We start from the raw sequence: 144179 nt of genomic DNA, 5'->3' as shown, positions 1-144179 counted from the left end.
GTACCAAGCTGTTGCACTTATAATTTTGAATAGGCTGACAAAAAAAGCTTTTAATCAGACAGTGTTGCGGATTGCTAGTTACGGTTTACAAGTGCGTTAACTCTGTAGCTGATAATGCAAGAGGGTTTGAAGAAAGTAACATGAGCACTCACCTAATATAGTGTAGGTTCGTGTTTGTTATCCAGAACACCCAGCATAACGCCGCAAACTGATGCATGATGAATGATGTTCAGTGCACCTTTAAACCGTTTCTCGCCAAAAAAACTAATTAATTTCCCTTTCAAAGACTCTGGAACTTAGTTTTGAAAGCTCTGTATGGTGTACCGAAAGCACTCCCGGCTGATTTGAATCTTATATTTATTATCTTTTCTATCCATTTCACCATTTTCGCTTCGATGTTTTCATTATACTCGTACATTGCTTTACTGTCATTATAAATTATGGATGGGCGTGGTTGTCTAACGGATAGAGCACAAGATGTGGAATAGAAGGTCCCGGGCTCAATGGCATATAGGGGATGGGATTTTTCCTTCTTCCAGTCCTCACAGGATGGCCCCAGTCAACCTTGCTTCCTATCAGATAAGTATCGGAGATCTTTCCTGGGGACGAGGCAGTGAGCCAGAGCCTCCGCCTCAGTCCTAGCGCCGCGCTGTAGAAAGGCTGGGCTCTACCTACAATGAGCCCAGTAGCCTGCACAAGGGCTTACGCCACATACTTAACAACCTTTATAACTGATTCATTTTAAACTTGATACCTGAAGTTTTTCCGTTCGTGCTTCGTTTGTGTTAGAGCCAAATAGTACAATGAAGTAAAAACGAGGGAGGTACAAATATGTTCCACTATATCGTTCTCCATTTTCACTGTTAGGGGTCTGAAACTTTTGCTAATGCTGTTAAGAATGCTTTGTAATGATATGAGACCTGTGTTTTGTCAACTGTTCTTTCTATTATCTTTTTTTTTTATTTCTGTATTTCCAACTATCATGAGGGAATGTAAAGAGAGCCGTAGCATTTATGTACATATTCTTCAGTATGGTAACAAAGGCAATCAATATCTGTGAGGACAAATGAGTAGAACACTTCCTTAAACGCCGTGACTTCTAGGAAAAGTGGTAATTCATTTGCCTTGATCTGTTCTGTAATTTAGTACAAGAATCGCAAATCGTCAGTTGGGCCATATCCACTAATTAAACCAGCTTCTTCATTTGCTTGATTAATATCCTCAGTTTTTTCGATGCGGTTGGCGATAATTTTCGGGATGCTGAGAGGTTTGTAATTTTTATGTGTTTTTAATCTCTCTTCTTGTGAAGTAGAACAACTGCAACGTTCTCCCAATTTTGGTAAATTGTCCACATGCTAAGATGACCCATACGTAATGGTGTACGTTCCTGTATTATTATCCTTCAAGCTTTAATGGTTTGTATAGCAACATCTTCATCGCCTTGCGACTATTCTTTCTTCAAATTCCCAAGTGCTTTATGCTCCCTGTAAGCTTACCGTGTGCACGCAGACTCACCCGTGGTGATGTTCTGTTTCTTCCACCAGCGGTTATCTTTGAGCTGCAGCACGGATATGGTTGATCTCTGGCAGCTGGCAGTGCTTTCAACTGCGAAATAGAAACGGCTGCAGGCGGAACAGTAGTCTGCTATAGACCTGCGACAACACTGAGGCGTTACCATGGAGTTGTATACGCGTTTATTGAATTGTTGAGGTAGGCGCGCGAAACAGCGGCGCCAAGTCCACTGCAACTGTCAGGGATTTTCTCTCTGCGACTCTACTTCTCGTACAGGACGAGTTCAGGCATTACCCTCGACGAACTATGGCGTGGGTTCAGAGTGGGAGGCATGTTGTCGCGGTGGACCAGGAAGTTCACTATTTTATTTCATGGCGTACGGTCAATGTAAAGCAGGGGCATGGAATAGGTCGTGAGCACGTTCATATCTGGTGAATGTTTGTACTGCAGTGGCTACACATCACAAATTATTAAGAGTAGCTCAAGTTTCTGGGAATTAATTTAAATTCCTCAACGACGTGGGCATGCTTATAGTCGCTGTCTAGTGAACATTGAACTGTGTAGTGATTATTGAACATACCGGCTCACCGTGAGAGACTGGAGCAGCAAACTGGACTCACGTTTATCTAACCTTCGGAGAACAAATAATCTAATGGGGCCATATTTTGTGAAGCTGAAAACGGAACACTTTTTAACTGACACTTTCTTCTAAAAAAAATAGCGTTAACCTCATACCTTTAAGTTAATGCAATTAGAATATCTACAACGTTATTTATTATTAATAAGCAAAATATAATTATCAGCCTACTCAAGTTATTCAGTAAGACAGAGGCAATTATACACTCCCGGAAATTGAAATAAGAACACCGTGAATTCATTGTCCCAGGAAGGGGACACTTTATTGACACATTCCTGGGGTCAGATACATCACATGATCACACTGACAGAACCACAGGCACATAGACACAGGCAACAGAGCATGCACAATGTCGGCACTAGTACAGTGTATTTCCACCTTTCGCAGCAATGCAGGCTGCTATTCTCCCATGGAGACGATCGTAGAGATGCTGGATGTAGTCCTGTGGAACGGCTTGCCATGCCATTTCCACCTGGCGCCTCAGTTGGACCAGCGTTCGTGCTGGACGTGCAGACCGCGTGAGAAAACGCTTCATCCAGTCCCAAACATGCTCAATGGGGGACAGATCCGGAGATCTTGCTGGTCAGGGCAGTTGACTTACACCTTCTAGAGCACGTTGGGTGGCACGGGATACATGCAGACATGCATTGTCCTGTCGGAACAGCAAGTTCCCTTGCCGGTCTAGGAATGGTAGAACGATGGGTTCGATGACGGTTTGGATGTACCGTACACTATTCAGTGTCCCCTCGACGATCACCAGAGGTGTACGGCCAGTGTAGGAGATCGCTCCCCACACCATGACGCCGGGTGTTGGCCCTGTGTGCCTCGGTCGTATGCAGTCCTGATTGTGGCGCTCACCTGCACGGCGCCAAACACGCATACGACCATCATTGGCACCAAGGCAGAAGCGACTCTCATCGCTGAAGACGACACGTCTCCATTCGTCCCTCCACTCACGCCTGTCGCGACACCACTGGAGGCAGGCTGCACGATGTTGGGGCGTGAGCAGAAGACGGCCTAACGGTGTGCGGGACCGTAGCCCAGCTTCATGGAGACGGTTGCGAATGGTCCTCGCCGATACCCCAGGAGCAACAGTGTCCCTAATTTGCTGGGAAGTGGTGGTGCGGTCCCCTACGGCACTGCGTAGGATCCTACGGTCTTGGCGTGCATCCGTGCGTCGCTGCGGTCCGGTCCCAGGTCGACGGGCACGTGCACCTTCCGCCGACCACTGGCGACAACATCGATGTACTGTGGAGACCTCACGCCCCACGTGTTGAGCAATTCGGCGGTACGTCCACCCGGCCTCCCGCATGCCCACTATACACCCTCGCTCAAAGTCCGTCAACTGCACATACGGTTCACGTCCACGCTGTCGCGGCATGCTACCAGTGTTAAAGACTGCGATGGAGCTCCGTATGCCACGGCAAACTGACTGACACTGACGGCGGCGGTGCACAAATACTGCGCAGGTAGCGCCATTCGACGGCCAACACCGCGGTTCCTGGTATGTCCGCTGTGCCGTGCGTGTGATCATTGCTTGTACAGCCCTCTCGCAGTGTCCGGAGCAAGTATGGTGGGTCTGACACACCGGTGTCAATGTGTTCTTTTTTTCCATTTCCAGGAGTGTATTATAAAATGCAAAATAGTATAGTATAGTATATGAATGTGTACCTGCGACAGAAGATAAAGTATAAGTAAAACAGACCTAGTATTTGTTGATTTATCAATAAATATCGCGAGTTAATTTAAAACTATCCATAACCTGCAGTGTCTATGCCATAAACTAATATACTGCTTTTCTTGAAACGCAGAAGTTAACACATACTTTCGTTTTGGCATCTTGAATTTCTCATCGAACTGCCGAAACAATGCCCCTCGCACTCCGACAGTCACTGGGTCACTAAGAGAATGGAATCGAATTGTCGAAGTGAGGCACGGGAAACAGAACAATGTCAGTAGTGTGGCCATTTAGATTATTTGTTTTTCGTAACGAATTTTTTACATCGATAACATAACTTTCGTTCTTAGCAAAAAATAAATGCAACTTTTTAAGAAAACAGGCCAAAGAGGCGTTCCAGTAAATCTGTCTAGTCACCGGGACCACAAGTTGTAAAACGATACTGTTGCGTTCAAAATCGGGCCTCTGGTTCCTTAACATAATCTGTCGTATCGTCTAATGCTCAGAATGGTAGAACTGTGTTGTATTAGATTGACCGTGTGTGACTTCGAACAGATAGATATTAACTGTTTCGAAAATACAACAGTAGTGAATTTCACCGTCAAACTGCTCTTATTTCTTTTCGTCAATAATATATATTTCTAAACAAGAAATTTAATCGTTATCTTATTTGTGAAGGCACACGTTTGTTGTTAATAACAATGTCATTTACAGACGTGAACCCGCTAGCTGTCAATCAGTAGGACGGCTGAATATTAACATATTATAACAGTAAACACTGGTAGCGAGCTTACAACTAATCTGGCGTTACTTTCTAAAGGTCATTAATTTGATAATTGCAGTCGGTTCTGATTGATATTCTGAGCTGTAGGCCATCACTCTCAACCATCCATCAACCGAACCTGAAAACGGACGCCCAAGGAGCTCAAACGAAAGTAGAACGCCTGGTGGTCCAGCGTCATTACGTCATTTCACTGGCACTGCCACTGGAAACAGGCTGCAGACAGTTGGTCAGGGAAACAATACATCAGCCCCGCCTCGGCCCTATGTGCAGGACCAGACTTCCTACAAGGACGCCCGCTTGTGACAGGTAGTGGCTGAACTTCTTCGTCCGTCGTGTCTTTTGTTGTTATACTGTTTGTATTGATAGCCATTGTGATTCAGGAGCACCAAGTCGATGAAGTCGGTTGAAACTGATACCAAGCCGTTCACTCTGATACTACTGGTCATAAATACTTTTTTTAAAAAAAAAGCATGTTTTTAGGACTCATACACAGGTCTACGAATGAAATAAATCCGGCTTTTATTAGGAACAAGCGCAAAATGGCGATTTGCATACTTTTTAAGGCTAATGAATAAGAAACTTGCAGATCATTAAAAGCGCAACAGTCAATAATTCAATATTCGACATGTGTCCATTTCGTCAATATGGTGACCATTAGAAGGCACACTTTCGACGCAAGTAAAACCTACTGACAAAGAGGAAACAGTTATTTATTTTCTTCTAAACGGCTTACCAAATTGGAAACATTTTGCAGGAGTCAGATAAGGAGCAAAAGACGTCCTTTTCACATTAACGCGCGTGTGAATGCTATAATGAAATATCAATTTATCTGTCCATAAACTTAAAAATGTTTCACTCTATAGAAGTAACGGATGTTACGACCAAAATAATAACCTTCTGATAGGAAAATTCCATTGAGAGTAAAATTTGTACAAATAAAAAAAAAATCCTGAGAAAAGTAAAGGCTACAAATATTTTGCTTTTAAACTTTAATTTCTGATTTACGTGAATATTTGAGGTAAACACTGTGAAGTCTGATAAATCTATAGGAATAATGAACGAGGTACTGAATCCAAACTTGGTAAAAAAAGAACACATTAGAATCAACCAATACAGATGCTTGTAGTCAAAGACTTCACTTAGATTGGAGGAAAGTAGACTAACAGCTAATCAGCTGAAATTCATGCGTTTAACACCAGGCTACAAAAAATGGAACAGAAAGAAAAATGAACAGATTCTATGTGAACCTGAACTACAATCGAAATTGGAGAGTGTAAATCAGTTAAAAAAAAAAAAAAACCTGAAGCATGCCGATATGCTGTGCACTTCAGAAAGCTTATCTCATCATGAAATGAAAAATAGACTTTACACAGAGTGGAGTGAGAGTCTCAATTCCCATTGTTAAGTTCCTGTATGATATGAAATAGAGGAGTTGTAATTGGAGTTGACGAAACTTATAGAAGAAACTAGAAGCAAGTTGATATGGTTCGTATCTTTTCTCGTATGTAGTCACAATACATATATTCACACACATGTTATTTTTTAGATTTTTGCTGTCAGCGCGACAGTGACGCCTGTGCGTTATCTCCTATTTATTCGCCGGAAAAATGTGTAAACAATCATAGCTATCGACAAGACTCAAAGATAGAAACTCTAGGCGTCGAATTACTCAGTCTAAAGTACTACACTTTTTATATGTGCTTTTCTTCCATTTCTACTGACCAGTTAGTTATTGATTACAACATAATCTGCCACACATTCGCACCCAAATTAAAAATTCGTGTATGGAGAAAACAGCGACTGTCTTAGAATTTCGTAGTAGTTTACATTTTTGAGTTCTTCAACGTTTAATATAAAGTGTTACATTTAAGATTAGCGATAACCAACGCGTAGTTTTATATTCTATTCTATTTAAACACTGTTTACATTAAGATAGAAATAATCCATTAGCATTTTAGAAATGGAGATATCTTGGGATATATCGTATCACAGTTGCGTGATTCGCGAAGTTTTTATATCTCTGCTACCGATAACGTGTCATCCATGGGCTCTACTCGCTGGTCATAAGAAATTATAAAAGAATAATTCAGCCATTTTTAATTCCCATTCTATTCTTGTTCTTTGCTGTAGCTGGTACTTAAACGTATTTGTATCGTATTCATTGCATAAATGCTATTAATAGTTGAGATTTGCAGATCAATGTTTATTTGAAAGGAGATCTCGGTTAATGAAATTAATATTTATTGCGAAAAATAATTTTTGCGCTTGATGAAAAAAATTATTACTGATAAAGATTACAGTGTGTGATGTATTTAAGTTTCTGCCTGGAAGGGCTAATAATTGGGAGGTTTATGTTCACTTTTATTATGGTGATATCTCGAACCTGCATCTTCGTGAGATACTTCAAAGATTACTTTTCGTAACATTTTTCAACAAAAATATTTTGATTTTCTCCATAAAGCTGCAGGTAGAACAAGCAGATTTAACACTATTTCCTTTTACTTACAAATACAACACACATTATGATCTCCGTAATGTTCAGTTTTTGAGAAACTAGGTACATTCCTGCATTTTGTTATATTTGGAGCTAAATTCAGCAACTGCAAAGGGAGTAGATGTGGCCAAGAAATAAATGTAAGAGGTATCGTAGCGTATGTTTCCTTAAGAACTGGTGAATATGTCTCTAATAAAATGGATATAGACTTTGAAGATAATTCCAAGAGATGTGTACGTATAACGACCTTTCTCTCTGGTCTGGTGCTTGCGAAAAACAAGCAACGTATTGGCACTTTCGGTTACCTTACAGGAGAGGCGATGCAGCACAGACCTAATAAAATAATGTTTACTTATCTTCTCGATGCTTCCCTTGATGTGACTAAGTCGTTCTTGTTGTTGTTATAAACAGTGTCCTTTTTGAGATGAGAGTCTTTCAGTATTTGTATGCAAAGCTTTATGATCAAGATGACATTTGAATAAGCTCACCCACACTGGAATGCACTGTTTTTCATATTCGATGCCATTGTAACAAAGCATTATTTCGCAGAGTAATGTTTTACAGAACTACACATATTTAAAATCGAACACAGAGTGACTGTGCGGAGAGTTACAGAATACACAGACACTGAATGTGCACAAGGTCGCTCTTTGAAATTTAGCTACAAAGTGACTGTGATCGTGTCCCCGGGACATATTTAAAACATTGCGTGGAACAGTTTTTACAAAAATTAATATATACAGTATTACATTTTCAATAATAACAAAAAAGAGAGGAATTGTGGGTAACACTTTAATATAATTGGTAATGAAACTGTTCTGCCTAACTGACAACTATGCTTGTTTTGTAAATAAAAACCACCTTTAATTGCTGAAATGTATTTTACTTCTCCAAGACGCGTTTCACCTTTTACTTTAAGGTGTCTTCAGTGGGGTCTAGGACGATACAATTTTGTTTTGATATGTATTTGTAGATTATAAAACAGTTCACGTCTTGTTTTTTACGTACATAAGCGATTTCCTACAGAGGCGAGAGGCGCGTGGGAGAAGTAAAATAAACTGGGGCAAGAAAAGGCGGTCTATGTTCACAGAACAAATATCTCTGTGCTTGCTGCCGATGACGGTCACGCTGACAACTCGTTAACGGCTATGTATTTAATAAATGGTTTTGATATAAGATTCAGCTCTTATGGACGGAATTTTCAGAGCGTACATTTTTTTTTCATTTTTACAGCCCGCCAAAAAGTGTCTACAGAATAACTTCTTACAATCGAGATATTTAGTAATTAATGTATATAATGTGTATGAGAAATGTTATATAAGATACACTAATAATCGAAAACACTATTGCCACCGCTTACCGCGAGATTGAATGCCACCTGCTTGCGTTGGTAAAGTCGTAGAGCACTGGTGACTCGAAGGTCGCGACGGGTAGGCTCAGCCGCTAAACTGGAACGCTTTCTTCTAGCGTTCGCGCATATTTGCATCCTCCATTGGCGAAGTGCGAGAGTTGCATGTTTAAGTGTAGCTGGCAAGTGTACGGCCGCTTGTGTATTGTTGTGTCCTGTTTGTGTTGGCTGATGATGAGAGGAAGGAGAGGGGCAAACCTGGTGCCGTCGCGAAGCCTACTCCTCTCAGAGAGCACTAGCACTAGGGTGGCCGCCGAGACAAACGTCCCAGTCCGACAGACAGATCGCCATCGACAATGACACTTGCCCTCAAGTCACGAGACACTGTGGAGTTTGGAATTTAATCCAGGACATCTGTTCAGAGACTGCTCGTCAGGGGCTTTACACTACCACTCTTCCTCTCCTTTGTCATAGGTATAAATGGGAGGTAGTTAACAGCTCGTGGCGTACTCAAGCGACTACCCAACGAGTACTGGCCACGCCCGGCGTTACTTCGGTGATCTGCCCCTTGTGTTCAACGAAGCAAGGCCTTTGGTATCTCTGTTCCGTTACGGGTACGTGACGCAGTAAAGTAAATATATAAGAGAAGCGTAAATGATTGTGCAATCACGGTACGGGTCGCGAACTGGGAAATCCAATGCCTTGAGCGATTTTTAGTTTCATCATGTTTGAAGGTTGCTGATCCCTCAACTGTTTTTGAATTAACGAAAAGCTGCTCCAATTGCTAAATCATTAACGATGCTTCTCTACAACATAAATATCAGATACACTTGACGATAGTCTAGCAAATATGCGAAAATCGGTCGTGTGTTCATAATAAAGTTCTAATTATGCAGCTGGAACGGCTTTTCATTAATACGAGATTTTTGACAAAGGGCAGGTATTTACGGCCTGGGGCCTTATAACGATCTTATAGGAAACGGCGGAGCTGGTCGTAGGGATGTGCAGAGCAAATGTTTAAAAATAACGATATATATTTAATCGATATTTACAAAATGCCGATATTATCGAGGCAAAAATGTCGATATTTTGATACATTTGCCCATACCTGTTCGAGAGAAGTCTCGGGATTGAAACATTTCTGATACGTGTTCTGCTCATAAAACGTTGTACTTGTGATAAACATTTCAGACAACAAGAGTCCATTTTCCGTTAAACACCAGTGCAGTAATGTGTGTGACTATTGTGCCATGTCTGCGTTACTTTAACAGTGCGTCTATCTTTTCTTGGTTCAGGCAGTCAGGGGGTAAGGAGAGCGCACACACTGCCTCACAGTTTGGAGCAGAGGGTGCTAATTTCCACTATTCTCACACAGCGCTGTCACCAAACGTCGTCATTTGGTGTCAGAAATGACATTTGGAAGAAGCAAACTTTCATGAGTACGTATTACAGATATATTCATGTTCAAATCTGGTGATCATTTGCAGTACTAAAAACGACATTAAAGTAAACCCGTTGTAAGACATCTACTGTTACATTGCAAAGAATGGGCAAAAAGCCTACCGATGAGAACGATGGCGCCTATCAGTCAAGAAAAGAGAGAGTGACTCTCACTTTCGATACTTAGTACGCCATATCGATTAATCTATATTTGTACAATTTACATATCGGCGAAACAGATCCATACCATTATGAAAAAACATCGACAATCTGATATATAGATATTTTTTGTAGACTGCAGCTGGCGGGCTGTTCTAGCACAAGGTTTATGTGCGGCTGTGGAAAGTGGGTAAAGGTGCGGCAATCTGTGAATGATTTGGAGACGGAGCACGAACTTGGTGCTGGCACAAGTTTTCTGGAGCACACCGTTTAGCGCGCATTGTCGAACATGGTGCTGCGCACAAAAAGTTGCTGTTCCCACGTTGGATCAAATACAATGTCAGTTACGACTGCAGTGGGCATGGGATCGTCGAGACTGGACTGTGGATCAGTGAGTGTCACCTGATCGTATGGCTCACGTTTCTTGTCACATCAGGTCGATGGTAGTGCCAGGTTACTACATCTACATTTACATTTATACTCCGCAAGCTAACCAACAGTGAGTGGCGGAGGGCACTTTAAGTGCCACTGTTATTACCTCCCTTTCCTGTTCGAGTCGCGTGTGGTTCGCGGGAAGAACGACTGCCGGAAAGCCTCCGTGCGCGCTCGAAGTAGTTTTACATTCGTGATCTTTGGAAGTCAAGGAAAATGGCATCTACCTGGGAGCCTGTATCTAATATTTTCTGGGTCTCATGAACAAATAAAGCGAGTTGGGTCTCACACGATCGCTGTTTCCGGAATCCATGTTGATTCCTACAGAGTAGATTCTGGGTTTCCAAAAACGAAATGATACTCGAGCAAAAAACATGTTCTAAAATTCTACAACAGATCGACGTCAGAGATATAGGTCTATAGTTTTGCGCATCTGTTTGACGACCCTTCTTGAAAACTGGAACTACCTGTGCTCTTTTCCAATAATTTGGAACCTTCCGTTCCTCTAGAGACTTGCGGTACACGGCTGTTAGAAGGGGGACAAGTTCTTTCGTGTACTCTGTGTAGAATCGAACTGGTATCCCGTCAGGTCCAGTGGACTTTCCTCTGTTGAGTGATTTCAGTTGCTTTTCTATTCCTTGGACACTTATTTCGATGTCAGCCATTTTTTCGTTCGTGCGATGATTTCGAGAAGGAACTGCACTGCGGTCTTCCTCTGTGGAATGGCTTTGAAAAAAGTGTTTGTTATTTCAGCTTTACGCGTGTCATCCTTTGTTTCAATGCCATTAGCATCCCAGAGTGTCTGGATGTGCTGTTTCGAGCCACTTACTAATTTAACGTAAGACCAGAACTTCCTAGGATTTTCTGTCAAGTCGGTACATAGAATTTTACTTTCGAATTCACTGAACGCTTCACGCTTAGCCCTCCTTACGCTAACTTTGACATCGTTGAGCTTCAGTTTGTCTGAGAGGTTTTGGCTGCGTTTAAATTTGCAGTCAAGCTCTCTTTGCTTTCGCAGTAGTTTCCTAATTTTGTTGTTGAACCACGGTGGGTTTTTCCCGTCCCTCACAGTTTTACTCGACACATACCTGTCCAAAACGCATTTTACGATTGCCTTGAACTTTCTCCACAAACACTCAACAATGTCAGTGTCGGAACAGAAATTTTCATTTTGATCTGTTAGGTAGTCTGAAATCAGCCTCCTGTTACTATTGCTAAACAGATAAATCTTCCTCCCTTTTTTTATATTCCTGTTTACTTCCATATTCAGGGATGCTGCAACAGCCTTATGATCACTGATTCCCTGTTCTGCGCATACAGGGTCGAAATGTTCGGGTCTGTTTGTTATCAGTAGGTCCAAGATATTATATCCACGAGTCGGTTCTCTGTTTAATTGCTCTAGGTAATTTTCGGATAGTGCACTCAGTATAATGTCACTCGATGCTCTGTCCCTACCACCCGACCGAAACATCAGTCACCCAGGTGGACGGCTACTCGAAAAGTGCGCTGAGCCGCCGGGGGCGATCTTACGCTGCAGGAAACATTTATCTAGGCTTCCATGCGAACGGTGCCACTAATCGAAGCCGCCATGTTCGCTGGGGCTACGTGAACATTATTGCGGACCAGCAGCATCCCAGCATCTTAAAACAGGATAACTATCCTTCTTATAAGGATAGAATCTTGCTACAGTTGTTGGGGGAGCATGATAATAAATTCACTTTCATGTGTTGGCCATAAAATTTGTCTGATCTGAACACAATTGAACATTTTTGGGACGCTGTCGGAGACTGGCTCCGTGCCTACAAGCCACCAGCCTATAATTTACGGGAACTTCGTGACGTACGCGTAGCAACCTGGTGCCACATCCCTCCTAAGCCTAGCAAGGATTTGTTGAATCCATGATACCCAATATATTTGCTGCATTGCTTTGCAAATGTAGATGAACACACAGTTAAGCAGGTTGTCATTACGTTCTGGCTAATTATTGAAAGGGGATCTGTTTAAAACACACTCACTGTTATCTTTAGGCCATATAGTCATTACCGCTGTAACTCGTCAATTCAGTAAACTCAGTATGTCAACTTACGATTTAGGCGTTATCAATAACTCGTCAGTTGTTACGACCATATGGGCCGAATATGACGGCGAACTACAGTTGAAACTGGTCTCCTTATGTAAAGGAAGTATAGTGATTTACAAATTACAGTAAAGTTTTATGCTTTATCAAGTTAATAACCACTGTGGAATGGAAATCAAAAAAGCTTTTTTTCAGGAATAAAATGTTTAACGGGACAGCTGGAGTGCTACAACAGCACTTATCTATCAAGACGTGAACCACTCAGTCTCCACCAGCCATTACGAACGTTTAATTTCTGTTACGAAGTGTTATTTTCTGAATCTAACTTGATGCTGTACTAGCAGTAATTACTAAAGAGTCATTTAAATTCTTCAGTGCAAGCAACTAATTGCAACAAAGAATAATTTGTCATATTTGATGCGGACGGAACAGAAGACAAGATAATTTACAGCTTGGTGCAATATTCGCGAATCATGTGTGTGTGTATCCTTGATCACGTATAAGTATACACGATGGACTAAGAAACATAACAGAGGAAGCTGATCTGCTTATCAGTGTCAACCGTCTTCTGAGATACGCATTACCCTCCTGTCCTGAAAGAGAAACAAGTTATATGGCGTTTTTAGCATGGAGGTTCCGAGACATAGTTTCACCTACCAAACTGTAAAGTTTTTCTTTTTCTGCGCACTATGATACGTTTTCCTTCACGAACTTTGCGAGTTGTGTCTTTTATGAATCTGTTAAGGGTAGGGTCTAGGGAAGGTTGGGAAGGGAGCTCCTGAGGTTACTCACCGCCACCCCTGCCTCCACAATCACCTTTCTCCAACTGAAGGTTCGCTGTCAACACTGACACTTGCGCTCACTCCGTAACACAGTGCAGAGATATTTGAAATTTTTTACTGAATTTCAGTTGAGAATGGTGGTGATCAGGAACTTAAATGTCACTGCCTTTCCTTAACTTGCCGATGAAATTATGGAAGTGAAAGTTACACGTACGACCAGGTTTCGAAGCGAGTACCTTGGAGAGTGCCGTTAGCGAGTTGGACTACGGTGGAGAAAACTGGTCTCGTAACACAACAAGATCGAACACATTGCACATGGCATTGCGTTTTGAGCTGACGGAAATAGCTTAATTGTCAGTGACTCCATGAGTGCTTGTTTGAAGTAGATGTATTTATAAATGAATCAGTGCCCTTTCAAAACAAATTGTCTGTTTTGGGTGGTTTTGCAGGCTTCGACTCCCAAGAAAAAAATCGAGCGAGATCAAAATACTTGACAAGCATTCTGGAGGCCGTCGGTTCAATCCCGCTTCTGGGTATCCGCATTTATATTACCAATGATTTCCCTAAATCACTTTAAACAAATTCCAGCCCACATCCTTTGATAGGACACAGTCGACAGCCTTCCAAGTCCGAGCTTGCTCTTCATTCCTAATGACCTCGTCGTCAGCGGGGCGTTGATCCGTAATTTTCCATCCTTCTGTCGAAATAGAGTACAAGGTACCCCATGTTATTTCATCGAGTGTTAAAATAGGTGTACGACATATTCACGTTTTATCTCTCGTAAAACGAACATAGGAGTCCCTTTTTTTAATTTTCTTTCCTGAACAGTTACCGAAATAACCAAAATAGTGTATGGGAACCGATCAAAAAGTTTCCGTTCGAAGACCGTACAGTCCAGAATCGGTATGACAATGAGACAAAATCGCTGTGAGCATTCAGGCAATCATTCCACAAACGCTCAGGCTGAAGGTATCCGTTTGGTTTAAACACCGTGTCCTGCTGCGTGAAGAAGCACGTAACTGCCTGCCGCACGTCCTCATCGACGGAAATCGCCCAACCTTCAAGGCCCTTTTTAAGTGATCGAAGACGTGATAATCACATGGGGAGAGACGAGGACTGTAGGGTCTATGCTCGAGTCTCTCTCATTTGGGCTGGCATAACTTCCGTATTTCGACATTTGTAACATGGAGACGTGCGCTATCGTGAAGCAAAAGCAGCCTTGTCGCATCATTACACATCGATGGTTTTTGACATACATGCTGCCCCATACACATTCTTCCATCTCCAATGGATCTGTGTTTGTACTTCGGCAGAGAATGGAAGAGTAACAGCACGTTGGTCCTGTTTAGACCCATTTTTTAATAACGCCGCCATAGTTCCCGTTTCCGCATTTAATGCACGCACGTCGGAAAGACACGAACGCCACACTGATCCCTTACCTACGCTTCGATGCTTATCCACTCGCACCGTAGTCGTGCATATATGCTGCAGCGTCGTCCTCAAACGTAAAGTCTTAGATGACATTTATACAAGTGGTACTTCTGTTTGGCAACCTTCTGGAATAGTACTAGCAATCTAGAGATAAGTAACATCCTGTTTCTAAACACTAACATGTTTTGGCATTTTTTTCAAGATAACTTTCTATTACGAGCAGTGTTACTCAATTCGGCGAGATGCCGACACTGATTATCTTTCTTTCCATATATAGGCCACGTGCACCTGTCTCTCTAGATAACTACAAAATTTCTATGAACTGTGTGCGTCATATCAGACTATCACAGTCTACTCGAGGTAGATCTAAACACTTCGATGAAGAGTTTTGTACATTACTGAGATTGTATACTTAAAAATTTAATCATTTTAAATTGAAAACTCGATATCCATGGTTTTTGAGAGGTTACAAGCTTTTGTCAAAAAGTAAAACGTGTTTCTGCTTCACGCCTAGTCAGTCTCGGCCTTGAGGCCTATCGTCAGAATCCTTATTATCTTTCGGTAGAGGCCCCTACGGCCACAACTGGCCAGTCGTGATGTGCAAGTAAGTCTTCAGTACAGAACACGCGCCGGCCTGGATGACCGAGCGGTTCTATGCGCTACAGTCTGGAACCTCGCGACCGCTACGGTCGCAGGTTCCAATCCTGCCTCGGGCATGGGTGTGTGTGATGTTCGTAGGTTAGTTAGGTTTAAGTAGTTCTAAGTTCTAGGGGACTGATGACCACAGATGTTAAGTCCCATAGTGCTCAGAGCCATTTGAGCCATTTGAACGGAACACGCATTTCATGATTCATGACGCATCCCAGCACGGGCATTACTTGAGCAGCTACAAAGTACACAGCGACGAGTGGTGGTGAGTGCTCTCTGTTTGTGTTGACAAGCCAGAAAGGAGCACAAAGCCAGCCGGTGGCGGAGGGCCAAGCAATAACCCCGCAGAATGGAGAAATTGAGTTACGACTGATGACTAAGTCCTAGAGGGTCGTCGAATTCTGTTAACGCTCGCGATGTTTCTTTAGCGGGGTAGATGGTAGAAGGCGTTACGCGGCGGCCGCTGAGGGGGGCGGTGGTGTGAGCACGGCAGTGGGTGGAGGACGCCACCGGCAGCTCGAACCGTCGCGTACATAGAGAGAGAGAGAGAGAGAGAGAGAGAGAGAGAGAGAGAGAGAGAGAGACAGCAGAGCCGCAGAGTCGCGAGGTTAAACAATTACAAAAGAGAAGAGACTGCTCTCTGAATCACTGTCACCGGCAGATGCAAATCCCTCATGGAAGGAACGAGCAAAGGAGTCGACGTAGAGATCGCTAGAGACGTACCATAAGCTCGGTTTGGGGAAGGAACTCGACATTACCCTTTGAAACGTGCCATTCCGGCGTTCACCTTAAGCGTTTTGGGAAAACATGGGAAACTTAAAACTGCGTGACCTCACGCGGATTAGAGCCACCGTCCTCTCGTATACGAGTCCAGTGTTTTACCATAGCGCCGGCCAGTGTGGCCGAGCGGTTCTAGGCACTTCAGTCTGGAACCGCGCGACCGCTACGTCGCAGGTTCGAATCCTGCGTCGGGCATGGATTTGTGTGTTGTCCTTACGTTAGTTAGGTTTAAGTAGTTCTAAGTTCTAGGGGACTCATGACCTCAGATGTTAAGTCCCATAGTGCTCAGAGCCATTTGAACTTTTTTTTTTTTTTTTTTTTTTTTTTTTTTTTTTTTTTTTTTACCACAGCGCCACTTCAGTTGCTGAAAATTTTAAATAGTTTTTCGATTCTAACACCATACCCAGTGAACTCATTGGTACACAACATTAGTTAACCCCTAACCAGAAAACACTGGTTGCTTTGGGGCTCTGTTGATGGTACGGGTACCATGTGGTCGTCTGACCCTCCACCCTGTGATAAAGATAACGTATGGGTGTACCATTAACTTGTATGGGTCCCTCGCAGTAATTTCGGTCAACATACATGTTGACATAGTGGGATAAAGGAGCTATCATGTTTGAATGTGCCCTTGGCCACACCATGAATGAAGCTGATGCTGCACTACTCGAAGCCGCGCAACAGAGCCTAATAACAATAGTTATAAAACGACCCTAAACGACAGGGAGGAGTGACACACCAATGATAATCGATTTCAAACTCTACAGGAATTTAAGCTTTAAACTTCCTCCCATCCTTTTTCCGACAAGAAGTGTGTCTGCCAGGGAATGCATATCTCTTCGACTTTTCGAGCGACCGCTGCCAAGGGAACCGTGCGCAGTGGACATTTGGAGTCAGGTACCTCGGGAAAGGCTGTTGGTTGCAGTGGCATATAAAGTTGCACGTATTTATCGTGCCAGAACTTCAGGAGCCTATAGCGTCATCTGGGACCTGCGATGCCACTGCGCACATCTCGGCCGATCGACAATTACCTGACAGTGCTTGGCGAACGCTGGCAGGATCGCGAATCCATGGGCGGAAGGTGAAAGTGGGTACTGGCCCTAAGGACGCCTGCTGCCGAAAGTTCGTCCAAGTCAGCACGGTATGCCTCGCCTGTTGGAACTGCGGACGATTTTCCTGAGAGATTCAGACAAGCCCAAAGGGTGGGTTCGGTTGTCTCTGGGAGCTCCAGTGTTAGGTAGATGGTGGAGCAAAGGGCGGACAGATAAAGAAGGCCAGAGGGGTCTCGTCCGAGATGTGGAGTAGGCTCTGCCGGCAACAACTGAGCGTATTGGGTCCATCTGGCTGCAAATCGTGGGTCATATCGGCACGAATGAGGCCTGCCGTGTGGGCTCAGAGGCCGTCCTCAGAGGTCTCGCTCGTGGAGTGAAGACAGAGCTATCGTTCCCACAACCGACGGCTGTGGTTTGGAGACAAGTGGAAGGCTTAAACCAGCAGTCCAGACGATTCTCTGATTTCTTGGAAGTGAATTTCTCGACCTCCGCTATCGGGTGGAGAAATGTTGACTCCCACCCACCCCCCTGCCTCAAAACGTCAGTCGTGCATTATACGCAAGAAACTGGTGCTACGGTAACGAGGTACATGTGGCGTGCCCATGTGGAGTTTCTTTTAGGATAGAGGAATCTCCCTAGGATGCCATCTGAGTCCAGTTACAATAATATTCGTCATAGTAGATTGGGCAAAGAAAATGTCAACACAGTATTGGTTAACTATATACAATAGCATTTATAAAAAGAGCGCGGAGCTAACCTCGCTTATAACCGATAACATATCGACATCGCACTAGTGTCAGAAAGCTGGCAGAAACCCGAGGTTTCTGAATTTTGAACTATAGCTGGAATGTTACCAAAGATGGGTTGAACGCTAGTAGTGAAAGTATGTTTATAGCAATAAAAAAATACTATAATATCTACTCAGAACGCTAAATAAGTAGCTTGAAGATAACTGTTAAACGTGTTTCAAACACCGTCGACGGATGCTTCTATAGACCTCCGTCTTAGCGGTGGTAGTGCAAGAAGAGTTGAGGATAAGCTTGGAGAATATTTCATTTAAATTTCCTGGTCATGCCATAGTTTTAAGTGCAGATTTTCAATTTTCCATCTGCAGACTGGGAGACTCAAGTGATTACGACGGATTGTAAGAACAGAATATTATGTGAAATTGTTCTAAGTATCTTATCCGGAAATTACCTTGAGCAGTTAATCAGAGAACCGACTCGTGGAGATAACTCAAGATAACAACTTATACTTGCTGGTGCCAAACAGGCACGAACTTCTAGGCTCAGTGAGCGTAGAATAGGCAATCAGTGATCACAGGGCACTTACAGCATTACAGAATACGTCTGTAGATAGGAATACAAAGAGCGGCAGTTAGATCTTTCTGTTTAGCAAGAGCGGCGAGACACAGATTTCATATTAAGTGACAGGTCATCGCGGAAATTTCATCTCCAGTACTGATAATGTTGAGCACAAATTGATAAAGTTCAAGAGCATCGTACGATATGTTTAGATATGCATGTCTGCAGAAAAATTGTGACGAATGGAAAAAACCCATTGTGGTTTAACAGTCATGTTAGGAAACTTCTACGAAATGAAAGAGAACTTCACTGCAAATTTATACTCAGCCAAAACCTCGCAGACAAACAAAAGCTTAATGAAGCAAAAATTACGTAATGAGGGCTAGGCGTGTAGCAGTGAACTAATACGAAAGTAAAACTGTGTCTACCAGCTTGACAGAAAATCGTGTGAACTTTTGGTCTTATATTAAATCAGTAAACGGATAGAAGCTATCTGTCTAGAAACTCTGTGACCATAATTGCAGTGAAACAGAGAATGACACAGAAAAGAGCGAAATACTAAGAGACTTTTTCCAAAACTGTTTCACAGACAAAGATTACACTGTAACTCTTCCTTTAAATCGTCGCACGAACAACTAAATAACAAATCGAAATATGTGGCCAACGGATAGAAAAGTAACTGAAATCTCTCAAAAGAGGTAAGGCCACTCTACCTGACGGGATACCATTGCGATTCATCACAGAGTACGCGAAAGAATTGCCCCTTTTCCACCAGCAATGTACCGTAGGTCTCCAGAGAAGCGAAGCATTTCTAAGGATTGGAAGAAAACACAGGTCATTCTCGTTTCCAAGAAGGGTCAACGAGCAGACGTAGAAAACTATAGGCCTGTATCTCCGACATCGGTATGTGGTAGAAATAACATGTTAAATAATCACGTATTAAGACATTTCTGGAGTCTGAAAATTTCCCCTGTAAAACCAGTATAGGTACCGAAAACAACGATCGTATGAAACCCAGTTCGGTCTTTTCCTCCATGAGACCCAGAAAGAAGTAGATACCATTGCTCAGGTAGATGCCGTGTTCCTCGACTTCCAAAACGTATTCGATTCAGTTCCGCACTGCCGCCTAATGAACAGAATACGAGCCTACGGAATACCGGACCAACTGCGTGACTGTGTTAAAGAGTTTCTAGCAAACACAACACAGCATGTAATTCTGAAAGGAGGGAAGTTTCTGACGTAAAAGTAATTTCGGACGCGTCCCAGGGGAGTTCAGTCCAGAAGAGGTTTTGTGATTTGCCTGAAAGAATTAACTACGTACACTCATTAAAGTTACCGTGAACATGAATTGCAATGTTTGTTTTAACATTTTCTGCGACCCAGTGTCGTCCTTTTTTCTAGATCTTCATGTCAGAAGGTGCACGGGACTTTTCGCGGATGATGCTGCCATATTAATACTTAGAAAATTGTAGTGAAATGCAGGAAGACTCAAATGGCTCAAATGGCTCTGAGCACTATGGGACTTAACAACTGAGGTCATCAGTCCCCTAGAACTTAGAACTACTTAAACCTAACCAACCAAAGGACATGACACACATCCACGCCCGAGGCAGGATTCGAACCTGCGACCGTAGCAGTCTCGCGGTTCCGGATTGAGCGCCTAGAACCGCTTTTCCTCCGCGGTCGGCTGCAGGAAGACCTGCAAAGTATCATCGCTTGGTGCAGGGGCTGCATACTGACCCTCAACATACAAAAGTGTAGCATATTGCGATTGCATAGATAGAAAGCCCCTTTATTGTATGGCTAAACGATTGCAGAACAATCACTGGAAGCAGTTACTGCAATAAAATATCTAGAAGTAAGAGAACGTAGCGTTTTGAAGAGAAATGATCACAAAAGAGTTAACTGCGGCTTAGGCAGATTCCAGACTGAGGTTCATTGGTAGAACCCTCAGGAAATATAGTCTATCAGCAATGGAAGTAGTTTAAAAAACAATCGATCAGCCAGTACTTGAATAGTGCTCGACACTAAGGGATCCCTACCATGAAGGACTGATAGGAGAAATAAAGAAGGTCTAAAGAAGAGCAGCGCGTTTCGTTACAGCTTCATTTAGCAAGCACGAAGGTGTCACGGAGATACCCAGTCAACTCCAGTGACAGACGGTGCAAGACAGGCGTTCCGCGTCGCGTTATGGTCTACTGTTGAAGTTCCGGGAGCGTACGTTCCTAGAAGAGTCAACAAATATATTGCTCTCTCCTACGTATATCCCCAGCAAAAACAATCAAGACAAAATTAGCGAGATTCGAGCCCACACAGAGACTTACCAGTGATCGTTCTTCCCGCAAACCATACCTGCCTGGAATAGGGAAAGGAGGAGGTGACATTGATATACCAAGTATCCTGTACCACACACCGTAAGGTGATTTGCCGAGTTTGGATGTAAAAACCGGGCAATAGCTTGTTGGGGTGAGGAGACGAAGTTTTACCTCTTATAAAATAATGCATGGCTTCAAGTGCACCAACGGCCCAGTGGACTGTTTAATCCAAAGTTTGTGAACGACCTACTTCTGTTCAGAAGAGGTTTTGTGATTTGCCTGAAAGCATTAGTTGCGTCCACTCATTAAAGTTACTGTGAACATGAATTACAATGTTTGTTTTAACATTCTCTGCGACCAGGTGTAGTCCTTTCTTCTACATCTTCATGATGAGTATGCTGTGTGCACGCCTGTCTTCCAAGAAGGCAAGTTGCTGTTTAACGAACTCTGTCGCCCTATCGAACCTCGATTAGCTCAAAAATCATCCGACCTTAATCATCCATAAAATTTATGGGGCTTTTTGGACCACGAGTGAGATATAGGAAACAACATCCCTGCAATTTTGTGTCCCTAAGGGATGTAATGATCAACAATTCATTTCATCTGGATATGGTACAAATGTAGGAACTGTGGCTCTCTTCCTCGCCGTATTTAAGATTATTTAAGGTATATGTGTAAGGGAATCCGTTGCTATGGCTGGGTGGCACTCGTGAGTAGAGCACTCATTCAGACTGTCAGCACCAAGGCGGATGTTAAAGAAAAATAAAAATAAATAAAGAAACCCACTCAATAGCGTTTGCTGTTCATTTGTGACAAACTGGGTGATGTTCCTGCATGTATCCCCTCCCCCCCCCTCTTCCATAACAATCTCAGTGTGATATAATGTATCTTTTTACCGTGACTTCCTTTTACAAACCGACGACGAGTTATGTGCCAATTTGGAGCGACAGGTTGTGCATATCGTCCGACGTGTCCGTCGTGTCCATTGGGGACCAAAGAACAATAAAATTGATACCGGGGCCTTTATCTTGGCGTTTGAAGGGACTCATTGCCTGAAACGGTCAAAGTGATGGTTTATTGATGCTATGTGAAACCGTATGTTCCCCCTTCCACGCAGCCTTCAAGTACGTGAGATTCATGCGCATGTCTTCACAGTGTAACACGAGCCCCTTCCACAGAGACTGTGGACATCGGTTGCACATGGAGACTCTTTGTGCCGTTCCTTCCATCTGCGAACTTCAGGGATTTCCATTCCCCTGTTCACTAGACTGCACACCGTTTTTCGAAGAGGAAAGAAAATCCAAGAATACAAGTCTCTTGATTGACTTATGCATTAGAAGACTAAGAAGAATTAAGATGGTACATATGATGACGACGTTGTTTATGGCTACACTGACATGAACCTCTCTAGTGATGGTAACTCCACAGTTCATGCCTTCTGCTTTGGGTCGATGGGGCAGCTCAACTGTACCTGTTACTCTAATGGCTGGAGGCCCTCCTCTTACTATTTGCCCCAGACCCACTTCAGGAGCATCGACTCACCACTCACCAGGTACATCCAACCCCAACTCCCAACTGGAAAGGCAGCACTTTCCTCTGCCGTCCCTCACCAGAAAGGCGTTACTCGGGACACTCCGCCGACAGCTTTCTGCTGATCTCCACTGTTCCAATGAATACCTGCCAGTTGCAAGGAGCTACACAGTGCTCATCGGAGAGCTTTGCATCTCTTCTCTGTCCTAGAAACTAGGCAGAAAAGCCCTTGCAAACAATGAAATCATCCAAGGAGAAGAGGGACAAAAGCAGATGTACAAGACTAAAGAGGTTCCGATGTTCCCCGTGCCGTAGGACATATGATGTTACACTCCCGTAACCAGGGCATAATGGTCTGTGTCTCTTGTCTCACTGGATGCCCACACACAACCTGATTCAGAACTAATGCGTATTGATACTGTATCATCACAACCAGTAGCAGCAGGCGACTCTAGGGTGTGATTTGCCTCCTCACTCCCTTCACTCTCTACAAGATATCGATTGTGTAAGCCTCCATTGCAACTGTATTCGTTCATTCCACCACTTAGCTTAGCTACATCGTCTCTTATGCACTTTCCCTGCTTTCCGTATTGCTATTCAGGAAACTTGGTTCGCAGCATTAAGAAGTGAGCAGACTATGACAGAGTCTCAGGTGGAGTCCCCATGTACATTCTGGACTCTGTTTACAGCGAACAAATACCTCTCCACATGACATTGGAGGCTGTGACTGTTCATGTCAGGACACCTCTGTATTTTACCTTCTCCAATATGTATCTCCCTCCTGATAGTGTAGTGTCTCATACCGTGTTGTCTCCACTGATTTCTTAGATCCTCCCACCCTTCCTCATTCTGGGTGATTTCAGTGTGCACAACCCTTTGTGGAGTGGAACTATAACCACTGGCCATGGTAAAGCTAATGAAATTTTGATTTCAGAGCCCAGGTCTCTTGAATACCAGTGCCCCCACACATTTAACTTCGGCATATGGATATAGTTCGGCCACTGAGCTTTCCATTTGCAGCCACAGGAGAGTTCATGATGACCTGTGTGATGGTGATCATTTTCCAGTTGTCCAGTCCCTCCCTCAGCCTCATATGTTTGGGCTTCCAACCACATGGGCCTCAATAATGCTGACTGGGATACTTTTGCCTCTGCTGTCGTACTTAGCACCCTATCACATGGAGATTTCGATGCAGCTGTTTAGAGGACAATTGCAGTCATTTTATTGCCAACAGACTTACCGACCCCATATTCCTGTCAGAACCAAGTACTCCTTCTTCGCAAGCTTGGATGCAGTTTCGACACCTCTATGGACACTAGTCTCCACATATGTACCTGGTATTTTCCAGAATGGTGTTGTCTTAATTGACTCAGATACTGTCGCCAAAAATTTTGCTCTGCATTTTGCTCAAGCCACTGCGTTTGAGAATTATCATCCTGCATATTGTGCCTGCAAACAGCGAGTGCAGTGAATTCATGTACTATTCACTACATTTCACATAAAATACTCCATTCAACGAGTGGGAATTCCTTGGTACCCTTGGCATTAGCCCCGACAGGGCTCCAGGGCAAGACTACACCCGAAGCCAAATGCTAAAATACCTGTTGGTGCAACCAACGTCACATCATTGCCATCTTCCACTCTATGTGAAACGAGGGTAAGTTCCCACCTCAGTTGCGAGAAGGTCTGATCGTCCCAATTCTGAATTCAAGTAAACACAGCCTTGAGATGGACAGCTGTGCCCTAATTCTAACGTTTTCTGCAAGTTGCTCAAACACATGGTGAGCCAGTGACTATGTTGATACCTTGAAGGGTCGGGTCTTTTGGCTCTGTCCCAGTGTATTTTTCGCCAAGGCAGTTTTACTGCTGACAATTTGGTCTGTCTGGAGTGTGCCATCTGGTCAGATTTTATTCAACATCAATACTTTCTCGCTGCCTGTTTCCACATGCAAAATGCTTATGACGCCACAAGGCGTCATCACATCTTTATTTCCCTGCGTGAGTCAGATCTCCAGGGCTCAGTCCCAATTTTTCTTTGGAAGTGCTAGTCACACAGTACTTTCAGGTTTCTATTTGGTACTTCCGATAGTACCCCCATATACAAGAGAATGGAGCCCCTTAGGATTCTGTTTTGAGTGACCCCTTTTTCTAATGGCTATTAATAGTCTAGCTGCGGCTATATCACCCTCCCTGTATGCTGAGGATTTTTGCATTCACTATTGGTCCTCCACTATGGGTGATGCTGAATTCCGACTTCAGATTGCTATTTGAAAGGTACAGGCAAGAGTTCTCTACTATGGATTCCAGTTTTCAGCCAAAAAGATATGCATTATGCACTTCTGTACACTGTTGTACTGTCCATTCATAACCTGAACTCTACCATGATTATAATAGCTGAATGTGGTGGAGTCTTACCGCTTTCTGGGACTGGTCATCGGTGTGCAGTTGATCTGGCTTCCAAGTCTTCACCAAATAAGTGGACATACTGTTCCCACCTTAATACTTTATAGCTGCCTCAGTAACACCAATGGTGGTGTAGACTGCTCTACATTTTTGTTGCTTTACAAAGCTATGATCCTGTCCTGTCTTTCCTGTCCGAGTCTGGCATATGGTTCAGCGTCACCTACAGCATTGCTGATGCTGGACATGATGCACCGTTTGGGGGCCAGACTTGTGACAGGTGTTGTGAATCGCCTACTCACAATGGCTGGGGTCTCTCTACTACAGATCAGACAGCAACAACTGATGCTCAAATATATGATACACATTCGTTGCTCTCTTGAGAATCCAAACTACTGTGTCCATTTTCCTGGTAGAGGTTTCCACTTCTAGCAACAGGCATCCACAAATTGAGTCACAGTCGCCGTTCAAATACAATATGTCTGCTCTGAACGACTTCCCCAAATGTTGCCTCTTGTCAGGGGGCAAAAGTGTATGCCCTCATGGTGTGTGTCCCGTCTTGCATCTGTCTCGACTTATCCTTTGGACCGAATGATTCTGCTGACCCTATGGTTTTACACCTCCCATTCCTGGGTATCCTTGATGTGTTTCTGAATTCAGAAATGGTATACACTGACGGTTCTATGGATGATGAATCAACCAGATTTACCTACACACGTGGAATGTGCGCAGAACAATGCTCCATGCTGAACGAATGCAAGGTATTCGTGCAGAATTAGTGCCCATAACTGAGCCATCAATCGCATTCTTTCTTGCACCAGTGAGACTTTCTTGATCAGCAGTGACTTTGTGATCAGTCTTCACGACATAGCTCAATGGTTCCCTCGACACTCACTGGTAGTGACTATCCAGGATCTTGTTTCTGACCTCCATCAGACTGTATGATGAGCCATCTTCGTCTGGATCCCAAGTCACATTGGCATCCCAAGGAATGAATATGCTGTCTAGTTGGCCAAGCTGGCTACCAGCATGCCGACTTCAAAGATGGCTGTACTTCAACCAGATCTTTTGTCGACTCTATGCTACAAGTTGTTGAGGGCTTGGAACGTTGATTGGTGTGTCTTGGTTTCACCAAACAAACTACAAGCAAGAAACAGACTACAACTCTGTGCCAGTCTTTTCTTTGGGCTTGTCGCAGGGAATCTTCTATTCTCTGTTGACATCATAATGGCCACACTTGCCTGACCTATGGCCACATCCTAGGATAGGAGGATGCATCCCACAGCTGGTGTGGCGCCCATTCTGAAAGTGGTCCACGTCCTAATGGACCACCCTAATCATCTATCAGTGGTTTATTGTCTGGTCGTCATTGTTTTTCCTGAGATTTTATCAGCATGCCTGTGTTGCTATGTCCCTTTTGGTAATGGAAGGTGAGGAAACATTGGTCGGCAGCAGAGGTTACATCTCTCATCACATTTCATGTACCGGGGTCCTCCAGCTGCTTTCAAGTCACCCACCTTTATCCTCTTACGCCTGTCTCACTTTTGCTTACTTCTATTGCTTTTATTGGTTCTCGGTTACAGTTGGGTTCTTCAGCATTTACCTTCGTTTTTTCCTCTCCGAGGACTTTTCCCAGTTTGACGCATAAGTGATGGAGGGACTGATGACCTTGTAGTTCGATCCCTTTAACGCCATCAATCGAATCCAATCCAAAACTTCGGATTCACATATGGAGGGGTTAAGGTATTACCAGGCGACTGACTGTCAGTAATGGCTTTCGTGCATAATGCGTATCAACGCCTCTACCTGTGCGGTAGTTACGAATTGTGCGAACCTAAGGGTTGTGACTACGTGAACATATGGAAGATTGGGTTGGTCCTGGGGGCGTCTCGGATACCGGAATTGGTTAGGGCGACGGTTCGCCACAATCGGGAAATCTGGGTTCGAATCCCAGCACGCCACGAACTTTTATGCGTCAGTGCATATTCACAGTATGCGAAATTATTTCGTAATTCCTTCAGTGGGCATAATATTTGGTTATACCCTGCTTCCTGCGCTCATAGTCCACGCATATGAATTATGTGTTCGCGGCAGGCTTCTTGTTGTGTTTTCTCAATCCGTGTATCTTTTTTCACGTAGTGACGAGGTATACGTATTGACGGAATTTTACCATGCTTTTATTTTACAATCTGTACTGACAAGCGTTTGCACGATTGTTATTTACGCGTCATCCACAATTTTTAAGAATGATACATGAATTTCCTTCAATTTTTTTTTATTTGAATGTACGCGAAGAGATTTGGTTATTTAAACCAAGGAGTAGCGAGAAAAGTTGGATCCGATCACATAACGAGTAATGCAGGTGGCGTAATGTCGACATCTGTGTTAAACTCGCGATGAACAGGATGCACTACTTCAAGAATTCAAGTGAAATTACTGAGAAATAAATAACAAATAACAATGTTTTGAATCTGCCACTTCAACTCGTTTTGTACTTATGAGCAAAGAAAACGGAATCAGAAGATGGTGGCAGTAATACCAACATTCATCAGAAATGTATTCTTCTCAGTTCTGCGCCTTGTTTTTGTTTTCGGCTTGATGCTGTTGATATTGGATCATTAGTCTGGTTCGGCTGAAGTGATGATTACGTCACGATTCACGAAACTGATGGATGTCTGTGTGCCAGATGCTGTCCCCTCTCATGGAGAAACTGATTTAAGACAACGAAACATACAAAAAAGTAAGTTCGCCCAGTTGAGTCATCGAACGAAGAAAAAATCTTCGTGTGTCGAATATATCGCAGCGTTAACGACAAATCGGTTGAATTCGATGCATCAGTGCTACAAGTAGAGTATTTTTAATGCATCGATAAATGTCGTCATCATTCAACTTGTGTGTAGTTGGTTCAGTTTGACCTTACGTTGCTTTTAGTTTGAAATTGGTTGTTTTATTTTCGTATCATCTTTGTCATATACTCTCATCACCTTAGTTTTCGGTGTGTTGATTTCCATTCCATACTCTTGCACTCCTGGTTAAGGTCTAGACAGTGTTCTTTGCAGACAAAACAAGTTTATCTCCACTCAGCAGCAGATATGCTGATGACATAATACTGATTGGAGATAAAACATATCTTCAAAGAACAGTATCTAGATCTGATATACTGCCAGAGTAAGATATTAAAATAAACTTAAAGGAAACTAATATGACGAGAAAGGCACAGGAAAGAGATGATATCAAAGTGAAAACAACAGAAGATTAAATTAAACAGACTGCACAGTAGAAATATTTGGAAACATGCTAACTGATAACTGAATGACTGAAAAATAAATAAGACCAAGTGGAGCACATGGGGTTAGAGTTAAGAAAAAGGCAGGTTAAATGCTTCATGTGGAGGTACTGTCGTCTACGGTTTTGAAAGCTGGATACTGAAGAAGAGTGAAAATATTTGAATCATTCTAGATCTGTGTTGGAGGAGAATGGTAAAAACAAAATGGATGGATAAGGTGGAAAACAGTGAAGTAATGAAGTAGTGAAAAGGGTAAAGGCTCAAAGAATTGACCTAAACATGGTTAAGAAAAGAAATGAACTGAGTGGGGTATATACTTGAAGAAAAACGAGCCAGAAGAACAGCTATCTAAGGTACTGCGGAAGGACGGGAAAAAGGAGAAAGGAACCAAAAAAATCGAAAAAAGGAACGATCAAATGTTTAGTGAAATTATTTGTCTAAAAGTAAGCAATAAAACAGATGCGCCTTTGAATAGTGCTCGAAACCGTGTACAGCAGCTGATACGCCCATACGTTAATGACGTAAGGAGGCCACTGAATGGAATGCCAACAGAAAAATACTCAGTAATAGCCTTACAATTCTAGGATTCTCAGTTAAACAATGAACATCAAATTCTCAATCGGCACCTCATTTACAGTACATTATCTTAACATTATTCAAAGTCGTGTCAAATGCTTCTCTTACTTACTGTTATACATATCATTTCACAAAACGTTTGACTATTGTTAGTCCGGTTTTTTATTTTCAAGTTTTCTTAATCAGTCATAAAATGAAATATATTTAAATATGAATCGATATTTTATTATTATGAAGGGTATAGATTACGAGAGAGCAGAGATATTTCTTTTTACGTTGTTGTTGGATTTTTTTAACACAGCATTTCTATATCTAGTAGGAACTCTTCGAGAAATTCTTCAATTTTCTTCAAATCATTCGTTAAGTTTTCTTAATTTCCCTATTTATCCTGTAACAAATATTTTCTTTTTTTTTTTTTTTAAACTAGACCACACTTTGGTCAAGTTAGTACTCAATTTCTGGATGAATCTCTTTGTCTGGCTATGAAACATCGTAAAACCATTGTCTCATTTTTGCTCAAATGACTAATTAAGTTTCCTTAATTATCAGGATTACTTTCAAGCAGTTAACTACGTTTTTTCCCCTAAACTAGAAGTGACGGTGGTCAGTTTGATAACCCATCTGTCGATTCGTAGTTTTCACTGGGCTACAAAAACTTGGGCAAAAATTCATTGTTTAATGTCTAGGTTATCTTAGCGTAGGTCCGCTCAAACATTTGACCAAAAATTCTGGAGTAAGTGACTAAGGAGTACACTAAAAAAAAGGACGATGCAACACGAAGAAATTATCCGAATGGGGTGAAAATCGCTAGATGTGATTTATATAGACAAACAAAGGACTATAATTTCAGAAAAACTGGCTAATTTGTTTAAGAGAATAAGCTTCACAAACTGAGCAGGCCAATAACGCATTGGTTCACCTCTGGCCCATATGCATGTCCTGCTGAGGGATATCGTGCCAAATTCTGTCGAATCCCGAGCTGGTTAGAAGGCTGTGCTCATAATTCTCCATTGGGGAGAGGTGCGGCGGCCATCTTGGCCAAGGTAAGGTATGGTAAGCATGAAGACAAGAAGCAGGAACTCTCGTCGTGTGCTGGAATGTAACCCCAAGAGGCTTGCTAAGAAGGGCAACAAAACGGAACGCAGAATATCATCGACGTACCGCTGTGCTGTAAGTCAGCCGTGGATGACAACCAAAGTGGCTCTGCTATGACATGAAACGCCACCCCAGATCATCACTTCTGGCTGTGGGATTATACGGTGGGCGACAGTCATGTTGGTAGTCCTGTGCGGTCCGGGATGCCTCCAAACACGTCATTGCTGGTCATCGCGGGCAGTTCGGAGCGGAACTCGTCTACTCCGTCAGTCAGATTCAAGACCGAATGGGCCCGACACCACTGCAAACGCGCTTGTTTGTGTACAGAGATCAATGGTAATCAACTCCCTTTCTGTGAGACGCCAATGGTTACTGGGACACGAGTAGCACGTCGGATCGATGATATTGATGAATCTAAGCCTCCTAGCTTAAGTTTGCTTCAAGTTAACCATTAATCCGAACGGCTCGCAGTTACACGGAGTAGATCAGCAAACGCTAACACCAGTAGTATTGTGACGATAACGCGAGCACGACCAGGAGTTAATAGGAATCACCGGCCCACACCGTTATGGCCGGCCGCTGTGACCGGGCGGTTCTCGGGGCTTCACTGCGGAGCTGTGCTGCTGCTACGGTCGCAGGTTCGAATACTGCCTCGGGCATGGGTGTGTGTGATGTCCTTAGGTTAATTAGGCTTAAGTAGTTCTAAGTTCTACGGGACTGATAACCTCAGATGTTAAGTCCCATAGTGCTCGGAGCCATTTGAACCACACCGTTGTCAGCTTTAAACAGAAACCCTCTCCAGGAATAATGGCCGTGGTGCAGTTGTACCAGTGCTGGTCCAAGCTACTCGTTCGACAGCGGCCTTACACGAGCTAAAGAAGGGACTCCAATTCCTGAGGAGCGTTTTCAACACAAAATTTCCTTCGCAGAAGTCCACAGCCCAGGTACTGCCCCGTGTCGATCAGCTCGCGTCCCTACTCTTAGGTCACAATAGTGGACGGTAGTATACTCCCTCTTGCGCAGTCGCGACAGGCGCTTTAGTTTCCCGGTGAGTGAAGAACAGATTTCGATGGTGTGACTTTAATAATGTAAGCGCGTGTAACGCAGCAAGTTATTACGAGGTGACAATAGTTGCAGTAAGGCGCGCAGCCTTCTAGTATAATGGCTGTAGGATGGCTTTGATTTTTTTTTTCTCTTAGCTCACAGCACAGCTGACGTTCCCTGCCATGAGAACTGCATAGCGTAACATTCAGTCGATACGAAGATTCATACCCTCTACGAATCTAAATAATCCATATTAGTTATTATCCGATTTTGTTCAAATTTGGTACACATCCTTTTGTTGTTAATGGAATGATACTGTCAAAATTTCAGATTTTTCTTTATTTTAGTTCTGGAGATAAAGAGAGATACCTAAAACTCCTAAAACCTACGCTTGTTTTTTAAACCAAGCTAGGAAGAATAACAGATTGACGTTCATTATAATTTGAAGCCATTCCAAAGTTGTCAGTGCATAAAAATCAATTAGTTAGAATTTTCTTTTTAAAACTTTAGTCACTATGCATTCCGTAATACAGAAATCGGTAAAAATTATTATTTGATTATATTTTGCATTGTGAGTGCGTGAGAGTGATTGAGAGTGTGTATGTGGGACATATGTTAAAGTTTAACATTTTCTTTTCGTAAAACCTTGTATAAACAAACCATGGGAACGTTATGTTACAACCACGATTCAGGTGACTTATGTCGGTGTGTGCTTGCTTTAGTATAAAAGTAGCCAGAATGGAAGTTAGAGGCGGAATAAGTTTATTTATCGATTTGAAAAATATTTCGCACTTCCCATGTTTTGATTAAAGAAAATACAAGAAATTGAAGTTTTTCTGACATTAATTACTATCAAATCAGTGACTGGATAAGGCAAGATTTGTCGCGAGAATGATCTGAAACAAACTTTCTGATTGGTCATTTAAATCAACAGCCAAGTTAGAGGCGGAATGAGTTTATTTATCAATTGAACAATATTTCGCACTTCGTTTATTTTGGTTAAACAAAATACAAAAAATTGAAGTTTTGCTGACATCAATTACTATGAAATTAGTGACTGGATGAGTCAAGATTTTCCTCGAGAATGTTCTCGAAGGAACGTTCTGATTGGTGGTTTAGATCAACAGCCAGTTAGAATTAATCTGTTCTCGGGTGAATAGAGAGGTGGGCTTATAGGAGAGTACCTCCGGAAGAGTGGCTTGCTAGGCGGTCTACGTATAACACGATGTCCTTAAAAATACTCTGTAAGATGAGGAAATAGTGAGTTAATTTCGGTTCGAACATATCGTGACTGGAGCGACTGGAGTTACGAACATTTTCATGAAAGTTTTGTGTTTCTAAATTGAATAGCTTGAGAGATATGAGCGTGTGAACATTTTCGTCGTAGTAACAACTCCACGTAGCGTGTTTCGTGCTCCTACATGGAAGATCAATGAAACAACTGAATACTTAACTCACGAATAGTTGTAGGTCTGTGACTGGTAGAACGTTAAAATTAGTCAGGTCGGACTTACTAAAATTCTGGCTGGTTTTCGAGTGAATATTTGTTATACAGACAGTGAACTTTGAATGATAACGTTTTAGCATATTAAATACCGACTTCATAGCCATTTCATGTGTTTGAATATGAATAAAAAGCAGAGTTAATCTAATTTTAAACTCTTTTCTGCAAGTAGGCTGAAGATCCCGAACGCCCGATTTTTTAATCATGAACTTTCAGGAACTGACTTTCAACTAGAGTTACGCGACCTCTGTGTGGTAGGTATTAGGTGGTGGTTTCATCACCGCTGCTTTACACTGTCTAGTACGTATCTGCTACCACAGAGTGCAAGGGCATCGGCAAGAATCCTATCGCGGTAGGTAGACTGAACGATAACGTTAACAAATAACGCAAACGACCGAACCCGCCCCGCCGCACGTGTACGAAAGAGCTGTACAAATGCTAAGTGGAGGGAGGAGGCGGAAACAGGCGATAAATGAAACACCGTCGCGGGACCGGGCGCGTGCCGGCGCGCCGGGACGCTTTGTCAGTGCGTGGGCGTGTGCGTCGCCCCCGCTAGACGCCCGGCTCGTGTTGTGCTCCAAGGCGTAGATTTACAGGGGAGCGGCCGCCCCCGCGGAGATTTATCCACGCCTGCGCGGCTGACAGCGAAATTTACAGGCCCACCATATGAGCCCAGCGCCGGCGTCCCCGAACGCTAATGAAATACTGCGACACGCGACGCCGCAAATGGCGCGACCCTCCAAACAGGAGATCCTCCGGTTTCGGCGTCACAGCAGCCTCGAAGAGCGAGCACGAGGAAAATTTGTTCCTGCTCAAATGGTGGTTCACGAGGCTCGGAGTATGCGTCTTGACAGGGAGGAATGAGTGAGCGTATAAATGGCGACGTTCTCTTAACGAGTAGACGCTTAATGCTAGCTTGCTGCGGCGACGCCTGTGTTAAAACGCATTGTTTGTGTTGCGTTACACGTTATGCTAAAGAACGGTATGAATGGGTTAACACAGTTCTTCTAATAAGTCAGTAATTGCTAATAACGTTAGCATAGAAATTACATCCTGTAAACGCCTAATAGCTTGTAGTGACTGAATTGTTGTTGCCATTTATTATCATTTAATTTGCACTTGAGTGGGGCATTTGAATAATAAATGAAGTCGGTGGGAGCGTCAGCCACAAGAAGGTAATTTCACAGTCGCGAATATTTATTTTGACCATCAAAAGTATTTTGGAACACGGCTATTGACGTAAGTACCGGGCGGTCATGACTAAAGTCCAGCTATTCAAGAACGTCCACTGTGAGCTACGATCTGCAGTTAAAGCGTTAATACGGAATCGATTTACGCTGGAAAAAAAAATTAGTTCGAATTTTGTCCAACAAGTGTAAATTTGGCGCAGTTGATCACGTTGTTCTAAGAATGCAGCATCGGTGGTCATACCGAACAAATTGTGTAAGCGGCGGTTAATAATAAAATCAGGATTATGCCTTTCTCACTACTTTGATCTTTTCTACTTGTCTCTCGTTCCTAATGCAATACATACGAAAACATTTCTATACGTCTTCGTTGCATTTACAGTGTCAGATTTACACTGGTGGTCAAAAGTGGAACTAATTTTTTTTCCAGCGTAAATCGGTTCCGCGTTAACGCATTAGCAAAACCTATCAATTTTCGATTCCATACGATAATTACAGCCCACAATGGACCTCTGTGAGTAGTTCAACTCTTTTTATAACCACCCCGTACTTCAAAAATGACTGTTACAAAGTAATAATTTGATGTGCCACAGGTCCACAGCCTTCATGTAATTATTTAACATGGTCGTATTTGCTTACAGCTTTTAAATATCATTTTTTATTTAATGAAAACGCAATGAACAAAAAATTTAAAAAATAAAATAACTTGAGCTGAATTTGTAAAATAACCTCCTATTGCCTAATAAAAAAAGAGCATAGGTATTTTTAAAAATAAAATCTGCGCATATCTGTTGAGATTACTTCTCCCCATAGATTTTATTCTGATTCATTTGTCGTACCGTACCACGAGCTTCTGCGCCCCTTTATCAAACAATGGTACCACGTGGTGCTTCAGCCAGTTACTAGCAGCAGTATCGGGCTTATCGTCGGTCGTTTATTAGCAATCGGCCAGGTCTTCATGTTAGGAAGGAGATGAAAGCCCAGATTATAGGGAGGATGTTGAAAACTCCCACAGCCAAAAAGTCCGAGTTTTTCCTTTATTTCATTCAAAGTAAGAGATTGCTCATTCTCTCGAAGGAGAATGGTTCCTTCAGAACTCATTCCGCGTCGTTTGTTTTGGACTGACCTGGTAACTCCTAGTAAACCTGTGCTGTCACAGATTTCACACGCATTTTTCTTATTGAAACTAACTTAAATTTTTTTTTTTTTGCCTTCCCAAAAAACTTCAGCCATAACTTTGCGGTTTGACAGCGTTTCATTGAAATTTTTAGGATTGTTGTTTAGCTTCAGATTCCACGTACTGCACACATGACTCGTCGAGCCAGCAGGAAACAAATAACGCAAGGTACCTCGCAACTAGCGGGAGACACATTAACGCCATCAATTTCAATCAATTTCTGCTTACACTGTGATCAAAGCAACAGAGGGCAGACTGTCGCAGCGTGACCTTAAAAGTCTGCTTTCTCAGGCACACTAGCGCCATGAAGCTTTAGTCGATCGGAGGTTAACTTAAGAAAAACCTTCGTATTACACAGCTCTAAGCCGAAACGACCATGTTTAATTATTACAAAGAACTTGCCATCTTTCAACTACTAGTAACAAAGTAAAACAGCAATGTGTCCATTACCAATTGTTCTTGGTTGTTAAGAGATAAACGGAACCAGTAGGCGGAGTTTGATCGTAGTACTGTAGTGCGATGATATGGCTGCTTGCGGTACGGATGTGTGGGCAGTATACAGGGGTGGCAACATTTCTTAGCAGTGCCGTGGCTGCCGCGGATGGTGAGCATCTTTCGGGAGTGCCCAGAGCTGGATGTGCGACATTAGTGTCAGTGACTCTCAGAAGAAGTCTCATCAAGCCTGTCCTCCAAGTTCCTACTCTGGTGTTTCCAAGTGAAGTGTCTAGTATCGCCGGCCGCAGTGGTCCAGCGGTTCTAGGCGCGCAGTCCGGAACCGCGCGACTGCTACGGTCGCAGGTTCGAATCCTGCCTCGTGCATGGATGTGTGTGGTGTCCTTAGGTTAGTTAGGTTTAAGTAGTTCTACGTTCTAGGGGACTGATAACCACAGATGTTAAGTCCCATAGTGCTCAAAGCCATTTGAACCATTTTTTTTTTTTTTTTTTTTTTTTTTTTGTCTGCTATCGAGTGTGACTGGGACATGAAGGACGACATCTATCCTAGCGTTCTATAGACGTCTCTCTCTCGGAGTAGTCACTCATCCGATTTTAAACTCACGTTATTTTAATATATAAGAAACTATCAGCCTCGATTGCGGTAATGAAACCAACCTTTACCTAGGTTTCAGCCCAAATAATTGAACCTTCTTCAGAAGATATACCTAAATCTATAATTTGTATAAGAGGGCATGGTCTAGAAATAAAACTAAAATAGCCTGAATAGGTGTAGTCTCAATTTAAAGTATCCTGAACAGTTATTTTAAGTAGAACGAAAAACCAGTCGAAGCTGCAAGCTTTTACTTTTTATTCATTCGATGACTATGTTCGGGCCGAGACCCATTTTCAAGTCATCAAAACATAGTCGAACATGCCATTTCCGAAGATGTCAAAAATGCGCAAGGAACATTTGCAGTGCACGTTATTTTTATGGCCAATAAAAGTACTTTGCAGTGACTTCCTTAACTGTTGTGTACCGCTCATTACTCGCACGATAGGAAGACCACTCGCAATTTCTAAGAAAGTCCTTCGTATACGACAGTATTCCATCGCTTGTCAAGTTGTCTCGTCTGTTCTGTGGACGTGTCCTATTGTCGTCTCTGCCTTCAAAAAGCGCCTTTACATCTGCCACTATCTGCTTTCACTCCAGCCTGACATGGGTTTGGATGCCCGGTTCGATACATGTCTGGACGTACAATAGAGCTGGGGGATTGCCTCGTAGCGACCCTCGGCCGTTAGATGAAACCTGCACAGGTGTCTGTGGCCCTGGCGCCAGCGAGCTGTTGTATCTGCGTGGCAGACTGAGCGTCCCCTCTGGGCGACGTGTTATAAAGTGCTGTATGCAGACCTAATGAACGGATGGCCTACTCTTAACGGTTCCTCCGAGTTCTTTCAGCCTGTTTGAAGCAAACGCACTAGAAACCGTCAGGTTCAAGACTACGTGTTCCTCTCGATACTTGGACGATGCGTTTGAGGTGTGGCCTCATGGAACGAAGAAACTGTGAGAGTTCTGCGAACATTTAAATGCTATCAATGCTAATTATAAAATGTACGACGCAACTAGAAAAAGAGGGCCAGGTACGTTTTCACGCCAACTTAATTAAGAAAAGAACTCTAACTAATGAGAAGTGTGAGATCACCCACGTAAGTACTAAAAGGAATCTGTTAACTTTCAGTCACACGGTAAATCTAAGGGATGCAAATTCAACTAAATACTGAGGGATTACAATTACGAATAACTTAAATGGGAACGATCATATGAATAATATTGTACGGAAAGCAAATCAAAGACTGCGACTTATTGACATATCGTTTAGAAAACGCAACAGGTCTACTAAAGAGACTGACTACGCTTCTCCGCCCTCATTGGTGTATTGCTGTGTAGTATGAGTTACTTACTAGAGAGTATTGACGGAGTACGTCGACCAAGTTCAAAGACGGGCAGCTCGTTTTGTATTGTCGCGGAATAGGGAAGTGATCACCATGGATACGACATGCGATTTGCGATTTGGGGTGGCAGTCATTAAAACAAAGGCGTTTAATCTCGCGGTTGGATGTTCTCATGAAATTTCCATCCTAGAGGATGAAAATGTTTTTTTGGCGTCCACCTACACAGTGAGAAATGATCATCTTAATAAAGTAACAGAAATCGGAGCTCGCACGGAAAAATTTAAGTGCTCGTCGTTTTTCCCAAGCAGTATGCGAGACTCGAGAGATATAGAAATAGCTTGAAGGTGTTTCGATGAACGCTCTGCCAAGCACTTAATTGTGAATTGCAGAGTGACCTTGTAGCTGTAGATGTAAAAGCAATCCCTGGGTATAGGGTATACGGAAAACCTACGTACACTGACGTTTGTCCCCACCCCTTGACCCCTCACTACCAGTCGCAAAGAAATTCTATACTAAAGACGCTGGCCGACGAAGGTCGAAGACTATCACACAGGGAAATCCTGCCGAAGAATTGTAACACATATGAATATTGTTCCGAAATAATGGGTACTCAGATAAACAAAATTAGTGGGCGCCGCGTTCAAAATCAACATCTGAAGAAGAGGTTGAGACTGAGAAAGAAAAAGAAAACCATGCAATTCCCTATCAGTCCTAAGCTGGCCAATATCTGGAAACATCTACGTGGCATGCAATGTATTTTTCTCAAGTCAGTACAGATAAAAAGGCTTCTTTGTAATGTTAAAGATGAAATTTGTCCCCGAAAGGCTGTTGTGTGTTGTACTCTATGCGAATGTGGCATGTCTTATGTGAGGCATACTCTTAAAAATTCGACGAGACGTGCATGAAACGTCACAGATATACCCGACTAAAACAACCAAGAAAATCAGCCCTCCCCTAGTACACCTCAAGTATTTTTCTTTCATTTTCTTGAGTCATCAGTCTTCTGACTGGTTTGATGAGGCCCACCACGAGCTCCTCTCCTGTGTCAACCTCTTCTTCTCAGAGCAGCAATTTTCTAGGTATTTTCCAGTCTCTGTCTTCTCCTACAGTTTTTATCTTCTATAGCTCCCTCCGCTACCTTGGAGGCTATTTCCTGAAGTCTTAACAGATGTCCTGCCATCCTGTTCCTACTTCTTATTAGTATTTTCCATATATCCCTTTCCTCGCCGATTCTCCGGAGAACCTCCTCGTTTCTTACCTTATCAGTCCACCTAATTTTCAATGTTCTTCTGTAACACCACATCTCAAATGCTTAAGTTCTTTTCTCGTTTTCCCGCAGCCCATGTTTCACTAACATACAATGCTGTGCTTCAAACGTAGATTCTCAGAATGGACTTCCTCAAATTAAGGTATATTTTTCATACTAATAGACTCCTCTTGATCAGGGATGCACTATTTGCCAGTGCTAGTCTCCTCGGACCATCATGTGTTATTTTGCTGCATAGATGGCAGAATTCACTAATTTCATCTAATTCGTGGACACCAATCCCAACGTTAAGTTTCTTGCTGTTCTCATGTCTGCTGCTTCTCATTATTTTCGTCTTTCTTCTTGTATTTTCTCTTAACCCATATTCTGTACTCATTAGACTGCTCATTCCATTCAGCAGATCCTGTGATTCTTATTCATTCCACTGAGGATAGCAATGTCATCAGTGAATCTTATCATATATATCATTTCACCTTGATTTTTAATTCCACTCTTCAACCTTTCTCGTATTTCCGTAACTGTTTCTTCAGTGTATAGATTGGACAAAAGGGGCGAAAGACTATATCCCTGTATTACACCCTTTTTAATACGAGCACTTCGTTCTTGGTCTCCCGTTCTTATTATTCCCTTTTGATTCTCGTACGTTTGTACACGTGTTTCCCTACAGATTACCTCTTTTTTCTGAGAATTTCGAATACCTCGCTACATTTTACATTTTCGAACGCTTCTCCCATATCGACAAATATTATGAAACTGTTTTCATTTTTATTCAGTCTTGCTTCCATTATCAACCACAACGGCAGAATTGCCTCTCTCGTGCCTTTAAGTTTGCTAAAGCCAAACGCCTAACAGATCCTCAGTTGGTTGGTTGATTTGGGGGAGGGTTCCAAACAGCGAGGTCATCGGTCCCATCGGATTAGTGAAGGATAGGGAAGGATATCGGCTTTGACGTTTCAAAGGAACCATCCCGTTATTTGCCTGAAGGGGAAATCATTGAAAACCTAAATCAGGATGGTCTGGCGAGGGCTTGAACTATCGTCCTCCCGAATGTGAGTCCAGTGTGCTAACCACTGCGCAACCTTGCTTGGTAAAGAGATCCTGACTTTTCTTTTCCGTTCTCCTGATTGTTATTCATGTCAGCCACGTGGAAGCATTAGCTGTTAAACGGATTGTGAGATAATTCTCGCATATGTCGGCTCTTACATTCTTCGGAATTGTGTGGATGTGTTTTTCCGAAAGTCAGATGGTATATCACCAGACACAGACATTATGTACACCAACGTGAATAGCCATTTTGTTGCCATTTCCCCCAATGATTTTAGAAATTATGTTGGAGTGTTGTCGATCCCTTCTGTCTTATTCAATTGTGAGTCTCCCAAAGCTCTTTTAAATTATGATTTTAATACTGGATCCTTTATCTCTTCTCTATCGACTCCTCTCCTGTCTATTGTCCTGTCACGTGATCATCTGATCTTCCCCATGATAGAGGGGCAGTATAGTGGTGTGGACGACAAGTTTCCAGGCCAGAGTAATTAAGGTGTCCATCGAAATAAAGATGCCGGAAGAATTATAAACCGGGGTCAGCGGTTTCGATTTGAACAAGGGTTGGGGTTCGCCACTAACTACTTTAAGATCGCGCTAGCTGTGTCATTCATGAGAACTGCAAAACGCTGAGTTAATCAGAGTTTCACGGAATAACAGCACGTACCCCAAAAAAACAAATGGGCATCGATAGGCCTAGCAGGCACCGGACTCCAGTTCAGCTATAAGCACTGGAGCATAAAGGTCAATATTACGGTGCCACCCAACTAGTAATTAGAAACTCTCCTTGATTTTGGAAATTTCAAGCAAGCAAGAAATTGATAATCAAAATATCCACGGGTGTACTGCCGGTCTACAGTGTCCAACGGGCACAATATTTCGGCGATCAAACATGTCGCCATCATCAGGTGAACTGACGGACTGAGCTCAGTCCGTCAGTTCACCTGATGATGGCGACATGTTTGATCGCCGAAATATTGTACCCGTTGGACACTGTAGACCGGCAGTACACCCGTGGATATTTTGATTATCAAATACGCCGGGAGAAACTCAAGAATCACAAGAAATTGATAACTTGATACAAATACGTTCGAACCATGGCTCCACTCCTTTTCACTTCAATCGCATAAGCATCAGAGATAATTATCTCTGCGACTGGCAGAAGAAAGAAGAACATGCCAAATACTTGCTGTTGTCCTGCAGTTGCTTCGAAGCACAGCGAAATCGATTACTGCAAAACCACGTGAAATTAAAGGTGTAACAGCTCCCATGTTACTATATCAAGAAGATCACATTTATTACGAGATTGTAATGCGTGCATGCCTATATGACATTTAGTGTTCTATATGTGGTTGCATCAACACTCTAATCTCCGGTTGTATGCTTCCCAATCTCTGTTGAGACCTCTTCTTAGGGTGCCGTACCTTAATCGGTAAAGACGGTATCCTTATAGAATGACTTTTTGTTCATCTATCTGTCTAACTGTTAAGACCCTTTTCTATCAGGAGCGAATTGAGGTATCATATTGAAAATTTGGTAAAAAACTAAGATCTAAGTTTCCTTGGCGGTGTAAAAAACTTAAGGTTCTAAGTCAATTCGTTCGAAAGTTAAGATCGTCTGTTGAGATCTCTTTTTCTCAGGAATGGATATTTCTGTCAAATATTTCCGTTTACAGTCCCTTGGTGGAGTAAAAAAAAATTAAGCTTATAAGATTATGCATTCAAAAGACAGAGTCTTTTACGTCACATGTTTTGATGCTCGCAAGTTCACTCAAGAAAACTTGTAGACGAACTGGATGTATGCATACTTAAGTCCTAGTTGCACTTGCCCTGTGTCTTTATATTCTGTTTTATCTATAGTTGATACGTCAAGTTTCCTTTCCTGTAAGTATCGAACCAACGGGGAATCATAAAATAAATCAAAATCGTTGTTGAAACTGCTTATTTGTGTTGTGTTTTCTCTGTATACACGATTTTATATTTGTACCAACATGTTCACAGCACGGTTCAACGGACGAAGCCAAAAAGGGAAAGATGCTGGGCGACACGGAAATTACATCACAGTCTGGTTGGCCTCGAGGCAACGAGAACACGTGACAACACAGTTCACAGCATCTGAAGCAGACGACTGTGTCGGTGTGAGGACAGAATTCTCCATTTAAAAAGTGAACCTGCATGTTTCCCATGTACAATTGTCACTGGGTTGATCTGGCCATGACCGGCGGGTTGATCAACCACAGGAACTACGTAGATAGTACAACGAAACAACAGTCCTGTTGTTGGGGCGTTTTGGAGCCATCCTCAACTCCGGAAAGTAGCAATGTTAATCCCAGTGTGACTGTTTGCAAGTGCAGAAGGAGGATGTGTGAAGAAAGTCTATTGAATGAAGCGCCAGGGATGTCAAAATGCACGGGTAGACAATGGTTTGCTAAGATCTTGATGTATTCCCTGATTCCATTTCTGAGTAGACTTTGGTGTGGTATGTAACTCAGAATAGCCAGCCAGATGGTGGGAGTAGACATAATTGTTTCGAAAATAATAAGCATGCTAGTATTAAGTTGGACCATATTGTTTACATGAGCGCTGTTGAGCCATGCCTGTGCTCAGGACTCCGCTGAGGAGTATACGAAGCTCATTGTAGATGTCCACAGAGTTGTCACTGATGATTCCCCATGATGTTCTACAAAGTTTTAGGTCGAGATTATTTGTTGTCCTCATACTTGAAAACATATGATTACAGTTTGGAGCTTGTACTTTCTGATATTTACTGAAATGCCTAATGAAACGATGAGAAACATTTTATTACTAATATCTTTCTAGTTGAAATATATTTTACTGCCTTAGCAGATTGTTAGTGAATGAGGTTTCATGCCTTGCTTTATGTATATATTTGCCTATGTTGCTTAATATCTAGTTTCTAGTTGCACTGCAGCATTGGTTAAAATAAAATCTAATAGATGTATTAATATCACTATTTTATGCCTACAGATCCATTAAATAATAATAATTTTATGATCTGCTTTCCTAAAAAAATGGGAGGACCACAAACAGACATTTCCCTTCACAGGAACTACATACATAATTTTTCAGCGATTTGGTAACTTATTTGACAGAGTAAGTTTTTGTGATGCATCACACTAGTGTTAAGATCTGACATAGGTATTAGACATTTCCTGTCTTTACTGTAATATTTTTTTCTGTTTGAGCTTTGTCATGTTTAGGTATAAATTATTAAATTTGCTGCTGCTGTTTGTCAGGCATTGTCCTGCTGAATTTTACCTTGTGTTAAGCCAGTTTTACTACTGATTTATTTTTCTTGTTGCTGCACATTGGCTCATGTTAGTTATAATGTTGCATTTGCTTTGATAGTTTATATTTATTACTGCTAGCTTTGCCAATTGGCATTTTTTTGTCATTGATGTTTGTGTTAATTGTTTTGTGCTGCTGCATTGCCTCGTCCCTTAGTTTATGCATCTGAGCTCAGTAGATTTAAGTTAGCTTAAGAGGCTGTAGGCTATGAAAGAGAATGAGTTGCAATGAATTGGAAGAAATGAATTGAGAAGTTATACGAAAAAAGTTTGTGAAAAAAAAGGTACTGTACAATGAAGAATAATTATTTTGAAAGAGGATATCAATAGAATACAGAAAGCAGGTATAGACAGGACTTTTTGGGAATAATGATGAAACAAGGGAGATCTCCAAGAAGTAAAGAAAGTTTTGTTTGCAAAATACTGCAGTAAAACAAACCCTGTCCTTTCCTTTTGTGTTATTCCGCTATATGTTTGTGTACCCTTGTTTATATGTGCTCTTCCAGTCTTTATATGTTTATCTGATAAAAGTTATGTTGTAGAATTTTTCTAATACTATGTTATTTACTTTGTAAAGATATTTAGACATTATTAATTCTGTTCTGTTTTAATTGACATGTGTGAAATTAATGTTTCGGAAACCATTCTCATTATTTTATGTATTTACTTGTGTCATAATTCCTGTAACACTGATGTATATGTTTATTTCTATTCTTTTGTAAAGCCTGTAATACTACAAATGTTATCTGTAGTATTATGTTTTTAATGATGTTTTCTGTATCTTTGTAACTGTATTCACATGTTATACAATTGTAGTTAACACCAGTTCATCAAATTAAGTAACTTGTAAGCGTTCATTTCGGTGCACACATTTCTGTTGTTCATAGTACATGCACGATATGTGAGAAGTTGGGACTGTTAGTGCTCGCACGAATGTTAATAATTCAGCAAGGGACTTGTTAACAGCATTTCTGGTTCTAAGGACAGTTCCAAAAAGTTTGTGAGTGCACAAGTGGTGGTTTATGGACTTGCTATATTATCCGCAAGACTCTTCGATGGTAATTGTGCACCCGCACAGTCGCAACAGATGGCTGTTGGCTGTCTCTACAAGGACTGCAATGGGTCTGAAACTTTGATGGCCCACCAATACCATACTTTCTACCAGGACTACAGTGGGTCTGCTCTGTGATGACCTACCTACCAATATTCGTCAAAACTATGACTGACTCTGCTGTGGGTTTGCTCTGCTGTGGCCCATTACCTGTCTGCATGTCAAGAGTCAGCATTGTCTTTCCGTTGCAAGGACAACACTACTTCTTCAAGACTGTATGGAAATCCACTACTTCCGTGTGCATTTTCTTTTACTGCTGAGACATTGAGAAAAAAACTGCAATTACTACTGTGATGAATGATCAGGATTGTCTTTATGGACTGTGAGAAAACTTTTGCTTTTGACCAACAGTGTATCAATAAGTGTGTGAATTTGATATCTTTGTTATTGTAATTATGAAAATTTTTTTCAAATCTGTATTGGCCACTGCCCAAAACAATTTGTAAAATTTTTGTGGGGAGCATGGGGGCTATGTTAGTAGGCTGTTTAGGTTTTTATGTTGGTAACGCCATGTAGTGCTCTGTATGAAAATCACCAACTGTGCTGTGTGCAGTCTGTGGCTGGTTGGCATTGTTGGAATACTCGCTGTTGTAGTGTTGGGCAGCTGGGTGAGGACAGCGCGTAGTGTTGCCAGTTGGAGGTGAGCCGCCAACAGTGGTGGATGTGGAGAGAGAGAGATGCCAGAGTTTTGAGAGCGAACGATCTGGACGTGTGTCCGTCAGAAAAATGAAATTTGTAAGACTGGATGTCATGAACTGATCACTATTAAAGTAAATACATTGTTTGTTCTCTATCAAAATCTTTCATTTGCTAACTATGACTATCAGCAGTTAGTGCCTTCAGAAGTTAGAATCTTTTATTTAGCTGGCAGTCTTGGCGCTCGCTGTTTTGCAGTAGTTCGAGTAACGAAGACTTTTGTGAGGCAAGTGATTCATGAAAGGTAAAGGCTATTGTTAGTCAAGGCCATTCTTTTGTAGAGATTATTGAAAGTCAGATCGCATTGCGCTAAAATTATTGGGTGTCAGTTTAGTGTTGACCTGAATAAGTAAAGAGAGAAATGTCTGAGTACGTTCAGTTGTGCTCAGCTGTTTGAAAAGCAAATAAGCGTAAGAGGTTTATCAGCAAAGTAATTCATAAATTTTTCCAAGGGGAGGTTTCAACTTTTGTCTGCCAGAACTATTTCGCAACAATTAAATCACGCTGTAAAATGCGCCCCCTTTCAATCACATCATCGTCTAGAAAGAGCTCATTATTGTAGGGAGCCTGTTGGTTGGGGAAGCAACAGCGGGCCCGAGCGATGTTCTCTGACGAATCTCGCTTCACTGTGGCACGCAGCTGTGGCCAACGGTGGTTGTGGAGAGAGAGGGACACACGTTGCACACCACACAATGTTCACGAATGTCATCAGTAGTGTGGGGAGGCATTAAGCACAATGACCGAACTCTGCCCGAGGTATTGTTAACAGCACGTCGGTACTGCATAGAAATTATTCTGACTCGTGTCTGCCTGTTCATAGGTGCGGCAGATTCCGACTATCTGTCGCTGAGGTGCCGCACAACCTGAAAAATGAAGATATTGGACGTGTGCATTGTCTGCATACTCCCCAGTCCTAAACCGTAAACAGCATACGAGAGGTGATTTGGCAGGCGTGTTTCTCAACTAACATCCCCTCCCCTAACCTTGCAAGAACTGGAAACCGCGCTGAGAGAGGAGCACAAAAAATCCTCCAAGGATTTCTCAACAGTGCAAAACATGCACTAGTGCTCGAGGACGTCGATCGTACTCCTTACTGAGAGTCCGCTATCGAGTTTTATGTTGGAAGTCTGGCCTGTGTCAAGCTTGAGTGTTATTTATGTCTGTTATCTTCTTTTCCCATATGGTGAAATCTGTCTTGTTTTCCGTTACAAATATACCAGTCGACCAGTATTTCTTACATATTCTATTTCGTATCATCCATCACTGCCTGTGATTATTCCTAATGAACAATTTCTTAGTTCCTTATCAATTGTCAAGCAAAGTATCTGAAAGTGAACGATCACATAAAACTAATCGTAGGAAAGACAGATGCCATACTTACATACGAAGGAGGCAGCTAATAAAACCGTTGTTCCACCGATATTATTCCTCAGTCCACGACACTCACTAGTTAGGTATGGTAAGAGAAGATTCAACGAACAGCGGTGTCTTTCGTCTTGTGCTCTTTTATGAAACGCGTGGGCATTGCGTAATATTCAACGAGTTCCAGTAAGTTGCTGCAAGAGATGCGGTGTGCAGAGTGGAGAGGTATACTGCTGAAATTCCTAGAGCGTACACACCAACAGAGTAGGGCAACAAGTTGCTTCCCCTTGCAAACGACAAATAAATAAAACAAATTAGAGCGTGTACGATGCATGACCCACAGTCGTTCTTTCCATGCATCACCATTTGCATCTGCAGTAGCAAAGAGGGAAAAGACATTTGTACGCGAAATATCCTCCATTAAAGTGGCTTGCGGAATATCGATGTAGATCTAGGGCAGCTAAACTCTTTTGCCTCGTAGACCGCGTGCCACTTTTTTTCTGTTTTTGTCAGACACCCTGTGGTTTGTGTATCGAATTTTTACAAATTTATCAACTTAGAACGTGTTTTTGACAGCTTATGCACTACTACATCTACATCTATATCTACATCTACATCCATACTACGCAAGCCACCTGACGGTGTGTGGCGGAGGGTACCCTGAGTACCTCTATCGGTTCTCCCTTCTATTCCAGTCTCGTATTGTACGTGGAAAGAAGGATTGTCGGTATGCTTCTGTGTGGGCTCTAATCTCTCTGATTTTATCCTCATGGTCTCTTCGCGGGATATACGTAGGAGGGAGCAATATACTGCTTGACTCTTCGGTGAAGGTATGTTCTCGAAACTTTAACAAAAGCCCGTACCGAGCTACTGAGCGTCTCTCCTGCAGAGTCTTCCACTGGAGTTTATCTATCATCTCCGTAACGCTTTCGTGATTACTAAATGATCCTGTAACGAAGCGCGCTGCTCTCCGTTGGATCTTCTCTATCTCTTCTATCAACCCTATCTGGTGCCACACACCTCCAGAAGGTTAACTGAACACGCATAGAGTAAAAAACTCCAAAAAAAGGTTTTGTTCATTTACTGCTTGAAAATGACATAAAATACGTTGTGTAAAATTAATATGTAAATGCTTTTAATCGCAGGGATGGATCTGATGGTTTATTTGAAATTAGCTTCAACCATATGTCTACTGTGGCACCGATTTCTGGTGCGTTTTTCTCTCTCTCTCTTTTTTTTTTTTTTTTTTTTTAAGAAGACTGGAAACCGAGGTGAAACACCTTCCAAAGATGTACAAAGATAGAAAAGCTATCAAACATACGATAAAAGAACAATTTACTTATGGTGCATAACTACAGTCTGTTCACAAAGAGATGAACGAGGACTCCACCGTCCTGGATCGCCAGAAGTCAGCGGAAATCGGTCGACTTCGGCCTGCTCTTGTTTTCTGTTTACCGACTGCGAGCCTCATAATTGTAAGTCAACAGAACCTTGCGTATGTAGCCATTGATAATGATTATTGTGGCGAGCTGTGTTGCGTCGCTAATTAATAAACTTCTTGGCGCATGTTGGAACGCATGCTGGAACGGTTCCTGGCATACATTGTCAGGCCAGATATTCCTCGGAGAAGGGCAAGGGGTAGTACTTTACAGAATGGAGCTAAGAAGACAGTGATGTCGCTGAATCTTGCGAGCGGGATAGCGGAAATAAAAAGTTGCTCCACTCTCTCTCTTAGGCAATGAGACGGACAATGACGTACACGGAAGCAGCGTTCAGATGTGCCAGAAGAATTCGCGAGTATGGTTGAAACGTGCATGAACGGGATCTACCCGTACGAGCCCCCTTTTTCATCTAACGCATCCCACTTGTTAGTTTCGTTGACGTGCACCCCACGCACTTTGGAGTCGATCCTCGGGTGTCGGTATAGACCAGTGTACACAACTCTGGGAATTACTGGTGTAGACGTAGGTGTAGCTGCATTATGAATCCGCGCACTCGCGACGTTCAATTGGAGCAGCAAATTACTTGCCTTCAGCCTCACGTGTTCGACTTCCTTTCTAATTACGTCAGTTTGCACGGTTTTAACACACATTGGTATTTAGACATCAGTGCGTACACAGAACCTTTTAGCCACACAGTGAGTGATTGTCTTTGGCTGCTTCGCTTGTTGCAGCAAAGAGAGGGAAGAACCGGCTGCGTGGACCAGCCGTCAGCGGCGGCCTTGCTTACATACGGTGACAGTGGTGTAATGATGGCTCGCTCTGCAATTAGGAGCGGAGCAGGCCGGCCGCGCTGGCGCCATTAATTTGCGCGGCACGTGTGCGGCGCCGGCTCCCGGGAAAGCGGAATGATGAGCACACGTAATTCCGCTGCGCTGCGCCCGGGCCGCGTCGCGCCGTCATTCGCCCATCTGCCCCGCCCGGCGACAGCTCAGCGACGACACAAAACACTGCGCCACGGAAGACCCGATGGGCCGGCGTCCATGTGGCTGTTGTAATTTCGACGATGTTGCGAAGAGCGGAAATACCTGAGGATGTGTTTCAAAAATGGTTCAAATGGCTCTGAGCACTATGGGATTCAACTGCTGTGGTCATTAGTCCCCTAGAACTTAGAACTACTTAAACCTAACTAACCTAAGGACATCACACACATCCATGCCCGAGACAGGATTCGAACCTGCGACCGTAGCAGTCGCACGGTTCCGGACTGCGCGCCTAGAACCGCGAGACCACCGCGGCCGGCGAGAGTATGTGTTTCATCTGCTGCTTGGGCCTAGAACAGTAGTAACTATACCATCATTTGCACGCTAATGTCTTATTGTGCGAAGGCCATAGAACCATCTACAAGTGTCACTCGTGAAGAAATGCACACTATTTTTGTAAAAATACAGTTTTCATTCTGCATGTGTGAAAATTTTACAGTGTGTAGATACATCCTTCCCGCTTATTTTCAAACTTAGTTCAACCTGTTCCCGTGAGTAGCGCCGTCACAGCATGTCTTCGAGATGGGTGCTACACTTGACGTTCGTCAGAAGTAACTTGCTGTCATAGAATTCCTGTGCTGTGAAAACGAGACAGTGGGAAACTTCCACATGATGTTGAAAAAGATGTATGGAGATGCTGTTGTCGATCGCAGTACAGTTAGTCGGTGGTCAAGCACGTAACGTGATGAAAGCGGGCACGGCAATATTGAGGATTGGCCTCGCAGTGGCAGGCCGTGTACCGCAGACACTCCAGACAACGTGCAGAGAGTTAACGAATTGGTGACTGGTGACAGACGCATCACAGTGAACGAATTGTCACGCTACCTTGGGATAGGGGAATGAGGTGTTTGCAGAATACTGAAAGTGTTAGCGTTAAAAAAGGTTTGTGCCACGCGGGTTCCCTGATGTTGACAGTGGCTCACAAAGAAACAAGAAAAACGGTATGCAGCGAACTTTTGGTACAGTACGAGAATGGTGGAGATGAATTTCTTGGAAGAATTGTGACAGGTGATGAAACATAGCTCCATCACTTTTCACCAGAGACGAAGAGGCAGTCAATGGAGTTCCATCATGCCTGCGAACTAAAATGCCTGGAAACGGCATTGAACAATTGAACAATTCGAAACAACGCAATGTTTAGGTAAAATACACTACTGGTCATTAAAATTGCTACACCACGAAGATGCCGTGCTACAGACGCGAAATGTAACCGGCAGGAAGAAGATGCTGTGATATGCAAATGATTAGTTTTTCAGAGCATTCACACAAGGTTGGCACCGGTGGCGACATCTACAACGTGTTTCGAACCGATTTCTCATACAGAAACAGCAGTGGACAGACGTTACCTGGTGAAACGTTATTGTGATGCCTCTTGTAAGGAGAAATGCGTACCATCACGTTTCCGATTTTGATAAAGGTCGGATTTTAGCCTATTGCGATTGCGGTTTATCGTATTGCGACATTGCTGCTCGCGTTGGTCGTGATCCAATGACTGTTAACAGAATATGGAATCGGTGGGTTCAGCAGTGTAACACGGAATGCCGTGCTGGATCCCAGCGGCCTCGTATCACTAGCAGTCGAGATGACAGGCATCTTATGCGCATTGCTGTAACGGATCGTGCAGCCACGTCTCGATCCCTGAGTCAACACATGGGGACGTTTGCAAGACAAAAACCATCTGCACGAACAGTTCGACGAGGTTTGAAGCAGCATGGACTATCAGCTCGGAGACCATGGCTGCGGTTACCCTTGACGCTGCATCACAGAGAGGAGCGCCTACGATGGTGTACTCAACGACGAACCTGGGTGCACGAATGGCGAAACGTCATTTTTTCGGATGAATCCAGGCTCTTTTTACAGAATCATGATGGTCGCATCCGTGTTTGGCGACATCGCGGTGAACGCACATTGGAAGCGTGTATTAGTCATCGCCATACTGGCGTATCTAGGGCGTGATGGTATGGGGTGCCATTGGTTACACGTCTCGATCATGTCTTGTTCGCAATGACGGCACTTTGAACAGTGGACGTTACATTTCAGATGTGTTACGACCCGTGGCTGTACCCTTCATTCGATCCTTCCTAAACCCTACATTTCAGCAGGATAATGCACGACCGCATGTTGCAGCTCCTGTATGGGCCTTTCTGGATGCAGAAAATGTTCGACTGCTGCCCTGGCCAGCACATTCTTCAGATCTCTCACCAATTGAAAACGTCTCGTCAATGGTGGCCGACAACTGCCTCGTTACAGTACTCGAGTCACTTCTCTTGACGAACTGTGGTATCGTGTTGAAGCTGCATGGGCAGCTGTACCTATAGACGCCATCCAAGCTCTGTTTGACTCAATGCCCAGGCGTATCGAGGCCGTTATTGCGGCCAGAGGTGGTTGTTCTGGTTACTGATTTCTCGGGATCTATGCACCCAAATTACATGAAAATGTAATCACATGTCAGTTCTAGTATAATATATTAGTCCAATGAATACCCGTTTATCATGTGAAATTCTTCTTGGTGCAGCAATTTTAATGGCCTGTAGTGTACTATGCAAAAGCCTAAATAATGACGTCAGAACAGGGTTAGAGGCTGTCTCTGGCTGAATGTGAGCTCGAACTCCTGACCACAGCGCCTATCGAGGTGGGCAGAGAGCGACATTGAGATTTGGGAAGTACTACCTCAACTTGGGATTGGACGCAGGCAAACCAATGACTGGCGCCGAGCAGTTGTGGTGGTTGGGTGACCCCCCGCTAGTCGCCTTGGCTGGTCGCGGAGCAGCTGCTGGTACTGGGGAGTGGATGTGCAGCCAGTATTAAGCCGTGGAGGGCGCCGAGCATCTGGCTGGCTGGCTGGCTGCGAGTAATGGCCCGTGCGCCGTTAACCCCCGCTTCATTAGCTCAGACGAGGCGAGCCCCGAGCCCTGCGGCAGCGCCGGCCGGAGTCGACTTCACCCTACTCGGAGGTGCGCGCCCAAAACGCTCCGAACTCCGCCCCCGTATAGGTCATTGTAGTCTACCCCTACAGCGCCAATTCTAACGTTGACCTGTCAATATCGACATGCGACGGTCATACCGAAAATAAGGAACATTTCATTCAAGACTAACTATATCGGCATGCGATGTAATGCCTCTTTTTCTTTCGAAGAATGCACACGTAGAGGAAAGGTGCCTAATATGAGACACACTTTTGTAAACCCATTTGAAAGACCTAAAAGTAAATGCAATTGTATTTTTTAGGATGGTCATAAGATCTTGCATTATTTAATTTTATCATACAATTATCGTATCTGCAATAATAAACAATCTTTCAGAGAATTTATAAAATCTTCACAAACAAGGCATTTCGTAGAAATGAGATCAAGGTTTCCTAATACGAGACAGTAATAATATTTTTCTGTAATTATTTCATTACATAATAATAAAATATGAAAATATAATTTTTGCATGTTCATTCATTTCTGTTATCCTTCACTCATTTTGTGGTGTCACCGCCAGACACCACACCTTTAAATCGGCCGCGGTCCGTTAGTATACGTCGGACCCACGTGTCGCCACTATCAGTGATTGCAGACCGAGCGCCGCCACACGGCAGGTCTAGAGAGACTTTCTAGCACTCGCCCCAGTTGTACAGCCGACTTTGCTAGCGATGGTTCACTACCTACTTACGTTCTCATTTGCCGAGACGATAGTTTAGCATAGCCTTCAGCTACGTCATTTGCTACGACCTAGCAAGGCGCCATTATCAGTTACTATTGATATTGTGAATCATGTACCGTCAAAACCGACGTTCATCATTAATGGATTAAAGTTAAGTATTCCACCAGCTACGTCCGTTTTTCTCAATTCTAATTTCCTTGTCATGTTCCAGACTTCACGCCAGCCTGCGTGAGCTAAAACGCGTGCATTTCGGCCTCCTCTAGTGGCTCTGTGTGGCTCTCTTGCCAACCACGACACATTTTACACATATTTACGGCATCCGGAGCAAACAAAATTGTCTTCTGTGACACCGCAATCATCGTTAGCCCAGCGATATCATTTCGTGCGCTGTGCCCATTTCTCCCCGTGTTTGCCTTCAGAAAAGCGCCCAGTACAGAACAGACACTCTGCGTCATCGTCATCACTGCTGTCTGAATCCCCACTGTCATCAAAATGGACATCGGATGCCGAGTCACTAGACGACTCTTCTGCTTTAGGTCTACGATTGGGAGATTTTCCACTCTTCTCCCCAAATAACTTTCTCGCTGGTTTCTTAGCTTCAGCCTCTGATTTCATCTGTTTACATTATTGCAATTGCTTCACACAATGAGTTGAACTTAGAAACGCAGGAGAGCACGAACGCGATGTTTGACCTATTTGACTATCTCCAGGTGGTTTTGCGATGTGTGGGAGAGGTCTGATGTCTGCCGGGCTGACAGCTTGACCATCACCATCAGTAGTTTCATTTTCGTTTTTGACATCTCTTTCTTGAAGAGCGTAAGCATGGCGATGAATTGAAAATTCATGGTCCCTAAAGATGTTGCTGTTGCATGGGATGAGACCTGTTTTTCTGAAGGCATTCACAGATGCTTCCATTGTTGCTGCTCGGTTGTAAGCTGCCCCAAATAACTTGGCTATTAATAATGGGGTTATAACACGACCAGGGTTACTTGCCAACCACGTTTCTATCTCTCGGGCATAGAAGGTTTCCAAAGGCCCCATAAATCCGACGTCAAGTGGCTGCATTTTATGCGTTGAGTGAGGTGGAAGACATACAACATGAACATTGTTTTCACGTGCATTATCTAACACATCGAGATTCTTTGTGTGGGAATAATGCCCATCAAGAATCAAAATGACTGGGTCATTTGAAGATGGCTTTACATGACTCACAAAATGACCAAACCACTTAGTAAAAATGTAAGTTTGTATCCAGCCACTTGGATGAGAAGCTGATATTGATCCTGCAGGTGCACCGTCCATCAAGTTCCAGAAAACATTCCAATTTCTGATCATAAGACTACTCAAAGTAATCCCTGTTTATCATAATTTAATCGAATTAAAATAAACGCAGTTGCCAAAATTTTACTACAATAAATGATGAAATATTGCTATCTCATGATAGTATTGCATAAATTACATATAAAAAATCGTGAGAAAACTAGTTTCCCCAATATGCGATAGGTATCGTGACATGCGACACTGTACCATATTTGGATCCCCATACTATCTCATATTAGGAATTTCGCCATCTTACACAAAGAATCACGTACTTGCTAACAACGTTCGTTGGAAAATGAACGTAATTGTCAATAATTGTAGGTAATACCGTTACAAATAACAACAATAAAAGATTGCAGTAATATCCACTCACCTCTAAGCTGAAATAGTCTCAACACCGATGTTGCAAAAACTCCGAACACAAGAAATTTTGTATCAACCTCTACGTACTGTGTCCGACTCAACTATAGTATCCTACTCGCTGTGTCGTCGTCTGGCACGCAGTAGACGTATTTAAGAAACTCTCCACCAGATTGCAATCCCTACCATGATCACAGTTGGGGTGTCTCATATTAGATAACTATCGCATAATAGGCATCTTTCCTCTATACAAAGCAGACATATTTACAGGTACAAAATAAATCAGTGACAATCACTTTTTGTGCATTAAATTAAATCTGAAAATGTTTTTCAAGAGCTTTGGGGCTTATAATATTTTTGGTGCTTCCGTCTTCTGCAAAAACAAATAAGTTTTTCGGCTGTCCCATTTGTGAGCTTTCAGTATAGGAGGCGTGTTTTTTAAGTAAGTACTGTTTTTAAATTAAAAAAAAGATGTGCTAAGATATCTCAATAATTTTATTTTTACCTTAAAGCCTGTACCTTAATCTACTTTTCTACATAATTTCCGTCAATATTGAGGCACTTGTCATAACTTTGTACCAGTTTTTGAATACCCTCCTCATAGAAGCCTGCCACCTGACGCTGACCGTCCAGGTGTTTCTTCAAGTGCAGGAACAGATGTTACTCACTGAGGGGGGGGGGGGGGGGGGGGGAGGAGATCGAGGCTGTACGGAGGATGATCTAGAGTTTCCCATCGAAAAGATGTGATGATATCTTTGGCCTGATTCGCCACATGCGGACGGGAATTGTCTTGCAGCAAAACGATGCCCTTGCTCAAAAAATGGCTCTCAGCACTATGGGACTTAACATCTGTGGTCATCAGTCCCCTAGAACTTAGAACTACTTAAACCTAACTAACCTAAGGACATCACACACATCCATGCCCGAGGCAGGATTCGAACCTGCGACCGTAGCGGTCACGCGGTTCCAGATTGAAGAGCCTAGAACCGCACGGCCACACCGGCCGGCGCCCTTGCTCAGCCATGGACTGTTGCTTTGATTCTGGTGCAACGTAGGCCACCCATGTTTTATCGCCCGTAACAATTTGGCTTAAGAAATCATCACCGTCGTTATGGTAGCGCTCAAGGAAAGTCAATATACTGTCTAAACGTTTGGTTTTGCCCACATCCGCAACATTTTCGGTACCCAACGTGCGCACAATTTTCGGTAATTCAAGTGCTCGGTCACAGTGCCATACAAAACACTACGAGAAAAATTAGGAACGTCATCCCGCAACGAGGAAATCGTGAAGTGTCTGTTTTCTCTCCCCTTATTTTCTACTTCCTGGACCAAATTTTCATTAACGACCGAAGGACGCCCACTCGGTTGTTCATCATGCACATCTGTGCGGCCATCTTTAAATGCTCTCACCCACTTTCTTACCATTCCATCACTCATCATGTTGTCTCCGTAAACTGCACAGATCTCTCGATGAGTATAGATCACTTTTAGGCCTTTAGCACTAAGAAATCGTATAACAACCCGTACTTCACAGTCGGCGGGACTCACGATTATCGGAGGCATTATAAACACTCACGACACAACGTAAACAAGGAAGAATCAGACTGTAATGGCGTCACTGCGTAGATTAAGGCACAGGCTTTCATGTAAAAATAAAGTTATTGAGACATCTTAGCACGTCTTTCTTTAATTTCAAAACGGTACTTACTTAAAAACCACGCCTCGTATATAAAGTATCCCAAAATAACACCGACAAACTTGATGCACCCGTTATTTGCAGCAAAACAATAAAAGAACTGTGTAGTAAAAGATGGCCTAAATCTCATACCTTAAGAGATATGAACATTTGTTCATCTTCTATACTATGAAACACATCTCTTTTACTCCAAGCTCTTTGCTTTTCGTATTTTGGGAGAAGGTAGTGTGGATCAAAACAAGAAAAACTGTCTAGTAAGCATGGATTCTAAAATGCATACCTTAAGAGCTATGACCACGTGTTCATTAGAAGAGACGTGTTTCACGCTAGCGAAGGTAAAGAGTGCTCGTAGCTTTTAAAGTAAGCATTTTAGACCCCAAGTTTACATGATACTTTTGTCTTCACTTGGTCAGTACTCCCTTCTCGCAAAATATAGAGAGCAAATACCTCGCAGTAGAAGAGATACGTTTCTTAGTATTGAAGGAACATAGAAACCTGTCCCTCAGGTTTGTCGGTGCCAGGTGCGTAAAGCTGGGTTGCTTTGGATTTTATTACTCTTTTTTTTATTACCGCTAGTTTAAAAGTTCAATTTAAGTTCATATGATCAATTTATTCAAAACATTAGCCCACTTTTACAACTACTTTATTAGTCTCTCTTTTCTTGCCCTGCCAGCACTGTATCCACTGAGATAATCTTCTCCACCTACAGGCTTGTACGGTCAAAATGAAGAAATTATTTAGGAGGGAAAACACTAGAGAAATTAGCGAAAATCTATAAATATCTGCACGCTTCAAAACCTAGTGAATTGTACTTGACAGTCATTACGATTCTGCGACAAGTTTAAGTTTTTTACTGGAAATGTAAATGTTATTTAGCTGTGTTTCTTATTAAGCAAGAGATGTTGAAACACCATATTATTAAAATAAATTTTTGTCACTGTTTCCGTCACTAAATATGATGGCTCTTTTTAATTTGTGTAAGATTTTATATGTTAAGTAAGTTTTAATAATTAAGTGTAGTTGAGTTTTTAGGCGTTTTTTTAATCACATAGTTTTTTTGGTCAGGTTAAATTAAACAACCGGGGATGCAGCTCTACACACTACACTGTCCTGTGCAAGCCTCTTCACCTCTGAATAACTACTGCAGCCCACAATCATGTGTATCTGCATACTGTACTCGTCTCTTAGTTTCTCTATGCAACTTTTACCTCCCACACTTCCCTTTAATACTAAACCGACGATTCTTTGATCACGAGCAACTTATCTCTAGTCTTAGTCAAGTTATAAGATGAATTCCTTTTCTCCCCAATTCTGTTCCGTACCACCTCAAGATGCTAATTACTAGACGTCTTTATATTTCATATACGGTTAACATATTCCACACATACATCGTTTCGAGAAAAAGAACTGTTGGTGGCAACAGTCTGATTGTCCGTGGTTGTACACCATGCGACTCTAAAATGCGAAATGTTCCTGTGGTATTGAGCCGTGTAGCCCCGAGACACTACGGGGTTGATGCACTGAGTAACACAGATGAGATATTGCGCTTCATACTTTTAAAGTACTCGAAGTCAGCTAATTACAGGAAAGGAATACCAACAGGTTTATTCATGTCACCCTCCCTCATCGTGACCCCTCCTCATCGTCACCCCCCCCCCCCCCCCCAACCATAGCGGCAGTTGGAGTATTATACTCCCACAGTGTTTTTATGCAAATAATAATGAGTCACGTATAAAAGTTTCATCATAGTTGGATGAACTGTATAGGAAGGTACAGAAGAGGAATAAAGAATGTTAATTTTTATACATTAAGTAATATAAGAAACCTTATTATGCAACACATTTTCATATCTTAGCGCTTTTTTTTCTTAGTCGCTGTTTTCCTATGCCGTCCGCGAGCTTAGTTGCCGCAAAGCTCTTGAAACAATTAACGTAGTCTTTGAGTTCTTGTCATTTTCATTGCGCTTTCCGTAAAAGAAAGAATCTTTCAGTTTACCAAAAAGATGATAATAGCACTGAGTAAAGACGAGGCTGTAATCCGGATGTTCAGAAAACATCGCACTTAAACTGCCGAAGCAAACCCTTCATTAACGCAGCCGCTGGACAAAAATCTACGCCGTTTTTGAATGGCGGGGTGCAATCGATGAAGGCCCTCACAGTAGATCGCTGAATTTATGGTTTTTCCTCTAGACATAAAGTCAATCAGCAGGATGGCTTTTCTATCCTAAAACATTGTGGAGTTAACCTTTTTTTTGGTACTCAGAATTTATTTCGTTTATTTTTTTTATTTTTTATTTTTTGATCGTGAATGATGGCATTCCATTGACTGGTAATTTGTTTCTGGTCTCTTATGCGAAATCCAGGTCTCGTCAACAGTAAGAGTGTGGTTCAAAAACTGCTCGCCGACCTTCTACTGCTGAGTGAGAAATCTCAGTGCATCTCCAGTTTATTGTTTTTTCTCTTCGTCTGTCACATGTCAAGGAATCCACAAGACATACACTTGGGGTTTGCAGGAGAGTTTCTATGAAGTTTGGAAACTGGAGACGAGGTACTGACGGAAGTGAATCTGTGTGGACGGGGCGTGAGTCGTGCTTAGGTGGCTCAGTTGGTAGAGCACGTGCCCGCGAAATGCAAAGGTCTCGAGTTCGAGTCTGGGTTCGGTACACAGTTTTAATCAGCCAGGAATTTTCAAGACATAAACTTTTCTACAGCCAGATAACTGCTAACAATTCGATAAGGAACTTGCAGAAATGCAAAAGTTCAGTCCATCAGTTTTAAATGCCTAACGTGTTGAATGTTGTCCTCAATCTTCAGTTCGTCACTCACAACTGAAGATCAGCCTGGTTGTTCTTCATCGTGACTATTCGTGGGTACAATATTTTCGAACTGATGCTACATTCATCGCATTTCCATAAAATTCGACTATCTGTCTGTAAATTTCGTTATGGTGTTTTTTTTGGTTCAGAAACCGTATTACACTAAAAACTTGACATCTGAACGGGTCATTCGTATTGTCGGACATTTTTAAATCGCACAAATAAATGGTAACGACCGTTCTTGCTTGCTGTCGACGTTATATTGGCGCCAACTCTTCCGGAAGACCATGACACGTTGGCAGAAGTAGGGGTGGGAAATTATATGGCGCATCGGTTCGAAACATCATGTAAATTTAGAATGGGTGTCATACAAACTCTGCAAAGCACCGTGAACTGCATGGCAGAGGATTCTTAGCGTGGTACCACATGTTAGACGTTGTAACCACTTCAATCGCTGATGTGACTCCTTAAATGACTCTGAATGCTATAATTAGCGTAATTTTGTCTTCAAGACTCCTACAGAAGCAATGTGAAATATTTCTATATTCCTCATTTAACACTGGTTCTTGAAGTTTTGGAAGTAGGCTTTTGCGGGATAATTTACTTCTGTGTTCAGATTTTTCATTCTGCTGCAACTCATACTGGCCTTCTTTCTATACTTTCAGTATGTCCTGCTATAGTAGCCGTCACCAGAATAAGCTGCTCAAGATCATATCTACTGTGTGACCTCTTGAGGCGTGAAGCGCTGTGATTCGTCAGCTTCACAGCTTTTCGGCCACGTACACACTGCAACAGTGACGGAGGTCAGCGCCAGATGTATATTCAGTGTTCCCACGGTACATTCAAGAAAAAACATCGTAGCACCAAAAAAATGGTTCAAATGGCTCTGAGCACTATGGGACTTAACATCTATGGTCATCAGTCCCCTAGAACTTAGAACTACTTAAACCTAACTAACCTAAGGACATCACACACATCCATGCCCGAGGCAGGATTCGAACCTGCGACCGTAGCAGTCGCGCGGATCCGGACTGAGCGCCTAGAACCGCTAGACCACCGCGGCCGGCATCGCCAACACAAAAAAAAAAATTAATATGGAGCAATGAAATTTCGAGAATATAATTTTCAAGGTAATATACTGTATTTAAGTGATTAACACGGCAAGATCACAGACTAATGTAATCGGAGATAAGCCAATGCAAATGTGAAATGCTGGTACATTAAGAACTGTTTCGTCCATGCACTTTGTTGTACACATGCCGGATGTCAGTTTGTGGGGTGGAGTTCAAAGCCTGTTGCATTTGGCCGGTCAATACTGAGACTCTTTCTGCTGTTTGTCGATTTCGCTGGAGTTGCCAACTGATGATGTTCCATATATGCTCGATTGAGAACACATCTGATGATCGAGCGGGCTAAGGAAATATGACTACACTCTGTCGAGCATGTTGTGTTACAGCAGCGGTATGTAGGCGAGCGTTATCCTGTTGGAATGCTGTTCATGAATGGCAGCACAACGTTTCAGATCACTTCTCCCGCCATCATACGAAATCTGACCCCAAACTATAGCTCCAGGTGTAGGCCAAGTTGGCATAGGCTGGTTGGTTACGCGCCGTCAACTGGACTCCTTGTAACTAACACAGCGCCATCAATGGCACCAAGGCAGACCTCCACCCTGCCCTCCAATGAGCTCTCGCTTGACCACCACTGAAGTCGGAAATGACGGTAGGTTGGGGTCAATGGAATGCACGCTAAAATACACCTGGCTCGGAGCTGTCACTGAAGTAAGTGATCTGTGGCAGTTCATTGTATGCCTGTGGTGCCACCTGCTGCTCAGATTGCTGTTGCAGATGCGGTACGATGCGCCAGAATACGACGAACACTATGGTCTTCCCTCTTGTTAATGCCACGTGGCCTCCGAAGATCGGTCTTCTTGCAACCGCACAGTCTCGTGACCACCGCTGCCAGCAGTCACGACCAGTGCCTAAATTCTGCCAAGTCTTTCTGCAGTATTTTAGAAGGAACATCCATCTTCTCGTGCCCCTATTACAAGACCTCTTTCAAACTTAAAAAGGTATCGATAATGGCATCTTAATAAATGAAAAGCACCAATTTGCTTTTGTTCTACAATACTACTTTTATTGTAAACCGGTTTTCGGCTTACAAGGCCATCTTCAGACATTTACTGAGTATTATCACCAAAGAAGTTAAATCTTAGCAGACAACATTGGAAGAGAAGTAACACATCTAGACTGATGTAGAAACATACAGTAAGTAACAGTAACATCTTTACAATGAAAAAGTAAAAACTGAACTGTACATGAATAACAATGGAGTAGACAGAAAAACCTTTAGCACAAAATAGGAATAGCATGCCTACATAAGACTTTCTATTAATAAACAAAACTAATAAAATAAAATAAAATTAGTACTAGACAAGCCTTCATCAGGAGGTATGAAACATGGAAGGTGATACACAACAAATTAAAAGAGGAGACAGTTATCAATGTAAATACAGAATACATAAGGAACTTAAGCAATATCAATAAGATAAACAGAAACAAATAAATGCAGGAAAATTTGTTTCTGTTTTTGGGAATAATGCTCTTGCTGCGTGTTGAGAACAACAGTCTTGTAATATACTTAAGCCTTTGATTCCACAAAACCTCTTTTTCTCGACTTCAACGGTAATAGCGACCTCAAAGTACCTATTGTCACTTTTGTGTAGCGTATATCGGCATTTTAGCTGTTGGATGCAGTGGTAAAGGGTCTGCGCAACTGAAAATAAAAATTTTTCGAGAGGTAGGGAAAATTCACGGTTTTATTAGAATAGCCACGTTTTGTAATGTTCAAGGGACCATCATAAATCGTTGTGACTTAAATGTGATTATTTTATTAGTCATTTGTATTCGACATATTGCGTAATTCCCTCAGTTAACTCATGTACTTTAGTGCGGCAGTTCTTTCTACGCAACTTTCGTCCTTAAAGTTTTCACACCAGTGTATAAGAACAGAGGCTTCATCATACGGTTCAAGTTGGCCTTTGGTCTTCGCAATGGGTTTTTCAAATTGTGATTATGAAGAAAGTTGCAGATGGTACAGCAGGAGTGTTACCAGTCTGCTGGAAACAGCTCTAGACCATTCCAGCTGCTGGAGCGGTAGAGGGGTGCGGGCGTGGGGGTGGGGCGAGCAGCTGTCGAGGAAGGCACGGCGCCCTTATCGCGTTCACACCCCCAAGTTCCGACGCCTCCGAACGGCGTAATATCTGTCAGCCACTCACCGTTGCCAGTAATGGAATAAACGTCTTTCGTCTCGAAATTGATTTAAGGACGCTTTTCGAGCTGTCAGCTGAGTAAAACCACATAGATTATATACTGGTTTTTCATTTTCACGCAAAAACTAACGAATGTACATGTCATTTCATCCTGATGGGCCAGATACTTCTATAATACGTGTTGCCGTAAGATTCTTGTCTACTTTTTCTGGATTAGTACGTAGTATTACTTAGTAATATTTGTTAAATGTAGTGGGCACTAATTTTGGTGCAAGTAAGCAAACCATATGGTATTTTCCGATGAGAGACGATGACGGATTGTTCACTGGTGTAAATAGAACGACTTTCTCCTTTGCTCGTATAGATATCCTTCCACCGAGATTTTCTTTTTTAGGCTTTACTGACAGCGGCAACATTTTTTATTGTTTTAATTATATTGTAGCAGACTTAACATAAATTTAAATTTGGGAAGTCTTTTCTGAAAATATATACAGTGTGTTTCACATGACTGCTGCACACTTCTAGAGGCTGTAGAGGGGACTTAGACTATCAAGTTTTACATGGGAACCTACGTTAGGAAACGTCATCCAAAGACGCTGGAAAGCGTCAAAGTTCTAGGCGCCGGCGCCTGTACATGTATGTATATACAGGGCGATTCCGTGAGATGTTATAAATTTTCAAGAATGATGGAGAAGAAGAAACATATCAGTTTGAGGTAAGGGTATGTGTACCGCAAACGAACGAGTCGAAGTTCAAAAGCGAAAACCATTCTGATACCTCTGCCAGTGGAATACATGTAGCGGTACAGTTATTGCTAAGATCGTAGGGTAGACAACTTTAAGAGGTGGTAGTACGGACCAAAACAAGAAAAGATGTCTAGTACACAAGGGCTCAAAAGTGCGTAGCTTAAAGAGCTCTGAGCACTTGTTCAGTGGAGGAGACGTGTTTCAAACAAGCGAAGATAAACAAGCGCTCGTAGCTCCTCAGATATTTATTTTAGAAAGCATGTTTACTAGATATTTTTTCTTGTTTTGGGCCATACTACCATCTCTGAAAGTGGTCTATCCTAAATTTAACAAAAACCATACCAGTACATATATTCCACTGTCAGAGATATCTAAATGATCTTTACGTAACTTTCAGCTCCGGTATAGGTACCCTTACCTGAAATTGATACAGTTATCTTTTTCCATCATACTTGGAAGTCTGTAACATCATCACGGATCACCCTGTATATACATACATTGATAGATGCTGGGGCCTATAACTCTGACGCTCTGTAGCATTGTTGGATGATGTTTCCGGATATGAGTTCCCGCGTAAAACTAGATCTATTAAGTCCCCTCTACAGCCTTTAGAAGTGTTTGACATCAGTTGTGAAAAACCCTGTATATCTAGAGTGTGAGCGACGGGAAAGGCTCCGCCGTGGTGGTGAGGCATGTTAGAAAATTGCTACATGCAAAGACAGCTTCACTGCAAATTTAAACTAATCCAGAGTCTCACAGATAGACAAGAATTGAACGAGATCAAAAGGAGAGACATGCGCGCAGTATTTAACGAATTTGAAGGCAAGTTTCCGTCTATCGACGTGACAGAAACTCCTAAAAAACTTTAGTCTTAGGTTAAATCAGTAAACGAATCGAAACCATCTGTCCAGACATTCTGTGACCATAACGACATCGAAACGGATGCTGACACAGAAAAGGCCGAAATACTAAACGGTATTTTCTAAAACTATTCTACTGATGAATATCACACTGTAGTTCCATCTTTAAATCGCTGCGCGAAGTCGAAATGATACAGCGAAATAAGTGCTCATGGGATAAAGAAGCAACTGAAATCGCTCGACGAAGGCCAATGGACTTCACAGGATCCCATTACGAGTCTACATGTAGTACGACATGTAATACTCCTCTTTAAGCAGCAGTGTACGGTAGGTCTCTAGAGGAGTGAAGCTTACTAATGATTGAAAAAAAGCGCAGGCCATTCCAGTTTTCAAGCAGGGACGAACAAAACTACAAATCTGCAGGCGTAATCTCATACTTTGGCCGGTTGTAGATTTTTGGAACATCTTTTATGCTCGGGTATTTTTAAATTTCTAGAGACAGAAGATCTCGTCTGTAGGAACCAACGTGAATTCCGAAAGCGATATGGCTCCACACTGCCGCCTAATGAACGGAATGTTAGAGAAGCTGTGTGATTGGTGCGAAGAGTCTCCAGCAAACAGAACACAGCGTGTCATTCTCAGAGGTGAGATATCTTCAGACGTCATAGTACCTTCTATCATACTTCAGGGGAGTGTTATAAGACCATTCGTTTTCTCAACATACACACATTAAAAAGAGGTTTGCATCACCTCGGTTCCGAGAACTCCGGAATGTGTACAGAAAATAGGAATAGAGATCAACATAAACATCATTTGCGCCCTTTTTATTGCTCGTGGAAACCACACATTGGACGTTGTACCACCATACAGCGAGACTTTCAGAGGTGGTGGTCCAGTTTGCTGTACACACCGGGTACATTGCATTGATGGTTGCCTGTATTCCTAGTGGCATACTATCCACAAGTTCATCAAGGCACTGTTGGTCCAGATTGTCCCACTCCCTCACCTTCGGCGTAGATTCCTCAGAGTGGTTGGTGGGTCACGTCGTCCATGAACAGCCCTTTTTAATGTATCCCAGGCATGTTGGATAAGGTTCATATCTGGAGAACATGCTGTCCACTCTAGTCGAGCGATGTCGTTATCCTGAAGGAAGTCATTCACAAGATGTGGACGATGGGGACGCGGGTTGTCGTCCACGAAGACGAATGCCTCGCCAATAAGCTGCCGATATGGTTGCACTATCGGTCGGAGGATGGCATGCACGTATCGTACAGGGGTTACGGCGCCTTCCATGACCACTAGCGGCGTACGTCGAGCCCCAATAATCCAATAATGCCACCCCAAAACATCAGGGAACCTCCACCTTGCTGCACTCGCTGGACAGTGTCTGAAGCGTACCAAAGATGGACCTCGCCATGGACGTCGGGAGCCTATTGCGCACAGTTTGAGACGTAACACGACGTCCTGTGGCTGCACGAGAAACATTATTTAACACACTGCAGTAGTAGCCCTTGGACGGCCTGAGCGAGTCACGTCATCGACAATTCCTGTCTGTTTATCTCCTCCGTGTCCGAACAACATCGCTTTGATTCACTCCGAGACGCCTGAACATTTCCCTTGTTGAGAGCCCTTCCTGGGACATGAGGACGCGATCGAACCGCGCTATTGACCGTCTAGGCGTAGTTGAACTACAGATACCACGAGCCGTGTACCTCCTTGCTCGTGGAATGACTGGAGCTGATCGGCTGTCGGACTCCCTCTCTCTAATAGGCGCTGCTCATGCATGGTTGTTTACGTCTTTGGGCGGGTCTAGTGACATCTCTGCACAGATATGTGTTTGTGATACAATATCCACAGTCAACGTCTATCTCGAGGAGTTCTGGGAACCGGGGTGATGCAAAAGTTTTTTTGATGGGTGTATATGTGATCTAGCGGATAACATTGAAAGTTTCATGAGGCCTTTCGCGGATGAGGCTGTTGTATACAGAGAGGTTACAATGCTAGAGAATTGTGTCGGAGTGCTGGAAGACCTACAGAGTATCGACGCGTCATGTAGCGTTTGGTAATTGACCGTCAGTGTAAATAAACGTAACGTGCTTAAACAGGCAAGGAACCTGCCACTCTATGAATACACGATTGCCCTGGAAGGAGTCACATTCCTAAAATGCACTCATGCTATGAAGAGAAATGGCGTTGACTGGAGCCAAATTGTCTTCGGTAAAGAGTCCCGTTGCGAACTGAGCCCCGATAACCAGCGAGCACGTGTCTGGACACACCCTGGACAGCGCTGGGATACTACCGTGACTGTAGCCCACCATACCATCCGACAACCAGGACTGATGGTCTGATGGGCCTTTTCTTTTCGTCCAGGACCTCTCTGGTTGTCATCCGCAACACCCTTACGGCACAGCAGTACGTCGACGGTATTCTTCGCCCTGTTTCGGTGCTCTTCGTGGCAAGCACTTCTGGTCTTACGTTTCAGCAAAATAATGCCCCCCTGACTACGGCGAGGCTTTCTACTGTTTGTCTTCGTACTTGGCAAACCCATCCTTGGCAAGCGAAGTCGCTGGACCTCTACCTATTTGAGAACGTTTGGAGCATTATGGACAGTGCCCTCGACCCATCTCGGGATTTTGACGTTCTAACGTGGCAGTTGGGCAGAATCTGGCACGATATTTCTCAGGGTGACATCCAGCAGGTCTTCCAATCAATGCCAAACCGAATAACTGCTTGCATAATGTCCAGAGTTAAATCAACGCGTTATTGACTTTGTGAAGGTCTTTATATTGAATAAATTATCCAATATTTCTGAAACTGTAATTGTTTGTTTGTCTGTTCATGTACATAACGTCCACCGATTTCCGTCCACTTCAGATAATTCCTTGTTATTGCCTTTTTTTCTACTTTTTTGTCTTAGAATGTAATTTTATCTTCGGAAGGAGACGTCTTCACAAATAATTATCCTTAGAGCTGCCTAACTGGCCATAACAGCAAGAAAGACACAGAAGCACATAACGATGGTGACGAGAAACTCGGATGATGACCTTACGTCCGCTCTCCAACACCCTTCCCCCTTTCCCTTCAGCCCTCAAACTTCCACAAATGTGGTGATATCAGGCGGGGTTCAAGCTTAGACTAATAAACCAAAAACAGCTATAGTCGAGACGTCAGAGATCCCTGTGTGAATATGAGGCTGTTATTCCTCGGTGATGCAGGACCGGAATGTATACAGTGACGGCTGAGCTCGCTGCCTGCCAGCAGCAGCTCGTGCCTGTTACCTGAGATTACGCCGCCTCTCCCACGTCTCGGCCTGCTCCGCCTCCACCGCTTAGGCGGCTCTGCGCTAACCTGGCGCACGGAGGGACGTTAAGCGCAACCAGATTAAGCTGCGTCGGTCGCAGACTCGGGGGCGCCACAGCCCCCTCACCTTCCCCCCACCCTCGCACGCAACGCACTCTGGGCGAACCCCCTACCTGAACGATGTCGTTCGCTCTTCCTTCGTTACAGCGTTTTATTCTTCATGAAAACTGCGCCTCTTAGGCCACTCCAAGGACTGGAAAAATTGGATATCCTGCTTCATGTTAGAGGCCAATGTTCCTCACTAAGAACAATATAAGGGTAAGGAGAAAAATTTCCCGCACTCTTTCTGAGGTTAAAAGGTGCTCTGATTTGTGGAGGTAGCCCTATATGGACGGAAATGGAAAGTATACGACAGCATACGACAGCACGAAACTCCGCACATAAAAACGCTATTTTTCGGGAGCTCCTCCGCTTCTACTGGCCATAGAAACGTAGGGTCAAGTGTTTTGGACCGTCCTTGTGCTAGGAACCATCTGTACACCTAACAGAAGGATCGTCGTACTGTAACAATCCTACAGCATAGGGTCAAAGTTTGAATACTACAGGATTCCTACGGGAAGGTGGAGGTTCCCTGCTGTTTTGGGGTGGCATTATGTGGGGCTGACGTACGGCGCTGGTGGTCACGGGAGGCGCCGTATAAGCTGTACGATACGTGAATGCCATCCTCCGACCGATAGTGAAACAATATCGGCGTCTTGTCCACGAGACATTCGTCTTGATGGACGACAATTCGCGCCCCTATCGTGCACATCTTGTGAATGACTTCCTTCAGGACAACGACATCGCTCGGCTCGAGTGGCCAGCATGTTCTCCAGACATGAACCCTATCGAACATGCCTCGTATAGATTGAAAAGAGCTGTCTATGGACTACTTGACCCAACAACCACTCTGATGGATCCACGCCGAATCGCCGTTGAGGAGTGGGACAATCTGGACCAAAAGTGTCTTGATGAAATTGTGAATACTATGCCACGACAAATACAGGCAAGAGGACGTGCTACTGGGTATTAGAGGTACTCGTGTGTACAACGATCTAGGCCACCACCTCTGAAGGTCTCGCTGTATGGTAGTACAACAAGCAATATTTGAGTTTCTCTTTATTCTTATTTTCTGTACAGGTTCCGGAACTCTCGGAACAGAGGTGATGCAAAACTTTCTATAATATATGTATCTTGAGAAAACTAATGGTCTTATAACACTCCCCTAGAGTACGATAGAAGGTACTATTACGTCTGAAGATATCTCACCTCTGAGAATGACACGCTGTCTTCTGTTTGCTGGAGACTCTTCGCACCAATCACACAGCTTCTCTAACATTCCGTACATTAGGCGGCAGTGTGGACGCGTATCGTTTTCGGAATCCGTGTTGGTTCCTACAGACGAGATCTTCTGTTCACCAGAAATTTTATAATACCCGAGCTTAAAAGATATTCTAAAAATCTACAACCCGCCGAGTTTTGTAGTTTTGTTCGTCCCCTCTTGAAAACCGGAATGACCTGCGCTTTCTTTCAATCATTAGGAAGATTTGCTCCTCTAGAGATCTACGGTATTCTGCTGCTTGAAGAGGAGCAAAGTCCTTTGCCGTGCTACATGTAGACTCGTAATGGGATCCCAGTGGCCTTCGTTGAGCGACTTCAGTTCCCATGATCACTTTCTTCGGTATATCATTTCGACTTCGCCCAACGATTTAAAGATGGAACTACAGTGCGATCTTCATCAGTGGAACAGTTTCAGAAAAAAATCCGTTTATTATTCCGGCCTTCTCTGTGTCATCATCCATTTCGACGTTGTTATGGTCACAAAATGTCTGGACAGATGGCTTCGATCCGTTTACTAATTTAACATAAGACTAATGGAGCAAATAGATTGGTTCTTTTTGCATTAGATGTGGTTTACGATGAACCTGAAGGGGCTTATGGAGGCACTATTTAGTTCATTGGCGGTTCTTGAGGAAAGACGGAAAAAATAGTTTTAGCGTACCAAAATCGGGCCATGCACAGAAAATGGCTGTAATTTTTGCGATACATTCCTCAGATCCAGATGTCTAAGAACCTTGAAAATTTTCTTTATACACTCCTGGAAATTGAAATAAGAACACCGTGAATTCATTGTCCCAGGAAGGGGAAACTTTATTGACACATTCCTGGGGTCAGATACATCACATGATCACACTGACAGAACCACAGGCACATAGACACAGGCAACAGAGCATGCACAATGTCGGCACTAGTACAGTGTATATCCACCTTTCGCAGCAATGCAGGCTGCTATTCTCCCATGGAGACGATCGTAGAGATGCTGGATGTAGTCCTGTGGAACGGCTTGCCATGCCATTTCCACCTGGCGCCTCAGTTGGACCAGCGTTCGTGCTGGACGTGCAGACCGCGTGAGACGACGCTTCGTCCAGTCCCAAACATGCTCAATGGGGGACAGATCGGGAGATCTTGCTGGCCAGGGTAGTTGACTTACACCTTCTAAAGCACGTTGGGTGACACGGGATACATGCGGACGTGCATTGTCCTGTTGGAACAGCAAGTTCCCTTGCCGGTCTAGGAATGGTAGAACGATGGGTTCGATGACGATTTGGATGTACCGTGCACTATTCAGTGTCCCCTCGACGATCACCAGAGGTGTACGGCCAGTGAAGGAGATCGCTCCCCACACCATGATGCCGGGTGTTGGCCCTATGTGCCTCTGTCGTATGCAGTCCTGATTGTGGCGCTTACCTGCACGGCGCCAAACACGCATACGACCATCATTGGCACCAAGGCAGAAGCGACTCTCATCGCTGAAGACGACACGTATCCATTCGTCCCTCCATTCACGCCTGTCGCGACACTACAGGAGGCGGGCTGCACGATGTTGGGGCGTGAGCGGAAGACGGCCTAACGGTGTGCGGGACCGTAGCCCAGCTTCATGAAGACGGTTGCGAATGGTCCTCGCCGTTACCCCAGGAGCAACAGTGTCCCTAATTTGCTGGGAAGTGGCGGTGCGGTCTCCTACGGCACTGCGTAGGATCCTACGGTCTTGGCGTGCATCCGTGCGTCGCTGCGGTTCGGTCCCAGGTCGACGGGCACGTGCACCTTCCGCCAACCACTGGCGACAACACCGATGTATTGTGGAGACCTCACGCCCCACGTGTTGAGCAATTCGGCGGTACGTCCACCCGGCCTCCCGCATGCCCACTATACGCCCTCGCTCAAAGTCCGTCAACTGCACATACGGTTCACGTCCACGCTGTCGCGGCATGCTACCAGTGTTAAAGACTGCGATGGAGCTCCGTATGCCACGGCAAACTGGCTGACACTGACGGCGGCGGTGCACAAATGCTGCGCAGCTAGCGCCATTCGACGGCCAACACCGCGGTTCCTGGTGTGTCCGCTGTGCCGTACGTGTGATCATTGCTTGTACAGTCCTCTCGCTGTGTCCGGAGCAAGTATGGTGGGTCTGACACACCGGTGTCAATGTGTTCTTTTTTCCATTTCCAGGAGTGTATCTTTATCCGTTTCCGAGATACAGAGGTTCAAAGTTACCCTACTTGTACACGTTAAATATGGAAGTAAAATCCGGTCTTGGACGAAAGCATAGTTTATAAAGTAGCGTAGCACGGAGAAATATGCTGTAAAATGTCTCCTTTATCATCAGAGGGGTTCTGGGAACGCCATGCTGTTGTATTACTGAAATACATGCAAAATTCTTGTGCACATAAAATTCGACCTAAGATGTAAAATTCTATAGTTTTACGTAAGTAAACTATCAAAATTTTATTGACGCACGAAGTTCTTCTCATGTGAATGACATGCCCGGCTGTAGCAGGGAAAAATGGAATCACCGAAAAATCCTCGTATCGGAGAACAAAAAAAAAGTGCCTTTAAAATTTTCCCAGAAATTTTGACATGCGAACGTATTCGCGATTTTTTATACTGAGAGTGAAGGGAACAATGGCAATTGGAAAGAAACGGAAAAGTAATAAATATTAGAAGATATTAGAAACTGGTTATGGTGCAGAAAGAGTGAAAGAGGCAATGACAGTATGAGAGAGTTGATAGTGATAAGACACTGCCAGGAAAAGAGTGTAGGAGACAATGCCAGTGAGAGAGTAATAAAGAGAAAATGAAAGTGGTAGTGGGTGAGAGCCGGCGATAATGAGAGACATAGTGTGACAACGACAGCACGGAAGAGAGAGACAGTGACAGTGAGAAGAGACAGCAGCAGTGAGAAGGAACGAATGAGACAGTAGCAGAGCGAGAGGGAGGCAGCGACAGGGAGAGGAGACGGCAGTAGTAGGGCAGAACGAAGGAGACTGTGGCTGCGAGACAGGAGGCAGTGAGAGGTAGAGAGACACAAAGAAATAATGCCAGTGAGTTGGGCTGAATGAATGAATGAGAAGAGGCGAGTGGTAATGGATGGGTATGAGCGGCTTATAGCGTCGAGTCGCACTCAGGAGTGGTTGCGGGAGCTGCATGTTAAAAAGAGCACGAATATGTTCGCATGCAAAAACATTTTAAGGTGCTGAGGAAGGTAGAATTAGACAGCTGGTACCCCATTTTTCGTTAAGAGTCTTTTAATAAACAGGAGCATATTCGCCTGTTTTTGTTCTCCGATACGAACATTTTTCCGCTGGTTGCATAATGAAGCAACAGTCCGACATGACGTGTATTGAATGATTATAATTTCGTTTCGAACTGATGTTCCCATCAACATCAGCATGAGATGTGATCGGCAAGGGCACGACTACTCTCTTGTATTCGTTTTGCGATGGGAGCAGGTAGTTTCTGGATGTCTTGAGGAATTACTTGCGTGCGTGAAACGCATCCTGGGTTAGTCCTCAGAGTTCACTTGCTAGAGACTAACACGGAAGTAAGGGTCTTCTTATCGCACTCCAGGCATGCTCTATGGTTGTCATATCTGGGGATTTTGCAGGCATGTCAAGAATCCGTATGTTACTCAAGGCGTTTGTGATGTACGCACTGCTGTGTGGGATATTGAATCATCCTGCCGGAGTACGTTTGTTCACGAATCGTATGACAACAGCGTTTATCATTCTTACAACATACTGATGAGCATTTAGCCTCCATTCAACAGTTACCAAATCAGTCCTGTTGCTTTATCCAGTAGCTTCCCACAACACGATTCCTAGAACTAAAGAGGAGTATGCACCAAGCATCTTCGGTTCCTGTGATCTTTGGTCGTCTACGGACACGTAGGGGTGACGTCATCGCGCATACAAAATCGAGACTCATCGCTGGACATCACAGAATCCTACTCACTGTCTCAGTTGTCACTAGCTAAATGGTGCAAGTGTCTGTTATGTGTGGTATGGTAAATAGTGCATGGCAACGCGATATCTCAACCCCGCTTCCACTAATCTGTTCCCGATGCTTCGTATCATATTTTGCCTGTAACTATTGCCTGTATTTCAGGTACTATCGTCCCTCTGCTCTCCTTGTCGAACAATCGTACGATATTCTTGTGGTGTAGACTCTATGCAAGAACCCATGCCTACTCGTCTTTACAAACTGAGGTCCTGAATCAATTTCATCACCATTCCTTCTGCAGTCTTTGTGCTATGGTCAGCTTCGTGTATAATTTTCAGAATGATGTTACCATGTCCCTCATGCCAATAATTGGACCTTTCTCAAAATTCAAAAGAATGCGACAAGCTATAGCTGCACTTCCTGTGGGTTCGCTGTGTTTTCTCCACCTGAATATTTCCAGCAACGCCGGACAGCCATCATTTACTCACACTATTCTTCATCTACAGGAATGGCATTTTACTGTACTGAAAATATTCCCATATGAGGACGAATTTTTAATCAACATATCTCACATGCAAGGAAATACTGGAGCATCACTTTGGTAGCATTCAGTCAATGTGTTCATGGTGCTCCACTTCCATTTCCATCAGCGTATTTCAGTTTTAGGTCGAAACAGTTATCTTTTTCCAGTATTTTCTATTCTCAAAATGTGTTTCTACAAGGTCAAAAATATACCCATTCACAATTGTTATAAGCCGCACATTGAACTCAGAATGTTGTCCAGCCGCCAATTTCAGGTTAAAGGATGCTGAATCTGATGAATATAACGAATCTTTCAAAAATTCATCCTTAAAAGGGCTCAGTTTTCCAGTTGTCGAAGCACCCAAGTGCACATGTGCATTGTCTTAACGAAGGAAAATTGGTTTCTTTTTTAATATAGCTCCCTACTCTTTTTCTCGCCCTCTTTGGGCAGAAGACCTGCGTAATATTCACCACTTACTACTCTAGACTTTGTAAGGTGATAACCTCGAACATTTCATGTTATTTATGGAATAACAAAGGCCAAACACTTTCCGGCAAAGTAGAGCTACTTCGCCCTTTTTTTGGAAAAGGGCCATCGCCATTCATCTAGCGCTCTGGATGCCATTTCGTTTCTGGTGTGAAGCGGTTGATGCCCAGTAAAAAATCGAGGGTCAAACTAATTAGTTTTCTTTCAAAATGTCAAAAAATTGCTGAGTAAATCACTTTTGCCGTGTGGTTTTGGTCAGCATTTCTGGCAAAAAGTCAGTAACTGTAAACATTGACTATCACCACCATGTGCACAACACATCACGTTGTCCGCAGCTCGTGGTCTAATGGCTATTGTTGCTGCCTCTGGATCAGGGGGTCATCATTTCATCATCATTCATGAAAGTGGCGAGAGTGGATAGTGTAAACATTGAGAATTTGTACGGGAATTTAAACCGCGGAGGTCAGCGCCCCCATAACAAAAAGCATCATCATCGACTGCATTTCTCATTGCAAGGTCCGGCCACCATACTGCGACAGGCAGCTATTTGTTATGAACTGTAAGTAGTTTGAAAACATGTTCAAGACCCCATAACGCCTGAATTTTACGACCATCTCAAAATACTCATTCAAAGGATAAAAGCATTTCGTGTTCCACGCAAGCTGGTGGGTCTCGCTGTGTTGGCCTTGTGGCTATTTTCAATAAAAACATACACTCCTGGAAATTGAAATAAGAACACCGTGAATTCATTGTCCCAGGAAGGGGAAACTTTATTGACACATTCCTGGGGTCAGATACATCACATGATCACACTGACAGAACCACAGGCACATAGACACAGGCAACAGAGCATGCACAATGTCGGCACTAGTACAGTGTATATCCACCTTTCGCAGCAATGCAGGCTGCTATTCTCCCATGGAGACGATCGTAGAGATGCTGGATGTAGTCCTGTGGAACGGCTTGCCATGCCATTTCCACCTGGCGCCTCAGTTGGACCAGCGTTCGTGCTGGACGTGCAGACCGCGTGAGACGACGCTTCATCCAGTCCCAAACATGCTCAATCGCGGACAGATCCGGAGATCTTGCTGGCCAGGGTAGTTGACTTACACCTTCTAGAGCACATTGGGTGACACGGGATACATGCGGACGTGCATTGTCCTGTTGGAACAGCAAGTTCCCTTGCCGGTCTAGGAATGATAGAACGATGGGTTCGATAACGGTTTGGATGTACCGTGCACTATTCAGTGTCCCCTCGACGATCACCAGAGGTGTACGGCCAGTGTAGGAGATCGCTCCCCACACCATGATGCCGGGTGTTGGCCCTATGTGCCTCGGTCGTATGCAGTCCTGATTGTGGCGCTCACCTGCACGGCGCCAAACACGCATACGACCATCATTGGCACCAAGGCAGAAGCTACTCTCATCGCTGAAGACGACACGTCTCCATTCGTCCCTCCATTCACGCCTGTCGCGACACCACTGGAGGCGGGCTCCACGATGTTGGGGCGTGAGCGGAAGACGGCCTAACAGTGTGCGGGACCGTAGCCCAGCTTCAAGGAAACGGTTGCGAATGGTCCTCGCCGTTACCCCAGGAGCAACAGTGTCCCTAATTTGCTGGGAAGTGGCGGTGCGGTCCCCTACGGCACTGCGTAGGATCCTACGGTCTTGGCGTGCATCCGTGCGTCGCTGCGGTCCGGTCCCAGATCGACGGGCACGTGCACCTTCCGCCGACCACTGGCGACAACATCGATGTACTGTGGAGACCTCACGCCCCACGTGTTGAGCAATTCGGCGGTACGTCCACCCGGCCTCCCGCATGCCCACTATACGCCCTCGCTCAAAGTCCGTCAACTGCACATACGGTTCACGTCCACGGTGTCGCGGCATGCTACCAGTGTTAAAGACTGCGATGGAGCTCCGTATGCCACGGCAAACTGGCTGACACTGACGGCGGCGGTGCACAAATGCTGCGCAGCTAGCGCCATTCGACGGCCAACACCGCGGTTCCTGGTGTGTCCGCTGTGCCGTGCGTGTGATCTTTGCTTGTACAGCCCTATCGCAGTGTCCGGAGCAAGTAGTGGGTCTGACACACCTGTGTCAATGTGTTCTTTTTTCCATTTCCAGGAGTGTATATCTTATTGATAATCGTAGACACACATAAGGTGCACCACTTCTTCGTCATTAAAAATAAGTGAATTTGTGGGAGCACTTACATACGCTGATCACCCAGAACATTACGACCATCGACCTACTATCGATATAAACGTGTCCTGGCGATAGCAGCGTCACCTGGCGAGAAATGAATGCCAGTCAGACACACGCAAGGTACATGTAGTATCATAGAGCGTGCTATACGTGTGTAGAATAGGGAAGACGCGCGATCTATCTGAATGTGACCAAGGGCTGATTGTAATGGTCAACAGGCTCGGCGCTAAACATGGCGAAACCAAGGTGAAACCACGTCAAGACGTCTTGGGGTTAAGAGGCCACCCTCATTACAGATGTCGGATGTCGTAGGTTGGGCGACTGGTAAAACAGGATAGGCTGCGTAATGTGGCGGAACTAACATCAGAATTTAATGCTGGGCGGAGTACTAGTTTGTCTGAACACGCAGTGCACCGACGTTCGTAACGGTGGGCCTCTGCAGCCGACGATCCATGGATGTTCCGATGTTAACACCACGACATCGGCAACTACGACTGAAATGGGCACGTGACCATCTGCACTGGACATTGGCGCAGTGGCAGAGCGTTGCACGGTCTGATGAATTCCGATACCTTCTTCATCAAGGCGATGGGAGGTCGCTAATCCGTCGTCTTCCAGGGGAACAGCACCTTGACACCTACACTGCGGGACGGAGACAAGCTGGCTGCGGCTCCATTATGCTCTGGGGAACATTGACTTGGGCATGCATGTATCCAGTGGAGCTCGTACAAGGCACTATGATGGGCAAAGAGTATCGTACACTGGTTGCAGACCACGTACACTCCTTCATAACGATCGTGTTTCCCGACTCTAGTGCCATTTTTCAACGAGATAATGCGCCATGTAACAAGGCCAGGAGTGTCTTGGGGTGGTTCAAGGAACAAATGGGCGAGTTCGAATTGATGTACTGGATCCCCTGTTCGCCAGATCTGGAATGAGTGAAAATGGCGCCCCCCTCCCTTGAATATACGGGAATTATGTGACTTCTGTGTGCAAGCGCGGTGCCAACTCCCTCCATCGACCTACTAACGCGTTACTGTTTCCTTGCCATAGCGCTTCGTCGCTGTTATCCATGCCAAAGGAGGACATACCAGCTACTACTAGAAAAGTAGTCGTAATGTTCTGTCTCATCAATGTTTGGCATGCTAGTGACATTTTTTTAACCGACAGTACATGAAACAAATACTCAGTTTCAGTAAACAGGGTAATTTGTCAGCACGACTTACGCATGTGATATAAATAAAGGGCTCGTATGCCTGAAAAACAACCAAAGGAAGAAAGAAAGGTAAAGAGGCAGCAAAACAAGAGGGGGGAATCATCAAGAAAAATCTACGTAATAGATCAGAAAGACGGGATATGGACGAAGAGACCGACAAAAGAACTGTACGAACAGAAAGAGGTCGAAGAACGAAATCGTAGAAGACGTAGGGGAACTAAGTATGTCCACAAATGACACAATAGACAGGAACGAATTCAGAGAAGAAATGAGGACTTAGAAATCTGAGCAAACTGCCAAAGCGCAAAAAAAATATGATAACTATATGAGAAGCTTTTGGGGAGACGTAAGAAAGAGACAGAAAAAAGGCCACGAAAAGTGATTGTACTTTAGCGTTCCTTACAAGGTGGAATTACCTATGATAACAATAATAATAAATACAGCAACTAAGGTCTAAGAGCAGAAAAAAGTGAAATGGAACCTACACTAATTGTGGATGCTTGAGAGCGCAGTATAAACAAGGTTCTAAATAACTGAATATTCGACTGTGATAATATTCTGAATGACTGTCTATGCCTTCCTTACCGTTACACGCAATGTTCTGTTGTTCTGTATGTAAAATTGCGGAGATATTGACGCAGCAAAGGGGAAATGAGATTCAATCACAAAACAGAGAGAAGAAAGGAATCCACACTCTTTATCAGCTATTGTGAATCACACTGGCGTGCAAAACTTAAGGACGTACAACAAAACGTCTCCCCAACGTATTCCACACGTGGTCGATGGGATTTAAGTCGGGGTAAAGACAGGACAGTCAATTCGTTGAATATCCTATCGTCTTACGAGCTCCCACACCTGCCGAATGCATCCTTGATAAGACAACCATGGAACAGGAGTGCAGTGACACAGTAACGTTGACCGGTTAGCGTACCGTGCTCAAAAATGTATAGGGTTTATACACTCATGCTCATAAATTAAGGATAATGCTAATACATGATGAAACAACGCGCTGGTGGGCTGTTTGCGGGTTTAAATCACCTTAAAGTATGGCCATGCAGTGCATTTGACCTGCGGTCATCGCACGGTGGCGCTGGCAGCAGTCCACTTACGCAGAAGTGTGTTGGTGCATGTGAGATTACGGTGCAGCGAGTAGGTGTGCATACGTTTTCAGACGTGCTAATAGTGACTGTGCGTTGAAAATAGGTCAAAGAACACATTGATGACGTTATAAGGGGTAGCAGACGGGAAACGTGTCCAGGCGCTACAGTACGGGATGTCCACAGTGTACAACACCACAAGAAGAACGATATCTTACCATTAGTGGCCGCAGGCGGCAGGTAGTCTTGCTCGAGACTTTATCGCAGCCACTGGAACAGTTGTCTCCAGACACACAGTCTACAGGCTACTGAACAGACAAGGTTTATTCGCCCAGAGACCTGCAAGGTGCATTCCACTGATCCCTGATCACAGGAGAGCCCTAAAGCCTGGTGTCAAGAACACAGTACATGGCCATTGGAACAGTTGTCCCAGATTATGTTCATGGACGACTCCAGGTATAGTTTGAACAGTGATTCTCGCCAGGTTTTCATCTGGCGTGCATCAGGAACCAGATACCAACCCCTGAGTGTCCTTGAAAGGGACCTGTATGGAAGTCGTGGTTTGATGGTGTGGGGTGGGGTTATGATTGGTGCATGTATACCTCTGCATGTCTTTGACAGAGGAACTGTAACAGGTCAGGTGTATCGGAACGTGATTTTGCACCAGTATATCGGCCTTTACAGGGGTGCAGTGGGTCCTACCTTCCTCCTGATGGATGATAACGCACAGCCCAACCGAGCTGCCATCGTGGAGGAGTACCTTGAAACAGAAGATATCAGGCGAATGGAGTGGCGTGCCTGTTCTCCAGACCCAAACCCCATCGAGCACGTCTGGGATGCTCTCGATCGACGTCTTCAAACCCCTACGACACTTCAGGAGGTGCGACAGGCAAGAATGGGAGGCAATACTCCAGCAGCTGCTCGACACCCTGATCCAGAGCATGCCAACCCGTCGTGCGGCCTGTGTACGTGTGCATGGTGATCATATCCCATTTTGATGTCGGGTTACATTTCCAAGAAACAGTGGCGTTTTGTAGCACATGTGTTTCGGGACGGTTTTCTCAACTTATCGCAAATACCGTGGACTTACAGATGTATGTCGTGTGTGTTCCCTATATGCCTATGCTATTAGCGCCAGTTTAGTATAGTCTACGTTCTGTGCCACCACATTCTGCAATTATCCTTAATTTATGAGCATGTAACGCCTACCCCTACACCGCAACACTTGGACCACCGAAACAGCCGGCCGGAGTGGCCGAGAGGTTCTAGGCGCTACTGTCCGGAACCGCGCGACCGCTACGGTCAGAAGTTCGAATCCTGCCTCGGGCATGGATGTGTGTGATGTCCTTAGATTAGTTAGGTTTAAGTAGTTCTAAGTTCTAGGGGACTGATGACCATAGCAGTTAAGTCCCATAGTGCTGAGAGCCATTTGAACCATTTTTGAACCACCGAAACAATCACGTTCGACAAAGTTCTTACATTCATTAGTGTTCTCACCTCTTGCCGCGTGAGGATACGTCAAGATGTGTCGAACAAGGTCGTTTACGCGGTCCAGGTGTTATGGAGTGGATACGCAAAATAGTGCATGGTCCTCCTGAAAACAAAATCCTTGATCACGGTGCACTCGCTGGTGACTGTTATTTTGCCACTATTCTCTTTCTTGCGTGCGTATTATGAGGGGTGCATTCGGCCCTGACATCATTTTTGTGAATAAAGTTGCGCGACAGTACCGCACAGCTGTTCGGTGGAAGAGGCCGTACAACGAGAGGATATTCGGCGAAAGGACTGGCCTCCCGTTCCTCCAACTTAAATCCTATCGACCATTTGTTGAATACGTTTGGAGTGGGGGGGGGGGGGGGGGGAAGTATTGCAGCACATCGATGTACACCAACGGCCAACCGCGCTGGAGGAGGAATAGAATGTCTTACCACAAGAACTCATTACCAACCTTGTGCCCAGCATAGGAGCACGTCGCGGAGTACATATTGCAGTCTGTGATTATCAACAACACTATGAAGATCCATGTCCCGACTTTTGTAACATCCAGGGGACCATCGTAAATGGCGCTGACTTCAGCAACATTCTTATCTTTGAATAAAAAAGTCATTTCCTTTCGCATCTTAGGGTATTTCCTTCACTTACCTTCTGTATTATACTTCAGCACTTTTTTCTGTGTACGGTCCAAGTTTCATCGAGTTCTGTTACACTACTGGCCATTAAAATTGCTCCACCAAGAAGAAATGTAGATGATAAACGGGTATTCATTGGACAAATATATTATACTAGAACTGACATGTGATTACATTTTCATGCAATTTGGGTGCACAGATCCTGAGAAATCAGTACCCAGAACAACCACCTCTGGCCGTAACGGCCTTGATACTTCTGGGCATTGAGTCAAACAGAGCTTGGATAGCGTGTACAGGTACAGCTGCCCCTGCAGCTTCAACACGGTACCAGAGTTGATCAAGAGTAGCGATTGGCGTATTGTCACGAGCCAGTTGCTCGGCCTCCATTCACCAGACGTTACCAATTGATGAGAGATCTGGAGAATGTGCTGGCCAGGGCAGCAGACGAAAGGCCCGTACAGGACCTGCAACATGCGGTCGTGCATTATCCTGCTGAAATGTAGGGTTTCGCAGGGATCGAATGAAGGGTAGAGCCACGGTTCGTAACTCATCTGAAATGTAACGTCCACTGTTCAAAGTGCAGTCAATGTGAACAAGAGGTGACAGAGACGTGTAACCAATGGCATCCCATACGATCACGCCAGGAGATACGCCAGTATGGCGATGACGAATATACGCTTCCAACGTGCGATCACAGTGATGTCGCCAAACACGTATGCGACCATCATGATGCTGTAAATAGAACCTGGATTCATCCTAAAAAATGACATTTTGCCCTTCCTGCACCCAAGTTCGTCGTTGAGTACACCATCGCAGGCGCTCCTGCCTGTGATGCAGCGTCAAGGGTAACCGCAGCCATGGTCTCCGAGCTGATAGTCCAAGCTGCTGCAAACGTCGTCAAACTGTTCGTGCAGATGGTTGTTGTCTTGCAAACGTCCCCATCTGTTGACTCAGGGATCGAGACGTGACTACACGATCCGTTACAGCCGTGCGGATAAGATGCCTGTCATCTCGACTGGGATCCAGCACGGCGTTCCGTATTTCCCTCCAGAAGCCACCGAATCCACATTCTGCTAACAGTCATTGGATCTCGACCAATGCGAGCAGCAATGTTGCGATACGATAAAACGCAATCTCAATAGGGTACAATCCGACCTTTATCAAAGTCGGAATTGTGATGGTACGCATTTCTCCTCCTTACACGAGGCATCACAACGTTTCACCAGGCAACGCCAGTCAACTGCTGTTTGTGTATGAGAAATCGGTTGGAAACTTCCCTCATGTCAGCACGTTGTAGGTGTCGGCACCGGCGCAAACCTTGTGTGAATACTCTGAAAAGCTAATCATTTGCATATCACAGCATCTTTTTCCTGTCGGGTAAATTTCGCGTCTGTAGCACGCCATCTTCGTGGTGTAGCAATTTTGATGGTCAGTAGTGTGTTTGGAAGTGGCACATGATGCAAAAGTTACATTCGTCCTTAAGTTTTGTACGCCAGTGTACAGCACTGGAGGGTTTTTAAGCGCAAGTGATATAGTGAAATATACCGTATTATTGCACCTGTTCTGATTTTAACTGTTACGTTACAATGCAAATGTTGTCATAGTCATTAGTTCGAAGACTAGTTTGATGGAGCTCTCGACGCTAGACTCGTTCGTGAAAGTCTTTTAATGCCTGCACGTCTATTGCACCCTATATCCATTTGAACATGCCTGCTTCACATTTTTAGCTCATATCCCGCTCCCTTCTGCACTTCCTCTGCTACCAAATTAAGTACTCCTTGATGCCTCAGGATCAATTTGACTCTTCTTTTAGTCAAGTTGTAGCACAAAGTTGTTCTATCCGCTATTAGATTCATACATGTTTATTAGTACCTCGATCTAATCTAATCATCAGAATTCTTTTACAACACACCTTTCAAAAGCTTGTATTCCCTTCTTGTCAGCACTGTTTATTGCCCACCTTTCACGTCTGTTTAAGGCTACGCTTAAACAATGCTGTCATAAAAGACTTACTAACTTAAAATTGATGTTTGTTCTCATTATATTTCCTTTTTTAGGAAATTTTTATTGATATTGTGCTTACGTTTTGTATTCTCCTTCCTTTAGAAGTTTTTTCGTCTTATTTTCTACTCTGATTCTCTTAACATCTCCTTTTTAATTTTGGCACAATCACTTTTTAAGACTACTCATTCCGCTCAACTGGTCTTACAAGTTTTTGCTGTCTCTGACATAACAACAATATCATTGGTAAAATTTGAAGTGTACCTAATAACTCTTTCACAGTTTTGCATTTATTTGAAGTGAATAGTTAGAAAGACTCTGATATGTGTTGAATGGTGTTCGTATGGGAATCGTTTGTTGAAACTTAAATATGTGTTGCGAGTGACACAAACCAAGTGACCAAGTCGCTGGTATCTTGTGAACGGCGGACAGGCGTTGTAGGCTACCCGCAGAGCGGCAGCGGCATGCGTGTCCTCCAGAAACAGGTGCCCAGGGCTCCTAGGGACGTGCGCCGACCACTAAACAGGTAGACACGAACGCACCGACGTACCGGGGTATCGGGTCAACTGTAACCTCGTCGCTTCCAGAAAACATGGGAGGGCTCCTACCGCTTCGTTATCTGACGCCTGCCTACTGACACTGGGCCATCTGGAGTCCCGCAGCGCATGAAGAATAAACCATACTGGGACATGTTGACTACCTTAGCAGTTAATCATTTTAACAATTATTGATGGAGATAGTTTCTTTACTTCGAAAGTATTTAAAAACTGGTCTCTGATTGTATTGTACCTATTAGCATTTTTTTAAAATTTTAATACAATAACAATTATTCTGACAATTTAAAATGTCAGTGCAGAAATGTCATTGACTTCGACCACGGGATAATTGACTATACTGATAAACGCTTTAGATACCTTTTTCCTCATAATGTGTAACATAGTACTTTAATTAATTGAACATTACTATGAACACGCATTGGGCAGAAATGTGGAAACACATGATACACTACATATTGTCATGCCTAAGTGTAGCAAAACCAAAATTAAAATTGAAATAAATGAGCCCTCGATCACAATTTTTTAGTCTTATTAAAGGGTTTCAACACTTCTAAGAGATCCTTTATCAGAATTTAATTGGTGTTGAAACCCGGCTAATAAAACTAAAAAATTATGATCGAGGGCCTATTTGTTTCAATTTTAATTTATAAACGGGCATTGAACCAAGCATCCAAGTTTAAAACTCTGTAGAAAAGCCGTTGGCATTCAAAACAGATTCCACTCGTCTCGAAGCGGATAAACACAGCTGCTGTATGGTAATCAAGGGGATATTATACTATTCTTCTACCAAAATAGTGATATATTAAAAGGAAGGTCAGTGTTGGCCGTAAAATTGTCTTACTGGTAGCAGAATCGAATTTCGATCACATCGTGATCATCTTCAGTGTTCTACAAATTAAACTCAGACACTGGTATCAAGTTATCAATAACCAAAACTGAGAATCGATCACAATAACTCAATAACTTAATGGAGTCGCCAATCAATAAACAGTGATAAGTTAAGGTAACGGTGATGAAATAGACAGCGATCACGCATCCTTCTGTCCAAAGTAGACCACAAAGGTTCAATGATATTGAGATTTGGTGATAGTGGTGGCCAGGCTAGATGCGACATCTCATCCTCGTGCTTACAAAACCACTGCTGGACGAAGTGAGCTGTGTGGCCAGGGGCCAGTCCTCTTGGAACGCAGCATCGCCACTGGGGAACAATTATTGTAGCAGAGAGAGACGTCACACAGAACAGTCACATAACCCTTGGCAGTAATGCGACCTTACGTAACAGCCATGGGGGCTATAGAATCACACGCTATGGCTTCCCAAATTGCCATTGAACCCCTGCCATGTTTCACTTTTGGGAACTAATTTCGACCAGAAGTTGCAAACTTGCTCCACAGTCCAGGTATTATGTCTTCGGTAGCACGTTTTCCTGTTACAGACAATTGCATCATGATGAGTGGGTTTGTAACTTGAGTTCGCCTTGCAGTTCGTTGCTTGCGAAGCTCTCTTCGGGTTTTTTTGGTGCTGACAGGATTCGAGAGTGCAGCATTCAGTTCTGCATTGCCGAGAACTTCGCAGGTAGGGCAACCACAGCTATGAGTTGCCATTCTCGGGTTTAATAAACGGCTTCAGTTGTATTTAACACCTACTCTTTTAGATCACTAACAATTTCATGGCGCTAAAAGCCACATCTTCACGTGAACGTATAACTAAAACATAAGAGCTTCTAAGTTCTTTATTTTTAGATCAATACAAGTTTCGGGCACTAAAAGCCACTTCTTCAGGTGAAGAAGCAACTAGAGCTTTTTAGCTCTAATGGTTTAGTTACATGTTCACCTGAATACGTGGCTTTTAGTGCCACGAAACCTATAGTGATCTAAAAATAAAGGACTAAATACAGCTGAAGTGGTTTATTAACACCCAAAATAAGTTATGTATTAACTTTTGCAGCTGTATTTCTCTCATCGTTCGCCACAGTCTTCTTCAAGGATCACTCAACACGCACTTTCGTCCGTGCTATGACTAAGTGGATGTTGTTTTTCCGCTTTCCCTGTGTGTGGTATAAGTCTTCGATACGGTGTCTCTTGAAACATCAGACACCTCGGTTCCCCTGGTTACGGACGTATAACGTTTTTGTACCTCAGCGTTTAAAATATTAGTAGTATCCGTAAGATGATGCTACCTAGACGTGTGGATTTAAACTAAGTGATTAGTCAAATTACCCAGCTTGTCAGCTTACCCTAGTCTCCCCTGCTACCTTAGTTTATTGTAAAATTGTCCGTGAGGAGAAACAGACGTACTTTTGCTTGAAAATGTCTATATAAGGTGCAGATGTATGAAAAGAAATGGAAGTCCTGCAGCAATCAGCCATGGGGAGATTGGAGACAGAATAATCCAACGTGACACATTAATGCTTTTCTAGCTCCAGTTGAGTCTTAACTAAACAGCGGAGGTACGAAGACTTGCGTATGGTGTTCCTTTTCAAAGTTACATAAGATATGCAGTCCTTCAGTACCGGCCCAAGCTATGGAGTGTTGTGTGGGTATTAAGGTTTCATAGCTGCTGGCGCACCGTGACTGCGTGTAACGAGTTTAAAGTGAGAAGAGCCACCGGCGCTGTGGCTCTAGTTACAGTAAGAACGCTGAGGAAATGGAAAATGTTGTCCCATGAACACATTTACTGCACGCTACCAAGCTGACACTCCGCCATATCGCTGCCTATTGGACATGTTGACTCAAATTTCTTCCTTATATGTGTTTATTTTCAGTACATAAAAAAGCCATCCACAAACGTTTCTGAGTCTGGCCACGAGTCCGTCGAAAGTGGTGGAGCCGGCGAACAGTATAGCTGGCTCTTGTTTCCCAGACGAGACTGCAAAAGTTAAGTTAAGGCTTTCCTGGATCAGCTTAGTGAATCGATGCTTAGAACTCCTCGCTACCTCTTCTGTGCCGTTTTCTCGCTGATATAGTCCCTTGAAGCAGTTCTTGTAGCGCTACTGGAATCGTTGAGAAATGCAAACAGTCTACTGATGTTGCTGTCAGTGTTCATACGGGTAGTTAATCTACTGTAAAGAAATTCTGGGATACCATTAGAGTACATTTATTGACTAACACCATAAAACAGTTAAACACAAATAACTTCAATATTACAAAAAATCGAGAACATGGCCTGAATAAGATCATGTCTACATTGCACCCTGACGCCGACTAAAGAGATTGGCATGAAACAGTCTTTAGAACTGTAGTGGCAACTTCTGCCACCGAATGTATCAGGATGACCAAATGTAGCGGGAAGAGGTAGGAGGCACCGTATTATCACTCGTCCGAGCTTTCCAAGTGATTTATTGTTTCCAACTACAGTGCTGTGTTCCCCTCGGTCTGCATCACCAGGTCCCAAAATGCTGAGGACACTACTTTGCTGTCTGCGAAACGGCTTGATGCGGAATGGCTGCCTCAGCGACCCGGGCACGCACTGTGTGTCGGCCTCGTATGCCAGCAGAGTTGCGGTGTCATCAGGCTGCCAGCAGTCGAGTCAGCAGTCTGCGTCCCTGCCAACTCAGCGGCGCTCGGCGTGAGCCGCAGGTGGCCAGCTGCGTCCTCCTCACCGGCGTGGCCGAGATTGCTGCGACAACAAGCGCCTGCGATCCGACGTCCGATTCTGCGGCCCTCGCCTCAGGATGTCTCTGGCATGTGTTGGAAGCCATGACGACTGTCCGTCGTAGCGAGCCGTGAAGTGGCCCGCCGCTGGCTGGCTACGGACCCCTCAGCGACCTGCCATGGACTGGAACGCTGGCGCCTCATCTGCTGCTGCGTGTAGCTGGTGGTGTGACACACCCCGCCGTCCAGGAGAGCTGACACATTTGAATGAATCTCGATAGAAATCCACACCTATTTAGATGTGGCTGTGCGCCTCTGTTTTGCCAAACGTGCCACCTTCAACTAGCAAACTAGCAAAGCACGCTTTCCATTACCAAAGAACTGCTTGGTTTGAACGTCGCTGCTCGGAGGAAGGGTCTGACGCAGGGGCCGACCGCGGTGTGACGAAACCGCATGCGAGCCAGGCGTGTGGGCCGCGTGCAGGCAGAGCTCGGACTGTTTCGGCTCTGCTCGGTCCTCATCGTAAGTGCCCGGTGCAGCGCGACTTTTCATTTAGTACTGTGGTGCGCGAGTGCGCACAGCTTCCAGCAGAATCGTGGTGTCAGCGCTGTTTACTCTTCGCTGTTTGTTCGTGGTATAAAGAAAGCACAGTGTCTGCAGGCACAAGTAGAGTGTCTAGCGATCTATCGTCACAAGTCTTTAAAAAGGAAGGGAACTACAGAAGAGGAAGATGAGTATTCGCAATATATATTGTGCAGTTGCGTAATCGACAGGTACTGCATGCTATGAAATTACTTTACAACATCATGCATAAAGAATTTAAAGACTTAACTAACAATGTAAGAGTAAAAATTTACAACCGTTTAAAGACGGAATTCATTGCTCTGTACATCTGTAGCATGTATTCGTATGTACCAGTCGATTTTTTGGAACCAACACAGTAACGTGAGTCGCCAAAAAAGAGCTATGATACATGGGCATGCCTATGAAAACACCGTAAAAGAAGTTGCTCAGTGTGTTGGCACATCATCGCGCGCTGTCCAACGTGTCTACAGGGAATGGTGTAGCACTCGCAGCCACGTAACACGGCGTGGTATCACTGATCGTAAAAAGACATTAAGCGACAGGGGCCGCAGACGAGTGTCGCGCCTTGTCTGCGACATTTGGTTTCAAATCCAGCAGGAATTGCGGCTGGCAGTGACTTCATGTCCAACTCAGTTTCCAGGGAAACACTCTGAAGGGAACTGCGTGCAGTGCACATTGGGAGTCAAGTAGTCCACAGAAGGCCGTTGCTAACAAGGACCCACTAAGACACACTACATACCAAACAACACAGCAAGTTGACAGTAGCTAACTAGAATCACGTAGTGTTGTCTGAAAAGTGACGGTTTTGTATCTTTTTCGAATGATGCTAGCAGCTGAGTGCACCGATAGCCCAACGAGGCGTTCAAACCAAAGTGTAAATAATATTTAGTTCAGACAGGGATGTTTCGGTGGTGGAGCCACTCATTGAGGTTGCTATAACCAAGAACCAGGATGTTTAGTTCAACGTTTTCAGTGACCAAGTACTGCAATTACTTCTACGTATTCAGGATGCCAACTTCTGTGTTCACACGGCTGCATGCAAACGATCCAGTTTCGATGAACAATAAGGCTGTCCGGCTATATCACCTCATCTTAGCCCAACAGAAAATGTCAGGGGCTATTGGAAATGCAATAATCAAGGTCCTCTGAAAGTCTGTGGAATCTAATTGGAACGAATGGAACAGTATGTGGTACCAATATGTCCCGAAACGCCGAGCATAAAAAAGGGATTTTTCCATGCCTCATACCTAGTGTTCTATTAGTGAAGGAAAGGTAGGGTGTTTTGGATAACTCTTGGGCTAGGGACCGTTTGTATACCTAACAGAAGCATAGTCTTACTGCAACTATCCTACAGTACAGAGTCAAAGTTTGATTATTACACACTTAGTCCAGCTTAGTGAAGTGGAGCAAATCGGTTGATTCTTTTTGCATTAGACGTTGTCTGCGGTGCACATTAAGGGGCTTATGGAGGCACCATTTAGTTCATGTGCGATTCTTGAGAAAACCTGAAAGAAACGTTCCTCCGAATTATTTCTCCGTCAGCAGCGGGTATCTAAACAGCTAACCCTAGCAAATTGCTCAAATTTAAGGCCATATTCTCTAGGCATTTCTCTAGAAATATGATCTTCCCGCTTTCAAAAATCTTTATCCGTTAGTGTAATTAATCCTGCTATCGAACAGTGTTGAAAATTTTCTTGATACATTTACCCGTTTCTGAGGTACAGAAGTTCAAACTTACTCTTCTTGTACACCTAAAATACGGTATGAGACAGAAACCTAGTTTACAAACTGACGTAACACGGAGAAATATGCCCAAGGTATATCCATTATCGTCAGAACGGTTCTGGGAACCCCATGTTGCAGTGCTGCAGCACATGCAAAATTGTTGTACACGTAAAATATGCCCTGAAGTGTAAAATTAATTTTGCGTTACTTCAGTTTCACGCACGTAAACTGTCAAACTTTTACTGATTCATAAAGTTCTGCTGCAGCAGGGAAAAGAGGGGAACCAGAAGAAAAATGTTCCTATTGGCGCACAAAAAAAGGCGAACGTACTCCTGATTAAAAGATTCGGACTGAAATGTGAGGTACCGGTGGTCTCATTCTACCTTCCCTTAAAAAAGTTTTTAAAGGTGATGAGGGAGGAAAATGAGGAAGTTTGTTCACCACTTTTCAGTCGATCTTCTAAACGGGAATCTATTTACCTTTTTTGTGCTCCGATAGGAGGACTTTTCCGCTGCTCATAAATGAGTTTCCATAGGGAAACAGTTGCGTGCAATAACTGTATTCATTTCAAGTAGTTCAAATGATTCAAATGGCTCTGAGTACTATGGGACTTAATATCTAAGGTCATCAGTACTCTAGAACTTAGAGCTACTTAAACCTAACTAAGCTAAGGACATCACACATGTCCATGCCCGAGGCAGGATTAGAACCAGGGACCGTAGCAGTCGGGCATTTCAAGTAGTAAAGGGTACAGTAATCAGTAACAATGATGTTTATTGCATATTGAGGTTACGGTCACAGTGTGGCCAACTTCAGTTTAGTAAATACATGGTGTTACAAAAAGGTACGCCCAAACTTTCAGGAAACATTCCTCAAATACAAATAAAGAAAAGATGTTATGTGGACATGTGTCCGGAAACGCTTAATTTCCATGTTAGAGCTCATTTTAGTTTGGTAGAGGCTGATTAATTCCATGGCCTCCAGGCTCTCCTGACCTCAACCCTCTTGACTTTCATTGATGGGGGCATTTGAAAGCTCTTGTCTACGCAACCCCGGTACCAAATGTAAAGACTCTTCGTGCTCGTATTGTGGACGGCTGTGATACAATACGCCATTCTCCAGGGCTGCATCAGAGCATCAGGGATTCCATGCGACGGAGGGTGGATGCATGTATCTTCTATAACGGAGGACATTTTGAACATTTCCTGTAACAAAGTGTTTGAAGTAACGCTGGTACGTTCTGTTGCTGTGTTTTCCATCCCATGATTAATGTGATTTGAAGAGAAGTGATAAAATGAATTCTAACATGGAAAGTAAGCGTTTCCGGACACATATCCAAATAACATATTTTCTTTCTATGTGTGTGAGGAATGGTTCCTGAAACTTTGGCTGTACCTTTTTGTAACACCCTGTATAAGTTAAAACATTAAAAACACTTGTATATGTACATGATCCCAATAGAAATACTCATGTCATGATGTCTGACATGAATAGTCAAGTTGAGATTATGTGCATATATAAGTGTCTTTAATGTTTTAACTTACATTTACTATCAATCTAGATATGCAGTAAACACCGTAGCGGCTGATTGCTGTACTCTTTACTATTTGATGTAAGTGATTGGCCGATAGCTGTGTGTGTGATTCAATTAGGGCTAGTTTAATTTCATGACTATATGATTTCAAAACTTGTGTAATCTTAGTTCAAAGAAAAGACCTCATAATTAAAATCCCATACAAGCTTGCTTACACTGAACAGCCAAAACATGATGACCACTGGCACATCGCGACGTTGGATGCCGCGTGGAGGTGTTGCAGACACGTGACTCGGTAACAAAAGTACGTAAGCGGAGTAGGACGGACGAGATTCGGGCTGAGAATGAGGAAATCCATTGAGATAAGCGATTTTGGCAAAGGGCAGGTTACTGTTACGCCGAACCTATGAACAGGTATCTGGAAAACGGCGAAACTGGTCGAATGTTCGCGTTCACTGTCGTCAGCATTTACGGAAATAGGTAGAAGGACAGTGAAACTACCACTAGGCGCTAAATAGTTGGACTCTTCACAACTCCTCACACACCATTGGGTTCGGAAGATTGTCTTCTCTGTGGAGGAGGATAGATGGTGACCTGTGGCATCTCTGGTGAAAGATCCCAATGTTGGTACACACACAAGTGTTTCGGAGCACCCCGTTCATCATATACTGTTGGACACGGAGCTCCGCAGCAGACAACTCCTACGTATTCACATGTTGATCCAAAGGCATCATCAATTACTACTCCAGTGGGCACGGGACGATCGGGATTCGACCGTCGATCAAGGGAAACGTATCGACTCTTCGGGTAAATCACATTTTTGCTTCACTAGGTCGACTGGTGTCTTTACAAAACGCTGTCATCGAGCTGAACGACGGCTCGAAGCCTGCAGCCCGCCACGGACGCAGGCCAGTGGGAGCACTCGTATGTTACGGGAGATGTTCTTTTGCGGTTGCGTGGGTCATGTGGTAACAATCGAAGACACGCTGACAGCTGCGAACCACCTGTACCCCTTCATGCCTGACGACCTCACCGACGGTGATTTCATCTTTCAGCAACATAAATGTCCGTGTCTCGGAGCCAGAACTGCGCCACAGTGGTTTAGGGGGCTTTATAGTGAACTCAAGTTATTGACTCGCTACCAAATTCTTCTGATATAAATCCTATGAAATCCATGTGGGTCGTTATAGGGCTCTATCACAGTGGAACGCAAATCAGCGGCCCGTTATTTTCGCGAATTACATGAACTGTGCGTAGACATCTAATGCCACATACCTCCACAAACCTGCCATCAAACTGTAGGACCTCTAATGCGCAGAATCAGTGATGTATTTCGTTCCATACACGGACGAACGAGCTATTAGGCAGATGGTCTTAATATTTTGGCTCATGAGTGTATTTCCCGAACATATTCTCGGTGACAAATTTGTTTCCCTTCGATATAAGTTTCAGCGCGCACTGTTGTGTCGGCGGCTGCGGCACATACCCAGGCCACACAGTGGTAGTGAGATCGACGAGTGCAGCATCTTAGTACAACAGCGAAGCTCCGAGGGCTGTTCCCGGTCTAATGAAGTATAGCAGTGCGCGGTCTTCCCTCGGAAGAAAACAAGAACTGCAGGAATGTGACAGGCAATGCGTCAATCGGCGAGAGTGCCGGCTGTTATTCTTGAGCCGGGGCTGAGGCGCCTGGTCGGATTGCTTCCTCGGCGCCCCCTTTGCCTTCCCGGCAGACAGCCGGCAGGGAGATCACTCTTCTCTTCCGCGCCCTGCCCTGGCCCGCATCCCCCCCCCCACCCCCACCCCCGTCGATTATCGCGGCCAAACTGATGGGCTGGCCTCCGGCGCGCCGGCGGTCGGACCTCCTTATTGATTCCCGCGATATGCGAGTGCTCTCAGGCGCGGAGGATCTGCTTTCAGGCCTCGGGCCCCACTCCAGAGAGCCGACGGTTTACATAGGCGCCCTTCCCAGCAGGGAGCGGCAGGGGTGGCAGGGAGGAGGAGGGCGGCAGAGAGCACTGCTTGCCGGCAGACACATACTTTACTTAAAGCATCCCTCGCCTTGGCAGCTGCGTTATTCCTGGGAACGACGCTCTTGCTAGTTCGTTGCAGAGCGTGCTATACTCTGATAAGCCAGGACATTATGACCAGCTGCCTAACAGCCAGTATGTCCACGTTTGGGACGACTAACAGCGGCGATGCGTCTTGGCATGGGGGCAATGGGGCTTTGATAGTTCCAGAGGGAGTTGATCTGCAAGTACAAGTCACCTTATTCCCGTAAATTCCGGGGAGATGGCGATGAGCTCTGACACCACGTTCAGTCACATCCCAGATGAGTTCATTCTGGTACAATCTGGGGAGTTCGTGGGCCAGCACGTCAATGTGTTCCTCGAACCACTCCATCACACTCCTGCTCCTGTGACATGGCGCATTATCTTGTTGAATGCCACGTAACTCGGGGAACATGACCGTCACGAAGGGTTGTACGTGGTCTGCAACCAGTGTACGACAGTCTTTGGTCGTCATTGTGCCTTGCATGAGCTTCACTGGACCCATGGATGGCCACGTGAATGTTCCCAAGAGCATAACGGAGCCGCCGCCAGCTTGTCTCCGTTACACACAACAGGTGTCAACGAGCTGTTCCCCTGCAAGATGACGCATTGGCGCCCTTCCATCACCATGATGAAGACGTTATCGGGATCCATCAGACCATACAATGCTCTGTCACTGCTCCAACGACGAGTGCCGATAATCACGTGCCCCTTTCAGTCTCCGGCCAGAGTGACCGAGCGGTTCTAGGCGCGACAGTCTGGAACCGCGAATCCTGCCTCGGGCATGGATGTGTGTGATGTCCTTGGGTTAGTTAGGTTTAAGTATTTGAAAGTTCGAGGGGACTGATGACCACAGCAGTTAACTCCCATAGTGCTCAGAGTCATTTGATCCATTTGAACCCTTTCAGTCGTAGTTGCAGACGTCGTGATGTTAACGTTGGCATATGCATGGGTCGTCGGTTGCAGAGGCCCATCGTTAAGGAGCGTTCAGTGCACTGTGCGTTCAGCCACACTTGTACTCTACCTAGCATTAACGGGTGATGTTAGTACCACCAAATCTCGGAGCCAGTCCACTTTTACCAGTATGCCCAAACTACGACATGTGGCATGTGTAACGAGGGGTGGTCACCCAACCCCACGACTTCTGGACGTGGTTTCACATTGATTTCGCCACCTGTTGAAGAGAATCACCACAGCACTCCTCCAATACCGGACACGTCATGCAGTTTCCGAGGGATCACAATCTGTCCTCGGGCGAACTAAGATACATCGCGCGTGTTCCTCATTCTACAAACGCACAACGCGCTCTGTGGTCCTAAATGCATCGTGCTTGTGTCTGACTAGCAGTTGTTCCTCGCCCGTTGAGGCTGCTGCCGCCTGGACAGGTTTATATAGATAGTAGGTCGGTGGTCGTAATGTTGTGGCTGACCAGTCCAAGTCGACCGTTATTGGAAGTACTCATCACCGTGACCACCTGCTATCATTTAGGGTAGCTGCGGTTTTACTTAAATTTATTTGCAATGTCCAAATCACTGTATAGTTCATTCTAATTGTATATGAAAGTATTGAAAACTGAGGTCTAAGAAGCCAACAACACTGGCCGTCGATTCTAACACGTGACGTAATACTGTTATGGCATGTGACGTTATACATTGTGATAAGTCTGAAAAGGTTGTAAGAAATAACTGCCAAGAAAAAATTCGATACATCGAGCAGTTCCCAAGTTAATTAGCGTTGAAGTTAGACAATTGGCCGTTACACCCTGAAATACAAGCGGCCCACCCGACACAATTAGTGTCACTTGTTCTCACAGCGCCGGCCGGTGTGGCCGAGCGGTTCTAAGCGCTTTGCTCTGGGACCGCGCGACCGGTGCCGTCGCAGGTTCGAGTCCTACCTCGGGTATGGATGTGTGTGATGTCCTTAGATTATTTAGGTTTAAGTAGTTCTAAGTTCTAGGGTACTGATGAACTCGGATGTTACGTTCCATAGTGCTCAGAGCCATATGAACAGTTTTTGTTACCACAGCGTAGATGATAGTGTACGGGACTGCTCAGCCTTTGGCTCGTTTTGATTCTTACTACCGTCCAACGTCCAGTTTCTGTAACGCTTTCTTGTTCGGCCTTAAGAAAGCAAACGACGAATACGTTTGGCGACACCGTCTGTACACACAATGGCCTAACTGGCAACTTCATGGCTAACACGGGGAGGAGATTTGCAGATTGTACCGACGCCTTAACCAACGACGGAAGAAGAAAGCGCGACTGATGTCCTCTCTCGCCTTTCTGTCACGGTGCCGAGATGAATGTGCTACACCGAAGTTCTTGAGATATAAGCGCCTATTCACCACCGCCCAAGCACATCGTATCTACGACAGAATGGAACGAGCTTTTCTTCGTGAGCGAATACATACTACACGGAGAGACTTGGCAAGAACGGATCAGGAACTTCTGGACATTTTCTATCAACTAAGAAGCAGAATGCGTCGAGACGACTGGGACAAGATCGACAGCATCACTCACAGGAGCATGCAGAACGAACTCGAGCGGTGCACCGAGTGACAGAAGAAAAAGTTTGAGAGATGCGGGAAGCAGACCGACAAGGCGATTCCCGACATGCCACACACAGTGGTCAACCTCACTGAACGACAATTGCCCGAAGAGGAAGTGTCTGTTCTTCAAAAAGGAGGGAATTACGCTATCATCCCGAGAACTATACCTACGGCGGACATCATTGCCAACACCGAAGCAGCCAATCGGACCCTTCCTTGTGAAAGGGCAGAGGAAATACCCACTGAAACAGCCAGGATACTGCGCCGAGCAAAACCACCAGCAGAAAGAAGAGGTACAAGCCATTAAGAATCTCAACGCCGACAAGAGTATATTGGTACTGCCTGCCGATAAGGGGAATGCGACCGTCGTAATGAAGACGGAAGATTATGAGCAAAAGATTCGAGACCTATTAGATCCGACGACGTACCGAAAATTAAGCGCAGATCCGACGCAGCCTATCACACGGAATACGAATCGATTAATCAAGGCGTCTTCTCTGCCGGCGGACACACAGAGAAACCTGCGCAACACAGATGCCCTACCACCTCGGGTGTATGGAATACCCAATATACATAAGAACAACGTTCCATTGAGACCGATCGTTAGCGCTCCTGGCTCACCGACATATAAACTGGCAAAACATTTGGCCTCTTTGCTCCAGCCACACGTGGGGAAGACCGACACATAGACACATACATTAAGGACTCAGGAAATTTCATTGAGAAGCTGAAGAAACTGAAACTTGCACCAAACGACATCCTGGTCAGCTTTGATGTTATTTCGTTATTTACGAAAGTGACACTCAGTGACGCTCTGGAGCACATCGGTTCCATTTTCCCGCAAGACATCAGAAAGCTCTTCCTTGCATGTCTCACCACGAGCTATTTCACGTGGAATGGCGATTTCTACGAACAGCTGGAAGGCGTCGCCATGGGTAGTCCTCTTAGTCCAGTGGTGGCCCACTTCTTCATGGAACAATTCGAAGCACAGGCACTGGACTCGGCGACTTGCAAACCTAAGGTGTGGTACAGGTACGTCGATGATACTTTTGTGGTGTGGAGCCATGGTGAAGAACAGCTCGGTGACTTCCTAAGACACTTGAACAGCCTCCATGCCAACATAAAATTTACCATGGAAGTAGGAACGGACAGTAAACTGCCATTTCTAGATGTGCTGGTCACACGGGACGGCGAAATCCTGGGACACAGCGTGTATCGAAAACCGACACACACGGACCGATACCTGCACAAACTGTCAAACCACCACCCGAGCCAGAAAACAGGCATGGTTAGTACGCTCGTAACGAGAGCAGGAAGAATATATGAGCCGCAACACCTCAAACGAGAAATGCAACACCTGGAAACTGTCCTGAGGAGCAATTGGCACTCCACAAATTATATTAGAAGTGTAACAGAGGCAAACACTCGGCGAAGTAAGGAACCAGAAAAAGAAATGTCGGGTACGGCCTTTCTGCCATACATTCCCAGAGTGACGGACAGAATCGGCCGTATATTGCGCAAACAAGGCGTAAAGACGATTTTCAAACCGACAAGGAAGATCAAAGAGTGTCTTAGATCGGTGAAAGAGAAAAGAGACACACTTGCAATGACGGCAATATACCGTATACCATGCTCATGCGGAAAAGTTTATGTCGGAATGACTGGACGATCTATTAACACCAGGATCAAAGAGCATAAGCGACATTGAAGGTTGGGCAGGTGGAGAAATCGGCCGTGGCAGAGCACGCGCTGAATGAGACCGACCACGTAATAAAATTGGCCGACACGGAAGTTCTGGCTGTAGAGAAGCACTATCACACGCGCTCGTTCAGAGAAGCTGTAGAAATTCAAAAACACGCGAACAGTTTGAACAAGAAAGAGGAAAGCTGTAAGTAGGCTGTTTAGGTTTTTTTTATTGGTAACGCCGCCGCCACGTAGCGCTCTGTATGAAAATCACTGGCTGTGCCGTGTGCAGTCTGTGGCTGGTTGGCATTGTTGTAATACTCGCCATTGTAGTGTCGGGCAGCGGTTGTTGTAATACTCGCCATTGTAGTGTCGGGCAGCGGCAGCTGGATGCTAACAGCGCGTAGCGTTGCGCAGTTGGAGGTGAGCCGCCAGCAGTGGTGGACGTGGGGAGAGAGATGGCGGAGTTTTGTAATTTGTAACACTGGATGTCATGAACTGATATATATATATATATATATATATATATATATATATATATATATATATATATATATATATATATATTGACTATTAAGGTAAATACATTGTTTGTACTCTACTAAAATCTTTCATTCGCTAACCGTGCCTATCAGTAGTTAGTGCCTTCCGTAGTTTGAATCTTTTATTTAGCTGGCAGTAGTGGTGCTCGCTGTATTGCAGTAGCTTGAGTAACGAAGATTTTTGTGAGGTAAGTGATTTGTGAAACGTATAGGTTAATGTTAGTCAGGGCCATTCTTTCGTAGGGATTTTTGAAAGTCAGATTGCGTTGCGCTAAAAACTATTGTGTGTCAGTTTAAGCACAGTCTAGTAAAAATTGTTCTAAGGGGACGTTTCAAAGCCTTAAGGTAAACGGATCTTGCCTTCCCGTACTGCAGCGAACGACCGTCGCAGGTAGCAAGAGGAGAACCGCACCGGAAATGACCGCGGAGAAGCCCTCGGACGTTGGCGCGCCAGGTACATACAGTCTGCGGCCGCGAGCTCGGCTCCAGTTCACCACCGGCACTGGAGGGTGAAGCTTTGACAATGCGAGCCACTCGTGCTGGGGAAACGTCAGAAAAATCATTAGATGAACGTCGACCGAAGAACCTGTGACAGAAGCCAATAGGCAGTTTGTTCATGGCTAACACCTGAAATTTTTTTCTTAACTATAATTTCTCTCCACAGTCTACCCTGCATCATTCATACAAGCTTTTAGACTGTCTCTCAAAGGCGCAATGATGTCAAGATTCACCCATAACGTTTATTTTTCTTGTACATTATATTTTTGCAAAAGCAAACGCAAGGCTCGTAGGGCATTGTTCGTTGCTAGACCGAGAGTTTAGCTGTTGTGAAGTCACAGTACAATTGTATCCCGATGTTAGTACAGAGTAAGATTCACCAATTGTCCAAATGTGTGATTTATTTAACACAGGATAACCTCCTTAACAAGTTCATAAAATTAATATGCGATTAGATATACTCTAAAATAATAAGAAAGCAGCAAACATGCGTAGTCGAACATATAAGACTCCACGTTACACGTAGCATGGAATAACCAGTGGATCTTAATACTCTCATAGGGTTCGCGTTTACTAAGTTTATCGTCATCACCACCATCATCTCATTTCAGCATATTAATGAAGCACAATGAGGAAAGTCTGGTGATCAGGAACTTTAAATCAGTATCTCCCTTCGCTTTGCCGCCAAATTTCTGATGGCGATAATTTATTCCAGCACCAGAACCCGAAAATGCTACCGTAGAGTCGAGCGCCACCACACAAACGTGATTTAGCAACATCGGCTAAGATGGCTTTTTTATAGCGGTTGTAGTACAGACTGATCTGCAGTGTGACCCAACATCTAGGCTGGCTTATAAGATAACAGTTTGCTTGGGAATTTGGGAAGCGATCTGCTGCAAATACGGTATTGTGGTTGTTACGATGCGTAGCGTCTCGATTTAACTATAGATAAAGTTCAGAGCTGACAGTTCTGCTGTGAACTTTCGCATGCAACGAATATGCCGTCATAAACATACTCCTCTTATTATTTTTTCCACGCATACTGGATATATATGAGTGATTTATGTCTGCCATGTTGATGCCATAATGTGCCAAAGCAGGCAGTTGGTATCGACTGGTTCAATATTTCGGAAAATTTGATCGCACGGTAGGCTCACTGAACCAAATGAACTACAAAAAATGATTCAAATGGCTCTGAGCACTAAGGGACTTAACATCTGAGGTCATCAGTCCACCTAACTAACCTAAGGACATCACACACATCGATGTCCGAGGCAGGATTCGAACCTGCGACCGTAGCGGTCGCGCGGTTCCAGACTGAAGCGCCTAGAACCGCTCGGCCACTGCGGCCGGCAAATGAACTACAAACTAAACTGAGACAATCAAGCATAGATATGATTGAAGTGCGTAATATCGCGTAATGTTGGGCACTAGCAAACCACGAGTGCGAGAGACGTGCTCGTTACGAGCTGAATTGCTCATTGACGCTGCGGATAAACAAACGAATCAGCCAGACGGTAGTGCTAGGTCACTGCAGGAGCCACACATACCCCAGAGGTTCTGTCCATTGCAGTCGGCACTGGCGCCTCTAGTGTCGAGGACGCAGTATTAGGACCGGACAAATTTACTTCTCTTCCGACGCTCACTTCTAGCCCGGACATCACACACTGTTTTCTTCCGTCCACTTATGAGGTAAACGCGAAGGAAACAGCAGACCTGCCAAAAAAACTAAGATGAGCGATTTGTTATTTTACTGGTTTTATTTGTGAGTTTCTTGTCGGATACAAAAACAACTTTTCAGTATTTCAATAGACAGCGTGATAATGCAAAGACGTAGGGCGTATGGAGGACGGTTGCTGATAGAAGACAGGATAGTGCTAGCCAGCAGCGAACATAACGGTAGTGCCAAGAGAGTGTTGGTAACTCAAAGGCGATTGCACTGAGTTCGCAAAGTCTATACAGAAGATAACCGAGCAGTACACTTAGCTTAAGCGAGTTATTCCAGTAGACATAACAGCGTTCTTCTCGCAAATGTTACGAATGATTTCATGTAGTATTAAAATTGCAATACCATTAAGGCGGCAGGCAACGCTTTAATGTGGCGGAATCCTACAGTGGCAGCATTCTGGCCTATTGAGACTGCAGCTTCTCGTTCCTGCTGCTCTTGTTCGCCTGGATCCCACGGCTGTAATACGAACATGGAAGCAGTGTGAGAGAAATCAAGTGAGGAATAGGTTCACGCAACGCAACTCAGGCTTCAATGACGACACGCGGCTAGCGCACGACAGGACTGACACTATTATCTCGGCCGTACGAGATAGTACTGCCAAAGTCACCTATCTTGAATTATGAAATGAGCTCGTTTGCAGAAAGAAAGATATCAATATTGACAGAACAACGACGTCAGAAGACGAGACCTGATTCTGCGTTTAGCACCACTATAGACCTATCCTTGTGTTGAAGCTCCGAGGAGATCGAAGATTGTCAGACTGGCGTGAACAGTGTGGGGTGTCATTGAGTACACAATGACAATCATCACAATTTGCATAGCAGTTACTACATTTGTGACGTGTTGAGGCCATCGTCTACTCCCTTCCTTCGAGTGATGTTGTCTGTCAACAAGATATCGCAAGTCCAGATGTTACAAGTGCTGTCATAACCAATCTCGACACACAGTGTGTTCGACTGTTGCCATGGTCAATACGTTCTCCAGATCTCTCACACACTGAAAACAGTCACTGGGTGCCGACCGATTCACACGCCCTCACTCGACAGCCACTATCATTGGCAGTTGAAGGAGAATAGAATAACACACCCAAATCAGCTGTTATCTGCACTGTGACGAATGTCAAGGATAGCGATGTGCACATATACAGATGGCGGTAGTAATTATCACACAACGTATAAAAGAGCACTACGTTGGCGGAGATGTCATTTTTACTTGGGTGATTCATGTGAAAATTTTAACGCTGAATGGTAGTTGAAGCTAGACGCATGGAACATACCATTTCGGAATTTGTTAAGGAATTCAACAATCCACAGTGTCAAGATTGTGTCTTGAAAACCACATTTTAGTCATTACCTCTCGCCACGAACAACGCGGTGACCGACGGCTTTCACTTTACGACCGAGAGCAACGGCGTTCGTGTAGAGGTGCCAGTTCTAAGAGTCAGGCAATACTGCATGAAATAACCGCTGAAATCAATTTGGAAAATACGACGAACGTATCCGTTACGACGATGCGGCGAAATTTTGTGTTAATGGACTATGGCAGCAGACGACCGACGCGAGTGCCTTTGCTAATAGCAGGAAATCGCCTGCAGCGACCCTCTTTTTCTCGTGATCATATCGGCTGGGACATAGGCGACTGTAAAACCGTGGCCAGGTCAGATGAGTCCCGATTTCAGTTGGTAAGAGCTGATGGTAGGGTTCGAGTGTGGCGCAGACACCACGAAGTGTGGACCCAGTTTGTCAACAAGGCACTGTGGCTCCATAATGATGTGAGCTTTTTTCAATGGAGTGGACTGGGTCCTCTGGTTATGTTCGGCTACTTGGAGACCATTTGCATCCATTCATGGACTTAATGTTCTCAAACAACAATAGAATATTTTTGGAAGACAATGCCCCATGTCACCGGGCCATAACTGATAGCATTTGGTTTGAAGAACATTCTGGACAGTTCGAGACAGTGATTTGGCCAACCAGATCGACCGGTTGGATCTCATCGATCGTTTATGGGACATAATCGAGGGAACAGTTCGTGCACAAAATCTTGTACAAGCAGCACTTTCACAATTATGGAGGGCTATAGGAGAGGCATGGCTCAATATTTCAGCAGAGGACTTCCAACAACTTGTTGAGTCCACTACACGTCGAGGTGCTCCACTTTACCAGGAAGAAGGGAGTCCGACAAGATATTAGAAGGTATCGCCTAACTTTTGTCACTTCATTGTAAGCTCAGTTCAAGTCCATGTGTAGCCGGGAGTCACAAGACGTGGCATATCTGTTTGCTAATTTTCGCATCCTGTGCACTTCAAAACGATCTTCAAATATAATCGCGTGTGCTTCGTACTACACCGTATACAAACAAAAAGTAAAATTTCGCTTATTGCTATGCTTCTAAGTGTTATAATTTACAGTGTACATTGCTAGTCTGTATGGTAGTTGAGCTACATGAAAACCCAAAAGCCCGTTAACAGTTAAAAATGCACAAACTCACGGAAAACTGTAGTTAGGGAGGTAAGACTTGACACAAATGCCTGTAATGAAGTGCGGTTCTTAAAACGGAAAACGAGTGCAAAAAGCCAGCAAACAGATGCGTCAATTTTTACCACTCTACCTACGTTAGTCCGTAAAGTATTGAGTTTTCAGATATCAGCGGACTTTTTGATCACAATATATATTAGCAGCTCGTGTGGTAAGTATGACTACTAGGTTGACTTTCCTTAAAAAGTGCACATCGTTACGGGACATCCACCTCTAGCATTCATTTGCTCAACAGTAGTTGTCGATACGGGAAAAAATTTTCTAAGTTTGGTCAGCTCAGTATTATATCAGCTTCTTTTGAAAACTTTCATATAATTTTACACACAATATGTTACATTTCAAGCTAAAATTTATGAAAAAGAAATTACTTTAGTTTCGATGCTACAATCGATAAAAACTAGCTTTGATTGTACAGTTAAAATCATTTCTTTAGAAACATTTGAAATTATAAATTATTTGGAACAATTGAAATTTATATTATTAATTACGCAATCAAGTACTGTATACTATGTTTATTTCTGTTCATTTATGAAATTATAATTAAAACTAAGAGACATTCATTTGTCAAGAAAACTTGTAAACCCTTTGGAATATTGTTATTTTCGCTGGGTGCGATAGTAGTAAGCATGCCTCTGATGCGATTGGACGTATTTTTGTATTTTGGGCGAACAATGTAATTTTTACGTGACAAAATGTATCAGCTTAACAACAAAGATTCTGCAACAACGATCTTCAAGTTTATTTAGACCATGAAGACCTAAAATGTGAGAATTTCGGCTTCAAGAATCAGACCCGTAGACAAGAAGAATTGGAGGCAACTGTACATGGAAAGGAAAATAAACTATAAAGTATACCGTAATCTTCGCTCCTCTCAAATTTTACATAAAAGGCTTTACTTATTGTGGACATTACCTGGAATTAGGAAGCAGGGGATAGATTACAACGTCAATGTCAGTCTTTATTACTTTGGAGCTGGCTATTCCGTTCTATTTACGTTATAATTTTTTCACGCGCCTGGTGAAGTCAAATTAATTTCTTCATGGATGCGCGAATCCTTCGATAGTGATCTATGACACAAACGTAAATTTCAGTAAATCTGCGCATTCACAATGAGAAAAGACATTAATCACATTTACTTGAACCTACAAAAGTGATACTACTGAATTTTGCAAGTAATTTCGAGCATGTACTCTCCAAACTGCAGAACATTTTAAGTAGGTTCCATTGAGACCTATCACTGGTTGGACTGATCCCTCAGGTTCTTGATAAATTAATCACTGGTTACGGCGTCGCTGATGTCCCCGATGTCGAGCTTACGAACAATCTGTGCGGGTCTCGTGGAGTGACGTGAATGAAGCGGTGCGGCCTCGGCTGCAGGCGTTTAGGCGGCCGTGGCCAACACGGAAACGCTGTTAGGGGGGCTGGCTGTTAATTACGGCGGCGCGGGATTCTATGGAAATTAGGCGCCGCCGCTGCGACGTACCGGGCAGGGCCGCCGCCGGTGGAGGTCGCCGGGCGGGGGGGCGGCCGCGTCGCCTCAGGGGGAGGCGCCAGCCACCAGCGCCATTCCTGGGGTCTTCTAGCGCGGTACGTCTTGGGCTGACCTTCCAGGTCGTTAATTTGTAGTATTCAACATGTGGGCAAAACTTAAGGATGAAAATAGCTTACCCTTCATGTGTCACTGCTAGAATTGCTCTCTGCCAGAAATACTTATGGTAGAATTGGTAAGGCAAGAAATGTAAATGAATGTGTAAGAGAGAAGCTGAAACCCGTCGACTTCCATTTGTTTTTTGGTTGTTTTGCACATAATTAGAACCGCATACCGTTCAGTGTTAGTCCACTGTGGATTTTATATCGTTAGGAACATAAATTCCATTTTATAAGTAATAAAAATTACTTGATTGCGTAACTTCCGTGGTTTGATGTAACCAAAGCAATTTCTTTTCATGCAAGTACAGCTTACATCTACAAACTTAATTTTTTTTTACACCCGCCTAAATCGTGTAGGGCTGACGCGAGCACGCAGAAGTACCGCAACACGATGTGGCATGGACTCGGACTCTACTAAGTAGTGCTGAAGGGAATTGAAACCATGAACCTTGCAATGCCGTCCATTAACCCGTAAGAGTACGAGGGGGTAGAGATCACTTCTGAACAGCGCGTTGTGAGGCATGTTTCTGAAGCGTGACTGTGTGGGATAATTATTTATTTCAAATTTCTGCTACGAGTCACTTATTATTTTATTCTTAATCTAACATAAAGCAACGCGTTTCGAACATGTTCTGCTCATCTTCGAGTGTTTATTCAAACATACAGAAACGTTACTTAAAAATAAACAGTCTTAAACTAGATTAATCTAGAACACTTTGTCCATTGTTTTTTACTGTAGTTGCTCTTGTGGGATTTGGGGGGGGGGGGGGGAAAGAGGGGGGCACTGTATATCTAGAAATCGAAATCAGTGATGTCTTCTGCTGGCTTTCTTCTTTGTTGTTGACTATGTATATCACAGCCTGTATCGGATGCAGATAGATTTGCGTCAGTCATGTGTTACGAAAATAGTGTGAAAAGCTTTCATATGACAGTTGATCGCTTACAATTTCATCATATTGCTGCTTCACTTGCATCACTGGTGTAATGTCGGAGCTGTTGATTGACATTACACTATTGCACATTATATTTTGTCACTGATTGCCACTGCACAAGTTGCTTCGATGTTATACACACAACACAAGATGGCGGACTGTAGCATGTTAGTCTGTATCGATTATCGAGGTTTTGTATTGATATTCTTGGTTCTAGTCAATTATTTACATTGACATTTCTTGAATGTATTGAGTTAGAACTGGCTTAAGACTGCTGAAGAATTTTGAGTTTTCGAATACGGTTCTTTCATTAAGAATGTTATTTCCATGCTTCGCGTTATGTATGAAAATTTCCATTTCTTCCATGATATCCCACCTTATACTTTTTCCTATTTTGTGTAAAATTTCGAGGTTGTCTTCGATTTCCAAAGGGTGGCCTGTGTCTTTAATGTGAGTTGCTACTGCTGATTTGTTACATTTATTAAGCCTGTAGCAGTTTAAATGTTCTTTGAAGCGGGTTCTGAAATTTCTGCCTGTTTGGCCGATATAATATTTGTTACACTGGCTGTAGGTAATTTTGTAAATGCCAGATGCATCAAGACTTGTATCTGGTGGTTTTATATGGTGAATAAGCTTCCTACATAGGTTGTTGTTGGTGCTGACGCTAATTTTTACTTCTGTGTTTTTGAATCAGTGACAAAAAATAATTGTGTAATGTCAATCAACAGCTCCGACATTACACCAGTGATGCAAGTGAAGCAGCAATATGATGAAATTGTAAGCGATCAAGCCTTTCACACTATTTTCGTAACACATAACTGATGCAAATCTATCTGTATCCGATACAGGCCGTGATATACATAGTCAACAACAAAGAAGAAAGCCAGCAGAAGACATCACTGATTTCGATTTCTAGACATACACTGACCCCCTCCTTCCCCCCAAATGCACACCAGCAGCTACAGTAAAAAACAATGGACAAAGTGTTCTAGATTAATCTAGTTTAAGACTTTATTTTTAAGTAACGTTTCCCTATATATATATATATATATATATATATATATATATATATATATATATATATATATATATATATATATATATATAAACGCTTGAAGATGAACAGAACATGTTCTAAACGCGTTGCATTATGTTAGATTAAGCATAGAATAAAAAGTGACTGGCAGCAGAAACTAGAAATACATAATGCTCAATAATGTTCATGTCTGGGGAGTTTGGTGGCCTGAGGAAGTGTTTAAATGCAGAAGAGTGTTCCTGGAACCACTCGGTAGCATTTCGTGACTTGTGGGGTGTCGCGTTGTCCGGCTGGAATTGTCCAAGTCCGTCGGAATGCACAATGGGCATGAATGGATGCAGGTGATCACACAGGATGCTTACGTACGTGTCACCTGTCAGAGTCATATCTAGACGTATCAGGGGACCCGTATCACTCCAACTGCACACGCCCCACACCATTACAGAGCCTCTACCACCTTGAACAGTCCCATGCTGTCGTGCAGGGTCCATGGATTCATGAGATGCTCTCCATACCTGTACACATTCATCTGGTCGATACAATTTGAAACGTGACTCGTCCGACCAGGCAACATGTTTCCAGTCATCTACAGTTCAATGTCGGTGTTGAATGGTTCGCACGTTGACATTTTTTGATGGCCCAACATAGAAATCTGTAGCAATTTGCGGAAGGGTTGCGCTTCTGTCACGTTGAACGATTATCTTCAGCAGTCGTCCGTCCCGTCCTTGCAAGGTCTTTTTCCGATCGCAGGTACGTCGGAGATTTACCGGATTCCTGATTTTGACGGTACGCTCGTGAATTGGTCGTACGGGAAAGTCCGCACATCATCGCTATCTCGTCGATGCTGTGTCCCATCGCTCATGCGCCGGCTATAACCCCACGTTCAAACTCACTTAAACCTTGATAACCTGCCACTGTAGCAGTAACCGATGTAGCAGCTGCGCCAGACTCTTCTTGTCCTATATAGGCCTTTCCGACCGTAGCGCCGTATTGTGCCTGTTCACATATCTCTGTATCTGAATACGCATACCTATACCAGGTTCTTGTATTTTGTACTGAACCAAACGTTCTTCATCATGATCAAAAGAAAGAGCTTTCTGTTATTCTTGGTAAATGAGAAAGTTGCTTATGAATAATATGAATAGCCGCGCGGGATTAGCCGAGCTGTCTCGGGCGCTGCAATCATGAACTGTGCCGATGATCTCGGCGGAGGTTCGAGTCCTCCCTCGGGCATGGGTATGTGTCTTTGTCCTTAAGATAATTTAGGTTAAATAGTGTGCAAGCTTAGGGACTGGTGATCTTAGCCGTTAAGTCCCATAAGATTTTACACACATTTGAATATAAATATCTTTTACGTAACTTCGACGAAGTATTGAAGCAATGTTTGCTATATTTTTTTCTTGTTTGTTTTACCTTCCTACTGACGAAATTGCGTCATCTAGCGTAATACGATAAATCTGCATTGTTTTCTTTATTTTTACTGCGACATCCATCTGTTTCACGTTACACATCAAAAATTTTCGAATATGACTGGAACTAAGTTTCGAAAATTTCAGTTTTGCCCTAAATACTGTTTATTCTTAAGCAACATTCAAGAGAATAAGTACGTAGCTACTCGGCACTTTACATATCCTCACTCAGTTTCCAGACTGTCTACCGCTTCATGTTCTTAAGGATATCTGGTAAGACACTTGTCGCTTACGTAAACAAAGCAATTGTCATGAGATAACGGCGGATATCTATGTAACACACCCATTCTACAGGTAAAGCGAGTAAGACCTTAACTCACCAAAGCTGCTATATGAATTAACGTAGTCTACGCTTACCTTATGGAAGTCTACGGTAGAGTTACGAGAATGGATCAAATGGGTCTGAGCACTATGGGACTTCTGAGATCATCAGTCCCCTAGAACTTAGTACTACTTAAACCTAACTAACCTAAGGACATCACACACATCTAAGCCCGAGGCAGAATTCGAACCTGCGACCGTAGCGGTCGCGCGGTTCCAGACTGTAACGCCTAGAATCGCTCGGCCACTGCGGCCGGCGGTAGTTTTACGATTCTATTCACTGCGAAGTACCATAGTTCGATGAAACTTGGAAAATATGTAGAAAGAACAGCTACAGTATAGTAAAGAGGGTAACTGGAAGAAATACGCAATGAGACGAACAGAAATAAGAGTATTTTCAATGACAATAATTACACAGAAGCCACCACGATTTGCAGTGTTCCCTGGATATTATAAAAGACGCGTCATGGTCGGTAATAGGATGTGTAACCACGATGAACGGTAATGCATCCTTTGCAACCTCCTTCCATGCTGGCTACAGCACCGGTAACGAGTTATTATGGTGACCGTTCCATTCCTGCACTAGCGCGCTGTGCCAACTGCATTTAAATCAGAGGAACGGGCAGGGCAATCCATTCACCGAATATCCTCCCGTTCGCAGAGCTCTTGCAGACGCGCAGTTCGATGCCATGACGCATTGCCACTCATAAAATGAAGTCAGGTGCGAATGCATTCCTGAAACGAAGCACTTGAGGAAGGGGTGCAATATCAGAGCAGGACTGACCTGTGGGTGCACTATGTTGAATGAATTGGAGGTCAGTATGCCCACGCAACCTTATGTCTCCTTACGCCACAACACATGGACCACCAGAACGATCATATTCGATATTGCTAGACCTGCCCTCAAGTGGCGAGAGCCGCTAACACGTAATGCAGCCAGCAATATTGTGATTCTAATTTCTAGGTACTTAGCTGATTCTACAACCTTTGTGTCATATATAGTTTAACCAAAATTTAAAGTTTTTTTCTTTTTCTTTTTTTTTTTTGCGCTTCACACTCTTCATTGTTTAAGGTCTATACCACTTTCTAAATCATTTTGCATTTCGTCTTCTGGCTGACGATAGTCTGCACACCCGGCAGCGAGCACACGCTCAGGCTGCAGCGAAGGGGAGTAGCTTTGTAAGTAACGACGTCTACGCACAAAATTTAAAAGCATTTGCAGATGTTATATACCACTGCATAGAAATGAAGGGAAAGCAGAAAGGTGGAAGGAGTATATAGAGGGTCTATACAAGGGCTATGTACTTGAGGACAATATTTTGGAAACGGAAGAGGATGTAGATGAAGGTGAAATGGGAGATATGATACTGCGTGAAGAGTTCGACAGAGCACTGAAAGACCTGAGCCGAAACAAAGCCCCGGGAGTATACAACATTCCATTAGAACTACTGACAGCCTTGGGAGAGCTAGTCCTGACAAAACTCTACCATCTGGAGAGCAAGATGTATGAGACAGGCGAAATACCCTCAGACTTCAAGAAGAATATAATAATTCCAATCCCAAAGAAAGCAGGTGTTGACAGAAGTGAAAATTATCGAACTATCAGTTTAATAAGTCACGAGTGCAAAATACTAACGCGAATTCTTTACAGACGAATGGAAAAACTAGTAGAAGCCGACCTCGGGGAAGGTCAGTTTGAATTCCGTAGAAATATCAGAACACGTGAGGCAATACTGACCCTACGACTTATCTTAGAAGCTAGATTAAGGAACGGCAAACCCACGTTTCTAGAATTTGTAGACTTAGAGAAAGCTTTTTACAATGTTGACTGGAATACTTTCTTTCAAATTCTGAAGGTGGCAGGGGTAAAAACAGGGAGCGAAAAGCTATTTACAGGAACCATATGGCAGTTGTAAGAGTCGCGGGACATGAAAGGGAAGCAGTGGTTGGGAAGGGAGTGAGACAGGGTTGTAGCCTCTCACCGATGTTATTCAATCTCTATATTGAGCAAGCAGTAAAGGAAACAAAAGAAAAATTCGGAGTAGGTATTAAAATCCATGGAGAAGAAGTAAAAACTTTGAGGTTCGCCGATGACATTGTAATTCTGTCAGAGACAGCAAAGGACCTGGAAGAGCAGTTGAACGGAATGGACAGTGTCTTGAAAGGAGGATAGAAGATGAACATCAACAAAAGCAAAACGAGGATAATGGAAAGTAGTCGAATTAAATCGGGTGATGCTGAGGGAATTAGATTAGGAAATGAGTCACTTAAAGTAGTAAGGGAGTTTTGCTATTTGTGGAGTAAAATAACTGATGACGGTAAAAATAGAGATGATATAAAATGTAGACTGGCAATGGCAAGGAAAGCATTTCTAAAGAAGAGAAATTTGTTAACATCGAGTATAGATTTAAGTGTCAGCAAGTCGTTTCTGAAAGTATTTGTATGGAATGTAGCCATGTATGGAAGTGAAACATGAACGATAAATATTTTGGAGAAGAAGAGAATAGAATCTTTAGAAATGTGGTGCTACAGAAGAATGCTGAAGATTAGATGGGTAGATCACATAACTAATGAGGAAGTGTTGAATAGGATTTGGGAGAATTTTGAGGCACAACTTGACTAGAAGAAGGGATCGGTTGGTAGTAAGCAGATTCAGAAGGATGTAGGTTGCAGTAGGTACAGGGAGATGAAGAAGCGTGCACAGGATAGAGTAGCATGGAGAGGCTGCATCAAACCAGTCTCAGGACTGAAGACCCCAACAACAACAACAACAGCAATATTACACGCGGATAGTAGAAATCGAACAGCTCACCCCGTTGTTGTTTTGCAACTTGCTTCTTATTTAATCAACCCATCATCTGCACGATGTACATAAAATGAACAGCCTCTCGTTGCGACATCGGTTGGGTGAAGAACAGTATTATGATATTGCGGTGGCTGTGTTATTCCGAATTACGATTCAAAGTTCTTTCGGACATGCACGCCTGTCCGGAGGAACAGCATTGCGGCGACTACAGCCGTTACGAACTATATTAAATATATTCACAACTGCGACTACGGGCAACCATCAGCTGTGGAATGGAATGACGACAGTAAAAGTTTGTGCCGGACGGGGACTTGAGCTGTGATTTCTGTCTTATCGCCAGCCGTCGCCTTTCCTTTTGGCTGGCCGTCGACCACTCACGGCCAGGCCCAATCTTCCATACGTCGTCAACCATGTGTCAACATCCTGTGCTCGTACATCCATTATGTATGTTCCCGTGCAGAGGAGACATTTTATTCGAAGGTCTCTTTCCCGGCGTTGACAGATAACTACGATATTACAGTGCCTGTGTTATTCTTAATTAGGATGCAATGTTCCTTTGGAAATGTATGCAAGACATGGTTGACGATGTATGGAAGTTTGGGTCTGGTCGTGAGTCTAATGATAAGGCAACCGCTCGCGATACCCGGGGAATCCGGTTTCGTATCCTGGTGCGACACTAATTTTCAGTGTCGTCATTCTGTTCTCAGCTGATGGTTGCCCATATTCGCAAATACGAATACATTTAACGAAGAACAGTATTAGTCGGACATGTGCGGGATGGATAAGGAACATTCATTACCTTCTCTTAAAAATGAATTTAGCAATTAATTTTTTGTTTGTTTAGAGGCAGATGTTTGCAGTCCTGATACTGAGGTACTCGGGCCACAGTACCGTAGCATGCCTCTAGAGAAGACAAAACAAAACTGCGCAGCCCCTTTGATAAAGCGGGTCGTCGTGTGGTAATTCATTTTCGGCAACAGCGGAAATGTTGCAGCTCTGTCAGGTCAATCCATATGGCTTCTTTAGCGGTCTGTACTGGCATGACAGAGCTGCGTTTCCGCTGTTGCCGAAAATGAATTACCACACGATGACCCGCCTTAACAAAGTGGCTGTGCACTTTTGTCTTCTCTAGCGGCGTGCTATGGTACTGTTTATCAGGGATTTCAGTATATACCAGGGCTGCAGACAAGTAAATGCAAACGAGCAACAAATTAATGGCTTGAATTAAATTTTCGGAGTAATAACTAAAAATGCACGTAGTTCTGGCTCCGAAACACCTTGGAAGTGAATCAAAAATAGGAAGTTCAGTCACTGGAGACATAGTACTGGGTCGATCATAAGTAGTCCTAACTTCCAAAAGACGAACGTGTGATAACTACGATACACACAGATGAAGTCGTATGTCAGTGGATAAAGAAACTCATATTACAGGTGCGCAATAATGGCATCGTTTGTGATATGGCAAATGTCGATTGTTGCATGCAGTTAATTGAAGTCGCTGATACAGATGGCCTGGGGAGGTGTGACAGTGACCCGCTTCGGAAATTTCATTGTGTTGCCTATTTACAGCCGTGAACTAACTCGATGCGAGCATGTGGAGTGGACGATTTGCCTACGTGTTCTGGCTCTCCTGACGCCTAGTGCAGCAATTCCGTGGTGTATATTACAAACCAAAACCTGGCGAGATGCTCTACCAACTGATATATTCTGTCATTTTTCTTTATAGCTTGTAAATCTTGTGCAGTTATCTTCTGAAACTCTTGAAACACTAGTGAATAACCCTGTACAACTACGAATAAATGTGACCTAAAAGTCACAGTCGTGATCAGTATGTGAAGTTAGGATGACTGTTAATAATACGGGGTGTTCATAAAATAACATCCCAGTTATGAATTTTAATAGTATCAGCTATGAACATTGTAGAGTACTTGATGCTAACAATAAACAAAATCTAAGAGTAGGTAAGTACGTTAACTGTTGTTGGCTTGTACATGGTGTTTCAAACTGAACATACCGGTGTTAAGGCGTTGCAACATTTATTACGTTCAAATTACTATCGCAAATAACAGACCAAATGAAAGAGCTGCTCAAGCAGTTTTGTTTGTATACCTGCGCGCAATGGGAAGAGTATGGAATGACAAAGAGTGACTGAAAAACGTGTTGAAAGAGTGCGAGTCTTTCACGCTTACCCCCGAGAAATATCCCCGCGGAAAGATTATGAGCCTTTCTTTTTCGGTGAATCAACTGTAACTGATTTTGCTTATCTTGCTGTGCTACAGCTATGGCCCGTGCCTCAGTGGGGAGAAGCTGAACAACAGGTCTTTACTTGAGAGCAAGATGGTGCGTCGCCTCACTGGCATAACTCAGTAAGCGACTGGTTAACGACGCTGTATCCGACCGGTGGACTGGCCGCAAGGGGCCGGTTGACACAGCATTTTATGCATCACCTCCACGGTCACACACGATCTGACGCGATCGAGTGTATGTGCCTCCAGCTGATCCATCCGACATTAGAGAAAGTGTTATTGCAACAGTTACTCCTGACACATTGATCAAGCTTTCGGGACAACTCGCGTGTCGACTCGATGTGTGATCGCTGTTCACACTCAATAATTGTGTTTCTCTTTTCATTTGATGTATTGTTTGTAACTGTAAGGCGAATGTAATACGTGCTACAAAGCCTTAAAACCCGATTATTCATTTTGAAACACCCTGTATTAACAACATATTTTTTGAAGAAGTACTAATTTGCAAGTAGGATCCGGAACCTGAAAACATCCTCTAGCACACTCTTAGCCATATGAAGGCACTTTCAATGACTATCACAAAAAAAATTTAAATGCAAATTTCTTTAACTGTCGTTGACTTTAAATCACAACATACTTTTCGAAGAAATAGTGATGTATAAGTATGTACTGAACCTGAAATTATTGAATATGACATTCACTGGGAAAAGGGAAATCTACAACTAAAACATACATTTTTCGGTTACGTTTATTTGAAAAATTTAAAATATTTCTGAAATGTGGTAGACGATTTAATTAAAAACAATAAATAATTATTTCGAAATGTTAAAATACTCTGACAGAAAATATCACAACACCAAAAAATAATTAACACAGAATAATGAGATTTCAGGATTACATTTGTGTAGGTAATGTATTTGTGAGGTGGCAGTATTTTGGCACTTTACAATACATCCGTGCCCCTCCTACACACGTGATTGAATAGTGATCAGACATCTGCTAATAGGCCTGGAACCATTTATTAAGGGAAAAAAATATGACTAACGTCGTCAGGTACACCTGTGTACTAATCCTCGTAGTTCACTTATCTGTTGGGTGATGGGCTTTTATATAGAAGCCAGGGGCCCGAGGCTGCACGCCGCAGCCCGGGGCAGACAAGGGGCCCAGTGGGATGTGTCAGGGCGGCGGTAGGTGGTTCTTGGAGGGACGCTCGCGTCGGGCTTCCACAGAAACGCGGAGCAGTGTGTGAAGGCAGTCAGTGACCCGGGTGGGGGCCGAGGCGCCGAGTCTTACCAAAGGTGCAGGCATTGTATGAATGGCGAGAGCTGTTCCACAATGGTGCAGGCTGACCGGCGCAGTGTAGCAGCGGACGAAATTTCTTTCAAACAAGACTGGAGAATTGTAAGCGGCCATGCGGCAGGCTGGCGCCTCACCCCGTTAGCTGTTCTGGCTCTTACACCAGACTTGTTTCCTCGAAATTTTGATTCGGACGATCCAGATTGACACATTCGCCTAAAGCTTTGCTAGGAAAGATGCAGTCTGGAATATTCGTCGAAAACTTGAGTGTGATTTGCTGGAGCTGTTTAGTAAGAGGAAGAGGGAGTATGCACAGTGATTCGCTCGCTCGTGCCTAGGGCGGAAGATAAAGAGAGCTGGTGAGCCGGCAGTTTCAGCTACGGGGACTCCAGTTTGAACTCTGCAAGGAGCAGGAGACTGTCTCAGCTTTCGAAAGAGCAGGAACATTTTTTTGCCTTTGCTCCAAAGCGCACAGAAGAAATCTGTTTCAGCCTCAGTGCGACGCAGAACTTCAGTCTTAAAGACCATTAGGGGCTCTGTATTGGGAACCCTCGTCTTGCGTCTAGCATACGGTTCTCGAGAGAGCTTTGTTGTTATTCACTCGTGCTTAAGACGTTGTTGAATTCTGCTTTGTACTGGGAGTTCACATCTTACGTCTGTTCGTGGCAGCAAAGAGGCAAGATTCAGCTTTGCTTTGGCAGTTAGCAGTCTGCTGACTGAGCTCTTAGGTTTCAGCTCTCAACACATTTTCGGGTTACAGCTGTGTCGCCAGCGGCAGTTACATCGAGTATCAGCACTGCATTCAACCAGCACGCATTTGCTACGGTGATATAGGCAACGATACCGGATTCTTTAGGCAGACGGAGATAAAATTGTTAGGTTCAGGTGTAAAAGTTACTCCACTGACGTGACAGGCAAGTTAATCGATTCCAGTGGGCTCATCGAGGTCTCGGAACGATTGACGAAGTCGGTCACATCATGTTGCTTTCTCAGATCGCATTATTCAGCTTGGCAGAAGCAGGCAGAAGTTCCACAACATTTGTTAAGTCCATTTATTTCACAATTGTTACAGTCCAAAAGATATGTATTGTTTCTTATTTGTGTCGGTAAATTTCTTGCCACTAGTGTTTGTTCTTCCAGTAACACTATAAACTGAAGCGCCAAAGAAACTGGTGTAGGCACTCGTATTCAAATACAGAGATTTTTAAACAGACAGAATACTGCGCTGCGGTCGCCAACATCTGTATGAGACAACAAGTTTCTGGCGCGGTTGTTTCTACAGTGGGAGGTTATCAAGATTTGAACGTGGTGTTGGAGCACGAGCGATGGGATATAGCTTCTCCGAGGTAGTGATGAAGTGGGGATTTTCGGGTACGACCATTTCACGAGTGTACCGTGAGTACCAGGAATCCGGTAAAACATCGAATCTCCGACATCGCTGCGGCCGGAAAAAGATACTGCAAGAACGAGACCAACGACGACTGAAGAGAATCTCTCAACGTGATAGAAGTGCACCCTTCCTCAAACTGCTGTAGATTTCAATGCTGGGCCATCAACAAGTGTCAGCGTGCGACCCATAATCGAAATGAACTTTCGGAACCGAAGGCCCTCTCGTGTAGTGTACCCTTGATGACTGCGCGAGTGTTCCAGTGTCCGCTTGAATTTTTGGTTTTAGCTAATAATTTTTGTGAAGTTTTGTTGATATTGGTATTAGCTGTGATGTAGTAGTATTAATACAAGTAGTTGCTTTCTTAGTAGGCAGAGAATTTCGAAACCGCTGTTGCTAGTTCTATCAATAGTTCTACTGGTGTAACTGATCTTACCTAACATAGACGTACAGTTTTTTTTCAGTAAATGTAAAATTTTACCACGACCGAGAAGTGTGGGCTCTGTCGTAGGTCTGTGAGTAGTGAGTTACAGTGTGGGATTCGTTCAAAGTGTTTTCATTGGGGGAATGCAGTGGAGAATATAGTGGGTATTCTAGCGAGAATCTCTCCTGGGAATGCAGAATATGTAGTAGAAATAAGTTGACAGAGGAGCAGGAGCGTAAGATCTGTGCCCTTCAACTGCAGTTACAACGCGCAAAGGAGTAACTGGATGGGTTGAGGAGGGTGAAGGGTGGTGGGGAATGGGAACTGGCAGTTGGCAAGAAGGCAGCTAGGAGGAGGAGGTATTCAGACACATACTTTGCGTATATGCAATAGATTTGACCAACTGTCAGTGTTGATTGGAGAGGAGCCTCTTGTAGCTGTAGATGTAGCTGTAGCTGTTGATGTAGGGAACATACAGCAGTCCTCAGCAGTTAGGAGGTCTAGGTCATTTGCAAAGTCTAACAGGAAGAAGAAGGTTCTGCTGCTGGGTAGTTCGCAAGGTACAGATGTGGACCAGCAGTTGCAGGCAGTATTGGGGAGTGAGTACCAGGTCACCAGAATTGTGAAGCCTAGTATAGGGTTGGCTCAGGAGACTGACAGCATAGGGGATTTTTGTAGGAATTTTACTGAGGAGTATCAGGTAATGATAGTGGGTGGAGCAGGGAACAGCCCTGATAGGGACGAGGAATATGATGTAGTTGGTGGCCTAGTTTGTGGCACTAATGTGCATTTTGCGCAACTGCTTCAGCGTCATGATCGGCCTCATCTTAATGCGGCTGTTAGGCGCGTTAACATGGGGCTGGAGAGGAAGCTGATGGCAGAGGGCATGGGTCACATTTCAGTGGTGCCAGTTTCATATATTAGTAGAACGGGTTTTACTAGGCATGGCCTGCACCTCAATAGGTATGGCAAGGGGAGGCTGGCAAATCTTATAGGTGACAATGTAGTGGGTGGTTGTGGGATCACTCATGGAAAAATTCCTGTAGTAGGTAGTGTTAGAGCTGCACCTTTTTTAGACAAGTCAGTTGATTCGTATTCCTGCTTAAAGGGACTCCCTCTAACTAAGGGGCTCACCTTCAGAGGACTTCATGTTTCCAAGTAGAGAATATAAGAGGTATTGGAGATAATTTAGCGAACTGCTTATAGATGTTGTCTCTGAAATTATTGATATATAGGAGCGCCACTTAAATAATTTGAAAATTCAGAGGCTTCCTTTACCACAGATTAGCTAGCTGTTTTCCAAGGAGTTCCTTGCGGGGTGGTTGAGTGGCTATGTACGTAAAAAACAGTATTCCTTTTGAGTCCATGGACGTATCACGGCACTGCACTGAACAGATATTTGAAACTAAACTTCTAATTGTTGTTGTTTATAGGTTCCCTAACTCTGACTTCAGAGTATTTCTGCTCAAGCTAGAGGGGTTTCTTGATTCACTTTATACGAAGTACCAGAAATTATATGTGGTGACCTCAATATAAATTTTGTGTATGATGGTGCAAGAAAAAAGGATGCTGCTAAATCTTCTAAATTCATATGATCTGATGCAGACTCTGTTTTTTTCAGCTATGGTGCAAGGGAACAGTAACAAAGGTTTTGGCAATATTTTTATTTGTTCTTCATTACTATATGGGCATTCAGTTAGTAAAAGGGAGAATGGCCTTTCACCACCATGATGCATACATTTTAACAGTAAAAGGTTTTTGTACTCAAACAAATGTCACATATACTTACAAACTATGTAGGAAAGTTAATCAAACAGCAATAGGGAGTTTTTTAAACCTTGTCAAGGAACAAGAGGGGTAGGATGTTTATAGTGCCAATAACATAGATGATAAATATAATGCTTTCCTTAAAATATTGCTCATGCTCTTTGAGAATTGCTTTCCATTAGAACGATCTAAACGGGGTACTAGCAGTAATAGGCAGTCAGGGTGGCTGACTGGTAGGACAAAGATAACACGTAGAACAAAGCCGGAATTACACTCCTGGAAATTGAAATAAGAACACCGTGAATTCATTGTCCCTGGAAGGGGAAACTTTATTGACACATTCCTGGGGTCAGATACATCACATGATCACACTGACAGAACCACAGGCACATAGACACAGGCAACAGAGCATGCACTAGTACAGTGTATATCCACCTTTCGCAGCAATGCAGGCTGCTATTCTCCCATGGAGACGATCGTAGAGATGCTGGATGTAGTCCTGTGGAACGGCTTGCCATGCCATTTCCACCAGGCGCCTCAGTTGGACCAGCGTTCGTGCTGGACGTGCAGACCGCGTGAGACGACGCTTCATCCAGTCCCAAACATGCTCAATGGCGGACAGATCCGGAGATCTTGCTGGCCAGGGTAGTTGACTTACACCTTCTAGAGCACGTTGGGTGACACGGGATACATGCGGACGTGCATTGTCCTGTTGGAACAGCAAGTTCCCTTGCCGGTCTAGGAATGATAGAACGATGGGTTCGATAACGGTTTGGATGTACCGTGCACTATTCAGTGTCCCCTCGACGATCACCAGAGGTGTACGGCCAGTGTAGGAGATCGCTCCCCACACCATGATGCCGGGTGTTGGCCCTGTGTGCCTCGGTCGTATGCAGTCCTGATTGTGGCGCTCACCTGCACGGCGCCAAACACGCATACGACCATCATTGGCACCAAGGCAGAAGCGACTCTCATCGCTGAAGACGACACGTCTCCATTCGTCCCTCCATTCACGCCTGTCGCGACACCACTGGAGGCGGGCTGCACGATGTTGGGGCGTGAGCAGAAGACGGCCTAACGGTGTGCGGGACCGTAGCCCAGCTTCATGGAGACGGTTGCGAATGGTCCTCGCCGATACCCCAGGAGCAACAGTGTCCCTAATTTGCTGGGAAGTGGCGGTGCGGTCCCCTACGGCACTGCGTAGGATCCTACGGTCTTGGCGTGCATCCGTGCGTCGCTGCGGTCCGGTCCCAGGTCGACGGGCACGTGCACCTTCCGCCGACCACTGGCGACAACATCGATGTACTGTAGAGACCTCACGCCCCACGTGTTGAGCAATTCGGCGGTACGTCCACCCGGCCTCCCGCATGCCCACTATACGCCCTCGCTCAAAGTCCGTCAACTGCACATACGGTTCACGTCCACGCTGTCGCGGCATGCTACCAGTGTTAAAGACTGCGATGGAGCTCCGTATGCCACAGCAAACTGGCTGACACTGACGGCGGCGGTGCACAAATGCTGCGCAGCTAGCGCCATTCGACGGCCAACACTGCGGTTCCTGGTGTGTCCGCTGTGCTGTGCGTGTGATCATTGCTTGTACAGCCCTCTCGCAGTGTCCGGAGCAAGTATGGTGGGTCTGACACACCGGTGTCAATGTGTTCTTTTTTCCATATATATATATTTCTTACTGTTATTTCTTGTTAATAATATTAGTTTATTTCCAAGAATATGCAGCTTTCACTCAGTTAATACTCGGCAAAAATCAAACCTGTATTTCGATCGGACTTCCTTACCTCTTGTGCAGAAAGGTGTGCAGTATATTGCTGCATCCATTTTCAATAAGATACTCCTCGACTTCCAAAATTTTAGCAGTAATCCGCCCGCTTTCAAATCGAAACTGAAGGTTTTCCTCATCGGTCACTCTTTCTATTCTGTCGAGGGGTTCCTCGAAAAATTAAGCTAATTCTTGTTGTAATGTTGATTACGTTTACTTAAACTTATGGACTCACTTTTTGGGTTGATAAACATTTTTTTATCTGTTATTACTCTTATGTTCTAATTTCATGTACTGACATGTTCCATGACCTTGGAAATTAGATCCTCAATTTGCTCCTACTGGGTGTAAATAAATAAATAACTAAATAAAACACAAAGTTTTACTCCTCGCATGGGCATGTCAACACCGGCATTGGATTGTTGACTGGAAACATATTGCCTGGTCATGAGAGTCTCGTTTGAAATTGTATCGAGCGGATGGGCTTGTACGGGGATGGAGACAACATCATGAGTACATGGACCTTGCATGTCAGAAGGGACTTTTAAAACTGATGGAGGCTCTGTAATGACGAGGGATGTGTGCAGTTGGAGTGATATGGGACCCCTGATACGTGTAGATACTACTCTGACAGGTGACACGAACTTAAGCATCCTACCTGATCACTTCCATCCATTCATGTTCATTGTGCATTCCGACGGACTTAGGCAATTCGAGTAGGACAATGTGACATCCCACACGTCGGGAATTGCTCCAGAGTGGTTCCAGGAAGACTCTTCCGAATTTAAACAGTTCCACTGGGCACCAAACTCCCCATGTATGAACATTATTGAACATATCAAAGATGTCTTGCAACGTGCTGTTCGGCAGAGATCTCCACCCCTCGTACTCTTACTGACTTACGGACAGCCCTGCAAGATTCATCTTCTCTATTGCCTCCAGTACTCCTTCAGACATTATTCGAGTCCACGCCACGTCGTGTTGCCCCACTTCTGTGTGCTAGCGGTGGCCTACAAGATATTAGGCAGGTGTATCAGTTTCTTTGGCTCTTCAGTGTAGTTTATCCTTGATCCTTCTGTTCCTGATGTGATTATTGTTTCAATTTGAACTCTGACATTAGCTACAGAAAGTATTTATGAGTGACAGTACCAGATTTAAAGTTTCCGTTGGGCATATTAACACTGATAGGTGTCGCCGTCCGCTTACCTCGAAACTCCTCTGTTGAGCGGTAGAAAAGTACTCGCACAAGTCGCCCTTCTACCAAACACACACAATAAACGAGCCTGCGCGCGTTACATATTTAAGTGGGTAACATAGCAAGATCATAGGTTAAAGTGAGCGCGACATAAGCTATTGCCAATATGAAAGGCTGGCACATTAATAACTGGTGTGACCACAAGATTGTTGAATGCAAGCATGCAGTTATTCATGCGTTGTGGTGTGTAAATGCCAGATGTAGTTTGTGGGATGGAATTCCATGACTGTTTCTCTTGGTCGGTCAATATAGGGTCGGTTAATGTTTCTTGTCTATGAAGCTGAAGTTGTGGTCCGATAAATTCCATATGTTGTCGACAGGGGACCGATGTGGCGATGGAGCAGCTGAAGGCAACACTCGGAGAGCATGTTGCGTTACAGTAGCGGTATGTGGGCGAGCGTTATCCTGTTGGAAACCACTCCCTATAATGCTGTTTATGAATGGCAGCATAACAGGTCGAATCACCAGACTGACGTACAAATTTGCAATCAATGTGCGTAGGACAACCGCGAGAGTGCTCCTGCTGTTATAGTAAATCGCACCGAGACCGTAATTCCTGATTAGGTACAGTGTGTCTAGCACATAGACATGTTGAAAGCGGGTCCTCAACTGCCCTCCTCCTGACTGGCATCGAGGCAGAACCAGCTCTCGTTTGAAAATACAACAGATCTCCAGCCTGCCTCTCAATTAGCTCTCACTTGACACCACTGAAGTCGCAGATGGCGGTGGTTTGCGGTCAGTGAAATGCTCGCGGCAGGGCGTCGGAATTGGAGCTGTCCTTGAGCAACTGAATTCTAACAGTTGGTTGTGCCACAGTGGTTCAATTGTTGCTCACATTGCAGTGGACGATGTAAGGATGCTCCAGAGTCATACACCGAACACGATGGTCTTTCCTCTCGGTAGTGCTAGTGGCCGTCCGGAGCCCTTTCTTCTTGCGAATGCACTTACTCGTGACCGCAGCTGCCAGCAGCCATGTACAATAGCTACATTCCTGCCAAGTCTTTCTGCATTGTCGCAGAAGGAACATCCAGCTTCACGTAGACCACCTCATTCAAATTCACTGAGGTGTTGATAATGGTGTCATTGTTGCCTCGAATGCATTCTTGACTAACATCAACTCTCCAACGTTCGATCTCTAAGGTAACTAACACGGCCGCTACCTTATTGCATTGTCATAGTGGTGGTACTAGCGCCTTTCTTGTGTGAATAGCGCCGAATTTAAACGGATATCATCTTTCGGATATAGAAACAATACTACTAACTTTCGTTTATGTCTCACAACTCCTTCTTGATACTGCGACTTTTTCTCTTCAGTGTGTAAAAAGGTGAGTAGATTACAGTATTTCGTAAACGTGGGCATAAAGTATCCTTGCGCCCTTAGTATTGCGAGGGTACACGGTTGCAGTTAAAGAGTAACTCAAACAGGTCAAAGCGTAAGAGGAGTATCTTACTGCCGGCCGCTGTGGCCGAGCGGTTCTAGGCGCTACCAGTTCGGAACCACGCTGCTGCTACGGTCGCAGGTTCGAATCCTGCCTCGGACATGAATGTGTGTGATGTCCTCAGGTTAGTTAGGTTTAAGTAGTTCTAAGTCTAGGGGACTGATGACCTCAGAAGTTAAGTTCCATAGTGCTTAGAGCCATTTGAACCATTTGAGTATCTTACTTGCGCACGTTGCAAGAATGGCTTTTTCCGCGGTTAGAAGATGAATTTGAAAACTTTATTTCGAATAAGATGGAGCCCATCCCCATTGATATGTCTCTGTGTAAGAGTGATTGAGCCTCGAAGTCCGTAACCGCTGGATTGTTCGTGTCTGTCAATACGACACAGCCCTGTTTCGCTGGCCTCAACGTTCACCTGGTCCCACGCCGTGTGATTCTTTTCCTTTGGGACTTTATTCCGCCACTGCCTAATGGTTTTCCAGAGCTGAAGAGACTGTTGCTTCTATTACTCTGGACTCGCTAACCAGAATGTGAGAAGAACTGGATTTTAGGTTGGATGTGTGCCGTATAACTAAAGGTCCACATATTGAACGTTTGTAAGAAAAAATAGACTAGTTTACCTTCAGTTTGATGTATTACTCGTCGTAAATTATCTAAATTAAACTGGTATAACACACCTTTGAAACTGCGACATTCGTTTATGGACCTCTTAAGCTGGGGAAGGTAACGTTTTAACTGTCGACGCAGACAGATGTAATGTGTGGCGTTACTACAGTGTCAAACCATGGTTGCTTCACCTCCATGCTTACAATTACATCGTTCAGCATCTACTCGTTGCTGCAGACGACACTTTTGTATTTACAGTTTCCACACACGTACCACAGACGTGGTACCGAACGAGATGACGCAGTAATAAGACATTGTGTAGCGTGGCACTTAGCTGGAGTCCACGCTCATTTCCGGCATATTCCATCTTGATAATAATTAGTGCATTGTTAATTTAATGACAAATACGAGTTACAGATGTGAAAGATGTCATGTGGTAAGATTTATGGAGTAATTATGTGTATGTAATTGGTTTTACGAGTTACTGTTAGCTCGAATTATGCACCAGAGGAGTGTTATCAACAAACGCCCTGAGAACCAATACGGCCGATTTTATAGCAATTTGCAACAGAGAGGTGTACATGGGGAAGCTTCTAGCTGACGTTACCGTCAGGCTTCCACTTCTGGAAGCCTCTATAACTTTGGAACATTAATAAGTCCTTTGAATCTTAAATTTACAACGCAATTTTCACGTGAGCGCACCCCCTCACCGCACCAATACAAATATAAATTTACCCGACCGAACGGAAGATGAAAAACAGTGCGCGGCCGTCGTATGTCTGTTGTAGAGAATGAGGCCAAAGTGCACAAATGAACTTCATTAAGCTCCCTAGATAGTCATAGAAGAATGTATTCAAAATAGAGGCTGTAAAATAGTGAAGAGATTTTGCGACGGGGCAGTCGACTCACTCTCTATCGGAGTGCTGGACAGAAAAACGTCATGGTTGATATAGACTTTTTGCAAACTCCTGCAAGAGCTCCAGGGAAGCTACCATATTATTTTGTTACTCTATCGCTATGCATTAAGCCGATGACAGCTCCCGCGTTGGCTAAGAATTTCAGAAGCCTATGTAACGCCGGGGTTTGGTAATAGAGACTGTTATGCAGTTTCATAACTTATTTCACGTCATAAGCAAGTCTTCGACGGCTGTCGCATCGTGTTTGCGTCTTCTTGACGACAGCACTTTAATCACTGATAACCACTTGGGCGCGATAAATAGCGTTCCGGTGAAAGTGCTTTGATATTTACTGAGATTTTGCAAGTTGTGAATTAATATGGTGTGTTCTCGTGACAGAAACAAGATAAATGTGATTGGTACCTTAGATTGTAGTTTTAATCCGAGATCTACAAAAATTAATGCCAACTGGCTGCTGTGTAGGCAAATATGATTGGAGAAGTACATACTCGACATTATACCGGTCGGTGTGGCTTACTCTTTTTTCGTATCGGGCACGCGTGCAAATGGGGACACGCTTTACTGTTTCAGGAAGCCACCGCGCTTCTACGTACGACGTGTTTCCTTTTAAATGGTAAATCTGTTCCGGTTAGCCCACCGATAAAGATCCCTTCTTCTCCTCTATAATGGAGAGAACCACCTAGACATGAAGTAATTCCAGCCCTCAAGTCAGCGGGACGATACGCAGACCAAGGTAAATTCAAATGGCTGTGAGCACTATGGGACTCAACATCTGAGGTCATCAGTCGCCTAGAACTTAGAACTACTTAAACCTACCTAACCGAAGAACATCACACACAATCATTCTCGGGGCAGGATTCGAACCTGCGACCATAGCAGCAGTGTGGTTCCGGACTGAAGCGCCTAGAACCGCTCGGCCACAGTGGCCGGCACCAAGGTAAATGTTTAAGATGATGATCATTCGCACACAACAGGGTTTGGACAAGCATATGGAAACACAAAAAACACGATACTTTACTATACCCGGGTTCCGCTGAATAGGTCAGGAGTTCACTACACTCAGCTGGCGGCTACACGGGTAGCGGAGGCTGTGTGGCGTGGACTGGGCGGTTTTTTAGGTTAGAAGGCCTCGGGAAAGTGCGGGATGGGCTGCAATGTCAAAGGGTGCTTGGCAATTACAGGACGTGCTTGGATCAAGGAACAGTCGGAATTATAGTTGTAAATTGTTGTAGTTGCGCTGGAAAAGTCCTTGAGCTTCAAGCGCTAATAGAAAGCACAGAAGCTGATATCGTTATAGGTACAGAAAGCTGGCTAAAGCCTGAAATAAGTTCTGCAGAAATTTTTACGAAGTCTCAGACGGTGTTCAGGAAAGATAGATTAGGCAGAATTGGTGGTGGAGTGTTTGTGTCTGTCAGTAGTGGTTTATCTTGTAGTGAAATCGAAGTAGATACTCCGTGCGATTTGGTGTGGGTGGAGGTTATACTTAACAGCCGAATTAAGTTAATAATTGGCTCCTTCTACCGACCCCCAGACTCCGATGATACAGTTGCGGAACAGTTCAGAGAAAGTTTGAGTCTCGTAACAAATAAATACCCCACTCATACGGTTATAGTTGGTGGGGACTTCAACCTACCCTCGGTATGTTGGCAAAAATACTTGTTCAAAACCGGTGGTAGGCAGAAAACGTCTTCCGAGATTGTCCTAAATGCATTCTCCGAAAATTATTTCGAGCAGTTAGTCCACGAACCCACGCGAATTGTAAATGGTTGCGAAAACACACTTGACCTCTTGGCCACAAACAATCCAGAGCTGATAGAGAGCATCATGACTGATACAGGGATTAGTGATCACAAGGTCATTGTAGCTAGGCTCAATACCATTTCTTCCAAACCCATCAGAAACAAACGCAAAATAATTTTATTTAAAAAAGCGGATAAAGTGCCACTAGAAGCCTTCCTAAAAGACAATTTCCATTCCTTCCGAACTGACTATGCGAATGTAGACGAGATGTGGCTCAAATTCAAAGATATAGTAGCAACAGCAATTGAGAGATTCATACCTCATAAATTGGTAAGAGATGGAACGGATCCCCCGTGGTACACAAAAAAGGTCCGAACGCTGTTGCAGAGGCAACGGAAAAAGCATGCGAAGTTCAGAAGAACGCGAAATCCCGAAGATGGGCTAAAATTTACAGACGCGCGAAATTTCGCACGTACTTCGATGCGAGATGCCTTTAATAGGTTCCACAACGAAACATTATCTCGAAATTTGGTAGAAAATCCGAAGAAATTCTGGTCGTATATAAAGTACACAAGCGGCACGACGCAGTCAATACCTTCGCTGCGCAGTGCCGATGGTACTGTTACCGACGACTGTGCCGCTAAAGCGGAGTTATTGAACGCAGTTTTCCGAAATTCCTTCACCAGGGAAGACGAATGGAATATTCCACAATTTGAAACACGAACATCTGCTAGCATGAGTTTCTTAGAAGTAGATACCTTAGGGGTTGCGAAGCAACTCAAATCGCTTAATACGGGCAAGTCTTCAGGTCCAGATTGTATACCGATTAGGTTCCTTTCAGATTACGCTGATACTATAGCTCCCTACTTAGCACTCATATACAACCGCTCGCTCACCGATAGATCTGTACCTACAGATTGGAAAATTGCGCAGGTCGCACCAGTGTTCAAGAAGGGTAGTAGAAGTAATCCATTTAACTACAGACCTATATCATTGACGTCGGTTTGCAGTAGGGTTTTGGAGCATATACTGTATTCAAACATTATGAATCACCTCGAAGGGAACGATCTATTGACACGTAATCAGCATGGCTTCAGAAAACATCGCTCTTGTGCAACGCAGCTAGCTCTTTATTCGCTATCGACAGGGGATCTCAAGTTGATTCCGTATTTCTACATTTCCGGAAAGCTTTTGACACCGTTCCTCACAAGCGACTTCTAATCAAGCTGCGGAGCTATGGGGTATCGTCTCAGTTGTGCGACTGGATTCGTGATTTCCTGTCAGGAAGGTCGCAGTTCGTAGTAATAGACGGCAAATCATCGAGTAAAACAGAAGTGATATCAGGTGTTTCCCAGGGAAGCGTCCTGGGACCTCTACTGTTCCTGATTTATATAAATGACCTGGGTGACAATCTGAGCAGTTCTCTTAGACTGTTCGCAGATGATGCTGTAATTTACCGTCTAGTAAGGTCATCCGAAGACCAGTATCAGCTGCAAAGCGATTTAGAAAAGATTGCTGTATGGTGTGTCAGGTGGCAGTTGACGCTAAATAATGAAAAGTGTGAGATGATCCACATGAGTTCGAAAAGAAATCCGTTGGAATTCGATTACTCGATAAATAGTACAATTCTCAAGGCTGTCAATTCAACTAAGTACCTGGGTGTTAAAATTACGAACAACTTCAGTTGGAAGGACCACATAGATAATATTGTCGGAAAGGCGAGCAAAGGTTGCGTTTCATTGGCAGGACACTTAGCAGATGCAACAAGTCCACTAAAGAGACAGCTTACACTACACTCGTTCGTCCTCTGTTAGAATATTGCTGCGCGGTGTGGGATCCTTACCAGGTGGGATTGACGGAGGACATCGAAAGGGTGCAAAAAAGGGCAGCTCGTTTTGTATTATCGCGTTATAGGGGAGAGAGTGTGGCAGATATGATACACGAGTTGGGATGGAAGTCATTACAGCATAGACGTTCTTCGTCGCGGCGAGACCTTTTTACGAAATTTCAGTCACCAACTTTCTCTTCCGAATGCGAAAATATTTTGTTGAGCCCAACCTACATAGGTAGGAATGATCATCAAAATAAAATAAGAGAAATCAGAGCTCGAACAGAAAGGTTTAGGTGTTCGTTTTTCCCGCTCGCTGTTCGGGAGTGGAATAGTAGAGAGATAGTATGATTGTGGTTCGATGAACCCTCTGCCAAGCACTTAAATGTGAATTGCAGAGTAGTCATGTAGATGTAGATGTAGATGTAGATACGGTGTCGGAAACAGGTTGGCATTCAAGACAGCTGCCAGTCGTCTCGGGATGATAAATACAGGTCTAGTATGGTATTCAAGGGATTCGTGTAGTATTCTTACTGCTAAACAGTGGCAAGTTCAGGTGACGATGACGGTGGTGGACAGCGATCACGCACCCATCCCTCCACAGTTAACCACCAAGTCTCAATAATATTGACAGCTGGTCATTGTGATTGCATTTGAAGGTGCGACAGTCCATCCTCGTACTCACAAAACTATTCCTTGTACGTTGCGAGTTGGGTGGGTACGGACCCTATCGTCTTGGAACACAGCATCACCAATGAGGACCGAATACTGGACTTCATCAGCCAAAATGGTCACATAATCCACGGCAGTAATGCGACCTGGCAGAGTAACGCTGGGGCCCACGGAAAATCGCAATATGGCTTCCCAAATGATCACCGAACCCCCGTCATGTTTCACTCTTGGGACATAAACTCGGCCAGAAATTGGAAACTGTGTGAAACGAGACTCTTTCCATCGGATGACTTTCTTCCATTGCATCATAGTCCATGTTCTATAGTTTTGGCACCACATTTTTCTGTTTCCGGCATTTGCACCGCTGATGAGCGGTTTTGAAATTACAGTTCGCCCTTCAATTCGTTGATTCTGGAGCTCCTTTCGAGTTGTTTTGGTGCTGAGAGGTTCGCGAGTGCGACATTCAGTTCTGAGTGACTTTTGCAGCTGTTGTCCTCTTCTTTTTCCTCAAAAACCTCTTCTACAACGGTTTGTCACGATAACTCAACACACTCTTCCGTCCGCATTGTGGTTTATAGGGTGATGTCTTTGCGCTCTCCGTGTAATCCGTATAAATCTTCGATACGGTGCCTCTTGAAGCAACAAACACTTCGGCTACTTTGATTCCGGGAGCACACTGCCCACGATCACCGACACCGTATCCACGTTCCAATTCACTTAGCTTCGGCGTTATGAACTTACACAGCTGGACAGAACATTGGTCAGACCACAACTGACACTTGCAACGTACCGACTGCGATGCACAGATGCAGCTCTTTGTCTAATACAACCTGCAGGCTTGGCCAGCATCAGCATTTGTGTTCAGGCACGCATCTCTCCGGTGTTTCGACATTTTTGCCCACCACTCATATCTGGTCAGCAGCAGAAAGGTGCGGGCAGACGTCTTACTCACTCGGTCTATCTACGGCGCAGCAAGATTCGTACTCGGGACGATGGCAGTTGGGATTCAAGTGCTGTTATCCTTAGTTTTCTCTCAATTTCCCAAACTGTTTTGAGAAAAATGCCGCTTTGTAAAGGCACTGCAGATTTTCACCCACTCCCTTTCCCAGTCAGATCATCTGCTTCGCCTCTAACGACATCGTGTTTCCTCCCTCCCTTCCTCCGCTCCCGCCTCTCTGCCCAGTCCTAGTGGCATATTCTGTATTGACCGCATGATACAGTATGACGCATTCGAATCAAATAATATCATTGCGCTCTTCGACATTAAGAAAGCACGCTGACTTTTGTGTTTTACTCGGAGACTTGGCCTGAATTTACCTTTCCGGCAATACAGGAGAGAGAGTATCCGTAAGTCAGCTTCCTGGATTATTCATGGCTTATACTAAGACAAACACTTTCTGTTTTCCCTTCTTCGAATTCCTGTGGTTTAACCGGGTCTCCCAGTCGACTCAAGAAGTGTCGGATTCGCTGTTGATCACAAGTACGATAAACCTGTGAATGTGTGTCACCTCGTTGCAACGTTTTCTGCCCGCGAGGCTGCAAACCTGTCCACCTTATCTCGCCATCAGGCGAACACCGAAAAGCGTTATGAGTCAAAAATAACTTGCAATTTTCTGCAGGATGCGTCAGTTTTCGACTCATACTTTTCATGCTACTTTGTTCTTTGAGAGTTAATGAGAAATTGAGAAACTGATATATGTAAAAATAGGAAAATTTAGCTTAAATGTTCTTTGGTGGGCGGGAGGGAGGGATGGTAGTGGCAGGGGTGTTCATGACTCTTCTTCCCCCTTCGATGCGAATCAGATGTGACTTCACCAGAAGATGAAGACTGTGACACAATTCGAAGCTTCATCTTTTTTTTTTTTTTGACAGCTCTGAGGTTTTTCAAAGGTTCTCGTGTTCCTTGGCTGATGACAGTGTTAGGATACAACGACGTTCCGGTGAGTGTCAAACTCATTGTCATCCTCTGGCCAGAAGATGATATGGTACTGGTCGAAACCTTGCAGATTTTCAACACTATCACCAGCTAGCAAACCCGAGAGCTTTTCCATAAACAAGTCTACATTCACTCATTCAGGCCATTGTTTGTGGGGTGTTATACGAGGGTGAGTCAAATGAAAACCTTAAATATTTTTTAAAACATTATTTATTGTGCGGAAGTGGTACAAAGCTGTATCACTTTTCAACATAATCTCCCCCACGCTCAATGCAAGTCCTCCAGCGCTTACTAAGTGCATATATTCCTTTAGAAAAAAAATTCTTTTGCTAGTCCGCGCTACCACTCACGCACCCCGTGGCATACCTCTTCATCAGAACGTAACTTCTTTCCTCCCATTGCGTCTTTGAGTGGTCCAAACATAGGGCGCAAGGTCTGGTTAGTATGGTGGATGAGGAAGACACTCAAAATGCAGGTCTGTGATTGTTGCAACTGTTGTACGGGCAGTGTGTGGCCTTGCATTGTTATGTTGCAAAAGGACACCTGCTGCCAGCAATCCACGTCGCTTTGATTTGATTGCAGGCCGCAGATGATTTTTTAGGAGATCTGTGTATGATGCACTGGTGACAGTGGTCCCTCTAGGCATGTAATGCTCCAAAACGACGCCTTTTTCGTCCCAAAAGAGAGTCAGCATAACGTTCCCTGCTGATGGTTCTGTTCGTAACTGCTTTGGTTTTGATGATGAGAAATGGCGCCATTACTTCTGGCTCTCTTCGTTTCCAGTTGATGGAAGTGAACCAAGGATCCGTCCCCAGTAACGATTGTTGCAAGGAAGTCATCACGTTTTCGTTCAAAGCGCCGAAAAAGTTCTTCACAAGCACCAACACGTCGTTCTCTCATTTCAGGAGTCAGCTGCCGTGGCACCCATCTTGCAGACACTTTGTGAAACTGGGGCACATCATGCACAGTGTAGTGTGCTGATCCATGACTAATCTGTGAACGTGCTGCAATGTCATTCAGTGTCACTCGGCGGTTTTCCTTCACTATGGCTTCAACTGCTGCAATGTTCTGTGGAGTCACAACTTGTTGTGCCTGACCTGGACGGGGAGCATCTTCCACTGAAGTCACACCATTTGTGAACTTCCTACTCCATTCGTAGACTTTCTGCTGTGACAAACATGCATCACCGTACTGAACCTTCATTCGTCGATGAATTTCAATAGGTTTCAAACCTTCACTACGCTAAAACCGAATAACAGAACGCAAGTGGGGCGGCCATGTTTATACTGCTACTGCGACGGTATGTGTGCATCTGCACTATGCTGCCACCTACAGGCCATTCTGCACGCTGTTTGTAGCACACTTACCAACTTACAGGATAACGGCACGAAAATCGTTTTGTTATTACAAATTTAAAGTTTTGATTTGACTCACTCTCGTTATTTCCAGAAACGTTAGTGTATATAACTACCACTTGTTTTAGAAGGCACGTCGCTAAAGAGTAGTTGTTCCGTACCGTTGCCAGCCTGCTAGCCCCCAGTGTGGAATGAACTAGATAAAGCGACAATAATGGTGGAAAAAATCTGGCTGCAGCAAAACCAGAAAAGAAGGTGCGGGCTCAGCCGGTGCAGAGACTGGCGGCTGTAGCCACCGGCGGAACAGCGAACAGTGTTTCTTTCTTCTGCGGCGAGCAGCTCGCCTGCACGTGGCAGACTGACTGATGTCCGAATTAAGCCTCGGGCGGCAGCGGAATTACTCGTCTCTGGCTGGTGCCGAGGGAGGGGAGTGGGAGGAAGGTGGTGTGGTGGGGGGGGGGGGGGGTGCAGAGCGAGGCGTCCCGCGCGCAGCTGGCAGCGCCCGCGGCCGACTCATCAGCCGTGCGCCAGCAGCCAGCAGGCGGCAGCCAGCAGCCAGCAGCCAGCAGCCAGCAGGCGGCAGATCGATGCCCTCGAAAACGTCGCAAACTGCCGCGCCGCCACCAGACGCGGACGCAGATAAAGCAATTTCGATGAAAGCAAAAGCCGATTACCAGCCAGCCGCGTCTGGCGGTACCCTACTCCTCTCCGATCCCTGCGCCTCTCTGACGCGGCGCGCACAAGATTTCCAGCCGGGGCTTAAGCAGCCTCTTAAAGTGCTCTGCGCTTCGGCACGAAGCTGCTTCCTGCTAACGTGTGAATGCTTTATCAGGTATTCACAAACTGTTGCATGTCTAATACACAGCCGGAAACAAAAACACACTTGGAATGGCGACGTTGATTTTGATCTAATGTTGACATAAGCCGCTTGGGAGATGTACATGTACTGATAATGCTTCCAATGTCTCCCGCCAAAAGATAGCGTAGAGGCATAGCTACCAGAGCACTATCTATGTCTACTCTTTAATAGGTCACTTCATATGCCAGCTCATCCTTTGTTAACCCTCAACAGGTGACTGGGACATCTCTAACTCTGTATCCATAACTGTGAGCCACAGCCGCAATGCTCAGTGTCGTGCAAACGTGTAAGCAAGGAGGCAACCGTATCACGGAGATGCAGCCGTTCTCCCTACATCCAACTGAGAGAGTTTGGAACGGGCCAGTTTGTGGCAGGGTGGTCCTTTCAGAGAAATTCCTCACGAATTGGACGTGCTGCGTGAACATTCTCACACCTGTAGACAAGGTTCTGGACCAGAATGAAATTTTCATTCTGCAGCGTAGTGTGTGCTGATATGAAACTTCCTGGCAGATTAAAACTGTGTGCCAGGAGAGCTTCTGTAAAGTTTGGAAGGTAGGAGACGAGATGCTGGCAGAAGTAAAGCTGAGAGGACGGGGTGTGAGTCGTGTTTGGGTAGCTCAGTTGGTAGAGCACTTGCCCGTGAAAGGCAAAGCTCCCGAGTTCGAGCCTCGTTCCGGCACACAGTTTTAATCTGCCAGGAAGTTTGAAGGTTCTGGACGTCTGCCGGGATCGTCGTATTGTAAGAGCAGCAGTGGCTGGCCGTACAGTTGCCACAGCACAGATAACAGGGCTTGAGAGCCCAGACGCGTGCACAGGAACTGTTGCGAACTGATTACCAGCAGTAGGACTGTAGGCATGCAACCTGTAGCCCATCCTCGACTCAGGCCACAGCATCGACGTGGACGGCTCGAGTGGTGCCGTCAGAGGATTGCTTTGAAGATGATACGGTACGCCGTGGTCTTCAGCCATCAAAACAGGTGATGGACATTTGCACTTACGACGTAGATCTGCTGACTTCTGTCCTATTGAGCGCATTCGCCCAAGGCACACTGGTCCCACCTGAAGCGTTACGGCCTGGGATGCGATCACCTGCAACTCTCGTTCACCTTCGGTGTTTGTGGAGGGAACGCCAACCATCTCTAGCTACGTGCGGAATGTTGTTAGACATTTTCTTTTCTGTTCTTGCAACAGCGATGTGATGTGTTGTTTCAACACGATAATGCTCACCCACGCGCTGCCCACGAAACTCAACAAGCTATGCAAGATGTCCAGCAACTTCTCGGCCAGCATGATGTCCGGGCTTGTCTGCAGTCGAGTTCGCGTGGAAATGATGGGACGAGAAGTGAGTCGTGCTACTCGTCAACCAACAACTCTGACAGAACTACGTGAACAGATAGAGTAGGCGTGGAATAACACATCCCAGGACAGTATTCGTCATCGACTAGAGGCCAGAGCTGGCCCCTGCATTGCTAGCCGTGGAGGCTATATCACATGGTAGTATGGCTGTTACGGTGTGGGTCGATACCTAGTACAGCAAAACGTTTTGTGCTATCCATCTGTAAATGTAATCATTTGATGTACAATAAATCTTGACGGAACCTGAAACCTCTAAAACGGTGTACTAATTTTTTTTTCCTTTCAGTGTTTAATAAACACCTGAAAAGGTGTTTCCATAAGGACTGTACAATTTTATTTTCTCAGCTAGTTCTGGTTTCATTTTTTTGTAAAATACCTCAAATTTGACTCACGTAGTTGCATACTATTGAAACACCGAATCACGTTTGCCAATGACAACTGATCCATTATGATACCATCGACTGCTCCTGAACATGCAACATGTATATCCTTCTGCCTGTGGCTTCAGGTGGATACGTGTGTATCACATATGCTGCACATGTATGTGTGTGCATCTCCGCTGTTTTACACAATATGCGTCCGTGGAAGATGTTTAATTTATCACTGATATTTAACCGTGTATCATGAACTTTGGTTCTGACAAAAATATTGCCTCCTCACACACTCGTCCTCTTCCCCTCACGCCGAGAGGTTCTAGGCGCTTCAGTCTGGAACCGCGCTACCGCTACGGTCGCAAGTTCGAATCCTGCCTCGGGCGTGGATGTGTGTGATGTCCTTAGGTTAGGTTTAAGTAGTTGTAAGTTCTAGGGGCTGATGCTCTTAGATGTTAAGTCCCGTAGTGCTCAGAGCCACTCACACCCTCTGGCTCTTCCATTCCACCTGCCTCGAAACACTCTGACACACTTCCACTTGTCGACCACTGTGGCCGAGCGGTTCTAGGCGCTTCAGTCTGGAACCGCGCGACCACTACGGTCGCAGGTTCCGGTGCTGCCTCGGGCAGGGATGTGTGCGATGTCTTTAGGTTAGTTTCGTTCAAGTAGTTCTAAGTCTGGGGGACTGATGACCTCAGATGTTAAGTCCCATAGTTCTGAGAGCCATTTGAACCCAACCGAATCAGTGCATAGATCGAGGGCAGAGGGTGTGCAATGTCCTACTGATAAGTTCTTACTAAATTCGACTGGATGTTATACTCACTCTAATAACACGACTTATGCTGTCAACTGCGTGAAGTTTCATTTCTACTCCTCTTCCCCTTCTAGGTGGTCTTTTTTTGTCAGGTAGTGTAATACAAATTATTCACTGTTTATGGTGTTACTTTTGGAAGCCACCCCAAATGTTTAACGTCAGTGCTGCTGCTAATGTTTAAAAGTAAAGGAGAGTTGAGATATTGTTTGCGACCCAGATGAAACCTCGGAGATACGCGGCGTGAACTCCGGCTTTGGCGGGCGCTCTGTACGAAGCTGTCGTGGAAATCGCAGCTGCACACGGAGCGCGCCTTTGTGTTACCGTGCATTGGTTTTCCTTGCTATCCAATTTCGTCGCTGCGGGCCTCGCAAGCAATCAGCCGTGGGCGGCCGTGTGTGGCGGGCAGCGGCAGCGGCAGGCGCGCTGGGAATTTCCGGCAGGGCCCTGGCTCTGCCCCTGCCTCTGCCTCTGCGTCTGTGCTGCTGGCCGGCCGCGAGGTCGGCCGGTGGCGGCAGTGGGCGGCTGGCCCGATCCAGGCCAATGCCGCTGCCCACGCCCTTGCCAAACTGACGCTCTGCCTCCTGGGGCCGCAGCCTCCTCACACGACTGCTCCACGGACGTAGTCATATTCCACGGTTGTATCCAATTGCGACTACAGCTGCCAGCTTAGCGCCCAAGCCTGAGTCAAGCTAGGAAGGTCACTGCCGCCAGCCGCAGGGCGTGTGGGAACCAAGCTCGATATTAAGTCGGTAACAGTACTACGGTCATCGGACACGTAGGAAATCAAAATGATCCTGAGTTGAGCTCTTGATAACGCGCACAGTGAGTGAAGCTCGCCTACTTGGATCTAACAAACTTTGCTCTCTACGGTGTTTACGACGAATGCAAAGTGCATCGTCTCATGACAAGCGATAAGAGAATCGTTGCGACTTATCGGAAGCAGTCAAGAGTGAACTGCCTCCTCCGAAGCAAAATTCGGAATGCCCAATACTAGTAGGCTTCTCGCACCTGGGGAAAGAGAGCTGCTCCCCTCCAGCGCCTTGTCTCGGTCCTTCCGCAAATTATGTAGCTCGCAATATTTTTCAAAGCGGACATTAGATTCTTGCCAATGAAGAAGCTCCTTTCAAAATTTTCTCCCTCATTGCCGTCGCATTCCGCGAGGAAAAGAGAGCGATACTCTGTGTGAGACAGAGTATACAAATACACCAAGACTTCTCCCTTTGAGTATTGCCACTACGTTCCCATGCGTTCTGCTCTCGGGAAACGGCCAAAATGCCCCTGGCCACTTGAGATTCTTGGACACCCAAGTGGTGCTGTTGCTATTCAACCCGCCGCTCTGTCCGTGTTACCTGGAATCGTGGCAAAGCTGTTTTTCGCTCTAAGTTTATAGTTTCCGCTGCCTCGGGCACACGTGCGAATGTCCACAGCTTCCCTTGGTATCACGTTGATGTATGCAGCGTCTTCGCCTGTCGCTAATCCTCTGGGGGCCTGATTACTGTGAAGTGTGCCTACATAGGTGCACGACCACCGCTCGCCCGTGGGCACTAGCTGTGTCCACCTGGTCGCCGGGATTCCCAGTTAGGAACGCATCAAAAGAATTCCTTTCATGCACAAAGTGTCCCAAGCTGGCAAATAGAGAAGAATCATAGCCCTTTACCGACGCTTACTGACACAATAATTCACCTCCATCACAATTCATATATTGCAATAAATTAAAAAACTGATTTTAAAAGCAATTATCTTCTTTAATTAAAAACATGAAAAGCTTTGACGCTTTTCATACTGTTCTGTGATTCTTTATCCCATGCCTGCTCGGCCTGTTAGCATAGTTCTGTAAGAGTTATTGGTTGGCGAGTCGCACGAGTCACTTCTCGTCCTATTATATCCCAACAAAAAAAATGGTACAAATGGCTCTGAGCACTATGGGACTTAAAATCTGTGGTCATCAGTCTCCTAGAACTTAGAACTACTTAAACCTAACTAACCTAAGGATATCACACACATCCATGCCCGAAGCAGGATTCGAATCTGCGACCGTAGCAGTCGCGCGGTTCCGGACTGAGCGCCTAGAACCGCTAGACCACCGCGGCCGGCTATATCCCAACAGACGTGCCCGACTGTAGAGAAGTCCGGAGATGGCGCTGCGCGTCTTACAGATCTCGTTGAGTTTCAAGGGCGGTTTGTCGTCGAGGGTTATCCTGTCGGAACAACATATCACCCTCCTGTTGCAAGAACGGCGAAAGAACGGCTTTATAAACATTCTGCACATAACGAGCGCTGCTTAGCAACCCCTCCAGGAGCACCAAATATGTACGTGAGTCGTAGTTTATTGCACCCCAAATCATAAGGCCTAGGGTGGTGTTAGCGTATCTACATTTATACTCCGCAAGCCATCCAACGGTGTGTGGCAGAGGGCACTTTACGTGCCACTGTCATTACCTTCCTTTCCTGTTCCAGTCGCGTATGGTCCGCGGGAAGAACGACTGCCGGAAAGCCTCCGTCGGTGCTCGAATCTCTTTAATTTTACATTCGTGATCTCCTCATCAAGAAACGCATCCTCTCGAAACCTGGCCAGCAAGCTACACCGCGATGCAGAGCCCCTCTCTTGCAGAGTCTGCCACTTGAGTTTGCTAAACATCTTCGTAACGCTATCACGCTTACCAAATAACCCTGTGACTAAACTCGCCGCTCTTCTTTGGATCTTCTCTCTCCTCTTTCAACCCGACCTGGCACGGATCCCACACTGATCAGCAATACTCAAGTATAGGTAGAACAAGTGTTTTGTAAGCCACCTCCTTTGTTGATGGTCTACATTTTCTAAGGACTCTCGCAATGAATCTCAACCTGGCACCTGCCTTACCTACAATTAATTTTATATGATCATTCCACTTTAAATCGTTCCGCACGCATACTCCCAGATATTTTACAGAAGTAACTGCTATCAATATTTGTTCCGCTATCATATAATCATACAATAAAGGATCCTTCTTTATATGTATTCGCAATACATTACATTTGTCTTGTTAAGGGTCAGTTGCCTCTCCTTGCACCAAGTACCTATCCGCTGCCGATGTTCCTGCATTTCACTGCAATTTTCTAATGCTGCAACTTCTCTCTATACCACAGCATCATTCGCGAAAAGCCGCATGGAATTTTCGACGCTATCTACTAGGTCTTCTATATATATTGTGGAAAGCAATGATCCTATAACACTCCCCTGTGGCACGCCAGAGGTTACTTTAACGTCTGTAGACCTCTCTCCATTGAGAACAACATGATGTGTTCTGCTTGCTAAAAACTCTTCAATCCAGCCACACAGCTGGTCTGACATTCCGTAGGCTCTTACTTTGTTTATCAGGCGACAGTGTGGAACTGTATCGAACGCCTTCCGGAAGTCAAGGAAAATGGCATCTCCCTGGAAGCTTGTATCTAACATTTTCTGGGTCTCACGAACAAATAAAGCGAGTTGGGTCTCACACGATCGCTGTTTCCGGAATCCATGTTGATTCTTACAGAGTAGATTCTGGGTTTCCAGAAATGACACGATACGCGAGCAAAAAATATATTCTATAATTCTACAACAGATCGATGTCAGAGATACAGGTCTATAGTTTTGCGCATGTGCACTACCTGTGCTCTTTTCGAATCATATGGAACCTCCCGTTCCTCTAGAGACTTGCGGTACTCTGTGTAGAATCAAATTGTTATCCCGTCATGTCCAGTGGATTTTCCTCTGTTGAGTGATTTCAGTTGCTTTTCTATTTCTAGTACACTTATTTCGATGTCAGCCATTTTTTCGTTTGTGCGAGGATATAAAAGGGTAGACATAGATGGCGCTCTGGCAGTTGTGCCACTACGCTGCTTTGGGCGAATGCATTCTACGAGGCAGCGCTCACCAGGTTTACGTCGTACGCGCAAACGACGATCACTTGCTTGGATCCCTGAAGACCACAGCGTGCCAGTACATCTTCCAAGTGATCCTGGACAGCACCAGTCCAGCCGTGCACTTCGACGCTGTAAAATGTAGTTCGCAACAGTTCCTGTTGGCACGTCTATAGTCGTAAGTCCTCTTACATGTTCTTTGGTAGCTGGAGGATCTGCCACTACTGTCCTTAGACTGCGACGATTCTAGTAGGCATCCATGCTGCGTGGACGTCCAGAACCGTGAACGAGCCTGAGAAAGGTTCACGTGGCCACTGATGCCAATATTGTTGTACAAATGACGCAGCAGGTCCAACTCTTATTGAAATTTTCCGAAAGGACCATCCCGGAACTCAGAAGGTCACAATTTGACCCCTTTCAGACACATTCGGTTGGCTGTAGGAAGCACGAGTGCGTGTCTGTGGCATGTTTACCTGTTTTCTTCACAGTGAGTTTTCTGACTGCGAGCTTTTCCTATCAAAGGGTAGACACAGATGGCGCTCTGGCAGTTGTGCCACTACGCAATTTGTTGGTTTACGACGTTGAAACCATTATCAGTACGTCTAATATCCCTCAGCAGGTCACTGGATCAAAACCGGAGTCGTCTTTCCAGGTGTAGTAATTTTTTGGTCGGCGCTGTATATCGGGTACACTCATGCTCATAAATTGAGGATAATGCTGATACATGGTGAAACAACGCTTTGGTTGGCGGTTTGGGTGTTTAAATCACCTCTGGGTATGGCTCTGGTTCAAATGGCTCTGAGCACTATGGGACTTAACATCTGTGGTCATCAGTCCCCTAGAACTTAGAACTACTTAAACCTAACTAACCTAAGGACATCACACACATCCATGCTCGAGGCAGGATTCGAACCTGTGACCGTAGCGGTCGCGCGGTCCTAGACTGAAGCGCCTTGGGGTATGACCATGCGGTGCATTTGACCTGCGGTCGTCGCACGGTGGCGCTGGCAGCAGCCCACATACGCAGAGATATGTTTGTGCATGTCAGAGTACGCTGCAGCGAGTAAGTGTGCAGACGTTTTCAGACGTGCTAATGGTGACTGTATGTTGAAAATGGCTCAAAAAACACGTATTGATGACGTTATGAGGGGCAGAATACGGGGCGACTGGAGGATGGTCAAACACAGCAGGTCGTAGCACAGGCCCTCCGTGTGAAACAAAGTGTGATCTCAAGATTATGGCAACGATTCCAGCAGACAGGAAACGTGTCCAGGCACTACAGTACGGGACGTCCACAGTGTACAACACCACAAGAAGACCGATATCTCACCATCAGTGTCCACAGACAGCCACGGAGTACTGCAGGTAGACTTGCTCGCGACATTACCGCAACCACTGGAACAGTTGTCTCCAGACACACAGTCTACAGACGACTGAACTGACATAATTTATTCGTCCGGAGACCTGCAAGGTGCATTTCACTGACCCTGGTCACAGGAGAGCTTGCATATCCTGGTGTCATGAACTCAGTTCATGGTCACTGGAACAGTGGTCCCAGGTTATGTTCTCGGATGAGTCCAGGTATAGTCTCAACAGTTATTCTAGCCAAGTTTTCATCTGGCTTGAACCAGGAGCCAGATACCAACTCCTTAATGTCCTTCAAAGGGACCTGAATGTAGGTCGTGGTTTGATGGTGTGAGGTGGAATTATGATAGGTGCACGTACACCCTGCATCGCTTTGACAGAGGAATTGTAACAGATCAGGTTTATTGGGACGTCATTTTGCACCAGTATGTTCGCCTTTTAAGGGATGCAGTAAGTTCCACCTTTACCTCTTTAAACCCCTAGGACACTTCAGGAGCTCAGACAGGCACTAATGCAAGAATGGGAGGCTATATCCCAGCAGCTGCTCGACCATCCAATCCAGAGTATGCCAACCCATTGTGCGGCAGTGTATGTGTGCATGGTGATCATATACCATATTGATGTCGGGGTACATACGCAGGAAACAGTGGTGTTTTGTAGCACATATGTTTCGGGACGGTTTTCTCAACTTTTCACCAATACCGTGGACTTACAGATCTGTGTCTTGTGTGTTCCCTATGTGCCTATGCTATTAGGGCCAGTTTTGTGTAATGCCACGTTGTGTGGCACCACATTCTAAAATTATCCTTAATTTGTGAGCATGAGTGTAATTTTCTACGGTTGACACCTGCCTCTCGCATCCCAGTTTCCATGACAACACAACAGCCAGTGCCCGAGAGGAGAGAATCTTTGACTAGGCTGGGAACTGAGTCCTAGCTTTTTCGTTTAGCAAGCTGACGTGCCGACCTCGCAGTTACTGACGTTAGCAATTTCAAGTGCGTGGTCTACAGAAATGACTCTCTAACAATCAGGGTGCAAAACAGGTTTGTCCTTCATTGACTCTATGGCTGCGGTGAAAAATTATCACCGCGAAGGAATCAAACTAAGGCAGTGAAACTTGGCAGTTTAGTTACTCCTTCTCTACGTATTTAGCATTCAGTGTAACACATTTTCGATTTTTGTACATGACTTGGCGGAGACCTTTTTTTGTAGATGTCTACATTTTAGCTGTGCAGGAAATGTTCCATTATGAAAATCACGTTGTTGTCTGTCTGAAATAGCCTCCCAGGCAATGATTCCTTCATTCGAGAAAAGAGGTAGAAATCGCTGGGACCCATATCAGGAGAAAATGGCGGTTGATGCCTTATTAAGCCACTGGATAATGGCCTTGGAGTCCAAAGTAGGTCGGGGTTTTCAAAACAAAAAGAGAGATGAATCATGTGCTGGCATTTTATTCAAAACAATATCACAGTTCAGGTATCTGCACAAGAGGCTCCATACGCTGGCTAAGAAAAAAAAATGATATCCAAAGAAATGACAGAAATGACTGTTCTCTGTGGAGAATGAGCTAAGTTTTGGAACAAAAACAGCTCATTGAGCACTTCCGCGACGCTTCGTCTTGACAGCAATCCGTTACGCTAGGAGATTTTGAATACCGCCGTCTTCTTGTGGGAACACTTTAATAGTCGTGATCGCCAATATGTATACATTGATTAGTTAGGAAATTAAACAGCCAAATTCAGATCACCAAGTACGAGGTAGTACTGTCTGCACCGATCTTTAAAGTTGTAACTTCGTCATAATTGTGTTTTACAATTTTGCTCCTAGTTGAGGCACTATTGTGTTACGCCTTGCGCCACGCCGATGCTCAGTCAATTTTAGTGGCAGACGCTGCAAGAGAGGTGTTCTGTTAAAATTACGAGATTGTACGTTTCTAGATGAGTCAATCAATATGTTGCTTCCTCTTAGGGACAGGTCAGGAATAGAGAATGAATGTAAAATTAGAGAGGTTCCAACCCACACGAAGGCCCACCAACAGACGTTCTCCCCGCGAAGCATACGCAACTGGAACGGGAAAGGGAGAAGTAAGAATGGTACGCAAGATGCCATACGCCACACACCGCAAGGTGGTTTGTGGAGTGTAGAAACAGATGTCTTGGTTAGGTGGCGCAGACATTTCGAGTGTGGTCACACGTCTGAAGACTAAGAACAAAGTGGTAATTATTTCTCTGTGAATAATGGAAGCGACAGTGGAAGCAGGGAAAATCAATGAAGGATCAGTTTTCAACATTTTGCGAGAAATTTTCAACTTGAGAAAGGCCGTCACCAGATGAGTCCCGTGACCGACCGCACCCATTATTACAATACGCCGAACCAATGTGGCGACCACAATTGGGCAACCTGATATGTAACTCGTCCGAACACAACGCACTGTCGCGAGCCAACATTACAGCGACAGCGCCACGTAGATTGTTAGCTGCGGCTTCTGATGCTCATCCTATCAGACTACCTTGCAGATACAATGGCCACCACTTCGCTTCGGCCTCTATAAGTAACGGACTGAAGCAAAAGTAAGTCCCTGAAAAAAAAATCAACCTATAAGTCTGGTTTTTTAAGACATCATAGTCGCCATTGACAGCAGGAATTGTGGTCGTGGTCGTGCGGTAGCGTTCTCGCTTCCCACGCCCGGGTTCCCGGGTTCTATTCCCGGCGGGGTCAGGGATTTTCTCTGCCTCGTGATGGCTGGGTGTTGTGTACTGTCCTTAGGTTAGTTAGGTTTAAGTAGTTCTAAGTTCTAGGGGACTGCTGACCATAGATGTTAAGTCCCATAGGGCTCAGAGCCAACTGTTTATTTACTGAAATTTAGGCCTATGGTTTCCTGATAGCCATCTATGGTTGGTAAGATGTGGATGTAATTTCGGCATCAAGTGATAATACATTTTTCTTAAAGACTTTATTTTAAATTTTTTTTTTAAATACATTATCACTTGATGCCGAAATCACATCCACATCTTACCAACCATAGATGGCTATCAGGAAACCATAGCTGGCCGTGGGAAACCGATTGCCTTCTTAGCGGGTTCTTCATGAAGTGAGATAAGTTTAGGACTCTATGAACTCGCTCCTCTACAAGGTAAAGTTGTTCTGGCCAGTGGCCACTTTTGTTCTGAGGCTGTCATTCGCTACAACACCGAACGCTGATCCGCCCGGAATTAAGTCTCTTGCATCGTTCGAGCGCAGAGCTGTGTCTCGTTACGCCCTGACTTTCCTTCTGTCGGTGGAGTGTAGAACAGGTTGCTTTGTGTACCAAACGCTGCGTGGCCGCTTCTGGCCAGTCTGTGACGACTGAAAACCGTGTACCGCTTCAAAGCGGAGTGCGAAGTCTTACTCCTGCGTCGTAATTAGTAAATGACTTGGACTCTGATAACCCTCTTACCTTACAAGTCCACTTCTCCAGTACGCGACTGAACCTCACGGCAGCAACTCGTCGTCCGTTCACTCCACACTTTAATTGTTCTACTTAATTTGATTTAATAGGCGTTCCTACCTATCATCCATTCTGAAGTGATTGTGGGCCTAGAGACCAGTCTGCACTCGTTACTGTGCTGATGCCGTGGACGAAGTTGAAAAGTCCTCTCAAGTGGTGTGGATGAGGTGGCACTCATTCCGTGCTTGTGATTACGTAGCGTGCTCTCTTCTACTTGACACTGTTCCACACACTATCAACACGGTCTTAACAGCTTAGAATACGCTAGCAAACGTGCCAGAATATAAAAAAATCAAGTTCACAGACAACCAGTTTTGTCCTCCGCTCGAATCCAGCCAGTTACTTGCTGAGCATGCAATCTCTAATATATTCGTTTTATATGATAGAATTTCAGAGAATAGCTTTGCTGTGGCACTAACTCTACGATCAGGCAAGAGAAGGCTCCTGGCCACGGTGAATGTCGTTGTTGCAAAAACTAAAATTATGAAAAATAAAAAAAGATAAACCTATATTTCAGTATATTTAGTTGTTGGCATTTCGGCTTAGTGGTATGGGATTGTTTTATGATTCAGGTCACTCAAAAATAGATGTTAACACAATATACTGTGCATCTTCTTGTAGGCTTGAAAAGCTTCTAAAAAGTTCGTTGCTACTGTTTCAGCATTATCATTATGTTCTGCCCATTTTTTTATGCTGTGAATAAAAATCTGAAGTTCTCCATAGAGATTCACTTCGTGCTCTTTGTTTATTTTGTGAAGTATTATTAGATTATTACCTATGTTGTCAAAAGAATGCCTTATGCCGTTAATGTGAGTACCTACGACAAATTGATTGAGGGTGATGTTCCTATATGCATTTCCGTATTCTTGAAATCTAGTTCAGAAGGTTCGTCCCGACTGACCAACGAACTGTACCGGGCATTATCTTGTAAACGTCTGAGTTGGAGCGTATGAGAAAAATTACACATAGACGTTTCCTATTACTTATCTTTTATGGTTCTGACTCAATGTGAACAGACTGATGTGGATAAGAAATATTTGTATTGTCTTCCAAAAGGCAAAGACGGTAATATATAAGAGTTCTTCTGGACAAGTAGAGACGTAATGTTTCGCCACTTAATTCTGCGAACAACCTTCCTATGTTAAGGGGTAAGACGCGAGGTGCGTACAGATGTAGGGGGGGGGGGGGGGGGGGGGGGAAAGAGGAGAAGTACGTGTAGCAGTCATTGAAATCATTAGCCTACCATGGCTCATGTATGATGATGGGTGAGAAGCAAATAACACTATACTAGAATTCGCCTTCAGGTATGCATGAGGGCTGGGGGCAAGAAAAACTGTGTTTGAAGGAGGGGCATCTCATCCGTAGAGCTCCCGACATCGCGCGCAACATTGCCTTCTGTAGCTCCCCGTGCACGAAGTATCACCACTGCTATACGGTATGTGACGACGGACGGGAGGGAGTCTGAGGTGAGACGGCTGGCATCGAGTGGCTGGCGAGTATGTCGCAGGCGACTTATTGATCTGCAGCCACCTGCGGCCGCCTGGCCCGACTCTTTCCGCCGCAGAACGCCACCAGCTGAAAACCTTAGCCTGTGGCCGCGTCACTTCCTGAACTCTACACCCTGCGTCGGACCAGCTTCGTACTCACGCCTTTTCAATATGGACTTCTCTGTTTTGACGAGCCAGGTACTCCATCACCGATAACAACAGAAATATGGCGTTTCTAGGACTTGCTTGGTGACCATTTTGTTGGATGAGTACAGTGACGAATGCGCCATTATTGCTCATTTATTAAGTCAGAGAAAAGTGTGCTATGGTTTTGCAGATGTGTAAATTGAGAGGCCAGATGCACAGCCCGAGGAGAAAAGCAATATATGCCTCAATACTCAATATTTGACTATATATATATATATATATATATATATATATATATATATATATATATATATATATATATATTCCATTTTTCTCATATTGTACGTTCAGATGACATTCTTTAAAGTATTGCAATAGTTCTCTGAAGTTCTGGTCAACAATCGACTCCGACGCGAAATCATGTTGCCCTCAATTCAGTTTTACTTCTGATGAAGAGAGTGGAAGTATTGAGCGAAACGACTAGTTTTAATTTACCGTTGCTGAAGCTAAAATCCCGAAAGCAGATGAAATCTTTCCTTCACAAGTATTTCCTGCTTTAGTTAACAGCACTTTTGCATTTTTGAACACCGACGGTCTTGTATGCAAGGATGCCGCCGCGGAACGTTACGTCATTGCGTCTCTAAAATAGTCTCTTGTC

Source organism: Schistocerca gregaria, chromosome 2 (genome assembly GCF_023897955.1).
Source record: "Schistocerca gregaria isolate iqSchGreg1 chromosome 2, iqSchGreg1.2, whole genome shotgun sequence".
Classification (NCBI taxonomy): Eukaryota; Metazoa; Arthropoda; class Insecta; order Orthoptera; family Acrididae; genus Schistocerca; species Schistocerca gregaria.
The sequence above is the reverse complement of the archived record's forward strand: the minus strand, read 5'-3'. Positions refer to the sequence as shown.